Source organism: Megalops cyprinoides, chromosome 12, assembly GCF_013368585.1.
Source record: "Megalops cyprinoides isolate fMegCyp1 chromosome 12, fMegCyp1.pri, whole genome shotgun sequence".
Lineage (NCBI taxonomy): Eukaryota > Metazoa > Chordata > Actinopteri > Elopiformes > Megalopidae > Megalops > Megalops cyprinoides.
Genome location: NC_050594.1, coordinates 18,680,895 through 18,824,476, shown reverse-complemented (window position 1 = coordinate 18,824,476; position 143,582 = coordinate 18,680,895). Strand labels below are relative to the sequence as shown.

Sequence of the window (143,582 nt, the reverse complement as noted above, 5' to 3'; positions counted from 1 at the left end):
TGGCACCTTTGATTTTCTCCATTCATATGTTAAGAAAGGGGTATATTGACTGTAGAGCACAAATAAGACAATAACACAACTGATTCAAAAGATTTTTAATTTAAAGAAGCGGGTGTGTGTTTAAAAATGCCAATTTGAGTTGGCTTTTCATTTTTGTATAGTATAGATCTTAAATGACACATGGATTTTAACTCTTTTATCAATAAAAATAAGCATCCCCTGACTGAGTCAAACTATGATGTCACTCCCTGTCACAGCCATAGTATGCAACCAGACAAACAATTGTACCAGAAGGCATATCACTTGATAGAGCCGAAAGCTCTCCAAGGGGTTTATATGAATCTGAATGTTCAATGCAGCATAAAAATCTGGCTTCGTCAGATACGGCCGAACGGAAAGAAAAGCTGTATTGTTGAGTGGCCTTCCGTTTTCTTTTCTCCCTGCTGTCCTGCTTTTTTCCCCTCCCTTTGGGGTCATTTTAGGGTGTGAGGGCGGGGGAGAGCAGTCAGCGTGTCTCCCAGCAGAGGCTTCAGAAAGGCAGCGGGACAAAGCACAGCTGGCAGGTGTTATTTTTAAAAGGCTCTTTCTTTGCCCTTGCTGACTCCGCACTCCCCCTGCGAGAGAGAGAAAACATCCATTTCTGACACAAGGCTGCCGGGGTCCTGGGGTCTGGACTCTCCATTTCTCCCACCTCCCTTCTTGTGACATAAGCTAGGCAGGTAATGCCATTGGTTTTATGTGCTTGCAACAGAAGCTACCTTACACCCCCACTGCCCTCAATATAATCAGCCTCCAGGCGTACAAGCCCTGCCTTAGTTGCAAGGCCATGCTTCATCCCCATTTTCTTTCCTTCCATGGGTAAAGAAAGCAACGTTCCCTCAACATTCAAACAACAACATTCAAGTCAAGTTGCGCTCTGAGTAGATCTGGGTAAGTGGGACAAGACAAGGTGTGGATTATGGTGTTTGCTGTTTTACAGTAAAAAAAAAGTGTTTCATCAAACCTAATGCTTAAGTTACTAAAGAACACAAACAAAATATCTTGATGGTATTGAATGCATAAAGGGAATGATTTTATGTTGAAAATGAAACTTCTTGCCTTCCTGTTGCTTAGAGCATAAACTCTGCTATTAGCAATTGGGTGGCATTGCCCAATGCCTATTGTCAATAAGGAATCAATGTTAAGTTACAGGCCCCAGTGCAGCAGATTTTTATTTTCCTAGAAAAATGTGATTCTGAGAAGTTTGAAAGTCATTCACTAAGCCCATAGAGGTCAGGGCTGCCTGTGTCTCATCTTTAATGCCACAGATCATTGAAGAGTGGGGCAGTTGGATGGATTTTTCCCCTGCCTGCCCCCACCTCTGCCTGCATCCTGCCACTGTTATTTGTTAGAGCCTGCTGTCTGTAATGTGAAATTACAGCAATTAGCAATTAGGTGCAAGTGTGGGTGCCGGGAATTTATGTTTCTATCTGCACCTCTGAGATGCGATAGTGCTGGATGTCATTAAGAAATTTTATCACTGGTTGGTAATGGAATCCAAGGTGGCAGAGAAATTGTGTTGTCACTGCTTTCTGACAGACGATCCTGGGTCCCAGAGGCTCCCTCTTCTCTCCTTCTCATGGAGTCGGGGAGCACAGCTCGCCCGTCCCAGGGCTCCACACCCTGCCCTGACGGTGAGTTGGAGGGTGGGGAGGCGAGCCCCTCCTCACCGCTCACTATCAGAGGAGCAGCTGCCACATGAGCAGAAAGAGATAACAAGCATACACATAACACAAGCACACACAGGCTGGGTCAGGTGTCACTGAATCATTACTGTCTGCAAGTTTTCACAGAAGGAGAATAAATTAGGAGATAAATCAAGTGATCACGCCATCAGGAAGGAGCTAAAGGCATCTGTTTACAAGTCCTATCCAAGCAGAAATTAACAAGTGTGATATTACACACACACACACACACACACACACACACACACAGTTGAAGGACAGATATTTACACTATGTAGTTACTATGTTTGCCACACAATTTCTTATTTCGCATGCCAACAACTGATGTGCGATTGAACATTCAAAAGCTCGCAATCTGTTACAGAAATGATTAAACAAAAGCCAATTAAACTAAAAAAAAATCTACATGTATGAAGATATAGAATTAATGTTGTTTAACAGTAAGGAGATTTATATGTGAGCTCCACTGGCTGGTGAATTGACTTGAATGCTACTGCTTCTGCTTTGAGAGGCTATTTGAGCTGCCTCAACTGTCCGGCCTCTTTATTTTGACTATTAAACTCTCCCTAACCTCCCTGATCTCAAACCACATCAATAGACTGGACCTGGAACTTTCCTCCACCAGAAGAAAATTCATCTAAGAAAACAAACTGTTCCTCCAGCATGTGTTAAGAGACCAAGGGACAGAAAAATCAATAATGGCAGCTGCCCAGACAGCAAAATAAAGGAAGCATTACAGTACTGCCTAGAATGCAAGAAGTACAAATTAATAAGGAAATGTTGTTCTGTAAAAATTACCAAACATATCACAGGCCGCTCAAAACAGATTCACCTGACAGACGCGGCAAATAAACTCAAACAGCAGAGCAGCGTTTGGGGGGCATTCAAATTAGAGAAGGAGGAGGAGGAGGGAGGCTCTTCTTTTCCAGAGATCATTCGGGAAGGCAAATTCTGATTACCAAACATGTCACATAAAAGAAACAAATACCAACTTGGTTTGCTCCATGGCATATCTCTCACTATAGGTCAGCTTCTGACTGGGAAAACCTGGTGTCTCATCAAAGGGTTGCTTAAAACAGACCCAGAGGCTCTTCAGCAATTCAGTGAGGTCATTTCAGGGGTGTCTGCTCAGGACAAGATTAAGCTGCAAGAGTCTGCAATTGTTATACTGCTTGTGGTGTCTGCTTCTGAGATAATGAGCAACTTCAGCATTTGAACAATGTTTCTGTTGTCATGCATTGCATGCGAACTTTGTGCTCGTTTCACAATCAGTTATAAAGGGAGGGATGCAGTAACCTTCACAAGGATAGAGCGCACTGTGTGGGATTTTTTGCAAGACGTGGTCTCCTGTCAATCGAGCAGTCAAAAAGTCTCTGTTCCACACTCCTGCCTACCAAATTCACACAGAGAACTGCTGTCCTGAATACTGCATGTAACATTCTGCCATCACTAGATTTGACAGGGGAATACTGAACCCAACATCAATTCTCAATACATCACCCTCATTATGAACATATCGCAATATTTTTGAAAACAACAATGTACTGTATTGTAAGCAACTGTAAGGGACAGAAAAGTCCGAATGACGTTTATAGGTAAACTGGGACTTCTTCCACAACAACATATTTTAAATGTAACCAAATGCTACAAGAATGTCTTTAGACTCCTGTGTAGCACTCCCTGTATGAGTTTGGCAGAAAAAGTGACATTTCTTTCATGCACTGCTTTCAGAATGATCTGCAATAATTGTGATGGCAGTGGAATTGCTGGGAGAAAAAAGGTGAACCTGTAAATGGGACATTTCTGAACCGTTACTCTGGCAGGGAATTACAAGGCAAAGTCGTTAACAAGATTTGGAGGCACAACCACCCCATCTCATATTACCAATAGACTAAAAGTGATGACATCACTTTTCCTAAAAGGGCATTGTATACATTAATGTGGAGAGGATGTAATTACACTCTTGCTTTTTAAATAATTGCCGGAAATCTAATTAGACAGTGTCAATTGTACGGATTACACCAGCTTGCCTGGAAATCAGCTTGTTGCCACATTAGTAAATGAATTAAGCCTCGTCTCAGCCCTCATCTAGTCAGGCATGGAGACATCACCATCGCCATCATCATCATGATTAGACAGACACCCACCCACACACCAGTCTTCTGTTGTTCTCAGAGGAAAGTGCAGCTCGTCAGAGCAGGCGAAATGTGCCTTTTAAATCGTGTAACACATTGAGATAGATTGCTCTACTACTGTGGTTATTATGGGAAGGAGTCCGACGACGGCTGCATGGTTTATATTCTCACAGCCACACCTCAGTGACACAGATTCACTTGTTCATAGCTTGTCTTTTTTAAGTGGATTACTCCTCAACCATAACAACACTTATCCTTAAGCCACAGCTTGGTGTTGCTGAGCCACTGTTAAGTCCTGTCCTGCATCTCGGTACCGCAAAGCTCTCCCTGTGCGAAGGCTAAAGTCGCTGTGCTGGGAGGCAGCAGAAGAGAGGGAGGACATTCAGGCAGAGGTGCATGCACAGCAGACTGGCAGCAGACAGTCGCAGAGCAAACCTCTCTGCAGGAACATTTCGGCATCTCCAAATTCAAACCGCAGAGCAACCAGAGGGATCTTGCCCACCCGTTCCGTTCTGCCCTCACTCGAGCGGGCTGCCAGCCTGATGCAGCCTCGTTTGAAGTCACCGTTTGATCAGACGTGTTTTTTTTTTCCCTTTCCTGCTAATTAGAAGATAACGGCCTAAGGACAGGAGCATCGGGACTCCCCCACCCTGACACACTGGCCCCTGCATCATAGAGTACTGCAGAACACTGCAGCTCAAACACTCACACACAAACAGCCTATGGCTTAGGACACAAGGGCGCATTGCAGAGTGCAGTGCAGCTATTACTACTGCTGGCAGAAGTGCTGTGACTGCCCACGCTTATGAAAGAGTAGCCCTGCTATTTCATGGCATGAGGCTTCATTTACTGCACACAAGGTTAGCAGCTTTTCATTGTACTGAAGGCCCGCGGTCCACCTTCCAGTCATGTGGAAGCATGTTTGCTGCTGAACATCTTGTGAGTTCAGAGAGATATTAAGCACCAAGGGGCTTGCAGTGCTAATTGTTTAAAATGTTCAACTTCTTGGGTGGCAAGATGTTTTAACTGACATTTGCTCCTGCTCAGCTCTCATGACCCGATTCATACACAAGCAATCATAACCCTGATTGACCCACCACACTGGGAGAACCCCTGGACACTATTCTGTCCCCATAGGACAACGCCTGCCCTTTCTGGGGTTAAGACAATGTAAGGATTCCCGTTCTTTAGTATCCCCATCACCCCTGTGGAGTCTCACACAGATGGTGAAATTCCTTATGATACCCTCAACTCCAAGAGCCACTTGAAAAGCTGCTAATGGGAAGAGCATAGCAGATGCTTTGAAAATAAAACGGAGACATGCACGCGGCATTGTGGGTGCTGGGCGACATCACCGCCTGCCGTCGAAATGAAATCGATTTTCTGTGATCGATGACGAGCGACAAGTCAGACCTGCTGGGAGGGACATAATCCTCAAAGATCAAAGAAGTGTGACCCATTGTAGGTGTAAGGAATGCAAGACACGAGGCACGGCAGTGACGGAGTGCAGACACAAGAACGAACATGTAGTTATCTCCACAGGTACAAAACAGAGGCAGCTGGTGGTGGCTACCAATACTGGACAGCATGGCTGCCCTTTGCTTGGATCAAGGTTGTCCTCAAAACTACTGCCTTGACACCCACTATTCCCCTCTGAACCACTGATCTTTGACCAGCGACCGCCACCTTCAGCACAGATATGGGACTGGTCCTCCAGGGTCACGACACACTTGCTTTATTCATACTCCATTCCCACATGCATTTGTTGACATGAAGTGATTGTGCAAACAGTGCTATCAATAGATTATTTAGGTTAAGAGTAACTGAGACCTGCATGTCAACATCCATTTCTTCCCATGTTCTTTTACCTCCCTGACTGAAAATGCGTTGTTAAGGGAAGTGGAGATTTGGCCGTGCCCCTATTCCAAGTCTACCTGATACTGCACAACACACAACACAGCAACCACACTTCCTCTAATCCAGTTTATTCTTTTCAGCAAAAAGGGAAAAAAGAACAAGAGAAAAAGGGGGAACAAAAGAATAGTTACAGAATTATCGTATCCATTTTTACAACATTAACCTAAAAATGCAGCTCTATGCTAGTGTGTAAGTAAATCTGAAACACAACAGGGTTAAATAAGAGTTTCTTTAAGATATAGGATGATATTCATTTCTCGTCCATTTTTTCATAACTCAACAGAAAACAGCTCTCAAAATAAAAGCACCCACTACTGCAGCTCTCTCTACCTCCACCCACCCTTTGCTGCCCCACCCACCTTCCCTCCCTCCCACATCCCTCCTTCCTGCCTCACACGCATGAGAGAACTGGGAGAACGGATACTAGGGAGAGGGAGAGCCAATGAGAGAGAAGGGAGAGGTGCAGAGTACAGAGATCAATACAGCGGAGGGATGAGAATGAGAGAAAGATGGAGGAAGGGATTAGGGGAGAGAGAGTGGTCTGAGAGAGCAAGATGCAGTCCAGGGTGTGGTGTGTGTGTGTGAGTGTGTGTGTGGGTGGGGGAGGAAAGGGAGTGAAAGGGAGTGAGAGGGAGAGAGAGAGAGAGGGAGGAGAGAGGGAGAGAGAGAGAGAGAGAGAGAGAGAGAGAGAGAGAGAGAGAAGGAGCAGCCTTCACTGACGCAGAGCATGACAGGGTATGGGAGAATGGGAAAGCTTCCCTCCTCCACTCTCCACATACAGTTAAAGCACAGGTGTATGAGAACATAGGAAGAGCACTGTGTCTGAACTCAGGACTCCCTCCTGGGTCCATCACAAGGCCCTGGGTTCAGGCACAGCTTGCAAAACCCCAATCCACAGTGCGTCAGTGGGCCTCTGTCTAACACAAACCTGCAGAGGGACTGGCTGTGCTGGGAGTCCTGGTCTCTCTCAGGACATCAGAGCAGACACAGGGCTTTTCCAGAGGAAACACTGGCTCCATGCGTGCAATGTCAGAACTGTATCCCGCACCCCATCCTCCCCTTCACCCCGCCACCCTCACGTCCTGCAGGGGAAAACAGTCCGACTTCCTGTCCATCTGTCCCAGTCCAGCAGAGGGTCAGACAGTGTGACAGAGCAACCGCCACATAGACAGGAACCCCTGGACTGACTGCAGACAGACGAAGACTCACACAGACAGACTGAGTCCCAGAAGGACAGAGCGATTCCACACAACTGCCCGAGTCAATCCGCCAGTGTCTGAGGAAAGCAGTTCTCCGTTCGTTTTCGGCGTAACCTGAGACGGCCAGCAGAGGGTCATTAATGATGGACTCGCGTAAGTTTGGGAGGGGACCGTGGGACTGCTGCAAGACCACAAAGGTACTGCCCAGTCCCTGACCGGGGGGGGGACGCCAGCGGATTACGTGACACGTTGAGGTGGAGTGTTACAGTTCAATGGGATGGGGAGGGGGTGACAGACAGAGAGGGGACTGAAAGAGTGGGGTAAGAGGGGGGGGTGGGAGAAGGGGAGGGGTCTGGTGGGGGGGGGAGAGGCTGTCAATGCCCCAGCCCCCTCTCCCACAACCTGAGGGGAGGTCACGAGGATGGGAGAGTCCTCCTCTCAGTGACCTCGTTCTGAGAACCTGCAGAAGACAGGGAAACTTAAGGCTGAGTGTTGGAAGGGGGGCTCTGGGGCTCAGGTCTGTGTGGGGGACTGAGCTGCTTTACACTGCTGTGCTTGGTGGGAGTAGCAGTTTGCTAGGGGGGGGGTCAGAGTTGTACTGAGGTTTGCCTGGGATCTCGGGAGTGGTATGGGCTTCTATCTCCTCCACCTCTTCTCTCCATCTCTCTCCTTTCCCTCTCACGAGGGGTGCCCGGGCGTGGGAGGGGGGTGCCCGGGCGCGGGCGGCGGGCGGGCGCTCAGGAGCACTCCTCTCCGATGCGCTGGCACGACCGGCCCACCTTGCGGTCCAGCTTGACCATCTTGAGCACGGCCTCCTCGCGGCCACGCCCCAGGTGGTCGAACAGGCAATCGTGCTGCTCCGGCAGGCGGTGCAGCATGCAGAACACGTAACCTGCAGAGAGGGGGACCAAGAGAAAGAGGGGAAAAAAACAGGAGGAGGATGGAGAGAAAGACAGGGTAGAGAGACAGGGAGAGTCAGAGAGAAACAAAAGGAGTGGGGGGGAGGACAGGGAGAGAGCAGATCAACACACCGCACACCATTAGAGCTGAAACTCTCTCCTCTCTCGCACAGCGTCAAGGGAATGAGAGACAGCTGACAGCTCAGCTAGGCTGATCTCACATCAGGCCCGTGTGCACAGCAAGGCACTGACAGTGAGCTGGGCCCTGCGCTGAGAGAAGAGAGAAGCAAAATGGAGGACGCTGGCATCTCTAAAAGAGACACATGTCTGACAGACACTGCTTTACAAGGCTGCCGATTCAAACCCTTGTTAAAAAACAAACACTCATTATGCCATCTAATCTATTCATTAATACACATCATATTCCTGACATCAGTGCGCGCTGATTAAAAGCTCTGCGCGACGATCGAGCATGCTTCAATTAAACTGATAACAATTAACTGCTGGTTAAAAATAAAGACTTATTACAGCTGGCACGACTCCAGCAGCATTAAGAGGCACTAAAACTGACAGACCCTTCACCGTGAACTACAGTGACACTCCAGCACCTCCTCCGTGCAAACACACAAACACACACACACACACACACATTCACACAGGCACACACATGCTGCTCACATACAGACACGCATACGTTTCCTTCACATAAACACATACACACACACACAAAACGCACAAAAACACACTAGCTGCTCACACACACACACACACACACACACACACATTACTTGCATACAAACACACATGCATAGCGTGCGCATACACACATAAACACATTTTTCACACACAAATACACTCCCTAAACACAAATGTACGCGTGCACACACACACACCAAAATCATGGCTCCTCTCATGTGCTGCCCCATGTAATGTGTTCATTTGCATTGATATATGCATGTGCATGACCCAGCAGAGAGAGAGACACAGAGAGGCAGGTGAAAGAGAGCCAGTCCTATACTGACCACAGCGGCAGGAGCCCAGCTCTTGCTGTACGAGCTCCAGCTTGGTTTGGCAGCGGTGGCAGCGCCGGCGGCTCTTTTGCTTGGACGCCCCGCGGCACTCCTCCGCCACCGTGACATCATCAGCTCTCGCCCGCTTCTCCGGTGACGCCTCGCTCTCCGACCCCGAGGCTGTGAGGACAGAGCACGTTGGAGGAGGTCACATTTCAAACTACAGCTGTGCCTCTTGCGCCATGACACAAACACATTTTATCAAATCAACTGCATTCAAAGAGAGAGGAAATCCAGAAGTCCAAAAGGAGCTCACACCTGTGCCACCACCTGAGAGAGGTTTTGAAAGAAAAGCAGTTTTCTTTAAGGGAAAAGAATTCTGAAAATGAAGGAAAAACTGAAGCACACATTTACAGGCTCAGTATAGTCAAAACAATCTCATATGTATGTTTATTTGATATTAAAAAAACCTAGGTTTCGCCCATGGACATCAGCTTGTTTTTCCATTCAAGAAAGAAGTCTTTCATGTCAGATTTGCAATATAGCTAGAATTCCTGGGTTTTTTCAGGTTCCGCTTGATAAAAATTTGTGTAAAATCTTTCAAAGCTCGGTCAGTGTGCGGTGAAAGCTTTATCGATTCTGCCTTTCCTCCACGCTACAGTTTCCCGCACTGTTCTCCTCAGACGCCTTTTAGAACAATCTCCAGCAAATGAGCATGGGATTGGCTCACTGGCTGGACAGCTGATTCTGGTCTGAGGGTACAACCATCATTGCTTGCAGCTTTTTTCCTCTCTGAGGAGAAGCTGGGTGAAGCAATAGAGTAATTGCTTCGGCAGCATCAACAGCTTGTGAATGCGGACTCTCTTGTTCAGCAGGTACTGGTATTGATGCACATACTTGTCCACACAATGTGCTGCAGGAAAAGCCAGAAGACAGCTGTTGCATTTATATGGTTCACTTGGCGGGGGTTGGGGAGCGCCTCAGGTGAGGCCCATTTCCTAATCTCTCCAGTGCTTTTCCACTTTCACAGTCAAACACGAATTCAGATCAACTCACAGCAGTGAAATTTAATCTTAATCAAGCAATCACTGCTCGTTTTCTCATTCCAACCTTAAACAGAACTTCAGATTTAATTCTGAAAAGGAACACACACATGCAGGCATGCGCACACACACACCCACACACACGCAGTGCAGTAAATCTGTCAGCTGGACTTACCTGAGTCGCAGGGCCGTTTTGTGGGTGTGGATAGCGTGCCTTGGGCTGTGTCAGTGCTGGGAACTCCTGGAGGGATGAGGTAACTTGAGTTACTAGACTAACAGCAGTAAGTCATTTCTTCCCGATAAAGTTAACTGGGAAATTCAGCAGAGGGTTTCTTTTAATTGTATGAGGGATGCATTTTGCGTCACGGAGCCAAAATACAATCTCTGCTTGTAAATGCTGTAAAGAATTCACTGACTAAATTCTGTTAGGGGAGTTATTCCTTTTGATCCCTAATGCATTGATCCAATGATTTTCCCACATGGTGCTAAGCAGCACATCCACTTCGATGGAGCTACAGACAGTGGTGTTATGGTAAAATCCCGAAATATGCACTTCACCCTGACTCAGCACTCCACCTGGTTTTAATGTGTTGAGGCAGGCTTTCTATCCCACATTAAATAAAATGGCAGACCGGTCGCATTAAACATGAACTCACTCGCACCTCAGAAGTCAGTTAATGTCACCTCCTCTCCTCCTCTCTCGCTCTGCTCTACTGCAACTGACCCCAATTTCAAGCCTGTGATGTCTGATAAACCAGTCCTTAACAAAAATGATTCTATAATATTAAATATTAAAGGCTCATTAAATCAACACCTATAAATGTCTGTGAAATAAAGTGCACCCTAGTGCCTGAGAGACTAGACTTCAACCCTGATAGTCACGAGTGCAGCCACCTGTACCAGCCACCCATAATATAATGGAAGTATAACAGACCCTTATGCAGAGTAAATAACTTGAATAATTTTCATAAATATTCAGATGTGTAAATGGATAAATGGATACTGATATCAACTGTGAGCTGTAGGTTATCCAGAATGCAAATGTCTATTAAACAAATAAATAACGTAATGAACTGATGTTGCATCTGTAGCTATAGTCTAATCTGTAAATGGTGTAAACAGTACACGTAAATGAGATGACAAATTAATGCGGGGCCTGATATTCAATGAAAACTAAATTGATTTTGACCTCAGAATGCATTCCTGAGAGATGCAGGCCCCATCTGGACAAGAGGTGAATAAGAAGCGAATTGCTTATTTAGGGCATGTTACTGACATGCCTGTAAGTTAGTTACCCTGACAATGTATATCATTTCGATAATTGTGAACTTAAATATCAGTGGCAAGCGCTATTGAAACCAGAGGACAGCCCAGTTCTACTTCCACTGCATCTCTGGTAGTAAGTTCACCCCCCTGAGAATCAGCCCTGTCCTCTGAACGCAGAATCTTCTGAAAGGTGGTTGGTGTTCAGAGATGGTCACAGAGGCTGCTCTCACTGTGTTATTGGATACACAGCTGCGCCGCAATCATTATCTGGGCCAGGCCGAATATAGCTGTGATAGATGCAGTGTTGCAGCAAAAAATAGCAGCTGCCCACTCCAATATCAGGTACCGGACAAGGACTTGATCGTGTACCATCAAAGAGGGCTCCAGCACAGCAAAGTAGCCACAGAGTATGGAACTGGGGAAGCTTGAGAATTTAAACGCATTTCTCTCTCTCTCTCTCTCTCTCAAAAATCTGCTTGATGGTTTAACTCAAGCTCAGCTCAAACTGAGAGATTTTATCATGACTACATACAACGGATTCTGCTGATCCAGACAAGCTAAAAAATCTGGCACTACCCAATGTTAATTTTGGATAAATGGTCCAGTACGTTGACAAACAAGATAGAAAATCAGAGCTGATGGTTCCAGGCTCGGCTGCTGTCTTGAATAATACTGCCCATTCATTTTAATGATCATGCCCCCAGCCAGGACCCTCAGAAGACCTGTTCCACCTCTGTCACTTTGTTCTTACCCTGGGGGGCAGGGGGACAAGTGGCTCCCACATCTTTAGGCGATGGCTCATCAGAACTGACAGGCGCCGACGACAGGGATTGGCTACTGCTGCTGCTCATATCGCTACAGAAGACTGCTGATTGGCTGCTGCTAGTGCTTGGGGTGGGCTCTGGGGCACAGTCCTCATCTGGCTGCTTCTTCTGAATGTCTGTGAGAGAGAGAGGGGGGGGGGGGGGGAATAAAACAAGAGATTTGAGAGGATTGGGCTGCTGAGGAATGGTGATGGGGAGATGGAGGTCAGATGGAGGTGGTATGAAAGCCTTTGCCTCACAGTGCTCTACACACAATCAGCTCATTTTTACAGCTGAGAGAGATCTCCAATTCACCCACACACAGAAACAGCACAACTAAAATGGACAGCACGCGCACACACACACACACACACACAGCTGCAAAACTCTCTTGCAACAACGCACAATACTACTGTATTCAAGCCTAGAGCCGAAGGTTAACATCCCTCAGTAAAACTTCCTCCTCTGCCACAAACTCCAGTCACTTGATCTCATCTTCCTGAAGGTCTGGGCTTCAGCTTGGGCAATGCCCACCCTGTGTACACGCCAGTGGGCACACGCCAGTGGGCACAAGCCACCCAGCCAAACGCTTTTTTAAGTCTTTAGATCTTTCAGCATATGTGGCTTGGGTGGTCTACATATCAATCAGTGGTCTATTTTTATGTACAATTTCCCATCTGCATCCTGTTTTGAATTACAGGCTGCAGAGTGCAGAGCAGCACAGCATTGTATTACACAGAAATGATACTGTAAAGCTCTGCAGTGCGCCCTCACGCCCCTGCATGGCTACTCTTTCCTGTGGCCGCCACCATGAGCCACAAGCAGCCTTTTCTGCCTGGATACATATAGCTCATGCTTTTATACCAATTTGAACATTTGGGACTTAGCAAATTAAGCACTCTTAAAACACCAGCTTGGGCAAGCAACTAGATTCATGCAGGGTCTACTTAAGCCACCAGCAGAAGAGGAGTGCTGTCCTCCACAACAGCAATATGAGGAATAATGCCTTATTGGTGAATGACAGACTGCAAGACTTACCAGCAAAACATTTGGAGCAGAGGTTCATGGTTTTGCTGGACCTGGTAGGGAGACACAAAACGGGTACATTTTGGGTGCCAGTAGCAACAACATTTCTCTGCATATCCTCATTTCATTATGTGAAACTGCCAATGAGAACCAATGAGCTTTGAGCTATTCAGGACAAGCACTCTTTGCATTTGTAATCCCACTTTCCACTGCTGAGCTGGAACCAGCCTGCCATACTTAGTGGTTTCCCCCATTACATTTTTTGTCATGCTTACCCATGTCAGCTCAGCACGTCATCGTACCAGTGCTCCCCTATTGAGCTGTGGACTTATTTTTCAAGGAAAACATAAAATGCAAAGTACGGGCCATTGTCTTGATCTGAGCAGGTGACAGTATTCAGTGTGCAGTGATATGCTACAGCTTTATTTGCAGTTAAAGTATAAAAAAGAGCAAATGTGCTATAGATCCAGCTTGTGCAGGCCATGTTCCACCTTTACAGTGGTGCAAGGATGTTACAGCTTGAATAAAGCATGACACTCTTCCAATGTCACACGCGCACACACAAATGCACACTAAATGACAAAGAGGATGTGATTGAAGGGTGAAGTTTAACAAACAAAACCTCAAAGACCACAATGAGTGACATGAGAAAGGAGCACGCTGGCAATTAATTACCAATTACACAGACTGACGCTCAATGACCTTCAACAGAGAAATGTCAAATAAATGATAATTAACTCTGTGAACACTAAAGTGGTCCCTGACAGTGAACAACGCAGACAGGTAATCACTGCCACAAAAAAAAAAAAAAACAAAAACAAAAACAAAAAACCTGATGACAACTGATAGTTTGCTGGAATAAATATTGATCTTCCATACTTGGCTCAGAGAGCCCATTTCCCCATGGAACGCAGTCTGGACTCTTCAAAGATTCCCTCCTGGTCCAGCTGTTCCATACTAACCAGTCAGAATTCAAAGAATGTGCAGGCTATAAAATGGGGATACTACTATCGTAGTTGGACCATTTGCTCTACCAGTGCGGGTCTTTGCAGTTAACATTAGCGCACTAATGAGTGCCTCTGTGCCTCAGCTCTTCCCTTATCGCACCTACACACTGACCTCTTTTCTCAAACAATATTCATATCAGTAATATCCCACATGTGCTGAACTTCTATTCAACATCCAGCACTGCAAATTCCCCTTTCCAACTCAACCTGCACTCTGACCTTCCTTCAGAATTTGCTGTTAATCTCATCTTTGTTAGTGCAACAACTTCTGATGCTCTAGCCAGCCCTCCCCTAACACCCAAAGTAAAAAAGCACCGGCGGCGACAGCAGCAGCAACAACAACAATCAATCCGCCATCACAATCAATGGCAATCATAATCATTCCCAATCAGGCAGGTCGGATGGTGGGGTTAAACGGGGGGTTTCGGGAGACGGGTACGAATCATGAATATTAAAGAGAGAGCGGTGATGAGGACGCGCGGACCCCAGAGTGAGCGCACTGCCTTAATGAGCCAGTGGGACTGGGAGAGGGGCTGCTGTGCTAATGAGAGCCCTGATTGGGATGACTGACAGCCCGGGACTGACACTGTCACCACGGAGACGGGACCGTGAGTGACAGCCGAGAGGGAATAGCATGGGGGGTGCGCGTGTGTGCGTGCTTCTTTTTGTGCACGGGTGGCAGAAAGACAGCAGAATGTGAAGAGGAAAGTCACAGCCCTAGTCATTCAAATGCAATAAACTTGTGACTAGTAAGTATCAGTACAATGCATAATGTTCAGAGAAGGAGACATAGAGGAGTTGGGTTCCAAACCTTGAAATGTGCATTCAGGCAATTATACATACGTATACCTTGAGCTAATATACAAATACCATGTATTAAGGTTGCATAAATTAATAAACTTGGTGATGGTTTTAGTAGGTCATCCAGTGCTAGTCTACTTTTAAAAGATTTGGTTAAAACATATGTTAGTGAATGCAGAACTAGAAAAAAGATAATTTAACTGATAGCTGATAGCTCCCAATACTGTGGAATTCAAGACTGCCTGCCGGGATGTGTCAATCATTTTGGTTAGATGTAGTACAAACATGTACAGCAGCACAGGGTCTGAAATTAAACCCTGCCAGCCCCCAAATACAAGTAGATTGTCTTTTTGGCAGGACAACAGCAGTAGGTGCTATTGAATAAAATAAGAAATAAATAAAATCACTGCCTACAATGTTAGTCAAAGAACGCTTGTCTAGATGCCCAAATACATGACCCTTTCAGACAGGACCGCTGTCATTTTCCAGTTGTGAAATCTTACGTTGGTCTGAAGTCTCTGTGCAATCTCTGGTTGTCCAATCAGAAGCCACATATGATAGCGCAGTGCAAATTTGTCTACCGTGGGAAGATTCCAGCTGATTCAACAACTAACTTAACTACCTAGTTTTGGTCTGAGTGGTAGTTATTCCATTTACCACATCTGTCATATTGCATATTTTGATAGCTGGCTCTACAATCGATTTAAAAATGTGGAGGTCCTATCTACACTGAATGGACAGATGGCAGACAAATGAAAACCATGATCCGGAATAAGGGGATAGCCCTAACCAATTTTCAGTGGCTGTGTGAGTAAGTTTGAATCCAACATTGATCCTTTACGTACTAAGATGATGTCTGTTTAGCTAGCCAGTAGCAGGAGCAAACATTACTGCAGTTTAGCTGTCAGCTTTAGTTATAACATTATCTTACTCGCTAGCTGTTTTAGCTAATAATATGCAATGTTGTCACCATATACAGGTGTGTATACAGTTTATATTACACAGCATGATACCACTCTAGGTTATGGGCTGCCTGTCAGAAGAATGTTATGCTATTAAGACTTCTGTGTATCTTTTCCATTAGGTATTAGATATTTTCAGCACACAATGTCATAAAAAAGCAGTCAGTGCAGTGCAGCTGCACTACTGTGAAGACCCTCTGGATTTTCCACACTAGCAAGCAAATCAGGTAACACACAAACAGCCCACTTCAACTTTCATCAACCCGAGAGACACTGCAGGACAAAACCAGAGTGGCACTCTGCAGGGTAACAGTTGTAGCTGTCCACTGAATCATTCTGTGCTTGTCCTGGAGGCAATGATTTCATCATGTTTCATCCAAGCCTGACCGTAAGATTCCCAGTCATGCACATAAGATATCCACGCACACAGGGGTGTCCACACTGGCAGCGAAAGCGGCTACTGCATTTTTTTTTGATCTGTATTATGTGCATCTTCACATTATCCCATAGAGTGAAAAACCATCCCCCCCCCCTCAGAGAACCCCAGCCTACACAGCGTACAGAGGTCCACTCGAAAGGAGCGAATATTTCACTCAATCTTTGTGTGAAAAGAGAGCGAGAGAGGAGAAAAGAGGGGGAGCGTGGGAGAGAGAGGCACCTCTCGCACATCACTCCAAGCCAATCAAGGCTACCGCTCTCTGGGGATAACGAGCCTGGAATAGGATTAATCTGACATCTCCTGTTAAATGTCACCGGCAATTAAGGCTTATGAGGGCACCGAGAGTTCCAATCAAGTCACCGCGCCCACCATAGTTCAGCAGCTAGAAATGAAATCAGCAGGACTGATCGGGCCGCGGGGGCGGGGGGCTGTCGTGCCACCATACGGAGAGAGGTCGTCCCAGAAACCGCGGCGATAGCGACCACTCTTTTGTGCTCAGGTGACCACTAAGGCCAATCAGGAATTCCATGCTCCCCACAGAAGAGGCCAAAGCTGAGTCAGCACAAGAGCACATAGTGGGCTCCACCTATGGGGAACTGGGGGGTGGCCTGACAATGCACCACTGCTCACACACAATCAAGCCAGACCGCTGGCCACAGAAGGGTTAAAGCATGTCTGAACTACACACATCCACATCTGCGTTTCGGCATGTGTAGTTCTAATTGCTATAAGGATTCTGTGCAAAAGAACACTGAGAAGCCAATTCAAACCCTGCTTCTGCTATGCCTTAAAGCAGGAAAGCCTGTGTGTCCTAAATAACCCTTCAGCACTAGACAGCTTGAATTGTTTTTGTTTTTCTCTTTAAAAAAAAGAATCAAGTTAATGTATGTGCCTCTCAATCAGGAAATCATTCTGGGCAGGCATCTGCTAAGCAAATAATTAACCATGATGACAAGATTTGGGAGCTTTTAAAAAACATAAAAAAGGCTTGTTGTATTGCACTTCAGGCAAAGGGTTATCACACCATACACACAACAACAATCCAAATCAATCAAGCTCATCCGATTGACAACCTCCTCATCTAGGGAGAATAATAGATTTGAATGGAAAATAATGGCTTGGCCCATCAAACAACAGCAGGCAATTTTAGCTGCACAATTGACATTGATCCGATTTTCAGTCCTTCTGAGAAAATCTGACAAATCTGTTTGGCGACAGCAGTTCTTGCAGTTGATTCAATGTACTGTCTCTTGTAAATGGAGTAAATAGCATTTAGCTCACGCTACACACAGACCCATTATTTCATTCAAGGAATAGGCCCTATGGACTTCAATAATATCTTGACACTATGCCGGTACACTGATAAATGCACATGAATTTTACAGTTCAAGAGCTTTTTCCATTATCATTTCTGTGGCACTCTTCACTTAGTTGAGGTCATTTTGTAAGTTAGTTTAATGTTCAGACATGACCTGCATTTTTGTGGAATGCTACATTAGCCTTATACATCTGACCTAGGTATTGTATTAAAACCTGAAAACAACTTTCCTTTGCCAAGTTCAACATCTGGTATAACGTATGAAATGTAACCTACCTGATAATATTAAATTGTCTGGTAAAAACACACTTAAAAAGATATGTAGATCAAGGGGATTAATTTACATTTAGTAAGCAAGTCACAAACACATTCACATTTTGTGTGGTTTCAAATTCAAGGTCAAGCTACCTGGCAGAGCTGAGTGGGTCCAATGGAAATTGTTACAGGTGCAGTCACTGACACCCACCTCAGGTTTGCACACAGTAGCAAAAACTGCAAGTTAAACATAGCCAGATTCCCATTTGTTTAACATTTAGGCGGTAGAAGGCATAACCACATTGTCAACAATAGTGTGACATTTAGTCATGGTGGGAACCAAAGTCCAAATTCAAGTGGTTATTCTCTCCATTGAACCAGCTACAGGGAGCAAATAAGGTCAAAATAGTCAAATGAGTTAAACAAACTCTTCCTTTTTGTAACTATTGGCAAAGAGGGAACGGTTCATGGAACACTTTGCCATAATCTCCTATTAATTTCTCAGCTCTCAATGACACCATGCCAGTCTTTCCGTTGATTCTGACGCATTATGCATAAAAGTGGCTAAACCTGAGATATGATGGCAGAGTCCGAAATTAACACCCTCCTGCCCACAAATACGGGTTGCAGGGTCACTAGCCACTCAGGCCATTCAAACTATAGTAGAGATAAAGTTAAATATTCACAAGACATTGCTGGTATGCATATCTGTACATTCAAACAGACATGCACATGAAATATAGTAACAACAATTGCGTGAATGTTAGGAAATGACACAAAATGGGGAACAGCAGGAGGCAAATCACGGTCATTGGACAGATGTTTATTTAACTACAGGGTGACAGCGGAACAGTAAACACACTCAGATAAAATAAATAAAATCATATTCAGCACCCCCTCTTGAGTTTATTGAATGAAAACAATACACTTGAATGAGAAAGACAGCTCAGCAAGCAGAGACCCCCCATGTGCAAACACATCGGTTGTTGTTTCGGGTTTTCATTATGTGATTTCGTGTCGTAAAACAACTAAAATGGGGAATTTATATAAATGTTTCAAACGCAAATAGACGTGACAGAGGACTTATTGTCGGTACACATTCGCGTATTAACTCGCTAACTATCTTAGGTAATCTTATAAATGACAAGAAAAATGCTGGACTTGCACCATCAATGTAGATAAGATCTGAACTGTAAAGGCTGATGCTACACACACACACACATTTAATTGTAGTTTAACAAATAAACCACATGCATGTTAATTAACCTCATGCTGTTGTCAGTTCTTGTAATAACCACTTCACTGGTCACCTGGACCTGTACAAGTTCACCACGTTCGCTATCAGCCAATCCAACTGATTGACAAGTCAGTGGATCTACACAGCATTGGGTCAAAGATGATGCGCTTTCACCAAACAAGTCTCTCCATCGAACAACAGCAGAATGACCACCTGACCAGAACACTTATTCTGAAGATGCGAAAATATAAGAAATCATACAATGTAGCACTGATTGCAATGTTCTCAGTACTGCAAGGCATATCAATCACGAAACATCGGCCATTATGGTCTATCTACAGACACAATGTTAAAACGTCTGAAATCATCAGCAGCGTATGATAAAAACAGCAACTTGCAATTATATTTTCAGTCACAGACAATCAACCAAAATCGGGTATCGGAAATTACCCATCCACGCCGGTGCAACTACAGAATAACTACACCTGCCTTATCTACAGTAAATTCTCACTTTCTTCAGTCTAAAAAGAATATTCATCTCATAGAAATAAGAGGATGACTGAGCTAGGCAAGTGACCTGAGATGCATTAAATGAATGAACGCTCTCACGTGTTTGCTTCTGAAATCTAGTTGTGTGCCTAGAACAAATAATATTGATCTACACACAGTCCAAAGCAAGATGTCACTTCCCCTGGGTCGCTCTTGTCATGCGCAGCTCAATCGATTATTCAGTACATACAAGTTTAGCTGGTTCGCGAAGTTAGCCAGCTAGCTACCTCATGTTTGGAAAAAAAATACAGTTGTACGGACGACATTAATGTTCAGTCAACTAAAATGCAGAAAGTAGGTCAGGAGTTCATTCGAAGAAAAACTTAGCTAGCCAAACATTTACAAGTAGCGACCTAGCTATGTATACGAGTGAGCGTAATCGCATGTAGCTAACGTTGGGCAGTACATTATTACAATGTTAGAAGTAACCACAGAAATGTTGTGCTAGCGTTAAATACATTTGCAGCATTTAGGGAACTGTGTATGAGTGTGAAACATGTAAAGCATACTAGTTAACTAGATCCACCTTAGTTAGCTAGGTAGGTAGATACACATAAAAGAAATGTATGACAAAATGATATACTAGTTAGCTACCTTAGTTATAGAGCGTGAGCAGGATGAGTAGATAGCTAACGTTATACAGCTGAAGATCCTTTCACAAGGATTAATTCGCTTGCTGGGTAACAATACAGTCTAAATAGCCACACTTCTGGATACATGCAGTAGCTGCCTAACTAAGGTTACGTTTGAAACAGTGGGCGATTAGCCAGGTAGTCACCTAAATAATGACACTTCCAACACCTAGCTAGCCAACATGACAACGCTAACTAGCTAGCCATCAACATACAAACACAGCGATTTGGTTAGCTATACGTGCAAGCGAATTAGAGCCCTGTAAATGGCCGGATATCACCGTAGCATTAGCGAGCAATATGCCCTGAGTTGTTTGGAGAGCACACAGCCGTCTAGCTCGTTAGCCAGCCAAATGGATTTGAGTGTATTGCTCCATTACGCCGAACAGAGACCGAGATCCTTTTAGCTAGCAAGCAGCCCACCAGGCAACTAAAATCCCCCCACCCCCATCCTGGCCTACTCCTTAACAATAGTCTTGACTGTGCTACAACAGCACTGGGATTTAGTCGCTTTTCCATCCCTGAACCACATCTTAACGGAACCCCAACCCAGCTATCCATTCCATCTTACCCCCAGAATCCACATGGACAGCGGGGCGGTATGCTGGGCGGCTTGCTGCGTTCACTGCCTGTGTCCCCCATAGCTCCAATGAATCGGTAGCTCCAAACAGGTGAGACCGGGGATGGACTAGCGGCCTATTCGCTACGAGGAGGTTCCTTGCCAAGCTGTGGGCAGAAAAAATACCTTCCCTAGGTACTCCTCGGTTCGAATAATCAAGGAAGCTGGCCTACTTTGCCGACACGAGTGGCCACCACAGTCAAGATGACTTATACAATACAAATTCTACGTGAAAACGGCCGCGGACAGTCCGAGGGTCCGCACCGGGAGCCAAGGCCGATCAGCTGTAGTGAAGGATGTACCATTCCCCTGAAAGGGGAGGCAAGCACCCTGGTCCAACCTACAACTGTTTCAAACAGTTTAAAAACTACTTCAGAACCGATCATAACTGAATATATGTGTAACACTTACATATATACAAGAAATTTCCTTATGCAGCATAGCCATATAATATATTTTGCTTGTTTCCCCTCAATACAAAATGTTTAACGTCCCGTAAGTGATTTGGAACCATCCATTTCAAGCCTGTTTAGGGCCAAGCTCGACTACGAATCTAAGACAGTATAGGAAATTATCAGTGGCTGTCGTTTTAGCTCCGAGTTCGCATATATTTAGATAGCTCACTGCTATTTTATAAATACTAAAACGGCATGTGGTAAAGCCTTGTCAGTATATTCTGAGATCCACTTTAGTTGGATCAAGATCGCTTTACAATAAAATGATAGTGGGGGCACTGCTGCTAAAGCAAGAAGTTATAGCTAGCTGAGGTTAGCAAGCTAACGTTATATTTAACAGGAAGCACTTCTTTGGGTTATTGGCTGAGTGTATATGACAGTTCATTTTATTGTTATTTCACTTAATGTGATACCATAATTCCAAACTATCTCTGCGGGCCAGCTAATAACGCAAGACGCCGTTTTCCTTGAGTCGTAAGCACGTAAATTCTCCGAGACCTTTTCTGGCAATAACAAAACGCAGATATCAGCTGGTGAGTGGTCTTTCCTTGTAAAGGGGTGTACTTGTGGTTCTAATGTTCTATGAGGTCAGTGTTAAGTATTTTAATCAACAATAAAGGGCAGAGTCGACGTATTTATTATTGTTGTACCTCAAGTGAAAAACTGTTATTTCTGCTGTTCAAACCTGTATACTACGGCATTTAACGATCCACTATGTTCGCCCCTTGATGGTTTTGGATGGTTCGTCCCTGACCCGACACATCAGGGAAACCCCATCCCCCTCGTCTTCATTGATGTCTGCTGCAGATGTTTTTCGATTTTCGATGTTGACCGATGACCTAAGGGGATTGAACTTCATGTGTGATTTTGGGACATGCACATCTTTTGGCACATCTTATAGTACATGTAGTGCTTATCGTGGGGTGCAGAGCTTCGAAGTTGGGTGTGTCCAGCTAGTCTATAGTTTGAGAACAGGCTAGTGTTCCTGCTGAGGTGAACGCTTCACTTAAACACGGCCAAGTCTGACGATTCCAACTGTGTAAAATGGATGATGTTGCGGAGGAATTTTGAGGGAGAGAGATAAGACGGCAGCTTCATTGAATATTTTAAATATGTCCTAATAAAGCTGAAAGAGGAACAATATTGCATTTTAGATATGTTTCCTGAGTGCGCATTTCAGTATCGTATTCACGTGTCTTGTAATGAAAGCAAATATGATGATTTAATATGTAATGGCTTTGGCAGTACCATGTTGAATAAAAACAAATATTTAATTCATTTGTATGAGAGTTGTCATACAAAAGGAAGGCTGCTGTCGTATTGGGACAGCTAAGCAACGCGGAGCTGCAGGGGATGAGTAGATGGCCCATCTTCCATCAAAGCGATGTGGCTCCCCCCAATGCAAGCCTAATCCAGCCTCAGGCTTTAAGGCCTCTGGAGACTGTACTGCTCAACTTCAAAGACAGAACCCACCCTTGTACATATGCACATACACTCACTGCAATAAACACAAAAACTGTTTAACAAGATGCTGGATCAAATATGGAAGCAGTCCACATACATACTTGCAGTAATCAATATAGTGATGAGTGGATATAATCTTGTACTTGAGTGCATGCCCACCAGTACAGGTAGACAGTAAAATGCATAATCACATGTGCAAATGCACACAAAACATACAGTAAATCATACAAAGAATTCTACTCCAAGGAACACCTGCGATCTGCTCTTCAAAGTTTTGTAACTTTTCAGCATTTCCTGCTACAAAGAGAATTACAATGAAAACAGCCTCAAAGGAGATCTGATTAATTTAATAGGATGGGACTGGATGGATGCAAACTATGGCTCTCATGTAACATCCAGCAAGTGGGATACTTTGAGGAAATTTTTTGAGAGGATCAATGAAAGAGATGTGCGCCAATGAACTCACATACACTAATGTGATTTAACTCAATAAATCAAATTTATTTTTCTAACACATTTTTACAATTGAATTTTCATAAAGCTGTGGACAGAGTGCATTGGGTAGAGGGAAATGTAAACAGTGGAACAAGACATAAATAGTGGGATAAAGGCATACAAATTCTAATAAATGAAAATATTTGGAAGTTTGTGTGATTTTTAAAACAATCTGTATATCATTCACAATATCGTAAATGTTTAACACAGCAAATATTTCATTTTTAAAATGTTTGCAGTTTGCTACACAGATGTATATGAACAGCTTGGCATACAAAATTTTAGACCGAGCGAATGAGGACTGAGACGCCTGAACCAAATTCTCCCAAAAGGGTTCCGGAATCAATTTTTTATTTATGCTGTGTAAATCTTTTTCTATGCAGTACAGTGCAATATAGTGTGTTCGAAATGCTGCACACTTAAATAATGTATTTGCCTTTATGAAAGCTGATTCATGACTATTAATATAAGATCCTGGCATACATTAAAAAAAATCATTAAAATGGAATATGCTGGAAATCCATACGCACACATGTTTGTCGGTAAATGCACTGCTTATTTAATCATAATGCTGCCCCCTGACAGCCTGCACAAGGGTTATTGGTAGTGCAAACATGCCACATTTTTGTGGAGATGGATTTGTTGTAGAGAAACAGAAAGTGTTTACAGAATTATACTCTTCCCCCCAGAGAGTGTACAACTTCTCATGAGGTCACAAGGACCACCCCCTTTCCTCCTTAAAACAGGATGCCTCTTAGCCTAGCCTCAGAGGGATGCCGGCTGTGATATGCTGCTCACTGGCCATTTCACTACAATTCAGTTATCAGCCACCCCCACAGCTCTGCACCTGGTTCTGTGTATCAGCCTGTAACAGGTCAGCAAGCCTCTCCTTAGGAACTGCAAGCAGGCTGCACAGTGTTGTATGAGATACAGAGTACACAGCAGGAATTTGGGTAAAACAGACACAGAGAATAATTAAATGAGTATAACTCAGAATACACTGCTGAGCTGCTCTGTGACATTCCCCGTGCCCCAGCATCCTCTGCACATGCGCTGCTGAAATCAGCCGTGTGCCACCGCTGCTGTGCCCTTGTTGAGCTGTATGTGTGCAACTGTGCATGTGCCTGACAGAGTTAAACTCCCAGCATCCCACAGCGCTTGGAGACTGTGAGCTCTACTGCAGGCAACAAACAGGGAGGGCTCTTCCTCCATCGCTCAATCTGCTGATCAAAGTACTGCTAAACTGCATGAAACTACAGAGGGGAAGAGAGGATACTGAGAGAGAGCTCACAATTAGCAAGAATTACTTTTCCCAGATCGCACTTCAAAAAAAAAAAAAAAAAAAAAAAAAAAGTTCCTCTCCTGTGAAAGGATGTGGCCTGCGCTGACAACCTGGGTTTAACTCCAGGTGATGGCTCCATAGATCCCAGAGCTGATGCTTAATTACACTTTGTATGGTGCTGTAAACTGGGCGGGGGGGGGGGGAGCAGAAGATCAAAGAGAATACTGAGAAAAACCTCCTCCTGGCAAAAGGGAGAGAGAAGGAGAGAGGAAGAGAGGATGGGTGAGAAGGAGGGAGGGAGAGAGAAGAGGAGAAAGTGCTTTGACTGTACTGTATTTTGTGGGCATGTGGTATTTACATACTTAAGCATATTTTATGTGCCCTTTATGAGTACAAATGTAGATTTAGATGGACAGAAAGATTAATAGATCAATATTGTTTTAAAATAGAACTTATGGAGAAGTTGGATCATTTCACATGGATTATTTTGTACTCGATCCCATTTCTTTTTCATGCCCTTTAAACAGTTTCTGAGATGTTTTTCTTTTTTTAATTAACATCATTAACTTAGGTCATAACACTTTGTTCCAGTCTTTGTTGAAAAAAAAATCCTTTTGAAAAATTGTCATTTCTGCTTAATATATTATGGAATTATGGATTTGGAACAAACATTGCACTATTTGCATTTGTCAAAGCACCCTATAGCAACCACTGCCATCCACCTACCCCTATACTGAACACAGTAGCTTTACAGTTCTCAACACCAGATTAAACATTGGCATTTGACTAGTTCATTTTACAGGTGGATCAATAACTGGGCATTCCTCAATGTGTTAACCATAGGACACTGTCAGGAAATGGAAGTTTACTAATACTTTAACATTATCGTCATACCTTTATACTATGTATCATCTCTGGTGGAGGATTTCAAATGCATAGAGGTCAGGATAGCTATTATGATGTCTGAGTCATGTGATAGCTTTGTGAGGGAAGCAACCCTCCACTTTAAAATCTGGGAGAAAGTGATCAGTTGAAGTAGCTGAACAGGACGGAACATTAACCTTCAGATTCAATCACACTTCAGCAACATATAAAGAGAGAGGAAAGGCCTTAGGTTCCACACAGCGATTGTGGCTCAAGGCACATCCAGGCGAACCTAGGGATTCAGCAGAGTTTTAAAGCAGCTTTGAACAGAAAATGTATTTAAAGGCTTTTATTCAAACAAAACAGGGAGATGGGATCAGATAGGAATGGTGTAGGGTGAATCAGCTGGCAAGGCATGAGGTTAAACATTATACAATCAACATCCAGATAAAATCAACACACAATAAACACAGTGTCTGCAGTCATCATCCAATGAATGTATGGGAGATATCAGCAGGGTGTCATTTTTTCACCTGAGAATACCATCACCAGCCTGAGGCCTGATATGTACTAGTAGCCTGATTTAGGAAAAAGAAACTTATCTTCCAAATGGAATGAACTTTGCCCTCGGAAGATTTAGTGGTGAAAAAAGGAGGGGAAGAAAGTCAATTGCACTGTGTGTAAGGAAGAAAAATACTGATGGGTTGTATAACTAATCCATCTGAGGTCAGCTGTGGTAAATACTGTATATGTTCAGCTTTGGACCATTCCACTTGGAACATTACAAATCATTTTGAAGTGTATTTACTCTCAAACATCACAATTAAAGAAAGGTAACTGAAGTCATTTCAGAGAAAATTACAAAAGTATTAAAGCCAATATATCTCCAGAAAATCTGAGTGTACCCAATGCGTGCACCCCATGTCTCTGCCTCTGTTAAGCCAGGTACGCCCTCTTGTGGTAGAAAATTTTATATCTTTAGAGACAGTCTTTCTTGATTGTTAAATTCCAGTTTTTGAATCTGTTGGTGTATTTTACAATAATAGTAATAATAATAATAATAATAATAAAATACAACCAGATATTCAGAAATTTCAGATATTTTGGAGACCTAAACACATTTTCATTTGTTATGAATGTGTTACATTTTTACATAAAAAAATCTGTTTTTGCATTATTAAAATCTAATTCTTCCCACAAAAATATTTCACGTTATTGTATGTGATATAGACAGTAGTCATAGAAAATAAAATAGAGTTATGAATTTTTTTTTATACTAGCAAGATTGTTTTTTTTCCAATTATCATTTTTAAACAAATTTATTTTAGTTTTACTGATTTAATTATAATGCATTTCTCTCTTTTGTTTAAATAAATGATGAGTTGGCATTTAATATTTAAAAATGTTTTTGTTTGGATTTAAGTATATGGTGTTGAAAGATATCTCAATACAATTGACAGCACAGCTGTAATTTTGCATGTCTAAACCAGCTTTTGTCCCTGCTGTTAGGGGTTTGGATTTTTATATTTCTCAAAACAAAGCCAACAGGTTCAAAGATTGAATGTAAGCAATTACAAAAAAAGTATTCTGAGCCCTTTTTTGTTCCACCTGTTTCCTCCAAGTTGTTTTGCATTCTCTATACTCTTTGCCCCCTGGCAGTGTCTCTACCCTTGTGAACAAAGGATCATAGGAGTACAGAGACAAGGGCAAATGGTACAGAGAGGCAAATAAGCTACAGGTTGGATGGGGATACGAGGAGGCCAGATAAGGATTAGGACATGTTAAGCAAAATGAGAATAAAGTAAAAAGTAAGTGCCCGCGTTTCTAAATGGATGAAATTATAGACCTTAGAACTGGCAAGTGGTAAGCAACGTTTCTTTAATTATCTATCATATTTCCCTGCCCATTTTATACATTTCCTGCAATAACCAGCCTTGTTACCAGGGGAACTGAGAGAAGGAGAGTTTTATGGAGAAGCTCAAAGAGAGAACATTAAATAAAATGTATGTAGGTTAAAACATTTATGAAAAGACTAAAATCTCATGAAAATGGATACAATTTTATTCATGGATAGATCGATGTCATCTTTCAGTGACACCCAGGACAGCAGGACCACCAACCTACCAAGGTGAAAATTTTATATGAAGAATGCAACTGTATACAATGGTGAAATATTACCTTTGAGACAATAGCCTGACAATTGACTCATTTTGGCCAGAGAGAACAAATCCAATAAGTTGTATTTTTATTTATATACAAATTGCCCTCATGTACCACACATCTAGCCTTCCTTTTATTGTGTGGCACTGGAAATATTGTGCATTGCCAATTGTGCCTTTATCTTCCTTAAACTAAGGAACAACACCTCAAAAACAATTCAGATTGAATGATTCAATGATTCGCCAATGTGGCCAACTGTATTCTTATTGAGATTTTTTTTTTTCATAGTTTTGTGTATTGTTCTTTATTAGTACTCCACTCACTGTTAGTGATTTATCAGCTAAAACCTATTTGTCATGCCCACGAAAGCAATACTGAAGTGAATAAGCCAGTGCAAGACCAACAGGCATACAAAGAGAGAGGGAGAAAGAAGAAGGTCAGGAGGACATACTTAAGGATCAGAATGTCGCCGTTTGAGCAAACATTCCACAACCCTACCTGCCTTTTTGTGCTTTCTGCACGGGCCTGGCCTTGTCGTCTGAGCCTGGAAATGCCTGGCCCGCTGTGAGCATTCCACAAGCACAAAAATGCAGGAGCAAAAAAAAAAAAAAAAACGGAGGTGGAAAAGAGCAGCTGGAGTGGCAGGTTGGAGAGCCCATGTTGAAGGCAGAAGCTGCAGCCTCGCTGGAAAGCCCCTGGCTCTCTGGAATTACATTTAATCAGATCTGCCTGAAGGACGTGCTCGTGAACATCCTTTCGTCTCCCCCCGCTGCAACCCACCATTGGCTCTTTCCTTCCTTGTAGGCAATTAGTCCCCAAGGCTGATGAGGCGGTGCCACATCGGACTACTTCAGCCCGCTCTTGACCCACCCACTCTCCACTCCCACATCCACTGTCACCATAACCTCTGAGCCCACTCCCACACACTTTTAGTACATGCACACTGCCGGTGCAAGTGAACCTCTACAACTTACCCCTTTATGCAAAATGATGAGCTCCAAAGCATAGCCTCACACTGCACAATCTCAGAATTCATGTACATAAAGTATTCCATATGAAAATACTTCAGCATTGGACACATACGTTATCAATTTTTTTAATGTTACACAGGTTATGTAATTCATATGTAGCTTGAATGTAAAGTTACACCTGAATTGCATAACCTTCATCCATTGTATGTGGTATAACCTGGCAAAAAACTTCTGAAAAGCTGATCAGTCCTTAAACTATTTCAGTATCTTTTGCATGCACAAGTACAAACACATGCATTGTGTAACTCATAAAAGCAGTACAAGATATACATACATATGCCTGAATGGATAAATTGTGCTTACTCAAGTGTGTCCACATTAACAGTTTGCTATTATATGGTGAACATATGCATGCCTTTAATTGTAGGCATCCATGCAACACTGAAACATTGTATAACATTGAAAAGAAATTAAATGTTGCATCAGATAAACACAACTTGAAACTTCCAACTTGTGTTCTCTGTTGTCATTCAAATAAGTGTGGTAATACCACAGTATGTTGGTATATTGAACAGAGCTGTAAATAAAAGGCAGCTTGCTATAAATGAAAAAAAATGCCCAACAATATCTTACACAGCTGAGCAGGGACTCGAAAGGGGAGACTAGTGTGCTCTTGCTTTGCACAGACTTTTCTGCCACTAGACAATGTGCATGTGTCAGGTGTGATGTGTTTGTAGACGTAACAGCATTTTCATGCCACGTTCGGTTCTGACAAATCATATATTTTGCACGACTTTGTGTGTACACACCTTAGATCAAATCTATGCCTATGCACCTTAGATAAATAAGCCCTTTGGTCCACTTAAAAAGGGATTGTTCACTACCTCAGCACCTTGACATCCAGTGCTACTTCTGGCATAGGCATATTCACTCAAAGCAAGTACTGTATATTCAAATACAGTAAGATCTGTCAAGCTAATCAAGAGAAAAGCCTGTCTATCACTTCATTTAGCTTCCATCTCATCCCATCCCATTCGGTCTTTTCCCACTGACTCCCTGGGCCTGTTTAAATCTCTCACTCCCCCACCTCCAGCCCCCCAGAGGTCACCTGATGGTAGTGACAGAGACAATAATTGAAGCGCTGGGACGCTGGCTGTTTTGTATTTTCTGCCTTTAATGAAAGTGGCATTACGATGTCACTCAAAGCCCCGAGCCTGATCGACACACCAGCTCATTATTTCCCCTTCGAGACAGGAGTTTAATGCAATCCTCTCGTTTGTTGGTTCCCCCTTATAAATTGAAATCTGCACAACCTCCACTGCTTTCATGGAGATTAAAGGAGGCAGAGAAGTTCTGCAGAAACCCAACGATTTCAAAGCAATCTGGAGGATGCAAAGGCTACTCTTCAAACATAAGGACTCTTTCACAACTCGGCGAGCAGTATGAAATATTTAAATTATCATCACTTGACCAGTGGGGCTAGACAGCTCACATTTTACACAATGAAAATGTATACCGCATAAACTAAATTAAAAAATGGGTTTAGGTTGCTCTAGGTTTGTTGCCAAAAGTAGCCATGGCACTCATGCATATCAGATTGATCAAAGCATACACAAACAGATTTTTTTTAGCAATTTGTCCTTGGTTTTTATTTAAGATTACAAGCTTGTCAGACAGCAGAGGCAGCCAGCCAGGTCGATACAGAGACTTACGAAGGGTGGGGGTTGTCCACAGATCTGGTGACATGTAGAGGTCCAGTATGGAAGTACTTGTGTCCAGGCCCTGCACCTGGTGACAATGCAACCCTGCTTCTTCCCCTGTGCGGAGCAGTAACGCTGGGGCTCCACATCACCTCTCCACTGTCCCCACTACACAGATGTAATCAGTGACATCCAAATGGCCTTCCTTGATTCACTAAGCTGAACTGATGTAGCTGAATTCAGTTATGATAAACAGTGAACAAAATGGTGGCTGACTGCCTCAGTTCTCTGTTTGGCTTCATAATCGGTCATAGAAGAAGGCATCTCTTATGTGGGACAGTAATAATGACATCCAGTCACAACAATATTAATAATAAGCATATCAGTATTATAATGGTCATTGTTAAAATGATAGTTATACGAATAATAGACACTGAACTGCATTAAGTGCTAGAAGAATATCCACGTCTTGATTTAAGAAAAAAAAAAAGATGGATAAATGATGGAGAGATAACTGTCGACTTTTAATGTGCACTTTCAGCCATCTTCACCATTCTGTATTTTCCCTGTGAAATGCTTTGGCACAGATAGCTAAGTCTTACACTGCCAAGTGAAGGAGGTTTATTACCTCAGGATATGAAAGGACTTCATCATTTCAAATTCGAGGCCAATTTATGGGGAAGACAGACAGGACAGGGACAGAGAGGGAGGGAGGGAGGCAGGAAAGGCATAAAGGAGAATTAAGACAGAGGGGAATGAGGTCGCAGGAAGAGAGATGGTCAGGACAGTAAAAAAAAAAAAAAAAGAAGAGAGAGAAGAAGGATGAGACAGTAAGAGACAGACACACAGAAACTAGAGAGGAGAGTGAGTGTACCATTTACAGACAAAACAAAACCAACAAAACCAATCAGCTAAACACAACACAAACACGGCAAACTGTGGACTGCCCAAATTCCTTCATAGAGCACAAAAGACACATGCTTAACCTGAACAAAAAGAAATGTCTGCCACAGGCACTGCAGACTGGCTGACCTATTGTGGGCGTGGTTGCTTAGGAAATGTACAGTAGATTAAGTGAAAAGGTGGGTGGGTGGGGGGGGGGGGGTCAGATGATCCACTCAATTCTTTCCCCTAAACACAGCAGAGAGCCCCATAAGGCTTCATGATCCAGTGTAAATTTGGTACATTGTTCGTCAAATTTTTCATATAAAGTGCAGCAAACATCCTCAAGCCGCATTAAAGCCACAGCAGAGAACAATGTTTTTTTTTTTTTTCCCCAAATGCCAATCTTTGCCTATACCTCTTAAATACATTTGTGCCAATCAGAAGCAAAGTGCATTCTTGGGTTAAAGATTTTGAAAAAATATTCCAAGGGTTCTTCTTTTTAAGACTGCATAATGCAGAAGGATCAATAAATTAATTACAGTAGTGCTCAGATCAAAGTCAGGATGACAACTTAGTGGGCAGGGGGCCAGACAAACCCACTGCCCAGTGCTTTGATCTATTCTAGGCAAGAGAAGCTGGGTGTGACAGTTACAGCCAGAGAGGAACATTATTTTCAGTGAGGGCGAATGGACTAAAACATGTCCTAAAATCGCCTTTTTAGTCAAATCAAACACATGGTTTGGAGAGGGGCTCAGTGATGTGCCTTAGATCAGAGTTTCTCGAAAAATCACCTCTGCATAATGGAACTGGTTGACACAGTTACCTTCATTGCCATCATTCTCCTGTTACATTATGAATGAATCGCGTAGCAGCATGGGTTTAGAGCACCCTGGGAACTGAAGCCTGTGCAAAGGGAGTCATGGGATTTTTATTCCACCCCCGGAGCCTGAGACTGGGATCCATCCAGGGGAGTGACCCTCAATGGTGGGAGTGTGAGGGAGAGGAGGAGGAAGGCTGGTGGGACGAAGGCTGGGGGGGGAGCAGGCTCTGGGAGCGGGAGGGACGAGGGGGGCGGGGCTGCTGGGGTGCAGGGTTTGCCTCAGGGGGGCCCTGCCCAGGACTGCCCTCCTTAACTTCCACGTCCAGCTGGGCTGGACACTCAAAATGGACACAGTGGAAGACCTAGAAAGAGAGAGGGAAGGAAAGACTGAATCAGAACTCATGCTCCTCATGGCACACGTTCCAAGCACAGGCCCCCAGCTTCCTGCCCTCCATTCCCACCTCATTAGCAGTGTTGTGAGTCCCCACGATGCGGATGAAGGAGGCGGGCTGCTTGTCGAACGTCAGGGTCTGCCAGGACCTGCATTGCAGACGGAGGGACAGGCAGTGAGAGGGGGGACTGCGAGGGCCACAACCGCTGAAACGGACACGGACACAAATACTCACCTACACGCCATTTTTGACCTGTCAATCACCTTCGTCCACTGCTGCTGATTGGTGGAGAGCTCGATGTAGTAACTGTAACTGCGGTCATCACAGTCCCACAAGAGCAGCCTACCCAGACAGACAGACAGACACACATACGTACATAAGGACACACCCACACATACATGCAGAGTGTAATTACAAACATACCTATGTGCTCCTACTTGTTAATGTCATGTCAATGACTGATGACCATCACAGATACTGACCAGGCCCATAAACTTTATTTCCCCCTTATAACTGTAACGCACTTTAAGTGATTGCTCAGAAAGTTAGATTTAATGAATATCACTCATCTAGAGATGAGCAAAGCATACTCTGATATCACTCAACTTCAATATCTACTCAAAGATGTTCACATGTAATCCTGGGACATCCTTCGGGCCATTGTCCTTCCACATGCACACACCATGGGCACGGTCCTACCTGAGGGAGCCCACCATGTAGGGCTGGGCCAGCTGGATCACTATGGCTCCAGAGCCGAGCTGATGACAGGTGTAGCCCGAGTCCCAGTCGTAGTTGCGGGTGTCCCCATTGAGCAGGGCGTTCCGGCTCCGGCTGACCCCCTCTATCACGCTGGCGCAGGCCGAGATGGTGGCCATGTTCTCGTTGGGCACTACGGGAGACATAACGACATACAAATCAATCTTCAACCGATATACACAGCAGTGACATTTCAAGTCCTTGATCGCTGCAGAATCTGAACAGAGTGATCACATTGTGCTTGCCGTTTCTGTCTGTACGAGAACTACGCAGGCAGAACCCCCCTGCTCCGATCCAGGATCAGTGAAACCAACCCCCATTTGAAGCATGGAACCATGGAACCATATCTAGTTCTTACCAACAAGGCCCTTCTCCAGCGTGAAGGGGCGGTGAGTGAACATGCATTCGAAGGCAACCAAGTGGAAGACCTTGTTGACAGTGTTGTGCGTACCCACGATGCGCACATATCTGAAAAACACCAAGCATCAAAGGCACAGTCATCGTGGTGGCTACCATACCTGAAAGCAGTGCATGACACAACTGCTGTACTCCAAGGTGCACTGAGGCTGTTATGGTGAGTCATGGTGGCCCAGTGCTCTATTAAGACACTGTATGTTGGTGCTTCCTTCATTTTGGATTGATATACAGGAGCATGTGAACATGGGAAAAGAATTAAACCCCTTACCTGCAGACTCGTGCTGGGAAATAGAGGTTCTGCCAGGAGCGACACAGATACTTGGAATGATCCACGACACGCACCCAGTCCAGCTCATCCATGGACACCTCAATGTAGTAAGAGTATGACCTGGAGAGAAGGAGAGAAAGAGACATAGCACTGAGTAACTAAGTGGTGCACACCCAGACTTCAGAAAATGCTGCAGTAATTTGACCGACCTTGTGTTATGGTTTCAGTACACCGCATATTCCTTTTTACATAATAAAGCAAGAGAGAGATGAACTCTAATGCTTGCTAAAGTGTTTGAAAAAAGGCAAAAACAGCCATAGAAAAAATCAGGCAAAAACATCACGCACAACAGTGTAAGTATTGCTCAAGTGCAAGCAAAGTTCATGCTACAGATGAAGCAGGTCCCAGCCTCCCTGTCCCGTACCGACTGTCCCTGTCCCACAGCAGGATACGGATGTGATTGATGATGGAGGGCTGGCCCAGTTTGACCTGGATCCCGGCGCGGCCGTCGTCCTCGATGGGGTGCCGGGAGAAGCCGTGGTCCAGGTCATAGTTCTGCGTGTCTCCGTCCAGCAGGGCAGACTTCAGCTCCCCCTTCACCACCTGGGCGCCGTGCTTCATTGTGGCGATATTCTCCTCCGGTACTGACAGTTAGGGTGGGCACAGGTGAGAAAAGGGACCACCTCTCTCATGCACACCACACAATAACATCTACACAGTTTTCGAGTGAGTGGCTGAATCTGCAAATACAACAGAAGTGTTCAAACCTGGTGTTCATCCAGACAATGAGTACTAACTATAGTACTGACTTATTTACACCTGGCAGAACAACCTATGCAATAACAATTACTATATACTTAAGAATAATATTCTATAAGCGACAGACCTCTATAGGGCGGCTCACAGGTTTCACAAATTCCAATAGGTGTGTGTGGAGTCAAGTGTTTTTTGTGAATGCTGTCTGTATGGGTTGTAGAAACAGACACGCAGTGTGCAGACTCACTGAGCATGCCGCGGTAGTTGAGGTCCATGTCGCGGCTCTCTGAGCGGGTCTTGATGGCGTCCAGCAGGTCGTCAGGGCTGAGCAGACCTGAGGGGCGCACGATGTTCAGCATCTCTGTCAGGCTCATGAGGGGCAGGCGAACCGCTGACATCACTTCCTGCGCTGCGCTCTCTCCGTTGTGTCGGCACCAGCGGCACAAGGCCTGGAAGATGTCCTTCTCGCTCGCGGCGAAGGAGTCCCTTCGCACCACTGTCAGCAGGGCAGTCTGCAAAGAGAGACGGCAGGGAGAGGGAGAAAAAGTGAGGGACACATGACACGTGCAGAAAGAGAGAAGAGGCCGTGCCCGTGATGTCATTCAATAAGATGCACATCGGCCCTCCCTTACCTTGGACAGCGTCAGGAAGCCATCTGACGCCAGCACTTCGGGGGCATGGCGGTCCATGTAAGCGCAACAGGCAGCACTCAGTGTGTTCAGGCAATAGAGGCTGGCCACATCAAACACCAGGCACACGTTGTGGGTGTGCAGCACAGTACGCAAGAACTCAGAGGTGGAGTCCTCTAGTGGCTGGAGGCCATAGCGGTGCGCCAGCCCCAGGAAGTCCAGCAGCACCTCTTCGCGGGCGGAGCTGAGGCTGGCCCTACCCGTGTACAGATACTGAAGCAGCATGGAGAAAGCCTCTGACCGCGTCTCCTCCAGACGGACTTCAGCTTGGGGCTGAGACTCCTTCATCCCACCATACAGCAAAGCTCTGGTGGAAAGAAGCAAGGACATCTTGTCAGTCTTTGGGGCACAATCTTGTCCAGAGAAAGCCAAGAGCAGTTACATTTACATTTATTCATTTGGCAGACGCTTTTATCCAAAGTGACTTACAAGTGAGGCAGAGAACAACACAAGCAAAAGCCATTTGTCACACAAACAAGTGTCTGCTCCCTTACCTGCATCTTGTTGTAATGTGGCTGTCACACAGCTGTGTCCAATTAATATGTAATTGGCACACGCTCAGTTCCAAATGATTTTACATTATGATGGATAATGACAAGGATAGTCACAGTGTGTGGAGCCTTTCCGCCAAAAATAAGACATAACAGAGAGCTAGCTGGTCTGCTGGATCTGAACTGGAGTTGGATGAACACTTGTATGAAACTTCTGAGAGATGACAAATCTGTGTGTAATTACAAATCTAGCACAAATACCCATGTATGCTTTGGAAATAACCCAATTTCCTTCTGATGAACAAACCAACCAGTACAATCCCAAACATTTGGCTGTGTAAAAATCTGAACTTAATTTTAGCCTTGACCTGATGTTGGATGACGGTTTCCACAGCGAAAGTGTCCATAGCAGCAGTCCTCTTACCTGAAATAGTGGCAGCGTGCTGCCAAAATGACCCTGTGCGCAGGGAAGCGCTTCCCCTCCACGATGAAGGTGACGTCGCTGTATTCTTCGCCCGGCACCAGCGCGCCCAGCTGCTCCGACAGAAGGTGCACATGATCAATCTCCGACACAGAGGCCAGCGGTCGCAAAGGGTGGCTGTTACTCATGGCCACAATCGAGGGGCACTGTCACATCTGACGGGAGAGGAGGAGGGGAAACAGGTGCATGTAGAGCTGTCACTGTCATTGATTTATACAGATCAATTACATAACAAGTCACACAGAACCTCATTCAAATGACACAAAAGCCATGCAATATACCGCGACTGTGTCACGGTATTATTAAAGTTTTATAAAATATGAAAATATTTCCACTTCCACTAAGGCTGAAGGAGTTAGGGCAAAATGACAGTATGAGGTCATAAAAAGGGGAAGCTACTCTGAGGCTTCATAACCTCATCATAGCTTGATAAAGAAGACTCATTTAAAGCAAAGAGATTCAGAACTGGGGTCAATTCTGAAGTAAACTTAAAATTCCCACTTCCCATTCTCACATAGGTTCTTGAATTAGAATTTGATGGAAACTGAGCAATTATAAGAAAGGGAATTTCTAAATTCTGTTCAGTTCAACCCTATATTTTGCTTTGATTAATTGCATCAAGTTTATGGAAAATCATCAGTCAACACTGACTCTGCTTAAGTAGCCAACCGTGTCATGCAAAGGCTGCATTTTTTAAGCATGACAGCAGAATCACCAGAAACAAAATGTGCCACTTAAATGACCCTTTTAATAGTGAATATCTTACAGTTATCTTTCATTTCCTGATTAACTGCCCACTGCCCCTCAACCCATAAAAAGTCAACAACCTTTGAGTGCAAGCGCAGTAAAAGGGGTTTTAGTGCCATTAGTAAAAATATGTTCTTTAGAGTGCTTTGCTGATTACATTGTGTAAGGACTTAAAGAGTTGGCTGTTCTAATTCTGCTTCTGAGTCTTCTGCATTAAATCTACACATGCAAGATTTCTCGATGTTCCTATAGAGTTGACACCATAAATACATGGCTACAGGTACAACTTCCATGAAAGAATTTAATCTTTGTTGAGTTTGATAAGCTGGTACAGTTGGAAACCATTTTTGTATATGAAAGTATATAATAGACTGTATACCAGTCTGTGCTTTAATCAGAGCCACTTCTAACTTCCAAAAACACACCAAAGTGAGTACTATCATAACTGAAGACAATTCTGTTTTGAGAAATTAATTAAAAGGGGTCAATGCATGAAAATCCATTCAGCATTGATTGGTACAAACAGAGCTGAACTATTTACCGCCTGAATCAACAGTATCAATGCTTATTGTCTACGATGTCATGAAGCAGGCTAGCCCTAGCCCTATAAAGACAGTAATTGTGAAGATTTGCAGAATAGTTTAACTCTGTCACTACTCCACCAGAGTCCCAAAGTTCCTCAGATTAAACTGATTCCATTTTTTAAACCGCAGCTTGCAAATGCCAGCAAGTTCAACAAATTGAAACTGAAAATGGGGTGGTTCCTCATGGCGAGTTACAGCAGACATTCTGGCTAAGGTATGAACACTATCTCTGTTAACCTTTCATGAACTGAAATTAAAATGGTATGGGATGAAATACCAAAACTCTTGGATGAAGCTACTGATAAGCACCAAGTAGATGCAGTTCTCACTGCCAGTCAGTTCCTGCATGCATTTAGCATCTAGACTGTGCTACTACTAACATTACGGAAACCTACAACAGTAAATCGGTATTAACAAAGACATCTTACCCTGAGACACAATAAGTTAACTGACACAAAGAACTTCCATTTTGCTGTCACCCTGGAGGGGCTTCAGCTACAATGGCCTTGAGCATTCCAATTATCCATTCCAATCTCATTACAAATATTAGGCCCTAACATCTGTGCCATTGAACCTCAAACACACTTTATACATACACAACCTTATACAGACAATAAATGTCCAAGCTTTTTACCATTTTCACTTTCTGTATTATTGTCTTCTCCATCTTGATTTTACTGCTGCATTAAATAATAAAAAATATTTTGGCACTCCAATTTATGAGCCTCACCACTGTCAGATAACTGAAGCTACCTTGGTTGTTTATGAAGCTAACTAAGCCAAGTACACTCCAGGTGTGATATGACGCTCCTTTATAAACTGCTTGTAGCTCCTCCACCTTTTAAACTGACCTGTACTAACACTGTTGCAATAGTTTACTCTACTCACACTCTACATTTGAAAACACTCACATGAAGGTGTCATGTGCAATACTGAGGAAGAATAATAGGCCTACATTTTTTCTCTACACGTCACACACCACTGTCGAGAAAAATGACCAATCCCCCCCAACCCCCAGAACAGACATCTTTGAGGTTATTGCTTTATACTTACTGCAAAATAACCTTTACAAGTACACTATCACATGCAATACCACTACATACAGTATGTAAGTGATATTTCTATACTGGGTTTTATTATTAGTATGGTTTTGTACCATTTCAAACAATACACTATCGTGAACATGACCATCGCTTTGCCTTCTACGTCACACTTTTTGTGATATATCACAACAAGAATCCCTTTATGTCCTCTTATCACCTTCTTTCTCTTGTTCATATCATCAGGCTACTTGTATTGGCGGAACTTTGAACATAACATGCTCTTGCAACAACTTCTATTATTGTTATTAGAATTTTCGACTCTTTCCAGCATTTTATGTTTGCGTGTTACACAAAGATTAAATGACCGTATTATCCTCAGACTGTAAGATGGAAAAACACAGAACCTAGTTATACGACAGAATTCAAGATACATTAAGCGAGTTCGCTTTGGAATAATGCACACCCACTTTGTGTGACATAATGGCGCCCAAAACTGTTTACTGTAGCCTTATTTAGCTAAGTGTAGCTTAAGTTGTGTGTGTGTGTGTGTGTGTGTGTGTGTGTGAGTGAATGCAGCTAATATTCCAGAACACTATGCAGAAAGCTATTAATTATCTGTAATGACTAACCATGACTTCATTAGCTAACTAGGTAGTCTGGTACATTACTGCGCTGTCAGCTAAAAGTAGCAACATCTTTGCGCTTGCAAATTAACGTTAGTTACAAAGATCACAATGACACCAGATGGCTACTCACTATCGAAGTAGCTAGCTACAACACGAGCATCCAAAATGCTTCGTCCGTCTCCCCCACAACTGCAGACGGAAGTATCTAGAAGCCGGTAGCTACATTGCTAGCTAGCTAGACCGAATACGCTAACGGGGGAAAAAATCTACATGCAGCTAGAACAAATAGCTGTGTCGTGGCTTAACCGTGAAATGGTTACCTACTTAAACATGACAGCAAGTATTAATCCAAACGGTTATTGTATGTGTCGTTCGCTAATGACTGTAACAGCTAGATGTTTGTTTGCTAGCTAGCTAGCTAAGCTTAACTACCGAGATACCTAGTGCTGCATGTCCCTCCCACTTGTAATGTTAGGTAGCTTAGGTCTCTGCGAGCTAGCTAATTGTCTACTATAACACGTTGTCAAATCAACCAGGTAACGTTAGCCCTCTATTTTATGCTGGAATCATGACTGCAAGCTAACGAGCGAGATTCCCTTGCTGCGACATACCAGTACTGAACTTGCTGTTGGTCTCCTTCTGCTGTATTGTCAGTAACAAAAGCCACTGGATATCCTTTTAATGAACGATAGCAGACAGATATATGTTCAATTCTTTGAATCTTCGTCGTGTAAGACCTCTATTAAGATTGATCAATAAGAGACGTTCCCCAAAACGAATACTAGCCACCAGGGCGCAACCCGGATGTTGTTTAGCGTGTATCTGACGGATACACCGAAGATCGGTGAACGGATGTAACTAGCTACCTAACATTCAGATTTTTGCGCCTCTTGTGGCGAGAAAATAATAGATTCCTAAAGGATTCGTTTGTAGCTGTTGTATGCATTACCGCGACCTGTAAAAACACTCAGCAACTGAAAATCTTCACGAAACAATCGTTTTGATAATTTTTTTTTCCTGTAATGTCATACGATTCCCGTGTATTTAAGAAAACTAGTTATCAAATGCGGCAGCGAGAACTGTGCCCTTTACAATCTCCAACGTCTTGTCAAAGGAAGGACTTAAGTTAAAATCTGACCACAGTAGGCTTATTTTACTTATTCAAGTGAACACAGTATCAAACTGACTTTACTGTGCTACTCTAAACATGCAAGAAATCTTATGGGCTTGCACCTGCATACCTACAGGAGGTTCCAACATTTCATAAGTCTTCTATATTTTGTAAGTCCTCTAATGCATCAAGGTATCTCTTTTCCCACACATATACAACCACATGACTTGAGGGATTTTAAGATTATTACTGAGGGTTACCACCAAATCTTTGCAATAAAGTGCAAGACATACAACCACCTTTACGTTACATAATAAACAGAAATGTGGAACAAACAAATTCTGTAAAACATGACAAGAACACTGGCCAGGGCAGGTCATGGCTGACCATGGCCATTTATTCACCCATGGGAATGTGTGTTAAATTTGTGCGGACAGGTTTGTTTGTACACATTTGACACTTCCACACTGTACAGATGTTATTGACTGAATCAAACAAAATCACCCTCCTCAAGGTCTTGGGCTAGCAGCAGTCATGATATGAAAAAGTAGCCCAGATAGGAAATAGTTATGTCGGAGTATAAGTGTAGTTAATGTTAATAATGTAGTTGAAATTAGCATCCGCTTCTGCTACTAATCAGAGCATTGGTGAAGATCTTGCTTTCTGGTTTTAATACCAGATAATATACTGATGCTTTGCTCTTACCTTGAACTGATCCAACATTTGTGCAGCTGTCAAAAGTCAAACAAGTGTGCTTCCTTGCTTAAATGCAGACAACTAAAAAGAAACATCTTGAGAAATGTCTTGTTCCACACAGAAAAGAGATCAGGAACAAACATGTTGCTGTAGTATCAGCGGCGTTTGCCTTTACTTAACACTGTTATGCTGACATGGGATCAGTGAAGATTCAAACAGCAGGGAGCAGCCCTACCAGCCGCAGCTCTGACAGTAAACCGAAGGCAAATCCTGAGTAGGTAATACAACTAAACATAAGCAACAAAACAGATACAACTAAAGAGCTTATGACCTTGATTGTCCATTTTCAACCCCTTGTTAGTGTTCAGGGATTAGAGCACCCCTTGCTTCCGTCACCAGTGTCACCTCTACGATTCCCTATTAGGAACAACAGTCCTTCCTATTGCCTCCACACCCTGTCTTTTCCTAACTTAAATCTCTTCTCCCCACAGCATACAAATCATCTCTCTCTGCCTCTCTAAGTGGTGATGGGGACCATGTTGTTGGGGCTCAGAATTTCAATCCAGTATCCATCAGGGTCTTGTATGAATGCCAGTCCCTTCATTTTACCTGTAACACGGAGAGTTTGGTCAGACGTGTGAGACATGCCCCAATAAGGAGAGCTATAGGCTGCAAGCACATGTATAAACCCTTCAAACTGCTCCATGGCAGGACACATGCTCCAAATAAACATGAAAATCAGGGGTTTTTTCTAATTACATAACATGATTTATTTGATTAAACAAGTAAAGGATACCAAAAAATTACTGGACTCTTACGTTACGTTTAAATATCAAATGGAGATAAACACAGTTAATGGGGGGGATAAAAAAACTGTTACCATCATCTGGCTTTTTGACAAAAGTGACTCCTTGCTCCTCAAACAGTTTGCAGGCAGCGTAAACATCAGGCACTGCAATACCAATGTGTCCTGCGATACACAAATTGGATGAAGAGAGAGCCTGTGTAAACAGCAGCAGAATATGAAGAAAGAAATCTACAACGGCAACACCTGAATTTAAACTGATACCATTCAGATAGTCCAAAATAATGTACATACTGATATACTGTACATGAAAATAGTGATGTCAACAATAGTTGTTAAGCCTGTCACAGTAATTTTAGAAATAAGCCTTACCGTGAAAGACAATAAAATAACACTCAAGATGCAGGAGTATGGGTAAATTGCTGCTGCAGAATAAAAATATAGTCCAGCCTAGAGTGATAACTAGAATGGTGTTGACAACATATCATCACTCACCGAAGCCACGGGGATCAGAGTTACCGTTGTGGTAGGACTGGCTGTCATCAGATTCAGAGCCCCAGTTACTGCAGAGGAGATTGAGAGGTAAACAGTGAAGCACATGGACACATAACATCACAGCCACTCACAGCTCTCTTCTGCATCTCTCCACTGGAGAATGCTATTTTAAGTATGAGTAATACTGCTATTTGCAAATGTAACCTGCTCTAATCCAGAGATAAACAAAGGTGTAACAATGAATTCTGGGCTTTATCTAAAATTAAGATAGACAGGGCAGGGTAGGCAGGGTAAAAAACCATGAAAGGATTTCAGAATAGTCCTTATTTATTAAGTAATAAGCTTTTCCATATAATTCCTCTGATAGTAAAGGTACAGAACATGTTAAATTTTACATTTATGGTAACATTACTCCTTATATTAATCAAAACAGAATGAACTTACAGCATGAGCTGTATGTTGGCTCAGACTTATACAGTGTGGTTAACTGCAGGACTACAGAGTGCACTCACTGTGTGAGCTCTATGGTGGCTCGCCGAGAGAAGGTCCAGGCTGTCCTCTCCTTCACATCTCCCGGGATCTCCTTCTTGTCCTCATAACCCAGGAAGTACAGGGAGAAGCGCATGGAGGGGAAATCAAACTTCTGCAACAACCTGGAAGATGGGACAGCCGCACAGAAAAGTTACTTTGACAGCAACAGCATGGGCAAACTAATAGCACTGAAATTTGGCACAGCTCACAATAGTTGGAACGTTTGCGGAGGTCAAATTATTAAAACAGCCAGCATTCCTTGTTGTTTTTGCATATATTGCTGCATTGCAACAATCTTACATGATTACATCAGTCTATGAAAAACCTTATAAGGCTTGTCATAGTCAGAAGCTGAAAATAAAACATGCAATTATCACTATTGTTTTATTTTCAGCACATTTCCATTTTAAATCGACTACCACTGCCTGCCAATGTGACAGTGATGTTTGGCTAGAATCCCCTGCATCTGCTCCACCCTGTGGGTTTTAAGGGAGCAAAGCATTAGTCTCAAAACAAAATTCCTGTGGGTGGCAAAGCAGTTCTCATGCCTTGAACAAAACAGTGCAAAATTTGGTTCAGCGTGAATGGAGTGCTGAATAACCTGAGGGAAGTTAGCACAGCTAACACGGACTGAAAGAAAGCACATAATGAAAGAAAAAGAATTTGGAGACTTGGCCTCAAGTCTGGAGATATCGAGGGAGCGATACATTAGGCGACCAAGGACAACTAAGCCCTGTGGGTCAACATGAGTGAACCTTTAGCATGCTGACTTCTTGTATCAAACTTACTAGCTAAATGTATGTCACCATGTGTCACCTCGCTCTTGCTGTGTGTAGGCAGAGGGCGTGTGCCTGATGGAGAAGGAGGTGATACTCACGTCATGCCCAGTATACGGGTGTAGAAGTCCAGGGATTTCACAGGGTCCTTGACCCTCAGCATGGTCTGCTGCATCATAAAATCCTTCAACACATACACAGGAGAGCACAATTTACACAACAGAAATTAATACAGATGCCAATATAGATGCACTACTGATCCATGGTAGCAGTCTCTGGCATGCTCAACTGTACTGAAAAATGTAAGGAGAACTGCAGAATTTCCACTATACCCGGATCATAAAATAGCAAACAGAGGAAATACTAGGTCCACAGTTGGATTTTAGGCAACACTTGCACACCGCATGAGATATTAAAAAAAGAAAGAAAAAAGTACTTGTTATATTTTAAATGAATGAAGTATATAGAGACAGTGATAAGTCTTGTAAATGATTCAACCTTCAAGCAAACATTTTGAATTAATTAAATCATTCAATTAAAAAACATAAAAAAGAAACTTTGCCAGACATTACAGGCAGCAATATAATGAATAAATTCAAACTCACATTGCTTTATAATCACTGCTGCTCCTGGTAATGTGAAACCAACTTCTGCATAACACAGATATATACTATAACTTCATACATCTTTTACGGTCTTGATTAAGCCTGGCCAAGCACTACATTTCAGTTGGCCAATCATCTTAAAAACAGATGATTAAGGATTGGATTCCGGACTGGACAAATATTCTGCCATCACACCTCTAATCAGTGCAAGATGCATAAAAAGTGCACACTGTAAATATTTAGAAATAATGCGATATAAATACTAACATTACATAAATGTCAAATAAATTCGCATGCGATGCCACTGCATAAATATTTGAATTCTACACCTCCTCCAAAATTGGGCATTTTTTTCTGAAGCATGAGCCAATTCCCGACAAGTCACAACTCGCGAAAGCACTTCTCACAATGACCTGTGCCCTCTCTACTGACTTGAATTAAAGGCTAACATGCTAATGAGACAAAACAATTACGGAAAGCATAAACTAAACATCTCCCTTCAGTACATAAGCCTAAAGTGTCTACATGCGAATACCACCGGTTCATGTCTGAAAACGTTACTCAGCTCAGAGTGGGTGAACTCAACCGCCGAAATGTCAAGAATCGGTCTGCAGTATCGTTAACTGCAGAGGCTGCCAAACGTCTAACTTGCCTTGACATTTTCTAGTTTCTGGCTTAGCACAGCAAGCGATCTAGCCAGGTATATTTAAGTAAATCAGCAAATCTACATAAATCTTCGCTACCTAGCCCACATCCCGGAAGTGTAAACGAGTCTCTAGTGCAGCTAGTTAGGTAAACATTAAACCTAAAAGAGTTTGGCTCGATAGCTAGCCTACATCGGATTGTGGAGGGGGCGAATATCTGTAAATTTCTAGCAATCTATCTAGCGATATCATCATTTACTGCACACTGCTAGCTAACACTGCACACGCAAGGCCTAACTTTATCGTTCTGGCTGGCTAGTATGACGGAATACAGTCATTGTACAATTTAGCTGATTGTCTAACCAAAGAACCCACATTGCACGGATCTAACCTTAGTTATAGGACTTCCTTCTTTGCAAGCCGCAATTGCAGCCTCGTCTGAGAGCCCCTTGTCGGTCATTTTGCAATGCAGCGTCCGGTTGTCGCCACAACTGGTCTATCCGGCAAACTTCAGCGGGCGCGGCCTTGACAGACTGCGCAAGACGGGGCAGGAAATCAGACGACGAAGCACACGGGGGCGTACTCGAAGCTCACACACTTTACACTAGCAGCCTGTCTGATGTCACACGCTGGTCTGCGTGCGGGGAGATGCACTTGCCAGAAGTTCAAGGGTGGCACTGCAACTCCAGTTTGTAAATCGTTTACATAATTGTACGAGACAGCACGCTTCTTGTTAGAAATGTTCCTTTTGTGTACCCTGTTAAACAATATGTAAGGTGTTTTTTAATCGAAATGGTGATGTATGGTGATTGCAAGCAAAAGACATTATGAAAAGGGGGTGTTTTCTCATTGACAAATTTGGCAACTAATCACTTTGTGGTTGTGCTTCATAACTACAACACCTTTGCAATGTGCAAGAAGCTGTGCTCACCTGGCAAGCCTTAGGGGCCATTTATGATAATTTATAGGTTGCTGATATGTGGAACCTGTCCTGCATCATAGCTAGATTTATGCGGCATTATCACTGTCAGATATGACAGTATGCTCTGACCAACAACACTTCAGTGAATGTTTTGCATGCTCAGGTAACATCTCAGCATATGAGATAGTTGACTGGCTGAGAAGGGCACAGCAACCACAGCTGTTATCATACCCCTTGTGTGACGCTTACTAAATGTATGGTCACAATTTTGTGATATACTGAATTAATTTTGAATTTTGAATATTGTTGTGTTTGATTTTTAGTCTATCAATACTTTCAAATGAATGCTGCTCTAGTTTTCACCTCGGGGGGAGCTGTCTAAGAGGGAGTTTGCACTAGGTAGCGTAGGAAGCTGCCGTCTTGCTTCAGATGCTGACGAGCAGAACCGAAGAACACCACAAACACTCTCCCTCCTTGTTATTTCTTTCTTTTCCCCTGTTCCTAACAGGCTATCCACAATTATTACCTGTTCATGGGATCCCAACCCTCGGGACTTGCTTGACTGAACCTTCATAAAAGTGTCAAGTAACATCAATTTCAGATGCATTTACTGTATAATTCTGATGTCCTGAACTGAGTAAAAAAATACTGCAGTGCTAGAGAAAGCTAGTTGTCTGTGACTGAATCTCTATTTGTGAATTAACACTGTTCACTAGTTTTGTAGAGTCCAAGCCCATGACCTTGGGAGAGTGTGTTTTAAAACAAGCTCCATGTTTTTTTCAAAACTTTTTAGTTTTGATCATAAATTCGCTACAAGCAGAATTGCTTTAAGCACTCAAGATGAGTGGTGAAAGAGATTTTCCTCAACCTGCTGTGCTGCTGTACTGGTGCTTAGCTCGCATGCTGTCTTCCTTATGGAATAAATAGGTATGCATATTATTATTAACTCGTAACACTGTCATTTATGAAGTGCAAACATTAAATGTACTCATGTAATCATCTCTAGATCACTAAGAGCTGACAGGCAGGCCTACGTAAAAATCCAGCTTTTAAGATACAGGATATGTTGTTATTACTTATTATTATTTATCCAAAGCGACTTACAACTGAGGTACAACACAAGTGAAAAACCATACAGAGTCAACAATATTAGAAGCACTGCATGATCAGGTTTCAATGGTTGGCCAGGCAAGGTACAAACTAGCAGGTAAAGCTAAGGAGTGCGTAAAACCATTAGATTACTTTTTTTATACTTTAATAGGAGACAGCTTGAGACATGAGAAGTTCCTTTAGGGGGCAGTGTTTCAGGTTCTCAGGTGGGAGCAGAAGTCTTCAGATGTTTCTTAAAGACAGAGAGGGACTCAGCAGAACGGAAGAAGTGTGGATTGTTATGCCATCCATTCTCATATACTGCATAGTAATATTCTCAGAGCAATGAAGAAAATTTGGATCACTATCATTTACAATTAGGAGTAAATGAGATGTACCATCACAGAGTAATTCATGCTATCTTTAGTAAAAAGGAAGGTTTTAGGCTGAGAAGCAAATCACTTCTGAATTAACAGAGCTTGGCCCAACTGAAAGCAGCCAGGTGTTTTGATGCTCTTTGTTGTCATGTTAGAAGGTATCTCAATTGTTGTACTTTACCAATACAACAAATTATGTATGTAAAGCAGAAAATATATTCCAAAACATTGTTTGCATTGTTTCTCTGCATTGAAAATTGAGATTATTTCTCTTGAGGTCACTGTATGTTACCCTTATATTCTGTGCCACATACGTGAGAAAACAAATAAGCAACACCATAGCAGTACAGACTAAGGAAGTAAAGAGTTGCATCTTCCCTTCCCCTTGTTCCTAAAATTCTAGGTTATATTTTTGGTTGGTGCCACAAGATGGCAATACTGCACAGTCCTGTCCCAGGGTGTATGGAAAGGGAGCTGGGACTTTATCAGCGGGCACGTTCAGTGGCAAGTGTCCAAAAAAAAAAATTAATAAAACGTCCTCCAGCTACTCCCCATCCATTATATCCTATATATGAAACATGAAACTGTAACAAATCTGCTGCTCTATATATCAATGGATTGCTGTGATTTTAGAGTACTAGTATAGTACTAGTATAGTAAAGTATAGTATATACGTTATAAATATATCATTACAATTAAATGATTGAGAAAGAGATTTTCTGAACTATGTGACTTTGGACGGTCATTTTATTATAAATTAAAAACTAGGGCTGCGAAGTATTCAGCTTCAAAAAAAAAAAAAAAAAAAAAAATCAACTGACTGAACAAGAACTTTGAGTTATTTCTCTTACACCCCTCCCCTCCCCTGACACACACGCTTCCCACCTTCCCCCTTCCATTTAAAGATGCATGCTGTCACCATTTTGATGATGTATATGAATAAATATATTTTACTGGCGTAAGTCAGCCATGACCACACCTTCAGGATGTAAACTATATTAAGTTTACATCCATTAAGATTCATACTTATTGTCACAATAACACCTGCTAATGTTCTTGACTGAAACATTGATGGGTAATGCTGAGTGGAGATGTTCTACATCTTACTGTGACAGCCATTTGTTGCATTTCCCCCAAAAAGTTTCTGTCTGCTACTTTTGGTCTTTGCTGTAACATACCACTGTCATAGAGAAAAGGTTGGTTGTGGCCAGTAAAGATATTGTATACAGCACACACATTGCAGAAAAAACAAGCAAGCATAACACAAAGTGCATGTAAGCAACAAATCATCACTCATATTCTTGCTAAAAAGGGTAAAAACAAAAGAATTCTTAGACTGTGCCTTGTGACCAGTCAGAAACGAGCAAAATTTAATTAAACGTTAAATAAATGTAATGATTTCAGTCTTGTTACATATTTTTTCTCTCTCTCATGCGATACATTTCTTTAGTCCTTATCCAGGGTGTCCTGACACTAACTCAATTGATTTTTCCATCTTTAATCTAACTAAATGCCGGTAGTGTACAGAGAATGTTTTCTAACGTTTTTCACATTCGCGATAGAGGAACATTGAACACGTGCAAGCATACTGAGACATGATATATATATATATATATATATATATATATATATATATATATATATATATATATATTAAGTAAAATTGTTACACATTGGCTGTTATTGGACACTGAGGCTGACTTACAATTAAACTACATTACTGTACTTTTTATTTCTGCACAAGGTATTATTGTTATGAGGTGTCATTTTTAACGCCGATGGGCAACAAAAAGTTTTGTCAAAGTAGTCTGGTTGCCGAGTAACCTAACGAATAGATCTCTTTTCAGCGACGGGGTGTATCCATTGCATTGCTGTAAATGGGCAAACATTCCATTCTCATGTTTATGTTGCTATTTTATATTTTGCACTTATCTACGCGGTACATTAATCAGACAACAACAACAACGCTGATAATATAGCTACCAGCGCTACATCTGTAGCTCGCTCGCTGCAGCGTGGAGTAATGGACCGTGCTACTGCAAACAATGCAACTTGTGACGCAACAGCAAGAGTGATACGTCCGGATTGGTTACCATGTAAACCTTTTTTTTGACGTATAGGAAGGGCAACCGGCTCTGCGCCTGCAGATACCCAACAGACTGTACTGAAGGGAGAGCACTGAGAATGCATGCGAGACGCTAGCTACAGGTGTGCTACAGTTTGTTGAAGGACAGTATACACGTCGGACAACTGTTACATTGTGCATAGGCTACATGGGATGTGTACGAGCTTTAATCTGTGAAGTCGCAGCCGTCAACGGGACACTGAAAAGAAACACGCCTGCACTGGATATCCGTGAAAGTGGCCGTATGTACTTAATCCAAAGAATGCGCAGAACATATTAAACGATTGAATTTACTTGGTTTGTTTCATGATGTCTGCAAATGGCACCGGGAAGTTGGTCAGGCACAAGTATCTCCCTTACGTCTACTATCAAGCGATACGAGATCTCCAACCTGTGTGGAAACTCGAGGACATGAGGACTATGGAAACATTCTACTGGGACAAACAGCACAGGCGGAGAACTTTTACTCCCTCGGAAGCCCTCCTGTACGCCATCATACACGACCACCAAGCCTATGCACAATACCTGCTGAGTCACTACGCAGAGAAGGCGCTGGCCATGCCAGGCAAGTACTTTTGCCACGTTCCGGCTTCGGTTCCCCACTTGATGATGGCAGTGCGGTACAACAGGAGGGAAATCCTGGGACTCGTGCTGCAGGTGGCGCGCCGGGTACCCAGCCTCCGAGCCTGCTTAAACCAAGGCGGATGTTTCAACTCGGAGGACAACAAGACCCCTTTACATCTGGCGTGTGAGCTCGTGCATTTAGACGCAATTATTCTGTTACTGTGCAATGGCGCTTCGCCACAGGTTGAAGACCAAAACGGAATGACGCCCCTGGACGTCATACTAGATAAGCTTCAGGATTCTGAGGTCAACGTTGGAGGTAAGAAGCAATGTTTGAATAACTTGCTAATGTTCCTACCCGAGGTACGATTCAAAATGAAAAGGACACTAGAAGAAGACCGTGTTCGCTGGACAAACGTTCTTGGAGAAGAGACACTCAACTACCTCGTTGGATGTACTCCAGCCCCATTGTTCCTAATAGCTATGCAAAAAATTCTACAGCTCCTGCCCTCTGATAAGCTTTTGGAGAGCCTTCACCAGCTCCCCATTCCGTCGTCTTTGAAGTCACTTCCTGTACCCGGCAATCAGCTGGAGCCTTTACGACCCAAAGACTAGAACACCAAGTGCTGACAATATACACATCTTATGAAGTGGTAACTAATATTTTTAATGCGACTGGTTTAGCATGGTGTTGGATTGTTTGTCATAGTTAAAACATGTCATAGTCTAAACTTAGTTATGAACTGAGAAACCAGTGCCGAGTGCCGATTATGTATAACTAAAGTGTTGCATTCGGTTTTAAGCTCATCAGCCCTAAGGAGAGAGAAAAATGGTTTGGTTATATATTATGCGTTTATAATTTCACGGACCGATCAAAATGGGCTTTATTTTCTATATGAAGTCCTAAATGCAAGTTATGATTTTATGCAAAATCCATTCATGTTAACACTAAAATGGTCTCAAACTAAAACAGATTTGTGAAACAAGTTATTTATGGCTTAGAATAGTCTTTATAGTTTTATAATTTTGAGTTATATTTTACCAGTTTGTTTGACATTTAACACGTTGGTTTATGTGTAAAAACGAAGAAAACTGCCCCTTTATGAGTTTGTCATGTATTGTTTTTACCATATGTCATTTCTGAAGGCACACACAATAAGATGTGTTGGTTATCTTTAGAAAAAAATGCACTGCATATTTCATGGGGTTGTGTTAATGCTGTGTCATGTTTTTCCATAAATGTCATTGAATGTAAAGCAACATATCTGAAAACCTTACACATACTTTTTTTTAAAAAAGTATCTGCTGTAACAGCAAAACTGGTGCTTGGACAGGGACATTTTTGAATGAATGGACCTTTGACAATGCATGAATACTGTGCTGAGCTTAACAAGGGACACCTGGTAGAAATGTGCCATTTTCCAGGTTGTCTTTGTCTCAACATGTCAGTGAAAGTGCCTTTTGTTTGTGTTCATTTGTGGCATTGCAGTTGTTTGACCTGAGTTAGTCATTCCCGTTTGGTTGTCTTGGCAATGTGCTGCCATAGACAGTGTCAGAAAAACAAATAATAACCATCCACAAGGCATAATACACAAGCAGAGCATGCTGCACTGTGCAGACACTTGGTGAAAATAAAGGAAGGACTTTATGCAAATGCTGAGTTACTGTATATTATTTGGGGAAAGTGTTACTGCATAATAAGAAAAAATGAAAAAGGACTTGTCCTCCACTCATACATATGAAACTAAACACAAAGTATTGAGAATCAATTCATTACATTTATTAAGTTTACAACAAAAAATAAAACAGTTAATTGTTGCTCACTCCAATGGTAGTCTATTTGGTGTCAGTTTGGTGTTACTGTTATGACACTGCGCATAAAACAAGGAGGCAAAGGGCTTTGCAACTACTGAATTACAGGGATCAAAACCAACCCCCAATTCCCCAGGCTTCACATTGTCTCCTCTTCTGATTGGGATAAATGAGTCTCTCTCTGCTTTCATTTCCTCTCCATCTTTCTAACTGTACAGTCCTGAGTATGGAGGGGTGGGGGACAGGTTTAAGGGACAAAAGGGTGTATCACAGGAAGTTAGGACTACACTGAGTTTTCATACTGGAGGAAATGGGTTGTTACAGTTACAATGAGTGCATCAGTCTCTCTAAGGGTAAGTCTCTGTCAGGTGTGGCAAGGAGGGTGCAGCACCAAAGAACCCTGAGAGAGGGGTGGAGTCAGGTTTGTTCCTCCATCTCTCTGCGGGCCCTTTTAGTAGCTACGCCCAAACAGCGTGTAGAACTGTGCTGGCTCCTTCCCGCTCACACACATCTGCCCTGGTGCCAGGGTCTTCAGTGGCTGGAAGGGGATGCACAGGCTCTTCGCTCCCATAGAGGGGGCACCGGGCTCCAGGTCCTGATCCCTGATGGGAAAGAAGAAAGAAAATGGGTGAATTACAACAATGGTGCACCTGCTCATGTGTAAGAGCTCACAGTCACATATCTCCCACCAAAATATTATTGCTTCAGAGAGACCAATTCCAAGAAATACTGGTAGTTTCTTGTTCCAATATTAACAGCAACATTTTTACACAAACATGAAAGAGTAATTTATGTCTATGGTAACTCTTTTAGCATGTGTTAATGTTTAATGTTAGGAATCAAGGCAGTAATAGTGACTTACTTGGCTGTGGTCTTCTTAATCCAATCCTCACATTCAATACCTCCACAGAAGGGGATTTGAACAATCTGTAGCAAATCAAAGGAGTACAACATAGCAACAAGCTTAGAACATATGTACAATGTCAATCACTGTATTCTACCTGGCTGGTAGCCAGTCCCAGACTGTCATCAACAAACTTCACAATCCTTGCATTCCCCTGACTCACCTTGCCCTGGTCCAGTTCCTTCTGGAACTGCTCCATGCTGTCAGCCGCCACCATATGTGCCTTCAGATCATCTGAAGCCCTGCGACATGCACACATGACTTACTTCACTTCACAACAGCAGCTGGCACAAAGCACCCACATTATCACCACATTTCCAATTACTCAGAAATCTTGGCAATGGTCTCCAACATGTCACAGCTGAGAGGAGTACCATGTGTGCGTGTGCGTGCTTGTTTATGAGGATGTTACCTCTGGAACAAGTTGGTCTGGATGTCCTCCAGTAGCTGTGAGAGTCGGCTCTCAGTGTCAGCCTCAGGCAGGGTGATCTTCTCGCCCGTGTCCCTCCGCACTGCCACACACTGTCCCTGCTTCAGATCCTTGGGTCCCACCTCCAGTCGCACCGGCACTCCCTGAGATGACAAGAAGAGTTCCGAAACAGGACGCATGGAGAAAGGGAGACAAAAGCTACAAGAACTCGGAAAACCAACCCACAGAAGTGGAACAAAGAGATGCCACAACAGTCATTTCACATTCCCAGCACTCCCTCATGGAATGACGGTAGTTAGCAGTGTCGGGTCAGAAGGAAGCTAGGCCTTGTTGGACTGCTTTTACCTTTAGTTCCCAGTGGTTGAATTTCCAGCCAGGGGAGTAGTTGTCCCTCAGGTCAGCCTTGACCCTCAGTCCGCTTTTCTGGAGTCGGGAGAGGTACTTGGAGCACTGAGCCAGTAGAGCGTCCTTCTCTGCCTCAGGAAGAGAGGCTGTGATCCCACAGGGTATAATGATGACCTGAGGGAAGAGAATAGAGAAGCGACTCAATGGGGGAGGTGGGAGGGAAGCACAAATTTCACACCCAATTTTCCCACCCAATCACTGCACTTAACCTTTCAGCCCAAATCTCTCCACTGTCCTCTTCCATCTTTCCCTAGTCCTCCACACCAAATAAATCCTCACACTGTCACCATCTGCCATCCTCTCACAGACTCAAACCCACTCTCAAAATCTCTTCACTGCCTCCCTGTCCTTACCTGAAGACATGCCACCCTGGGTGGCAGCACCAGGCCCTGGTCGTCTCCATGCACCATGGTCAGAACACCAATGGTGCGGGTGGTGATGCCCCATGAGTTCTGGAAGGCCAGCTGCTTCTCGCCAGGTTTCTTGGGGTCCTCGAACATGATTTCGAACATGCGCGAGAAGTTCTGCCCCAGGTGGTGGGAAGTGGCACCCTGAGGGAGATGGTGAGATAAGGTACTGCTAAAAGGACATGAAAACTGGTTGATCTGAGAAATCTTGAATGCACTGCCCAACACACACATTCCACACTGACCTGAGTCATATGAAATACCTGTTTTTCAGCTTACTGGGTTTGGACAGAAGTACAAAATGAGTGCCTAGCGACTATAAAAACATTTCAAACAGTAAACAGGAGGTTACTAAAGCTTGCAATATGCCAACATGCCCAATCTGCCCCTTGAATTCCTTTGTTTGGGAGTGTCTCACTCTACAATGAATCAGTATACAAGGGTCAGAGATATATCCAGTTCAAGCCAGCAAAGTACTTGGCAAGAGACATTAAAACAGGCCAAACAGGCCATGTACCATGTTTGGTACCATGTCAACACCATAACATAAACTAATGTTTTTACAGATCAATGTTAGATTCTATATTCACATTACTGTAATGCAGAAATTACAGTATTATCAGTCTCTACGATAACCATTAGGCATTATTTGTGTCCTACAACAATTACTGCTTTATGCATGACTGGTGCTGACTTTCAGCTCCATGTACTATGAATCATACCGTGAAATCACTCTGAATGAGCGCCAGCCCAAAAAACAAAAAACACAATAATGCAGAAGTTCACTGTGCTCTTGTCCTCTGTGACCAATAGTTGTACCTCTTTCAGGCATTGGCCTCTGATCACAAACAAAGCCATTCATTTTGAAGAGATAATCCTATTGGCAGTTAAGCCCCAGGGGAATCTACATATGATGATCGCTATAGAATCTGACAGCTCAACCAAGAAGAGCAGGTATGGCAGGTATTGTTAATTTTTTCTAAACTGTTATATGGTCCATTACGTCCATAACATGGACAACAGTTACCCATTCCACAGTACATACCACATTGGTGATTGGTGCATGTTTCAAGAGAAGACTATTGTATTATTAATATTGACTGTATTGTATTATTAACATTGGTTTGGTTAGCATTTCATATTGGGCATTGAGTAGAGAGATTCGGTTTTTAATTTAATTATTAATCTCTACTCAGATCCCCCCACATTTAATTACTTGCTTTATGTTTGCATTGCTTCCTTTGACAGACTGAAAGTGCAGAATGAGCCTTTGGAAGATGAAGTTCATCCTTGGATCCTTTGAGCTTCCGTTGGGAAATATCCTATTGTTTCACTTGTGAACAGCTCTCACAGGTGTGGGCCTACCTGGATGGCTCTCCCGCTGGCAGAGATGTAGGCTTCCACAGTGGTGGTGTAGTCTCCTCCTGCAAACTTCTCCTTCTCAGTCTTCCTGCCCTTCACCACAGGGATGGCCATCAGCTCCTCGTAGACACGAGCATACAGGTCCAGGATCTGCAGCACCTACAAGGAGTGAGAGACACAGTGGACAGTCAGCCCTCCTGAGGACCCCATTCATCATCTGAACCTGCAGGGGAGGAAGGGACTGAGCAGAGGAAGGCCTGCATGGCATTCCGTTGACTGAGACAATAGTTATTGTTCCGCTTAAGGTACTTGGATTGTTAGTAACTGCTTTGTGGAAGGAAATAAAAAACCTGTTTGTCCTATAGCCTGAGAATGCGAACAAAGCATACAGTACCAGTCAAAAGTTTGGACACACCTGATTGACGCACATTCAAAGACATTTTGATCTAAAGACTTATGCTTAAACGCTTGAAATGTTTGATTTGTTTAACACTTTTTTGCTCACTGCACTGCAATCCCATTTGTATCATTTCATAGTGTGGAAAAAATGTGGAAAACAGTAAAATAAAGAAAACCCCTTCTATGAGTAAGCGTGTCCAAACCTTTGACTAATACTGGATTTCAGATAAATCTCTCACCTCCTCTGCGGCCTCCTCTTTAGTGGCAAAGGCAGTGTGTCCCTCCTGCCACAGGAACTCTCGGGTTCGCAGGAAGGGCTGTGGGTGCTTAAACTCCCATCTCTGTCAAGGAGACACCAGGAATGAATGGAGGGTGTGAGAGTATTATTTCATATAAAAACAGTTTCAAATTCAGTAAATGGATGGGGTAACCTGAGCTGCAACTTATGAGCTGATACTGACCACAACGTTGCACCACTGGTTGAGTTTGATGGGCAGGTCTCTGTGTGACTGCACCCACTTGGCATAGGCTGGGTACATAACTGTGGTGAAAAGGAAAAGGATGTGGTGAGAGAGAGAGAAATATGCAGAGTCATGCTCCAACATTTTCAAGCATTTGTTGGCTTTTGTCCGGAGATATTTTAAATGATTCATTATATTGCTTGGCATAAGTTTGTGCTTTTCAAAGTCGGCTTTTGTGCCTTGAGATCCAAAATTTGACTATTTGTAATGCTTGAGGCATTACAGCAATGTAGTTGTCACAGAAGCATGACGGGCAGGACCCTCTTCCATAGTTGTCAAAACTCCTAAAAGACAAAAACCTGCTTCACTGCCCCCTTCTGTACAAGTGTTGCCTTTCTGTTTTTGCTGGGGTGTTACCTTGGTGCAGTGTCCATCTGTAAGAGAACAGCCACACAATCCATTCCTAACACTATGACCACACAGCTTTGGCCTGGTGAGGATGTGTGCTCAGAATGAGAGTGAGTGAGTTGTGGCACGGACCTGTCTCACTGGTCGGTCTGACAGCAATAGGCTCAGCCAGCTCTGTCTTCCCGGACCGGGTGACCCAGGCCACCTGTGAACACAGACACACACACAGACTCTGCTGTCACTCCTGACACTCGGTAACAGGAGGAACCATTTCACCAATGATCCATTTACTGTAACCACACGCACACACTGTTAGCCGAGCGGGAAGAATTGCTTTGCAACAACATCTCCATGGTATTTCACAGCCCTGCTTTATTTACCCAACCCCTGCTTCTTTCACTCTCTCCCACAAAAGAATCTGAGCTGCGTTAGATTTGATTGTCAATGCTTTTATATTTGCCCAGTTGTGTTTTTCTCTGACGCTGCCTGGACAAGTAACCCACAAAAGGAGCAGAGGGACATGAACCATAGGCTTCACTGAGTGTACACTCCACCCTACACCCCTTCCATCCCAGTCACCTCAGGAGCGAAGTCTGCGATGTGACTTTTCTCCTTCTCCAGGGCGGCCTGGGACACGAACATGGGGAAGTAGCAGTTCTCCACTCCCAGCTTCTTGATCTCAGCATCAAAGAAATCCTTAATGGCTTCCCAAATGGCGAAGGCCCAGGGCCGCAGCACGTAGCAGCCGCTCACATCGTAGTACTCAATCATCTCGGCCTTGGTGATCACCTGACCATGGGAAGGAGGGAAGAGTCTCTACTGTTAGTTGGTGGATGTGGGAGGCTTTCCACTCTCAACACCAAAACTAATGAAGGCTAAATGATCACAACTTATTTACAACTTACATAGGCCTGTGTTTACATTCTGTGAATGTAGAATTACTAATGCAATTGACTTTTACAAATAGAATTACCAAAAGAAGTTGATTTTAAGTTACTAAGTACTGTTTAATTGTCATTGTTGGCACGTTGTACAGAAGTAGTTAATCAAAAAAATAATGACAAAATTATGATAATTGTGACCACCATGATAAAAATGGAAAGGTAGTGGCTCTACAGGTACTACTTGATGTGACAGCATCAAGCATGATGTGACTACTTGATGTGACAGCTTCCTCTGTTTTCCAACTTGATCACCAAGTACTTCATACCTGAGAGTACCAGTCAGCCAGATTCTCCTCTTTCTTAGCTTCCAGACCCAATCTGCAGTCAAAAAAGACATTTCAATACGGTTAAAACATTTTTCCTGGTACAATGAGCACTTAGACACAATCAGCTGGTGTTTGTGCCAATCATAACATGTCCCCAGCCAGGGGGGGAAAACTTCAAGCCGATCGGTCACACCCATATCAAATGTGCTCCGGTAATCAGTATGTGTGGAGATTCCAGCAATTAATGCCAGGGTGAAACCGCTGCAACGAGCTCCTTATTTTTGACTTTCGTTTCTGACCTGCAGGAACACATCACGTGTGTTCGCCTCCCTCCAGCCCTCTGCGGTTCTCACCGTGTCTGTTTCTTCGGGCCTTGGCCTTCGCCTGCTCCACCGGCGCCGCAGGAGCTTGGCTCCTGTCCCTGAGCCGGCTTGTCTCCTCCACGCTGCTTGCGCCCGCCTCCTCCGCCCTGTTTCTCAGACTTGTTCTCCCTGTCCTTTCGGCTCTTGTCCTCGGCCCCAGTTGCCCCTGCTGCCGTCACTGGGCGGTACTCTTCTCCGGTCAGGGATTTGTACTGGGCCTTGAGCTCCAGCAGAGTCTTCACTGCGCCGTCCACCTGCTCCTACAGAGGCACATATTCATACCAAGTCCATACCTGAATCTATTTCACTGTGTGCATCCATCCATTGTAACTGCCAAGAAAAAGAAACTAGAGTTTCCTTCACTCACTCACTCACACCAAACTCTCCCTCACACCAAACTCTCCCTCACCTTGGGGGCTTTTTCTGATTTTAGTTTCCTCACCAGCTCCCCCTGCTGTGCAACCTGAGAAAACAGCACCTGTGTCTGAGGGGAGGAGCTGGACTGGGTGGGGGCGGGGCTAGCCTGCACAGGAGCTGAGCTAGCCTGCACAGGAGCTGAGCTTGCTGGGGGGGCCATGCCTGGCTTGTAGTCCTGCCCGGTTTCTTGCTTGAAGTCTGCTTTGAGGGCCAACAGCTGCTTCACTGCAGCATCTATCTGGTCCTGAAGGAAATAGTGAGGATGAAATAAGAGTTTGAAGTCTGATGATAAATTCATGAGATGAGTATGCTCTAAGAGTGAATAAAAGCAATCAAAAACCTGTGCTCATTCTATCTCTGCTTTGGTGCTGCCTCTGCTTAAAGGTTCTAGTGGGGTAAGCTGCAGCAGGCTTCACGAACCACAGTTTTATTTTTCTGTGGAGAAAATTAGATATTGACTGACAGCACACAAGAGCCCCACCGATAATGTGGTTCAAGAAGCCTCACTTTTAGCCTGTAAAAGTGCTGAGTTGGGCAAGGGCATTAATGGCCTATAATATTGCCAGATAAGCTGTCTGACCTCAGCTTTAAGAATTAAGAGCTACTTTACTGCAGCACCTATTCACTCCTGTAATGAGAGAAGGGATGGGGTTAATGTCAAGTGCTTAAGTCTATTCCAGATGATATAAGAAAAAGCTTGAATATCGTAATGCCCTATAATCAGTTCTGCAATTGATTTTACACATCAATATTAATTTGTAGAGGTCCATTACAGATTCTTCAGTTTCCTAACAAATGCACCAAAGACACTGATGAATTTAACTGGCTTAACAACTCCTTTTTATGTTACAAGTCTCAAGGCCACGTTTTGGGGAAATCACAGAATTACACTGCCATGCTTGTGAGGCAACTCTTTCAATCATACAACAATGATGCTGGCATTTGACAGGGCATATATATTCATGGGTGCACCTTTATTTTCAGCCTAAAAGCTACCCCTCTTAAAGATGGAGGCAATGTCCGAGATAACCTATTCTGTGCTGGAAGTCTCACCTTGGGAGCCTTCTCTGCTTTGAGCTTCCTCACCACCTCTCCCTGCTGGACCACGCGCTCATAAATGCCAGAGGGGGCCTTGGCAGGGGCTGGGCTGGTGGGTGCAGCGGTGGGGGTGGATGGAGCCATCCCTGGTTTGTAGTCTTGCCCGGTGAGCTGCTTGAATTCCGCCTTAAGAGCCAGAAGCTTCTTTACTGCAGCATCTATCTGGTCCTGGAGGAAGAGAAAGAAAAGGATTATATTGCAGTTAGTTATAAACTGAGCTTTACAACACAATTTCAATCTAAAATACAAGACCTCTAGGCAGTAATGAAAAATTTTAATTAGTCTGCTTATTGGGTTGAAAATCTGCACTTCGACACAGTTGATAAACACCAACAAACAAAGTTTCACCAACATGTAACCGTGTACCTTCGGGGCCTTTTCTGCTTTCAGCTTCCTCACCACCTCTCCCTGCTGGGCCACCCGCTCATACGGGCAGGAGGTGGAGTTCGGGGCAGGGCTTGAGGGCACAGGGGTGGCATCCTTAGCTGCAGGGGCTGATGCGGGCGGGGTCATGCCTGGTTTGTACTCTTGTCCCGTGAGCTGTTTAAACGCTGCCTTCAGGGCCAAGAGCTGCTTCACTGCCTGGTCTACCTGGTCCTTGGGTGCTTTACTGGCCTTCAGCTGCCGGACAGTCTCTCCCTGGGCCACCACGGCCGCGAACACAGATGCTGCGTCTCCGGTGCTGCTGGGGGCGGGGCTGGGCTTTGATTTTGCTGGGGAGGCGGGCTCTGCTTTTACCTGAGGGAGGGGAGGGGTAAGGTAAGAGAGCAGGAGGAGACTGATTTTCTTGACACAAGCCAGTCAGTCAGTTAGTCAGTGTCCACACTCACAGGTTTGCTGGCAGCCTGGCTCTTGCTCTTGTCCTTGGAGCCAGCAGTGGGCATGTCTTTAGTGTGTCCGTCAGGGACGTACAGCAGCACACAGGGGCTTTCCTTGCAGCTGTGGGGGCTGAGTGGAGACAGCACGGGAGTGTGTAAAGCCAACCTGACCAATTAAATGGTTTTTAGCTGAACAGAGCAGAGACTATATTGGCATCTCCCAATAGGAATAAGGCATGATCAGGTGAATGTACCTGACTGGCTCATAGGGTTGGTCACAGATATAGAAGCCCCGCCTCTGCAGCTGAATGATGTCACCCTTCTTCAAGTCTTTCAGACAAGGATCCCCTAACATCTTCTCCTCCACCTGAGAAAGAAAAAAAAAGGGAGTGTTAAGAGAATAAGAGAAATCAGGGACTGAACACTGAAGACAGCATTTGAGGACATGCATGGTGTTGGATCATGTGGTCAGAGCCAAAGGCACCAGTTTAACTAGAAGTTTAACAACATGAACAGGCATTTGCTGCCCTGTGTCATGGAAGCAAAGCAAAAAAAGTTTGCCTATCCCTCCCTTTCTCCACTACCCCTTCAGACCTTGCTGTTCCTGTTGATGTAGTCCTTGAAGTCATCGTCCTTGCCCAGCACTGGTTTGGAGATGAGGTGCTGGTAGCTGATGCAGACTGTGGGGAGGACAGGGGCACTGGGGGTGTCTGCCAGCCACGTGATCTTGGTCGTCTTCTTGTAGTCCGTGTTCTCCAGGTTCAGACGTCCCTCCAGTGATGTGATCACCCCACTGCTGTCTCTGTCATGCAGAAATGAAAAAACTGCTTTACAAAACAGTTTATGAACTATTCTTTCCAATGTCAATTCACATTGTCCATCTATGTAAGTCATTTGGTCTCAGCAAACTGACCAGTACCTGTGGATTTTGGTGATGATGATGTTGCCCCAGTTGATAAAGGTGACGACCTCTCCCTCTGTAAAGGTCTCGGCGTCCGCCCCATCGATCAGCACCCTGGGTCCGTACCACACTTTCTTCATCCCCACATCAGCATTCTATAGAATACCGGTTCATGCAGTTACATGTCTTGGGTTTTGCTCCACATCGTCTCTGTGATATACTCTCAATCCTTTGTTCTTAACACATACATATAGTACAAGAAATAAAACTGCAAGTCATCCTCAGTATTTAAAACTCCTGGACTTAGCCTTCCAAGCAAGAGGCAGTATATTTGTACTGCTGTCTTCTACCCAGAAAATATTCTACATTTTTCATATTCAAAACCAAGTACTCACAGTCCAAAGCTAAGCCAATCTTATGAAAGGCTGTACACTGTAGGGACATGCTTTCAAGAGTTTGTGCAAAATACCCCTTAAAAGAGCAGAACTACAAAGTACAACACATTGCACCAGACGGTATACCTTGGGGTGTCTGGCTACCTCCTTCATCTCTTCTTTTGCCTCTGGTATGGAAATGGGAACGACATGGGATGCCAGGAGGGCTGTGAACCTGGGGGCCACAGGGTCAATCACCTAGAAGAAGGGAGCAAGGGAAGGGGGGGTGGGGGGTGGTGGACAAAAATAGTGGCAAAGGGGAGAAAATGGGGGAAAGGGGGGGGGGGGGGGGGGGAGAGAAAAGACATGAGTCAGACACACAATTCCTAAAACAAGAATTAACTCTATCTGCAATCTGATGACCACAACAGAATGCAGACACACACACACAGAGCTGTTTTGAGCAGGGCTACAGTTTGCCTATTTTGCAGATATATACTCTGAATGTAAGGATAAAGCTTTCTGGATGTGAAGTCCAGTGAGTGTGAGGTGATGGATGAGAATCCCAGCGAGAGGAAGGTACTGGATGTGAACTCCAGGGAGAGGGAGACATGCTGAATTTAACCCAAAGGGACAGTGAGGTGCTGGGTGTGACCCGCAGAGAGACAGAGAAAGTGAGGTGTTGGATGTGAGCTCCAGGGAGAGATAGGCAGTGAAACAGAGAAACTGACCCTGCTCATAAACAATGCCAGTAAGCCCACCAAGCACAAGAGCAGGTAGGAGGGGGAAAGCAAGGGTGTGATGGGAGAGACAAAGTGCGCTAAAATGGACGCTTAAGAGGAGGAAGCCCACGGGAAAAGACTGTCCATGCAGTGTTCTGAACATAGCAACCCTATCTGATGTGTTCCAACAAAAGGCCTCTTTATGTCCCTCTGGTAAAGCTGTCAGTGAGTTCACTCACTGAGTTCAGTCACTCAGTCAATACAATGTAGTTAGTTGAGTGAAAGTGAAATAATTTCCAGCTATTTAAAGTTAACTGTCCCATCAGCCTTAATCAAAAAAATTACCTCATGGACGAAAGTCCATTGCTCTAATTTTCATCATCATAACCATCACCTTTAAACAAGCTGCCAATAAGGGAAGTGGCTGTACTGAATGAGATAACAGCGCCAGCACAACTAACACCAACTCACTGCAGGTGTTAGCATTAGCATGTGAGCAAGGCTCAGGAGAGTTTGTGAGAAGAGTTAGAGATCTCTGAATGTCCCTGACAAATGATCCCTGCATAATTTCTTGGGGAGGAGAGAGTGGGGGAGGAGGAGACACACAGACAGACAGGAGGAGGAGCAGGAGGAGGAAGAGGAGTACCTTTTTACAGCTAATTGGCAGCTTGAAAACAGAAGAGTGAGATGCAGTTTAATGTTAGACACAGGAGATAGAGACTGAGAGGTCAAGACAGTTCAGACGGGACATACAGCACATTCCTAATCACAGCCCTGTAGTCTCTGCCCTCACCTGCCTCTCACAACCCATCCTACACTGCAGCGGCGCCTTCTGATGATGTCATGCGCTGCCTAAAGCCATGCAAAGAATGCTTCTGCAGGGCTACAACTGACCTAAGTGATGCGAGGGTGATGAAGGGAAACAAAGGACAAGCGCAAGGAGGAACAAATGCAGGAAAGAAAAAAAGTCTCTGGAATGAGCCACCTGAAAGTAGCTATAAATTGCTTGCTCTTACAAGGCAGATATGAATCCACAGGTAATAAACGTTAGTACATGGAGAAGGCAGATTAGCAAGAATTGACCACATGAGGAGGCAGACGAAAGCATAATTCCTGTCTTTAGCAGCTGCTGTAATGGGTGTACATGAACCCTGGAATGGACGACAGGAGAAATGGAAAGACAAAGATGAGGGAGGGAGAGGGGTTGGCAGGAAATTATGCAAAGAGGGAGAAGCCATGCAGCCAGGACCAAGACCTCTGGTCATGGTGGAACTCAGGTTTCGTGAGCGTGGTCAGGGAAGCTCTGACTAATGAACTGAGATTAATGCAGCCCACTCAAACAGTGACCGCACGGTGGCCACGATCACACTGTTCAAACCACCACATCCATATGAAAGCTCCAACCAGAGCACTTATGTACCCTACTTAATCTGCATTCACTTTCTAACTGCATTCCACTTCCTCTTTCTATTCATGGTTGTTTTCACTGCTGTTAACTTCTGACCCTACTTGTCCTCATTCTGGTTTATATACTTACCCTGCTGTGTGACACTGGCATGCAAAACACACTACAGCTAAGATGATATTTACTTACCACTAAATTTGGTTATAAACACACATGAGTGTGTGTGTGTGTGTGTCTCAGCATCATTCTGCACCACAGTAAACATATCTGACAAAATGTTCTGTTTATGAATGTATGACAAAACAATAATTTGTTAAGTATTAAGGTATTAAAACAATTCTATGTGTACATTACATGAATGGTTATGGTTTAAATGTGATGTCAAATTGCAGTCTTTAGTACTAGGATAAAAACCACAGAGGTACCCTAACCACATTATGTTCATTGTTTTTGGGTGTTAAAGGCAATTTAATCTCTGTCATATACTGATGTTGTTCACATGTGCTTGTACATGGCCCACATATTTTGCTTGCTTATGTGGTTGCACACAGCAACATTCCTATTTTATTGTTTAGCTCAAAAGCTGAAGTGACAGAAAATGCCTGTAGGCCAGTGTAAGCTGGTTTGTGCTCCAACCTCTGCTCTTTAATTTCAGCCCAACTATTTACTCAGGAATATTTTGATAGATGGTTATATATGCCTATACTTAAATAGGCATTAGTTGCAGTGTATGTAATAAAAAAATAATGTAAAGGAAAGACCTTATTGGACCAATAATGCCTGGGTAATCTTCTGAAACTAAAGTCAGCATAAATATCGACTGTGTCAGGGTCTGCTAGCTGATGTATAAATCCATGAAAATGGGGGAGGGAAATCTAAAATTAACATATCTTTGCAAATCAGTCACAGCCCAACTGGGCAAAGTGACCATACTTATTGACCCCCTACAACTCATTACAGAAACTAAATCCAGTTGAAATTCACTTGTAAATCGCTTTGGATAAAAGCATCTGCCGAATGAATAAATGTAAATGTAAAATTGCCAGTGGTTACTTTTTCCTGAATCCATTCATTCAGCAGGAGAGTCTGAGCTGACCCCAGTACAGTAGTGGTGTGGGGATGTGCTGTAGTGATTCAAATAGGCTTAGGAGCCTGATGGACATGGGGACATCAGGGAAGAGGGTAGAGGACATTATGAGGACCAGTCCCAGAGTCCCACTCATCCGTACCTTCTTGTTGAATGCCCAGATCTTGTCCCACTCCATGTTGACCACAGACCTGGATCCACCCTGAACAGAGACAGAAGTAATGACAGACACATGTAAGAGACGAGCTTGAACCCGGCAAATGTGTACAGTGCTGGTAGGGTATGTGGTCTGGTAACCAGCTCAACTGTTCTGCGCCATTTACAACAGCCAGTTTCACACATAACTAACTGGTTGACCAGCAAAAACATTACCACTTTACCGTAACCATTGAAACCTACCCAACTGGAGCTTGAACAGTATTTTCGGATCTCTAGAAAAAGTGCCACTTTAACTCATGAATATCAGCGCACGCTTACAAACCAAGCACACATCTGGCTGAATGTTTGGGCCAAACATACCTTTTCCCTGAGTTTCAGTTTCTCAAAGGAAGTAAAGGAAATCCTTGATACTCTAAGCCATTCACCCTTGATCACTGTAAGCAATGGCCTAACAGCCTAACTGTAATTAACCACATTAGTAGTGGGACCACATTTCACATACTGACCTGTGCAGCAATGAACTGTTTGAGTCCCTCCACAGTCATGCCTCTACGCAGAACGCCACGGACTGTGGGGAAACGTGGGTCATCCCTAAACAGAGCAGAGATTGAGCAGACATGCTCAATTAGACAACTTAACAGATGGCCTTCCTCAACAAGAAGCATATACCTATAGTTTCTCATCAATGTGTACGGCTGAATCAGTGTTTTCCCATCTATAAAATGCCCACTTGCATTAATTTTAACCCCTATACATATCACATGACTTCAGTATCCATTTTCAAAGCAAAATTTAAAATGAAACACCCGAGGCCTTTGCAAAAGGGGACAGCTGCAATGTGGGACACTGACTTGCAACCATTAATTCCACAAGACTCTCAGCACCCCTTACCATCACTGCAATAATAAGAATGACTTCTCTCCACTAGACAGAAAATTATTGCAATAAAACTGTGTGTCACCTCATTCTGTCAGAAAGCAAGTTAAATTCCACTTATTTCACTTATTTATTAACATTCACTGTCACTTTTCCCACTGTATGGCATCAGACATTAGCAGATTTTTTTTCACTGTATGGCAGCAGTCTGTATGCCAGCACTGCCCCTCCCCCACACCCCCCATCAGTCCCATTTCCCAGATCAATGTCTTGTTCCTGACTGCCAGAGATGACATCAGAGGAGCTGCTGCGGATGTGCTGGAATCAGAGAGGCTGAGCGTGAGCCTTACCAGCCATCCACCAGGCCCTGGTCCACAAACCAGGTGAGCTTCCTCTTGGAGAGCACGGTGTTGTTGAGGTTGAGGCGGGCGTACTCCCAGATGTAGGGCTTGCGCAGCCTCAGGGCGTTGATCACCCAGTAGAACTGCTCGTCGCGGTCGTGGTACTCGGTGGTGCGTAGCGCGTGGGTCACTCCCTCCAGGCTGTCCACGATGGGGCAGGCGAAATCATAGGTGGGGTACACCCTGCGGGAGAAGGGGGACAGAGTAACAGGCATATAATCAGGACTTAAAAACCCGGAGGCTCATCAGGAACTGAATTCACTCTAATTCAGTTAACTGGCTAATGACAAATTCAACAGTGCAGTACAGGATCCTATAATCCTATGGTACGGGATGGCTTCATAGCATAAAACATGTTGATGTGAAGGGAGGGAGATGTTCTGACCTTAACACAGCCTGCTGCCTTAAAAGTACATATGCTATCAAGTCTCCTTCTAGGTAGGTGGGGGCAGGGAGCAAGATTGATAGTGCTGCAATGGGCTGACTTGTGGGTTCCCACAGTGCGAGTGTATGGGGCGGGGCTCTGACAGTTGGTGCAGAATGCTGCAGTTTTAAGTGCTGAGCTGCCGGCTCCTGCTTTGTGTGGAATGGGAGATGATCTGGCAGTGGTGCGCTGGGCCGCCGTTCTGAGCACTGACTTGTACGTGGATCCTGTGCGCGGGTGGGGCGTGTTCTTGCAGCGGTACAGCGTGGGGTCACGCAGGCAGCCGTTGTTGGAGTTCATGTCTATCTTGGCCCTCATGCAGCAGCTCTGGCCGTACTCGGTCCCCGCCTTCATCTCCTCCCACATCTTCATGTTCTTCTCCACCGCTGCAGGGAGTGAGAGAGAACAGAAGAGCTAAATTGCTGTGGCGACCGGTTGTACGGCGCTCTCGGTGAATGGCATGCGTGTGCATGTGCGTGCATGCTCATATACGGAGCTTGCTGCGTGTTTGGGTGTTCACACTCACAGTTGTTGCGGTGACGGGACTCCGCCCTCTGCTCTCTCTCCTGCTTCATGAGGTCAGGCGGCGTGTCATCGACGTAGGCCTTGCCCTCCTGCAGCAGCTGCTCGGCCATGCGCAGGATGATGGGGAAGTGGTCGCTAGTGTAGGTGAACTGGTCCGGCTTTATCTGCAGCATGGCCACGTCCTCCAGGATTACCTGACACACACACATACACACAAAGTGGAGCGCTTAAGTCTTCTTTAATTAGCTTTCATCAAGACAAGCACATACTTCACCTGTATTTCATCTAGTAGTCACCAAGATGTATAAATAAGATGTTAATGATCAGAAATATGTTCTGACATAAGAAGACATTGTTCTTGATATGGCTATCAGGTAAGGCCAGTATTTATTGCAATGTAAAAATCTGTTTTTTCTGGTTCTGAAGAGGGGAGTGGAAGGACATTGAGACAAGAAGGGCTCCACATTTCACACCTTCTCGAAGTCCTCCTTCTCCTTCTCGGGGTTGGTGTCATCAAAGCGCATGATCAGCTTGCCCTTGAAGTTGACCTGGTAATGTTGATTGAGGAGAGCAGCTTTGGCGTGGCCGATGTGCAGATAACTGAAAAAAGGTAAAGAGAGAGATGATCGAGCCATGATTACAGCGCACAAGACACCCCCAAATAAGCATAATAGAACAATTTTCTAACAGAAGAGGGCTGTGCTAATAAAAAGCCAAGGATGACTAAATTGAGGATCAATTACTCAGATCAACACACCTTTAAGTGAAACTGCAAGGTTATTAAATAAAATCTGAATATTACAGGTCAAATGTATGTCCTATATATTCACAGCAAAACAACTTAATCATGTCACCCTGTCTGAGTGAGGGGCTGAATGCCTTACCCACTGGCCTCTGGTGGAAACCGAACTACAACCTTCCCCATCTCAGCACCAGGAAGCTCCACAAACTTGCCCACATCCTGCTTCTTCTCTTTCTCCCCACTCTGAGTGACAGGAACATGAGCAGAGCAAAAATTATTATGCATTATATGACACAATGTACAAAAACTGGGACCGCCTGGGCTAATTACACTTAAATATAAGAGTGGGTGGGGCGTGTTGAGTTTGGGGGCCACTGCTATTCTTACCGTGCCATTGCTTGAGGCAACCACACTCTTGGCCCATTTGTTGCCCACAGCTGTGAAGGGAGTCTGGGACTCCAGGAAAGAGAACCAGCGGCGGATGTGAGGGAATGGCCCAGGCTTGGCTTGGACTGCCTGCCACCCTGCACTTCCTGTGAGAGGGTGTGAAAGAAAGTGCACACAGAAGGGCTACAGCTCGATGTTGACATGAGGTTTCAGAGTAAAAATGCAAAACAGTGATAGAAAAAAAAAAGAGAATAACTGAATATGAGACACTGACCTTTGAGGGCAGCCCATACACAGAGGTCAGCTAAGGTCAGGCTGTGGCCCACCAGGAAGGTGCGCAGAGACAGGGCCTTGTCCAGGTCCTCAAAGGCTGCAGTCAGACTAGACTGGCCGGAGATCCGCCGTGCACTGAACTCCAGCCAGTGATCCACCTTGGAGGAAAAAAAAAAAAAAAGAATTAAGAGTGGAAAAAAAGAGCACGAGAGCAAGAAGACAAGGAACAATGGAAAGAGGAAAAGGAACAGAAAGAGAGATGAGAGAATACAGAAAGACAGACAGTGGACAATGGAGGGATAGATGAGGAGAGAAATAAGGCCAGGAGGTTAATGCAATTATGTAGAGTTCAACCCCCCCTATTTGATTTCTGTGGCCAAAGTTAGCTAAGAGGTAGGCTATCCACACCACTTGTTAAAAGTAGCTTGTTGACATCCTTTAGCAGCATCAGAATGATGATAGCTGTTATTTTGAATGGACTCTACATTGCCACTCAGCTCTTGCATGTGACCTGCTCCTCCCTCCTGCAGGGCGGTGCTCTCACCTCAGTCTGTTCCATCAGGTTGGAGCCATACAGGCCGAGACTAGGAGCTACACGCACCAGGTAGCGGGTGATGGAGTTCACGTCATTGAAATGAACGGAGCTGAGGAAGACAAATACAAACAGGTTGAGGAAGGGTGTACAACAGCATTGCCTTAAACTCTAAAAGAGCGCTTAATGTCCACTCTGGCCACAGTCTATTTCAGTCCTCACTAGGATTAGTGGAAGGAGTTTAATATTCAAAAGTTTTAAAATATCTCTGTTTTGCCCTAATTGAGATCAAACACAATGAAAAATGTAAGCTTGTGTATCACTGCTGAGTCATTATTACTTCTGTTGAAGACTTCATAAAAGATGCAAAGAACCCCTTTGCTTTGTAAAGCATAAGCATTCCATGCCACTATTTTGAACTACCAGAGGGAATATTTCAGAGGATTCATTTGGTAATATGTTCACAATGCACTGTGGTGACAGTAACTACTTAAACATTTTATGTGTTAATGACATACAGGCCAGGTGGAGTGCAGGCTTCCTCTGTGGATACTCACTCAGAGATGCGCAGCATGGTGTCTTTGCCCTCCTCCACTGACACATTTACACTGTTCTTCACAAGCTCTGTCACCAACAGCGGCCCTACAGGCAGACAAAGGTACTGGAGTGAATGCTGCACCACTGAAAATATCTTAAATATATCTTTAAAAAATCAATTATTTCAACAACTATGACTTGGACAGATTTGGACTTTCTTTTGTTCTAGTAATATTGAGGGGCCCAAGGAGTCCAAAGAATCTAAAATTGAGATGGTTCTTTTTTCCAGTCAAGAAAAGTACATTTACTAAATTTTGTGGTCTCATTTTTTGTTAATATCTATTTCTTTATTATAACCAAGTTTGTCCACTAGATGGTGGTACCTGGAGCTGGTCACTTGAAAGACAGAATAAACTTATTAAATGTAATTCTTCTAGAAGGAAAAAAAATTCACCATCACAATTTTGGACCAAAACAATCTGACAGGTCTTCAGAATTTAATTTGAGGAATACAGCTCCACCCCACTTGCAGACAGGGAAATTACATTATATGCTTTCAATTAAATGTTAATATTATGAATCCAAATCAGAGTCATAGTTTTGAAAACTGAGTTTTACAAGAAACATCAAAAAACAAAAATCTGGTCAAAATTAGTTTACTGTTATCTATGCAACCACTGAACATTTTCACAGAATAAATGATTGAGGGACAATTCTTTTTAATCACCCTATACAATCTGATACAATTGCAGCAAATTCTGAGAGAGCTGGTGTTGAAACCTCCGCTCCTAAGATCATTTGACATGGAAGCAGTCCCCTGAAATTAGACTTTGCATACTTGTCTCGTAACTAGACACGTGTGCGGCTGGCTAGAAGAAACAGGCCCAACAAGTCTGGTAAATTAGGCTGCACTGAAAGAAGCTGCTAAACACTCTACAGACATTCATGCCCGTCTCCATACTGTGCTATTTCTGCTTCCCAACCCACAACAGGTGCAACACTCAATTTGGATTAGTTATTAGGCAAAACACATTAAAATTAAGCCTATCCACCACCAGGCCCCAGCTTCTTTGATTAAAAAAAATCCTGTTGTGGAAGACATACTTTTTGAATGGTTCATGAAACACAACCCACAAACTATTACCAAAATTAAAACAGAATAAAAAACTAGTATACATACAGTGGAAACTGGCAGAGTATATTTAGACAAAATACTAGATTGGAAGAGCAGACTGGAACTTGCTAACATTATTATGATGATTTTGTCGTATGGATTATAATTCTGAGTTTACCATCCAGAAACTGCACTTAACAAATGCACTGTAGAATACATGAGTCAATCAGAACACAAAAAACACGCATTCCTAAAGAACACCCAACTTTTTGAAGCTGAAATGCAAGTTCAATTCAAGGATTTTTTTGCATTTCACAATCCAATGAACAAAATCAAGCATGGACATCAAGGGATATGAGAAACTAATTCTGGCATGGGGAACCAGCACAATGGCCACACCCATAGCATGAAAATGACAACAAATTTTGTCAATCTGAATTAGTGAACCCTGAGAATGAGTGCAAATTCAACAGAAACATTAAATGAGGAATGGAAAAGCTAAAGGAGGAAAAAGCATGAATGTAGTGAGAATCAGAAATATCTGAGGGGAAATGTGTCAAAATGGAAACGTACCTTCAAAAATAAACGTAAAAACAAAAAAGAAGATGTTTGACATTCTTTTTTCTCCAACGACATTAATTTCCCCGTAATCCATATTCCTACATTAGCCTACAATGTGTTGTCCTCTCACCACAAGTTTTTAACGGTAATGCATCATTGTCACTGACAAAAAAAATCAGCTGACATGTTATCAAAGGCAGTGAGTTTTTTTTTCCCTAAAAATACCTGCCCTCTGTACAGCGGTGTCAGTATGGGGCAATCAAAAGAAGAGGAAAGAGCAATACATTTTCCGACATTTTCCGAGAGCACGACTCAACACCAACATCATCACCTCACGTTTGATCACAAAGTAGCCAAGTGAGCCACCCAGGCCATTGGCAACATGAACTATGTAGAGAGAGACAAGGTATTTCGTCAAGCTACAGCAGCAATCAGCCATCTCAGAAAATGAAATTGAAATGGAAGTAAGCATATCTTGATAAACCAACAAGAGACAAGACTATTTAAGCGTTCATTCTAGCAGATTATCCATTTTAGATAGCTAGCTAGGTTGGCATCTTGAAACAGCATTTCCATTTGCAACTTGCTTGCATCAGCCAGTTAATCCGGTCTGCAACACAGGGTGGCGCAGTTTAAATGGTTCGAGGAAAACAACACACTCAAGATCACTAAATGTAAGGTTTAGTTTGGTAACTATATTACAAACTACGTAATTTACAACCAAATTTAGCGAGCGGCTACGGTATGTAGCCAGAAGGCTTGCTATAGTGCCAACACGACCAACAGCTAGTTTTCTAAATGGTGAGATGAGATGGGGTGACATGCAGCGAGGTGGTTAGCTAACCAGTTCAAAGTAAAATGCATGCTCCTTTCATTGCCTGGTCATCATTGTGGAACTAACTATTGTAACGACTCTACCGTTCAATAATATTTTTTCAGTCTTCCATGATACTACACAAATCGACAAACCGATTGAAAGATGACTACCCTCTCGTCGACACTCAAGCCTTGACAATCCCCACTAGCAAGCTAGCTAGTTGGCCACCCATGCAGTTGCATGCGCGTACCCACACTCAGCAGACAGTTAACTAGCAAACCAATATCGCCGGTTAAATGTGCACACTTACCCAAAGGAGGGTTGCCGGCATTAATGGTAAGGGTCAAAGCCATGCTTGCTGTTCCTTGGGGCTCGCACACAATTTCAAGACCTTCCTTCAGGCTTTCCTCCTAACAGTCCAGCCACACGACAAGCCACGCAGCCAAGTCACCGAGCCGCTTCCGCGCTCCGCCTCTAAATTACACCCCCCTTAAAACAGTGGGAGGAACATAAAGGTTCCAGACACGCAGACACTGTGAAACTTTATTTAAAATGAACACAACACTGATTGTGTGTTTAACTGTACTGTTCTGACAAATCAAGCTAAGTGATGTGTCGGAAGCAAATTCATACGTATAACAAAGATTATGTAGTATCTTATGCCTCTTTGTGTTATCTCATCCACTCAGTGAGTTGGGTGACAGTCTTTCATTAGACGCCTGTGGGATCATCAAAACGAAATATACTGAACAAGCATTCGGAGGAGAAAGAATCACCGTCAGTGTTTCGTTGATGTTTTGGCTGTCAAGAGTTGTCATTATTTATGGTCAGATATGCTCTGACCATAAATCTGGAGCAATGGGAGCAACTACGTATGCAATGGCTTCTCTTCAAAAATGGCTCTGTCCTGAAACGTGGCAATACATTCCGTGTGACAGCCTTAAAATTGTTCAGCCTGGTTGTGTCAGAGCATAGTTAATGTGGGTCTAATTCCATTTAACACTCTTGAAATTTCAGTATCATATCTGGTGTGAGCACTGCTTTCAGCAAGTTCAGGAAACATCGAATACTGAGTTCATAGCCTTGGATAACAGCATATGCAAAAACCAAATGTACTATAAATATATCAATGTCTTTATAAATTAAGATGGCTAGTATACCATCCGCTAAGTCATGGGTCTGTGGGGCATAGCATACATACAGAGCACCGAGTCAAGCCCTTTTCAAATAACCACAAATGACCTTAATGGTAACGTATAAACCTTTAAGTCTGTCATCTTTGAAATAAAACTGTTACTATTTTTCAAATATTCTATATTTCCTGTGGCATATATGTATCAGTCAACATTGTAATTTTGCTCGCACGACCTGTCACACACTAGAGGCAGTATTCCAAAAGAATTCTACCCAATGTTTCCCCCAAAGCCCTTTCAGTGGGTGCAAACAGCAAGTTTCTCACAGGTGCAAATTATACGACCAAATGTCTGTACATGTCACATGATTGGTATCTTCATGTACCTATGAGTAAAAAGATAAAATATATTTGATAACTAGGGGCAGTTTGGTTGTTTGCCATTGTTTGGTAACGCCCACGGTGTCCTAATAGTGTCATCTGGCAATTACCGTGCGCGGCTCTGATTGGATAACGCGCTTTAATTCGCGCGCTGTCTCATGCCAGGCTTCCACTCACCTGAGTAAGCTGATGCCTCTTTTGTGGGTGGGTACACGCAAGCGTTTGTCTTTTGTCGGTTATGTCGTCAGCTCACTATTAAGATTATTTTTTTTATTATTTTTTTATGTAGAATTAGATTAGAACATTATTCCAGCCTTTACCCCACGAACAGTTTACCAATTTTACATCAGAAAGCGACTGACTAGCTCGTTGATTCTTTAAGACTTAAAGAACTAACGTACCAGCTCAACAAATTCAGTAGCATTGGTGCGGGCTGGTGAACTTTTTGTTAAAAACAAGCACGGGTAAGGCTTTTATGTAATTACAGTCCTTCTAACATGTAACTCTGGTTAGTTACAATAGCTAGTTACAATCGCCAGAGTTTATCTGTAGACAAGTATTGCTTGATAATAATGTGAACAGAAGTGTTTAGTAAGGTGCAAGTGGCTGGCTAGCTAAATAGTTTGACCGAAACGAACGACAAATTAACGGACATAGTTCACTAATTAGGTAGCCAGCTAACTGATTGAGAAGTTTCCATGACTATCCATCTGACATTGGATTGTAGGTTAAGGTGAATGTTAAGGTACTGTGGAATTTACTTGACGTTAGTTTGCTAGCTAGCAAACTCTGGATGACTTAGCTGAAGTAGGCTTGCTGGATGTGGCTTCAGCTCAGATTGGTCTGATTGTATGTGCCTTAGAGAATTAGCCTAGCTAGTTATAGGATCTGATACCGTGTCGTTGTGTTAAATGAATGTATGACACTGTGTGTGTTTATGTTTGTGTGTAAGGACAAAACAGCATGATGAAGTACACACAAAGCTGGTGCCAGACGCCCCCCTCTGTCACAGTGCGGATCAAGCCCACCACCGCCCGCACGTTGCAGCTCAAGAGAAACCTTTGGCTAAAGAGGCCCAATTCGCAAGACGCCCAGGGCCCAGCAGGAAAGGCCTCCAATGGCAGGGGCCAGCGGGAGCCCACCCGAGTCAAACTGTCCTGGGGACCCACACTTGTCATTCACCGTCAGGAGATGGCAGCGTTTTTCAAGCTGTTCGGTAAATTGAAATGAGCTATTTATTTATTTAAAGTTAATTCCTCGTACCGGTAACACAACCCGTGATAACCAACAAATATATGAAAATATAACAAAGTGGAATAACATTCTCCGGTGATGACATCACATTACCTTATTACATTATGGTCATTAAAAGACCAGCCAATAAAAACATATTTGAAAGTAGTCATTTTGTGTGAAGTGGCACAATCACATTCACTTTTGGCACATTTTTTTTTAAAGTTTGCACATTTAATTGTTGAGATTGTAGTGGGATGGGTACATTGGTACAATTTTTTTTTTAAATTTTTTTTTATGATATTTAATATTATAGAAAAACAAACTATGATGTTGCATGGCCAAAATAAAGGACAAGGTCAAATGTTTGGTTTTGAAATGCAAAAAGAGGTCAAACTACCAACTGGCACATTATAACTTAGGTGGTGGTGATAATTGTTCCGAAACTGTCTCTGAAAAGTTTAATCATTTGTGCTGCTTGCAGATGATGATCTGATACAGGATTTCCTTTGGATGGACTGTTGTTGTAAAATCACAGACAAGGTAAGTCCAATAACGTGAAGGTAATTTTTCAGGACAGGGGTGACCTAGTCATCTCGTACTCCCATAACAGTTAGGAACCGATTACAAGCCACATTAGACTTGAGTTTTTTGAGAACTGTTAATTGTGCACTGAATATAAATCTTAAGTGTGTAGTTTAATGGCTGCCTCAGAACAGAAATGACATTTCTGGGATGAAGCCAATCCAGAACATTTGACACATGTACTGTGAATTTTTGTTTCGATTTACCTTCACATAACAACTGACACATTTTCTGAAGATAATGCTTAACCATTTGTTTTTCCTTGTTTCTTTCCATTTTGTTATCACCCCAACTCTGATCACAGTATTTGCTGGCCATGACGTTTGTCTACTTCAAGAGAGCTCGCTTTAGCATCAGTGAGCACACCAGAATGAACTTCTTCATCGCTTTGTAAGTCATCAGCTGACACAGAACTTGGATTGCCTTTCATTTCAGAGTGTTAACACCCTTTCATACTCACACTAAACTCCCAGACAGTTTTTTGGGGGTGTTTTCTAAAACTTTGGAATATACTGTGCCAGGGCTCCTATTGCTTCCATTAAGGGCCATGATTTGATACACTTTTTGCTAAGAGCTGGAAAAATGTCCTCAGATATCTGGCAAACACCATGGAGGAGGATGAGGAGGAGAGCAAGTATGAAATCTTCCCCTGGGCACTTGGTAAGAACTGGAGGAAGCACTTCCCAGGGTTCCTCAAGAAGAGGGACAAGCTGTGGGCACGCATCGAGTATCGAGCTGCTGTCAGCCGGCGCTGCTGTGAGGAGGTATCCGACAGCTCAGTTTTCCCTTGTCTCACTCCCGTTCTCCATAGCACCACTGCTCCATTGAACCTCACTCTTGCTGTCTCCCTACAGCTCCACTGCTCCATTTTACCCTTGCCCCCCCCCCCCCCCCCCGCTCTCCCTACAGTTAAATTGCAGATTCTTAATTTATGGACCGGATAGTTGGATCAGCACGCTCCATATTGAAAATTCTCTCTGTGCCATTGAGGAAACTACAAGATTTGCTGACTTTATGACCATTCTTAAAGGGGCATTCAAAGTCACCACAGGAACAAAAATGGCTCTGAAACCTGCTGTTACCAACTGAAACCTCCTACATAGAGGACCAAAGGAACACATGAGTTGAAAATCTGGTCATAGTAGAATGTTGCTATTGGACTATTCTACACAGGAACTCGACTACTCCTCTCTCCCTACAGCTGTACTGTCCCACTATACTCGGTTCTAGCTCCACTACTTGTCTTCCTCTCCTTCTCTCTCCTTACAATACTGCGCTCTCTCCCTAACACAGTAGCACTCCACTATACCACTCTCTCCTTAGAAAAATAGTAGTCTACTGTATCCCTCTCTTACTTCCAGAACACCACTGGCTGTCGTTATCACTGTCTTTGACTGTCCCCACTGCATCACAGCCCTGTTTATTACTCTTTAATTCATTGAAATGGTTAGTAGGACATTGGGCTTTTTGATCCAGGCTTGACCACTGTCTTTCGTTACCCATGAGTGAAGTCTGCAGTTGTGAAAATGTAATATGCAAACTGTATTGTAGTTCCCTAGATAAGAGTAACTAAAGTAACTGAACAGGGTGCAGAGTACCTTAGCCTTCAGTCTGATGCACACTGATGTCTATTTCTGTTACCTGTTTACAGGTACAGATTTTCTGTATGGGGTACATAATGTTTAATTGTCAGCATTATGATTGCTCAGTATTTGGGCTTGTGCACCTGCAGGTGATGGCCATCGTACCCTCTCACTTCCTGTGGCAGCGGGAAAGGGCAGAGCACCACAGCGGGGCACAGAGGCAGTACGGGGACAGGGACGAGGTGCAGATGCCCCGTGGCCCCTCTGCCTCGCCCGCTCGCTGCGCCCTCTGCACAACCACCTGCTCCCGCCTGGACCTGGCGCTCTCCGCCTCCTCCTCCACCAGCTCCTCCCCTCTGGCCCTAAGTAGCTCTCTATCACAGGAGACCACGCCCCACAGGGGCCCTGCTCTTCCACAGGCCTGCAGGAGGCCTGAGACCCAGCGCCCCTGCTGCTGCATGGACACCGCCCCTTGGAAGTGCTGCTGCTCTCCAGGTGAGACCAGGCTGTGTGCAGTTCCTCTGGGTCCTTCATCCCCTACCCTCCATCCCTAAAATCAAAACTGGTCAGAGGCTCTCATAATGGTTCAGTACTAGCACTTCCTTATGAACCTCAAACTTTGCTAAAGCTTAGTTGTATTAACAGTACCACTGGCCTCAACTCAAATAGTAAACCAGAACATAATCATTATTCACATAGATGCTGCACTCTGTTTCTCTCATTACTAATATTCTGTATGTGTCCAGGTAATGAGGACATCTGTGGAGCAGGACAGGACACCTCCATGGACTGGATTAATGAGGAATAGGTTCTGGCCCAAATAGTCTCCCTCTTATATTGTGCATGGCATCATTCTCAAATCGCCCAACCCTGGCTTGTGCAACTTAAAAGCGCTGACTCGTACACTCTTATGAGTGAAAATGTGAAAAGAAAAAGTGATAAAATATTGGGACATTTAATCTTTCCTTCATAGCTTGGTATTTATAATCCTAAGTATGGACAGTGCTTTGGTTTGGGCTCAAGGCATTCAGCCAGTGCACTGCTCGTGTACAGAACTTCAGTGAAAGGGATGTGTTCCACAACAGTAAAATACATCTGTTGTGTTTGGGGAAAACCTGCTTTGAGTCACAAAAGTTTCAGAGTTGTATATCACAATATTTGTTAACTGAAGTGCAAATACAGTTTTGGCCTGAAATGTACTTAGTGCTTGCTTTGTTTGCATCAAGCGATTTTTATTCATGTACTGTCATAGCCCTGAGCCATCACCTGGAGAATAATCTCTTGAGCTGCAAATTTGAGTAGTACTGTGGGATGAATTCATGAAATAAGTGGTTGTATCTTAAATGCCAGTGGTGGGCTGGTGGAGTTAAGGGCAGTTTGTCTTTCACAGTACAATACAGTGAATATTTACATGTGTGCAAGAATTTAATAAATGAATGTATCTCTTATCCTATGATTGTTCATTGAGTCAAGTCAATTTTCTGCTAAGATGAGATGGAGATAGCTTAAATATGTCCTTTTCATATAGGATAAAGTGGCAGAACCAGTGCTTGACAAATTGGTTGTATGCAGCAATCTCAAAATGATAAAGGTCTGAGTTGCATGCTTTTGTAGGATTTACCACCACCCTCTTAAATTGCACATAAGTAAAGTATCACATTATTGGTTCCAGTACTGAAAAGCTAACTGCTAAACACGATTAAGCTTGAGTTTCAATGCAAATTTATAACAGATGGCACCAAAATATCATATATGCAACACTGAATCAACTATCATATGGACTACCTGCTTTTCATTTTTTGGTCATACAAAAATAAGGAAACTAATTGACAAGATGCTTGGGTAAATATCCATTTATTGAAAGTAGAAAATATCACAATAGGCTGGTTCCCTTCCCAGATGCCCCCAGCAGAAGCACAGCTGTGAGAGGTGTGAGCACTTGTCACAGCTGTGAGACCTTGCGCAGTTTCACCAGGAAGGCTGAAATAGAAGCAAGTCAACATTTAGCACCTCTCAAGTAATAACACTAGTGTTTTCCTAAGCATTTTTTCTGAATTCAGAGATAAGGAATCCATTTTCCATTCAGATGTGTGGCATGGTCCATTATTGTCATTTAGCAGATGCTCTTATCCAGTAGGCTATGATTTCATGCATTTTTACAGATGCAGTTGAGTGTTAAGTACCTTGATCAAGGGTACAACAGCAGTGCCCTAGCAGGGAATTGAACCAGCAATCTTTTGGTTATGAGCGCTGCTCTTTACCACTATGCCACACAGCTGTTCCTATCGTTAAAGTCCCATATGTTGAAGTGAACATACAATAAACTTAATGAGTCATCATTATAGAGTGACAAGTATGTGCACATAATATTATGAATGGCTTTGAGACACAGGGCACTGGTAATCAAAGAAAGTAATTTCTATTGAATTCCACACGATTCCTTTCCTTTCAAAACAGACATATTAATATTAAGTTCCTGTAAATTTGGCCCTCACCTGTGTGGCTCATCTGTTCAGGGTGAGGTCGAGCGATGTAGGGGACGGTCCCAAACTGCATGTTTTCCTGGCATCCCGACTCCGCTAGGAAGAAAAGATTGTTGTGACATTATAGTGACTTTAATTTGTGTCCAGTGGGTCAAACCATATTCTTCCTTAGTAGGTCACTCAGAGTAAGGTGAACTATTGCAGGAAACTGCCAGATCCAGTTTTTAAGATATAAAAATTATTTAGATTAGGCCATCAGAAAAGAGAGATTTTCACCCACCCATTTATTTTACAAAGGTTCCAGTAAACAGTGGTCAGGAGGTATATCTGACAGCATGGGTGAATTTTTGTCACCAGCCCCTGAAGACACAGGCTACTGCACATGCAGCTTTGTTAACCTGTGTATTAAGACCTGCTCAAGCTATTTCACAGAGGGCAAAACATGTTAGTTTAGGGTTAGGAATCGTAAACGTGTATTTTGACTAGATCTAAAGTCACAGATTACTGAAAATATGCTTGCAAAACCATAACTTGAAGGCCTTGGCAAAGGCTCCAGCCAGACTCTTCTCAATTAAAAATTATTGGAAGTACCAACTTTAGCCCCTGCTAGTAAATTAATCTCATACCTTTCTCTTGATCATGTGCGTTTGCCTCGTCTGTCTTTTCGCTTCCTCTGGAGGGTGCGACTCGGAGGGCGTACTTCCCATCTTTCATGACAGCTGGAGCCAGTAGCCAATCCCTGTGCTGCACCTCTATGACGCGCTCACAGAACAGAGGCAGCTCTGTGTGTCGAATGCCCTCGAGCAGATCTATCACCTGTGTCACACTGGCCCCACAGAGAAAAAACAGCAGTTATTAAAACAAAACAAAATCTCTATCCATGGATGCATATCATGCATTGTGTTTGGTGTTAACGGTAGCCAGTCTTTTACTGTGGCATGTGGGTCACTCACTTAGCCAGGTAGACGGCGCATACAGCTCCATTATGCAGGTGCGGATACACTGTCGGCAGGACCAGCTGGGGATTCACCATGTCTAGAGCGACCTGAAAGGCACACGCATCCACCACACATGAGAGATGCCTCACGCAGACGGAGATGCACTAAACACAGGGCTGGTTAAAAGGGCTTATCCTCACCGCGTTGAAGCCCCGGCCCGCAAGGAGAGAGGCGGCGGCTCGGAGGTCAGTGTTGTGAAACTGGACGTTGTCGGGCCACTCCTCCCCGCGCCGCACACTCCAGGATGAACGCCAGCGCTGGTAGCTGGTAACTGCCCTCCGGTAGTGATCCTCCCTCACTTCCACACTCAGCACACTGCCCCGTGCACCCACTGCAGTAACACACAGCCATACTCTGAAAATACTACAGTAACACATTGCTACACTCACTGTACCCACTATACCCCAAACAGGTATGATTTTTTTTTTTTTTGTCTTAGTCAACTGATATTTTTGCTCTTCTTCAATTAAATCTCTTTTGTAATCAGTTATATGGATATTCTTAATCTTCTTATTAAAAATGTTCAACTAATATTTTATATAAACACTAAAATGATGAACATATTATCACTGCACTCCACAAACAGAGGAGCGGACTCTGGAAATGGAAATCCACAATAAAAGGAGATGAGGGCATGTGTACAGAGGCCAGGGATACACAGACAAACCTGCTCGGGAGAGGAAGAGGGACATGGCCCCCGACCCTGAGCCTGACTCCAACACACAGTCCCCCTCTGTGACATCCATCATCATCAGCATTGCACTAACATCCTGCAGAAAGAGATGCAGAGGGCAGCTAGTGCTAAACCACCAAAATTCCTATACATGAAGTAACTGGATATACACTATTTCTACAGAAGGGAGACAGTGAAACACATTGAGATGGAAGGCTGAGATTATGGAGCAGCAATGTTATGCTGTCAGGAAAGACCAAGCCTAAGATAAAGGGATAGGGAGCTGGATATGACTGAAAAGAGATGAGCGAGATGTGGCGGCTGGGTGTACCTTGGGGTAGGCGATGGCGGGCCCCCTTTTCATTAACAGGACATATTCTTCGAGACTGGGTCTTCTCAATAGAATGGGGAATCCTACTGAGGTGCGATGGATGTTCCCCGCATAATGCCCCACAATGGCACTGTGGTGTATTTTGCCCCAGGTACTGTTCAGGAAGCCCCTTTCCTGGAGTAGAAACATTTTCTGGAACGCCACCTGGCCTTTCTTGCGCAACTCAGCCAGGGCAAACTCCCCAAGGCAGAAGGGGCGCTCTCCTGGCAGGGCAGGGGAGGGGTCTCCTTCAGCCTGGTCCTGCTTCTCCTCCTCTTTGTTAACGCTGGACTCCTCTACCATCAGCCCAGCAGCAGAACTCTCTTCCTCCTTTACACCCTCCTGTCTCTGGCTTAATCTGTCCTCTTGTAGCTGCACATCCACACTGCTCCCCAGCCCCTGAATACCTGTGACTTCTGCTGAAGCACCTGGAGTCTGTGGGTCCACCTGCATATCTCCCAGCATCCTCTGCCCCTCTACTTCTTGTTTACTCTTTCGCAGTTCCCACACTTCCTGGCTCAGCGTATCTTGGGGCAGCAGACGACTGATTCTCTCAAGGGGAGACAAGGGCCGCCGTCTGGCACCCAGTCTTCCAGGCGGGGGTCCACTAGGAGACTGCTGGGGGCTGGGATGTGAAGATTCTGGTCTATCTTTGCTGCTTTCATCCTCACTGTGGTCCTCACTCCCTAGCCTAATGCTCCTCATGCCCCATGTCTGGAGGAAGACTCCTTCCCTAGGAAGAAGTCCTCTGTAGCCCTGTTTCCCCCCACAGGTGGCACAGATCCTTACCAGCCTCCAGCAGTACCTTTCCATTGGCGTGCCTCCCCACATCATCACAGCAATGCAGATACGTTTCAGAGCAGATACTATTTTACAAATACTTTTAACAAAATTAACGGTATTTATCCAGTTGGTTACAGGTTTTGTAAATAACGCTATTTCATTTTTTTTACACACTGGAAGCACACGATGTGGTGATCCCAAGGAAAATGTAGTCCCTCTGATTTAACGTGTTTCTAGCTACATTCAAAATAACACGTGGGTCTCTCGAGAAGTAGGTGCAGACAAAATCTCTAGCCTTAGGTTACATCAAGCTAATGCTTTTGCTCCCTGGCTGATTTCATAATTGCAACACTACCAAGCACACGTCCCATGTGTCTTGCTAATGGAATGAAAACGACAGCACAAGGCTGCCTTTGTACGTAATAGGTAGCTGATATTGCAACCATCAGAAATAGCCTACCAGACATGAAACGCGTTTGTCAGCTCCCTTGTAAGGTATCAACACTTCTGTAAGGCTTGTAAACAACTTCTGCTCCTTTCACTTCATTGCATGCTACAGGGCCACTAATAAACGACGGACGGTCATCGATTTTTGCCGGTAGGATAAACGCAATATGTGACGAGGTGTTTAGTTTTTAGTATACACGTCTTTCAAAGTTAACACAGTATCACGGCTTACAGTGTGCCGCCATGCTTAAAAGACACATGGGTCTGTAAATTATGTAGTTACGTCAGAATATGTGCGACATACACACAGAAAACAATGCATACTTCTATCAGCAGAGGGAGCAGTTTCACAGTGATACAACTGTCTTCATTATAAACTCGAACCTGGTCGGTGGTTTGGTAAATGGAAGCGACAAATTATTCAGAATTTCTGATAGCTATGATCATCCAACTTTTTATTAACTGTATTTTGCATATAACTTATCAATTACAGGTACTCATATGGGTGTTATGTGCGGGAAGTGAATAGATAGGGATGAAATATTTCCTACTCTTTAAAGATATTAAAGAGTTACGTGTTTTTGATTATCTTTATTTTTCTCTGTTGTTTCTAATATAAACGCTCAAACTACAGAATCCACCGTGACCAAAAAAAAACAAAAAACAAATATTCAACATTTAAACGGAAAATGTGAAATAATCTAGAATACATTACTCATTCAAAAGTACAGTCTGAAAATACATCATGACATTATTGATAATTGTGCTCTGAAGTTTTCTATTCTGAGCGCTCATGCGTTTATTTCTTCCATGTTTCTTCAATTACATCCATTTCGAATATTTCTCTTTCTCGATTTTAATCCAAGAATACCTGCATATCCAAATAATGTATAACTCTTCCCATATTACCTTTGATCTTGCCTCATTTGTGTATAAACACGCCCCTGTCCCTAACAAGAACGGCAACATTTTCCACCTCAAATGAATACATTAGTATTTCTGCCACGCCTTCTCAGTGAGACAGTATCCAATGAAAACACCCGAACGTGGACGCGTAACTGCGCCTGCTCCATGACTGATAACACGTGTTTCCTGGCACAGGGGTCTTTCTGAACACGCAGATGCAGAGCTACAGAAATGGCGGCTGACGGAGGTACCTCTTCGCTGGTATTACCCTGCGCTTTCTCCCCGAAATCACGCCAGTACCTGGCCGTGTGTGCGCAGGACGGCAGGCTGCGTATCTGGGACACAGATAGCAAAGCGTTGCACCAGGAATACGTACCTTCAGCCCATCTGAGTGCCACATGTACCTGTATAGCTTGGGGACCATGCCGGACGGCCAAGGTATGTGAGGGAGGCTTATTTTCTAGTAGTTGAATAGGGAGGGCCTAGTCAACCCGTGTAGCTAAAACCATGCTAACACTCTTAGCTAGCTTTCTAAATACAACGTTGTCGTGGTATAAGGGCCCTGACGAACGTTAATTCAGTAATTCTTGCCAATATTCGAGAGTAAAGAGCATTTTCATCCCTTGTGTGCTGCGTAGCGTGCTATGTTGCTAGCTAACTAGCATAAGTTAACACCGCTGCTGTCTGCACTAGGAGACGCACATGTTGCGTGCTGCACATGGTCGTGGCCAAGTGACTGTCGCGGATATATTTCTGTACGATATATAATCCAGAAACTAACTAATGCTTTTATTATGTATCGTGACATCGGAAAGGAAACGTGCGCTGTGTAGGTTGAAGACGTTGCTCGCACAGTTTGAAAATTGTAGATAGAAGCAATATGTAAGTGCGATGTGGTTTGCGCTAGAAACATTTGAACCGCATGTACGACTAGCTAACTGTCCCCTCTTTACTTTTAAGACTTTCAACACGAATGTGTAATTTTATCCATCTGAGTTTGGGTAGATTATTTTGCCAGAGTATCTTGATTACTTGCCAGAGTAATTGCTAGTGGTATTTTGTTAGCACAGGTCAATAAGTTATCCATGAGTGCGATACAGTTGTATAAAGTAACACAAATCAGTAAGCCTCTCTTTGGTATTCATGAGTAAAAGTGGTTGGTGTATTGTAGCTACGATGATGGCAAATTAATGGCTGTTATACGACAGTCTTCCTTTATGACTTTAAGAGCTGACGTTGTTTATTGAACCGCGTCAACAGGTGGGTGCAAATAAAAATCACGCCCGAAGTGACCTGCATTTCCACACAGTATGTGAATAGAGATGGCATACCTATCACTTACAACGAATACAGACCACACTCATCCTCACTCTGCTCCAGAGTTTGCATATGCCGGCACATATGCTATCTTGCCGGTTACCAGGGCCACAAATTGTCAGCAGTTGCTCTTAAGTGCGCAGAAAAAAGCTCAAGGAGAGACGATAGAAAATCGAGCTGGAAATGTTGAAGGGAAGAACACCCGGAGGCGCTGCAGTGAACTAGTTAACAACCGTTCAACATGATCAGCCTAATGAAACCGAGTTGACGAGCATTGGGGAGCATCTTGAAAATGGCAGACATACAGAGCACATCCAGGGTGTCCCAGCTGTACCGCAACGTCTTCAGTAAACATTGATAAGGCCCGGTATGTCAGTTTTAGCAATTTTTGTAATCGATGGTATATAACCATACTTAAATATTGGGGGGAGCTTCGTCAAACAAGATGTGACTGCAGGGGTAAAATGGGAGAGCCTGCCCGCCAGTAGGAAAATCTAATTCAGATATGATCTGAAAGGGAGTGCTATTTGCCAGTTCTCTCACCATCCTGAAATTTGATCTGTAGACAGAAAGTACAGAGATTTAGACATTAGCATAATTAAAAAAAAAAAACCTTTGGACCACATTTCAAAGATCAGCCAATCTCATTTCAGACCCAACCATGTCAGGTCATAGAAGACACAGCCTAAATGAGAGTGCATGTATTTACCTAAAAAGTTCATTTATGTGTAAGATTCACCCGCACTGTTGTTCTTGCGTTACAGGAGGGACCTCAGAGGAAGAAGAGGAAATCTGAGGCAGGGCAGGCGGTGGAGCGGGCAGACCTGCTGGCTCTCGGCACGGCGGCCGGCACTGTCATCATCTACAGTACAGTGAAAGGGGCGCTGCATAGCACCCTGGTAAGAGTTTGGGGTGGGGTGGGATTGGGGGGACACTACAAAAATGGAAGTGATTTTGCAACTAAATTTGCAGCAGTGCTACGTTCGCTTTCTGTATTCTCTCATCTGTGAGGTGTCATCATGTAGTGTAGTAGTAAGGAGCAGGGCTTGTAACTGAAAGATTGCTGGTTCAGTTCCCCACTGGGGTGTTGCTGTTGTACCCTTGGGCAAGGTTTTTAACCACACTCACCTCAGTAAATATTGAGCTGTATAAATGGGCAACATGTCAAAATTGTAACCTATGTAAATTGCTCTGCATCTGCTAAATGACAATAATTTAATGTAATACGAGTAAAGCCTCCAGTGTAGAACAAATGTTTAATATACTTCTGATGTTGCAGCTGAAGAGTTCATCTGGATATACCTCCAAAAGGCAGTGTCTTGGGAAGCTTCTTTCTGTCAGTAGTTGTGGCTTAAATTGTACATACTCCCTTGTATAGTATATTGAAAGGTCCCATTTTACCCAAAGCGGTCCATATTCACATACCTAAAAGGTAACTGCATTGGCACTATTGTGTACTTGCATTTTAAACCAGTGTAATTATGCAAGTCTTGAGCAGGTGTAGCAGTTGTAAGAAATGTGTAACTATTTGTATGTACAGCTGCTAGGGCCACTTCATCTACAGTGACAGCAATTCAAAGTTGCAGCCAAAGTGGATTATACTTCACCAATAAAACAAGGCCACTAGCACGATTCATTGTTTCTTGTTTCACTGCCAAAAAAATCAGTTGAGTACAAGGTGAGAGACTTGTTGCTCACCTTTTCCCATGTTGGTAGTCTGTTGTATGCCCAGGCTAGATATTCAGAAAGTACATCACCGAACAGGTTCATACAGTTTTTCACCTGTGTCTGCCACCCGTTGCCTTTCAGGACGGGGGTCACAGTGGGGGAGTGAACAGTGTGAGGTGGCATCCAGTGGAGGCGCTTTTGTACAGTGGCTCTGAAGATACGCACATTGCTGAGTGGGACCTGCAGACTGGGAAGACTCGCTGGTGAGAGCTGCCAGGGTGTCTGTGCCCTGTGTGAACTGACTGACTCGGATCAGTCTGCCGCTCCATGCTGTCCCTGGTGCATGTTGAGTGCTGCCTCATTGTTTGTGCTTTCTGAGGTGATGCGACCTGTCACATGCCTCCTTGTCTTTTCTGTGTAATGCTGTTTGTACGCCTTTTGGCCAGAGCACTCCAGTTCAGCCTGATCTCTTCTCATCCTGAAAGATTGGCCTTGTACTTTGTGGACAGGATACAACCTTTGAATGCAGCGTTTTGGAAATGCTTTCTTTAAGGCTTTTCAGTGCGCTCGTTGAACATATTTATGGGTAACATCTTTATAACCACTATAACTTCGAGTCACCTTCAGACGGAACAGCCATTTACCATCCGGACCAATGACATGCAGTGTTTTCAAGAGTGCACATTATTAGTTAGCCTGGTGCCTAACAATCAGCATCAGCACAAACTTACATTATGTAAAATCATTCCCAGTTGTGGCTGTCAAATGAATGTAGCAAAGAAGCTTCATATTGTGTCCAACTATCCTTTCATTGCTTGTGTGCTCTTCCTTGTCACTCATGTTTTACTTCATTCTTAGTAGCATTCAGAATTGGAGAATTTCAGCTGTGTGTGCCTAACAGGATAAATTTTAGTGCGTGCAGTTTCCCTTGCTGAGATATGAGAGGCACGTTTGTCCTTAAATGTAGTTATATGTTGTGATTGACATTAGTTTGGTAACCTTTTGTTTTGATAAAGTATATCTTTTATAGAAAATGCAATCGTAAGTTTTAGTGCACACATTTTATTTTTTAAAAAGTCATTGGTATAGGGGGCGTTCAAATCATACTAACATTATAAAGAAAACTGCAGCGCTCAACTGTACCAATAATGCTACCATCCATAACCCTACCATCACCTCCATCTGTGCTGTTGGGTTAGTGTGAGTCTGTCTTTTAGTAAGTGACAAAGATAGTGTCTCATTGTTAGTGAGAAGGTAAGATCGGATTAGCGTGTCTCAAGCTGTCCAGCTAATGATGTGATGAGCAGTGTCTCCGTTGAACCCTGGTGTGTAAGATACCTGTGTGTCTGTGTGTAGTAAGTGGAAGGCGGACCGTGGGCCGGTGACCAGCCTCTGTGTGAGTCCAGATGGCCGGTTGCTCCTCTCTGCTGGGCAAACCATAAAAATGTGGGACCTTGAGACCAAGGAGGTGTACCGAGTAAGTGAGCATGTGTGATGTGAGGATCATTCATGGCATCTGCTGTACCTCAGTCAGTGGTGCTGTAAACATACTGAGCCCTCTGTAATGCAGTGTCGAAGATTGGGGAAGTTTACTTTTTTAGGCCTTTCTGAAAGTTTCAGAAATGATGTAACTCATTCTCTCCTTCCCTGTGTTACTCAGAGGTTCACAGGTCACTCCACGGCAGTGACAACTCTGTGCTTTGCCACGACGCGTCCCCCTGACAGCGATGGCCTCTATTTCCTGTCAGGGGCAGCCCACGACAGGCTCCTCAGTGTTTGGTGAGTATGTCTGCTAAACGAAGGAAATGTAAATATGAAATGTGTTCATGTACAAATCCAAATATGTGCCCCAGGGAGGGTTACTTCCGAGTCCTCAATGGCCCAAGGTCCAATTTCCCACAGTGGCACTGTATTTCATGAATGGCACTCACAGTTGAGTATCTGTACAGCTAAACCTATTGAATGGACTGTGTGTCAGTCTGGATTCCAGCATCTGCTGAATGAATGAATGTAAATGTCTCTTTTGTAGGCAAGTACGGTCTGATGGGAAAGACAAGAATGCGGTGGTCTCTTTCACTCTGACAGATGCGCCACAGCACATTGATCTCATCTCGTCTGACAGCAAGGAGGAGGTGAGGAACTATGTGGAGCTGTGCAATGTCTTTGGAATGCCTTTCTCTTTCATCCTGTCAATGTCACTGCGATGTCTGTGTGCTGTTAGGTGTGCATATATGTCCTTATTCTGCATCCCTTTGTGAAATGTGCGTCTCTCTCTTTTGGTGTCCCTGTTTGTGTCATCCTTGAATGTCTGCCTTTGTGATTTGTGTATGTTTCTCTATATCAGCGCAAAGGAATGTACCCCTCATGTTGTTTTGTGCCTCTTCAGGCGGTGAGGCTGGCGGTTGTTTGCAAGGATGGACAGCTGCATCTCTTTGAGCACTTTCTGAACGGGTGAGTTACTGAATCTTTGGCACTAGGAATTTGACATGTTGCAAAGTGAAGCCATAACCCCGTTTGCAGACCTCCATTTTGTTTTGTCTCTTTCCTAAACCTTATTCCTCTTCCTTTCAGGCCCTGCAAGAAGCCCCTGTCTCCTTCCTGCTCGGTGCTGGTTTCAGGGGTGGGGGGTCAGGGGGGCAACGGGGACACCCCGGTCCCTGTACCCCTGCTGGCAGCAGCCCTTGGAACAGACAAGCAGGGGCTGCTGCTGGCCTACGGCAACCACCTGCAGCCTGTCATTGAGAAAGCGGTGAGTAGAGCCAGCGTGAATGCACTTCTATTGGGGGAGGAAACTTGTATTGATTGACTTATGGAAAACAATCCGTTTGCATTTCTTATAGTGAATTATTACATAAATTGTCACAAAGCGCAGGACATTGTGTAGTTTCCTGAGGGATTGAAAAAAATGGAACCCCCAAGGCCAAATTGGGGGGGACTGAAAAATATATTCCATGACCATGGGAAAGCATAGTTGAGAGACTAAGTGCTAGGTTGTTGTTACCAGTTTTAATCTTTCACATGTACATTTTGTGTTTTAATTTCTTTATTAGCATGGTGAACATATCATCATCACTTCTGTTTGATATGTAATGCCGATGATACATTCTGCCTTACAAATCAATGGTTGTGTGCGTTCTCTGCCTTTCAGGCGGTGAACACAGCAGAGAGACATGTCTGCTTGGTTCGCGACATCCAAGCCACTCTCACCCTGTCCATGGACACAGCAGTCTCCAAGGTAATACTGAGGAGCTGGAATGGAAGAACCAATCAGTCACAGGCAGGGAAGATCAAACCCATGTTCATCTCTGGCTCAGTGTTGCCTCTGCTGGAGAATTCACCAGCTTTGTCTTTAGTGAATGTTATGAACATGCATGCAGTGGTGGTGTGATACTGAAATGGAATGAACTTTCTCCCAGGTGAAAACCCCAGTTGTCAATGCGAATGTCAAAGTGCTCGCTCCTGGACTTCCTGGTCACCAAGCACCAGTCAAAGCAGGTCGTGTGGAATCACAGAAAAGAAAAACGGGCTCCAACACTGAGGTATATATGTTGTGGTGCCCGTTGTGGAGACTGTTCAGAATGCGGCTCTCTTTACATGCTTGTGCGCTTGTTTGAATCCGGTGTGAATTAGCTACTCCTTATGTGTTCGGCCTAACTGTCCCTTTCTTCTCTCACAAGATGTCCATTGAGGAGCGACTGGGAGAAATCGATCTCTCTCCTGTTTCTGGTGGAAAGGGGGGTCAGAAGGGGGCTCCCTCCTTACAGACAGACAGCTATGCAGTTTTGCTGGTGCAAGGGCTGGAAAGCAAGGACAGCCAGATCCTTAACGTGAGTCAGTGGCACGCCAGTCAGACACACTTTTCTGCTCACTCTGAATGGGATTCAATTAATGAACAATTGCACTCCTGTCCATTCAGTAACAGATTGCTCCTGGAAACGGGCTCTGTTCTTTTCTAATGATCCGTCTTTGTAGTACGGGAAGGACACTAGCCTCAAGCGTAATTACGCTTGCATTTACCTTTTTTGGCAACACTGTGACACCAGTTCAAGGAACGGCAATGCTTGCAAAGTGGTTTCTTCAGGCTGGTTTCAGTGTCTGTGCCGGTCTTATTCCTAAGCGGTAATGACAACTACCAACCCAAGTATAGTGCACATATTATAATTCTTGATAGTCATAAGTGAGTGCACTACAAGGAACAAAGTGATCGCTTCTTGCTGTAGTTCTACAGGAAATGTGAGATGTAAAACATTACGGGGTGTAGTAGTTTTTTATTGATCGTTGGCAGAGCAGTTCAGATGGTATGGCGGGTGCAATAATGACATTGTTTGCTGGTTTTTATTCATTAGGTATGGCATTAAATAGATAGACAGAGATGTGAATAGTTGAATGGTATTTGTAAGAGAGCCTCAGATAAGTGTTGAAATGCAATTCTAGGCATATTTTTTTACATTTTTTAAACTTAAATTTTAGAGTGGACAGCCAGAATCATGTGGGGCATGTGCAGGACATGATATAACAAAAGTTTTTTTTTTTTTTTAAACCATCATTGCTATATAATGACTTTAAGCACTGCAGAATTTGGGAACATTTTACAGTAAGTATTTGTAGGAAAAAAACATGGTTACCTTTTCTTGTACTACAGAAAGTTTTCCAAACTCGGAAGGAAATGTTGATTAAAAAGACAGTGGCCCGGTTACCCATCCCTGCAGTCTTACCATTGGTGGAGGAGGTAAGCAAGGCTTTGTAGGAATTTCAATGCTGAATGTTGATTCATCATACCTCATTGAGGATACTCAAATTTGCCTCATTTCCCTGTTCTCTTTCACAGCTCACCAAAAGAATTCAAGGCCATCCATACTCGTAAGCTACCTTCCTTTGTGCATGTTCTGATCTCAGCCCAGTGTGTACTGTGATCTGATCTCCTCTCTCCTCTCCGTCTCAGGGCGGCGCTGATGGTCCGCTGGCTTAAGGCCGTCCTGTTGCAGCACACTTCCTACTTATCAACGGTGAGTGTCAGAGCCCCATGGTGGTCGTGTGTGTGTGTGTGCGCACATGCATCTGTGCGACTTGCAGGTTCAGCGCAATGTGCCACGGCTGTCATCACCGCCGTATGACTGTGTGAAGCAGTGTCAGCCCGATGACACTGCTGAGGTGTTCTCCGAGTGCGGGCGTTCTCTTGTGTGTGACTGTTTCCTATTGCTGGCAGGTGTTTCACAGCTGGAGACGCTCGTAGCATCTGAACGTGGGTGTGCTGCCTCTGGTATATTGATCTGTGTTTAGTCATGCATGTGTCACTCTGTTTCCTCTTGCAGTTGCCAGACTTGGTTTCCCAGCTGGGAGTGCTGTACCACATGATCGAGGGCAGAGTCAAGATGTTACAAAAGCTAACCAGACTCCACGGCAAGCTGTACCTGCTAATGACACAGGTGCGATTAGACTTGCTGAACCAGAGTGAAGAGTTACTTCGAAATGTGATTTGAAGTAAACTTAAGCACCGGTTGCTTAATATACCAGTGGCAGATGTTCTTAATATAGACTAAGGAAAAGATAAAAATCACTTTGAATGTAGTAATGTTAAAATATGAACTACATAATAAATATATATTCTCCTCAAGTGGCTCAAATCACAGAATTCCAAGTGAGAAAATGTCAGTAATTGAGTATGTGTGTTCTACAGCTCATTCTGCTACAACATGTATATTCCAATGTCTCCACCAGGTGGCAGCAGGTGAAAGTGTCCATACTGTCACAGATGTGGACCACACTGCTAAGCTTGTCTATGAGGAGGGTAAGGACAATTCCTGCACACACTTAAAACCAAAGCCCTACACCGAGTATGACAGAGACAGAAGAGGTTACACAGACATTACCATTTTGGTTTTGTACTATAAGTAATACTTATGTTTAGAGGATGCCTAATTATGAATTCTGCCATTTAAATGGAAGTATGTTTCGTGACCTGTTTTCCTGGGCCATACTCTCAATGCAGATTGTTCCCATCTTGCCATATTTCAATAGAAAATCATAAATTACATTTTGTGGCTTTATTTTTCTTTTAATATACTATATGAAAAAACACTACTACAGGTCCAAGGTGATGCGTAGATCACTGCGGTACTGACTGACCATGCTGCTCTTCTTTGGCCCTAGTCTCTGTGGTAAACATGTTTGTCTACTACTGTTCAAATGGCAAATCCTTACAAATTTTCCAAATGTATGCACCTGAGCAGATGCCTCGATGCAAACGTGTCAGACTTTGGAAATGCAAATTCATTATGCAAATTCAAACTTCCTGATTCACTGCACATAATTGAGGCTGATGTTACCAGGCAACCAAACCAGCAGTGCTTGCTTGAAAGGCCCTTTATCCCCGTGCCTTTAGAATGAACACAACTGCACAGTGCAAGAGCCATAGTATTTACTATAAAACGTTTTATTGGGCTATATGAAATAATACATCACATTACAATACATACCAGCACACTCCAGCAATATGGCAGTGGGAGGTCACAGCAGGCTGCTGTTTAGCTTAATGAACATCAGGTTCTCAAAGTCTATGTCAGACAGCCTGGTGCTGTCGGGGTGCAGGGCGGGGACGGGCGAGGCGGGGATGCAGAGATAGTGCAGAGCGAGTGGGGATAGCCGGGGGAAGCGCTGCTGGTTGCCCCTCCAGAACATCAGGGGGTCCTGGTGGTAGGGGATGCAGGGCTCTTGGAGGTATGTCTCTACCTCTTCAGCATGTGGGCTGGGGGTGTAGTCCTGGGGCTCGTCCTCAAAGAATGGGAACAAGCACTTCTTTTTGGGTGGGGGGACAGGTTCAGGGGCAGGGACCTCCTCTTGGGAATTTGTGGTAGAGGTGCTGGTCAGGGTGAGGAGGTCTTCCTGCAGGTGGGAGGCCTGGTCCCCCTCGCACCAGCGCAGCTTCAGCCGCGGGTCCAGTGAGGTGGCCCGCAGGTAGGACGACTTGCTCTCGTAGCGTGACAGCCACTTCTCGGTGGCGGCGGTGAGGGACGTCACCAGGTGCTGGTTGTGCTCCGAGGGGGAGCTCAGGTGCTTCCGGATGCCACGGATGGAAGGGATGACCAGGCTGGCCGGGACCACCCGTTCCCCCTGAATCCTGTCCGTGATCTCCTCAAAAGGCCTCAGGATGTTGATGAAGTCCTCCAGCATGGCTCTGTCCGCGGCAGTGAGGCCGGGGTCGGCTGCTCCCAGATGGCCCAGCTTCTCCTCCTGGTCGGCCAGGATGGCCTTTGCTAGCTTGAGCTGCCTGTTCCAGCAGGGGCCGCCGGAGCTCTGCCCTTTGGGCTGCTCCTCCAGGCGGTCGGTGGCTGACGCGGGCGTAGAGTCCCAGGTGTGAGTGACCATGGCGGAGACTTTGGCTAGGACGCTGATGGTGGTCTGCGTGGTGGCCAGCAGCCCGTCCCTCACGACCAGCTGGAGGGCGTGTGCGAAGGAGGGCTCGTGCTGGGACACATACTGGTGGCTGCTTGAGCTGGACGTGCTCTCGCCCCCCTTGGACGCACCCGAAGCTTTGGGCTTGACCTCCCTCATGCCTGTTTCCCGCGTGGACTCAGCGTGTGATAGGAACCCGGGGAGGCCCGTGTCAGAGCCCAGTGTGTTGTCACTGACGATAATGGCAATCTTGCTGGGCATGTTGTAGATGGCCAGGATGCTTTCGCAGTAGCTCAGTATCTGCTCCCCCGTTTGCCGGCCCCGCACGCGTTTGCACGAGAACAGCACTGACTTGACAGCATAGTCGATGATTAGGTGGCCCGTCACGGCCATGTAGGTGCTGCCTTGCTCCCCTGACCAGATGTCCACGGTCAGGCAGATGCTCTGGGCCGCCTTGACCAGAGCCTCCAGCTGGCCGTGGAGGAGGTTGTACTGCTGGAACACCAGTGAGTTGACAAAGTGCGCGCGGCTGGGGACGTTGTAGGATGGCTGGGTCTCCTGCATGAAGGCCAGAAAGAGGGGGCTCTCCACGATGGACACAGGCAGCTGCTCCCCAGCGATTAGGTTGACTAGAGCACGATCTGCCTGCACCTGATTAGGGTCAGTGCTGTGCCATTTCTTGGGTTGGGGGATACTGAAGGTGGGCATGGGGGACCACTGGTTGGTCAGGCTGGAGATTGGGTCCAAGGGGATGGAGGCATGCTTCCTCTATGGTGGAGAACAAAAAAAATGAAGGCAGATTTACAAACATAACTTATTTTAATTGCTGCAGGAGAATTGTTGGCCATACATGAAAATTCATTATCAAAACTACTTAAAATCACCACCTTCATTGATTATGGCAAGCAAGTATAAACAGGAGATTGCTAGTTTTCTTTATCCCTTGGAACATATTGTGTGGCGGGTACCTAAAAATACCAACAATTACTAATTGTGCCTACAAAGAGATTTTGAGAAGGCTCGACATTTTGTAGATTTATTCTCAGTGTTCGGATTCACCAGCCACGAGGGACTGCTAGCAGTCCATAAAAAATAAACTTTGAAAACCTCAGTGTACCAGCAGGAAATTGCTAACCTCAAAGCAGCTTCCTGTGATGCTGCTATAAAAGAGTGAGCTATAACACACCAATGTCAAAAGATGCCCGCGCAAAGAAAAAACATTAGATTGAAGTGGAAGGGTTTATCAGTAGCAAAAGCATAGATTTATGTCAGCCATTTGCAGATACCTGTCACAACAAGCCATGGAAGCACAATTAATAGAAGTAAATGGCCAGCCAGTCTGATAGAAAGTCAGTATGCCTCTGGACCCAGTTATGACCTGGAGTTATGGTCAGTGCTTTGTAGCCTTATTTTGCAGATCATTATCCAGTGAGTACCACTGTATGGCTTCGAAATCATCACCAAGTCCATCTTTAAAAAATATCAAATGTATTAATTATCTTAGTCATTTTGCATCAGGACCTCAAGTTCCTTGACAGAGGTCACAAACCTCCATACTATGATGTAAAAATAACCTTGGGGTATGCACACTCTGGCATTTAGCAGTGATTACATTCTACACACACACACACACAGCTTCATGCCGTATTCGTTGTGCCATCTGATGCAGTCTGACATTGAGAAATGAACTCAGCCTTACCTTCATGTGATTGAGAAGATTTGAAGTAGCTTTCCTGTTGAAGCTCATCTCCAGCGGGCAGTATTTGCAGCGAGCCTTGCAGACCTCTTCGCCATTGTCGGGAATGTAGAAGTGGTCGAAGACCACTGAGGCCCTCCGTTTTGACATGGTCCCTGTGGCCAGCGATGCCTTCCTATTTCCTCACGCTCCGCAAACCTCTGGCATGTATCCTTGCTGCACCGTATCTGCTCCGTCCTCTCTCTCTATGCGCTCCACTGTGATTGTCTCGATGAGAAATGATTTTTTCAAAAACCCTCTCAAGACTCAAGCCAAAAGCCGTTGAGATGTGCACAAGTACATTCTCTCAAATGCAAATGGTTTGCGGAGGGATTCAAATGCAAATGTGTATCTTTCCCCCGAGGCATTCAGATGCAAATTAGAGTGCACCTGAATGTGGGCCTTGTGGAGGAGGATAATCTCTCACACACTCTGCCTCTATTCTGCAGTTTGAGAGCTGGATCCTGTTGATCCAAAAAATGCACAGCTTGGTTTGGAAATGATGGTGCGTCCTCTTTATTCCTGCTGCAGAGTCCTCGGATGAAGAGGAGGGTTCGGGCGATGAGGGGCTTCCTGAGGAGGACTCTGATGTAAGTCACAATGCAGGGGCTGTTCAGCACAAAAGGAAAACCCTGTTAATAAATAGTTCCCGAATGCATGATATGTTCATTATTTTTTCCATTTGAATATAGATGTTGTGCATTGAAACAAAGGTACATGGGCTGCAGCCTCTTTGGTGTATCTTCCTGGTGCCTTTCTGCACCTGTTGGTGCAGTAAAACAAAGGGGCTTTCTTTGGAGGAGCCAACTGATTATGGAGCTGCTTAGACACTACTAAAAATCAGCATGTATTAAAATTCCTATGTCAGTAACATGCGGATGTATTGGGTTGTGCAAGATGTGACAGAGCATGAAAAGTGTACCTCAAGTCCACTAACTAAAAAATATTGGCAATATGGAAACATCCTAGCAATAGAAAATGTAAGACATTCCAGTAAATGGCAATTCTACATTTTCAGAACTGGGAGGAGGAGGAAGGTATGGAGGATGAGCCATCAAACAGAGAACATAAAGCAGAGGAAGAAGAGAAGGATGAAGAGATGAACGATGAATCAAAAGTTAATGGGGATTCAGACTTGGATCCTGAGAATGAGAGCGAAGAAGAATGAGAAACAACAAAATAATTAAAAGGACCCAAAAGAAAGGAAAAGATTTATATATGATTTCGTTTTATTTCCAAGTTTTGATTTTATTTTAATAGAACAAACAGTTTTATACAAAATTTAAAGAAAGCAGCATCCTGTCTGGGCAGTGCTACCTTACAGGAGCTGTAACCCACAACTGCCACCAGGGCGGCTACACTGAACTCCAAACTAGGCTGAGAACTGACACTGGGCAACAGTGTCTGAACTGTGAGGGTGGGAGGTGGAGGAATATGGACTGTTTCCCCTCCCGCGCCCCACTGCCTCCCCTCTTCGACCAGTCTCAGCTGTGGTGGTATTGTGTGCCCCTCTTCTATAATCTATATGTGAAATGGCGAGACTCGTCCCTCTCGCCGGACCTGGTGGTAAATTAGGTTCACGCAGTGTAAATCTGTCTGTACAGTGCAGTGTTTGTATGGACCCGGGCTCCCTACATACCGTGGGATTAAACCAATTCTGTAACCTGTCTCCCTGTGAAATATCTTTTAGTCTCTGCTCCCCCCTCATCCTATTTTCTATGCCTTCAAACCCCTTCCAGGTGCCATGGGTAATGTGGAGCATAGGAACATAACCTTTTCCTTCCTTATATCTACAAGGGCAATTTAGATGAAGAATTTCAATGTGAATTTTGCTCTGCTAGGTGAATAAATAATCATTAAAATGGTTTCATGTGTTGTACACACGAATGTGGGGGTTCAAAAGAAGTATTCATGAACTGCATTTAGCTCGTGTTAAGTCTTCAATTTTGCATTTCAAAATCAAGGCAGTAGCATCAAATGTAGGTGGGGTAAAACTGAAATTCCTTGTTCCATATGCAAAGCATGAGTGTATTTGCTTTTAAAAAAAATCATCCAAAAGTGTTCCGTTATGTTTGTAAAGCTTTTAATGCATAAAGTTATCCTCCTGAGACCAACAGTGGTGACAGATTTCATGAAGTTTTCAGCATACCCTCACTCCTAGCAAAGTATTATTTTATGGACATGGCCTAACAAATGAACATTCGTTTTTCTAATACTTTGGCAATTCATGGTTAACCATTCATCTTAAAGGAACTCCACAATCAGACATCAATTTGTATGAGGTGCACTTCACATACAACGCAAGAACAGGTATATTAAAATTACATTATGGAAAAAATACTATTTGTGGTGGTCTGATTTTTAACTGTCAAAAGCCATCTGTACAAAGTTGCAATCTTATATTTGAACTCTGCTATGCATATGAAATGTAATTTGGAACGGAATGCGGACAGTAGCTATGAAATGTATACATTTATGAATTGTCTATCTGTATACCTTGACTAGGTATACATTTAACTTAAGAAAAATTACTGTCACCAAGTTCTCTTAAAGCCTTAAAGAATTTAATAAGTATCATAAACTTACATGGTAAACGGACAGCTAAATACGGCATTTTCCCAACTTGTATCGGATGTCACCCGCTTATTGGCTTAAATGTGTCCTCAAGCTCCCGCGTTGGCGATGTGAAGGCGGAGCATTTGATTGACAAAACTTGTAACGCCTTTATTCATCCATCGCGCGAAATAGCCTACATGCAGTTCTTTATTCAAAACACGTCGTTAGTAATTCAATGCAAGAAAAGGAAGTGCTTTAGTCGTTAATTTGAACATGCCATCTAAAGAATATCAATGAAAAAACATGGTTACAGGTGGGCAGTTTGACAGGTAGCTATTTGTTTAACGAAATGGCTTAAACAGAAAGTACAGTATATCGCAGTTGGAGATTTGTGAATTAAAGCTGCATTTGCAAAAAAAAAATGAGTATGCAAAAATAAGGGGAAAATGGGCGTAAAACGAAGACAGCTAACTGGCTATTTCATTCGCTTAAGTGTTTGGTACTCTTTGGCGATCCATAAGCGTTTCACCCTATTAACTTTTTCTTTAATGTTTCACGAGTTTGACAACTTCACTTCAAAGTCAACATGGTGCCACGTGTCATCTGCCTAGGTAAGGCGTACGTAGTAAAGCTACGTCCTATTCAGTAATAATCAATCCATACCAAAGAGCACTAATATAAAAACCGCTGGTCAGACACAGGTAACTGACCAAAAAGGCTATCTAGGTAACCAGCCATTCGGGCTGCAAGGCAGTGCACGCAGCTAAATGTGACTAACGACCACCGCAATCCTTATGACACGTTCGAATTCCAAATGACACCAGGTACAGTAATGTTGAAATCGTGCGTGATTTTTTAAATCGTCGCTGAACCACAGGTGAGAATCGCCCGGCCAGGGAAGAACAGCTAACTAAACTTGCAAAATGGAGTGTCATAATGCTAACATAAATTATGCATGTCCTCGCCCGCACATGCTATGCTAGATTTGTCTCAGATGACCTGGTTAGTAGCACTAAGGCTTGCCAATAAAACTATCAAACCATTCGCCAGCATGGTTGGATAACTGGATAACAACTATGGGGGGGCGGGAATGCAAGGATGATTGGTAGAATGCAGTTTAACAAAGGCGTAGCTTGTCAGATAAATTAGCTGCTATTCTGTGAAGCAAGCTATCGGATATAGTAAACGTATAAACAACAACCTAATATCAACGTAATGAAGAAAGCAGACAAGAAGCATGTAAGTAAGCAAAAAAAAAAAAAAAAAACCTAGATAACCACATGAGATGGATTGCTGGATGGCAAGGTACCTCGGCCAGAACTTCACTAACTGAATGAATGTTGCTAGCAGCACACAAGTAATCATTTCCTGGCTAGCAACTTACAGCGGGCTAATTATCTGTTACCTACGTTATGTTTTGCATGTTACAGCTAGCTAGCTATACGATTACAAACAGTAACCGACTGAACAATCGTTTCTCTTTTCAGAACCACGATAGCGGACCATTTCAAAGTGTATAGCGACTCTGCCAAGCATCTAGCAAGCAAACCATAACCATACTGTTAGGTATAACGAAATTGTAGGTCGTTACCTCGCTAGTCATCAGGGAAACAGAGTAGGTTGTGAACATGAGCTGCTGTCACATGAAAATGGGATCCTACTGTAAACACAAAGCCAGCGGAAAAAGGGACAACGGCCCCTATTTTTTTTTTTTTTTTTTTACTTCCGTCATATTCCACCGTACAGAGAATCATGGGATTGGAGGCAGTTCAGTGAAGACAGAATGACACCCCGAGAATGCTACTGTTGTTATGATGACAGGTGACATTGATAACGAGACTTTCATTTTTGTATTTCAATTTCAATATTTCAATTTATTATTGTCCAGTGACCTCCATTTGTTAAAATCGCCATTCAGTATACGCGTTATGTAAATATAGCACTCGGTAGATGATACCTACAAACAACTTGAAATTGTTACATTTTTGTTTTATGTAGCAAACATCACAATGTATGAAAATATTATCACAAATTCTTATATTTATAAATCACAAACGTTTACTTGGACGAGAATGACTTGAACTTAGCATTTAAAAGAAACACCCGGAACATCTTGTCGTGGGCGCTCCAGTAGACTTGAGCTTGGTGTTGTCAGCTAGATAGTTATATTCGTAAATGTCAAGTTGAACTTGCCCAGCCCCCAAAAAACTGCAATATGAGTAGCAAATATCCTCGTTAACGCCGGGCACACGGCTGGTAAGCAGCCAAAAGCCAGCTGTTTTGGCAGATGTACTTAAAAGGCATCTACTGTGCTGCTGAAGAGTCCATGCACGTACGCCTTGAAAAACGTGTGAGTTCAAGAAACCAGCTGCTGATGAATTCGTGCAAAAATTAATCTTAAGAGCAGGTTTTCAGTTACCTACTGGTGGTGCTAAAATAATTACTGCTTGCAATACTGAAGAGTCACAATTCTTGCAAAGCAAAACACTTATAAGGAAAGTGTGTATAAACAGCCCTCAGACGCTGGGGAGGACTATGGGAGAGGTCTGTGCTCACATACCATTAACTGCAGGAAGCTACACAAGGGTGCTGCAATTCATAGTCTTGAATTTACAGAATCCACATATTGTCCTCTATCCTATAAATATTGGGTCTATTAACATGTGGCACATAGGATATGAAAAAAATTAGGTTTACACCCATATGCATCATACAATATATGAAATACTTATATAATATGTGAATGCAAACAGGCAGAGTCTGAGACATATGCATGCACACAGAGTGAATACAATCATGATTCCATTGGCTTGTGGTTTGTATGGCCACTGGGAAAAAAATCAGGAAAAAAAAAAAACAGGAAATGGTGGAAATGCTACTATTTACTCAGATATCAGAGCTTATTAATAGCGGAGTACAACTTCCTATGGAAACTATAATATGGACAGTTAGGTCCCTCTGGTGGAAATGTGGGAAAAATAGTTTTGTTTGGTGATGACTGGAAGAAATAAAAATTGGGTCAGCACAGTACTTTCACGAAGTTTAACAATTCAGTACTTCATGTGCTCAAAGTCTCATGCACATTCTGTTGTCAAGCAGTGTCCAACAGTATTGCCAGTCATTTTTGTATTCCAAGGCACATACACCATAGTCTTTGTGTATCTTGCCATGACAGCTTTGTAAATTACTCTGGTAAAGAATGTTTTCTAAGTAAAGTAAGTCAAAGTGAACTAATGAATCTGGTTCCTAGGTCTTGGTCTTGGTTACTCTTATCTGTAACTGGCTACTTGATTTTCTGACAGGCAGGCCTCAGACTGTGAGAATAGACAAAACGCCATCATCTACGTTCGTTCTAAGGACCGGTGTGCGTCAAGGCTGCTGTCTCAGTCCCCTATCGTACAGCCTGGTTACACATGACTGTGTTGCCAAATATGACAACAACAGCATCATAAAATTTGCAGATGACACCACAGTGATTGGCCTAATAAGTGACAGTGATGAGAGGGCCTATAGGAGGGAAGTGGAAGAGCTAACCATATGGTGCCATGATAACAACCTCTCTCTAAATGTCAGTAAGACAAAAGAAATCATTTTTAGATTTCTTGGCATACACATCTCAGACACCCTCACATGGTATCTTAACACCAATTGCATCCTCAAGAAAGCATAGCAGAGACTGTACTTTCTGAGGCGTCTCAAGAGTTTTGGCATAAGTACCAAAGCTCTTGTGAACTTTTATTGCTGTACCACAGAGAGTGTGCTGACAGGCTGTATCACGGTGTGGTTCAGCAACCTGACTGCTCAGGACTGCAGACTGCTACAAAGGACTGTAGAGACAGCAGCAAAAATCATTGGCACAGAACTACCACAACTTCATAACATCTACACCACTCGATGCAAAAGGAAAGCCCAAAACATTAATCATTAAACATCAAAAACTATGATGTGATTAGCTCATGGCAACATATTAACAACTTTTCATTAATGAGCTCGACAGTGATGTGTATGACACCATATATGCACAAAAAATGTTGAGGCATTGTGATCCATAGGGGGATCCAGTGTTTGATATTCTACCCAATCCAATTTATCCAATCTCTCTCTCATACATATGTATATATCTTTTCCATACTATTTATGATTTTGGAACAGACTCACATTCACTAGTAATCAAAAATCCCATGTGGCAGCAATACCATGTAGTCAGTTGACTGAAATTAGATTTTGATATTTCCCATGGTTCTCCACAGCTTCGCATTGTCTCTGTCTACTACTCCCTGGTGTCATGCAGGAGGACAGTATAAAAATGATGCCCATAATTTTCTTCCCCTCATTATATTTAAAAAACACTCAGCACACATATTACCCACACCTATCATCAAAGCTGCTGACAGGTTATACACGTAACAGCTAAACTCCATTTTTTAGATGACTTACCAGCAACCCTTACCATTAATGTTATACAGGTTGAAGAGCATATCACTTAGAACTGCCATACAATTAAATGTACCTCAGTTGTAGAGCCAGGGATGCCATTTTACCTTATTTATGCCTTTTATCTCACTACTGTTAAAGTTTTATCCAATCCTCTCATTTGTTATTACAGGTATATGATGTGATTATGGAAACAACAACTGCTTTCATAGCACTTTTTTACTCTATGATGTCAGATAATACAGAGTACAGAGTTTTAATTAGGCTTTTTCAGGGAAGCATATAAGGACTCTTTTACATCAACCCAATGACAGAGCCAAAGGAATACCAACATTTCTATTAGTTAATCTGTCTTTTAGTACCTTTCAGAATGGGTGTTTTGTATCTGCATGGTCTCAACAGGTATTCCCAATGAGTCTACATGGGAACACAGACACAGTTTCTACACTGGTCGAACATTCTGAACAGTCCTATATTAAAATTAATTAATGGTTGCTTTTTTACATTTTTGAATAGTAAAGAGATATATACTGTTAATTAATTGATCAGATTGTGGTGCATCTGGTTTACTTTATTTCTTTGTAGTAAGTTTTTTTTGGGGTTTCACAAATGGATTTCAGACAGGTCACCAGCTCATTTTTCTTATGTATCCAAATGTGTTCTTCATTCAACAATACAAAGCTGACTGAAACTAAGGACTTTCTGAAGAGAATGCCTGCATGAAGAGGAGTTGTGTGTTCTGCCTCTCTCTGAAGGCTTGTCTGCTTTAACAAAATGTATTGTGAGGAAATGAATTTATTCTTTGGTGAAATCCTTTTTAACTACATGTGGCATACAGTTCTGATTTTTTTTATTGAAATATTTTTGGCTTTTCCATTGCTTAGGACAAAATATACATGTTCCAATGAGACCTGCGCTTGTGAATTTGTGTCCACTGCAATTCATTTGGATGATTTACTAAGAATGTCTTGAGCAGGATCTGTGTGTCAAAGGAGAGGGTTTTTAGCAGTGGCAAATGGGTCCTCCATGCAGTCTCTCCCTGGAAAAGTGTGCAGACGATGGCTCATTGCCCCCTGATTAAATGCCTTTCCAAGTCTTCCTGTTCTGTCTGCGGGGTTTATGATCGGGACCAGGGAGTTATTAATGACAGAGGATGTGCCTCTCTTTTAATTACAAACAAACTCAGCGATGCTCAATGCGGGAAAACTAATAGCTTTAATCTTGGAAGATTAATTTTCCTGCTTGCTGTTACCTGGGAGCTGTTGCATGCTGTGGTTCTTCCTTAAAGCGGTGACATTATTAATGACACAGGCCTGACAGGAGTAAGTACAAACTGACTCACCAGACTCGTTTAATGTTAGTTATTATTGCTACCATTAATCATTAATTTTATGAACATGCACTCCGTAGTCAAATATGCCATCTGATAGAACCACTGTATATCCACGAATCAAATAAATTAAAATGAATTTAGATAAATACCACATTCTTCCCTGTAATGTTCTTGCAAAGAATATGCTTTTTCCTGTGAGGTGATCAGAGGCTGAACATAATTCCACTGAAAGCAGCCAATTACGTGAACAAAGAGGTAGAGCGCGCAGAGCTTCCATTATCCATTTCCCTTTTTCCTATCCATTTTCTTGGCAGGCACCTTTGCCCAGGAATTACGTTTTAATGACGTTACCTGCTTGAAACGATATATTTCTTGAAGTACTCCATAGAGGGCGGTAGAGAGAGGCACATGTTCAAGTGTGAATTGGCATGTGTTTCTAAAATCAGCGCTAGGTGTCAGGGTTGTCTAATTTAGTAGTATCCCTGATTTGGTTTTGGGGTGTTACATCCTATAACTATGGGGTGATTGTTTTATTTAATATTACCTACGTATTTATTTAACATGCTCACTCCAGGCTATAATATAATTATAAGTAATATAAAATCTGATCCTATCAGGTACATCAATACATTATCTGATATGACAGTTAGATAAGAACATAATAATGAGATAGGCTTGCACCTATGAAGTAAAATAATTATTATATAGTATATATAATATACGATTATATACCGCGTCTGCTGCACACTCTTGAGAGTTTTGCATCTCTAAGAAATACAACGTGTTCTTTTAACACAATAACGCAGTTTGTTCTAATTAAGTGACGCTGAATTTACTAATTAAATTTAGCCTAATACCAGTGGATCCTATAATGCTTTTAAGTTTAAAATATTTTCAAGTAAGTAGTCTGACTATTGGCACATGTGAAGTACGGATCCCACTGAAAATACGTCTTGATTGCATATACGAAACATTGAATCATAGTAATTTATTGCATGAGTTAAACAGAAAAGTTCCGAGAGGGAAAATTATCAGCTGAAACCTAATATAGTCACATGTTCCAGCAGCATGTCGTCTCAGCACTGCGTTTTACACAGCACGATCTTTTTATATATATATATATATATATATATATATATATAACATGACTGTGTTTTTTTAACTTTGTACCATGACACGAAATCAGTAACGAACTATTTGCTCCAGTTGAAAATTGAGGTAAATCAATTTTCCATTTTCTTAAGACTTCACCGCTATCTCGTACCAGGCTAATGACAATGCGATCCACGGGACAGGAGTCATTCATCAAAGCCGTTTTAACAGAACTGTGAAGCCCCTCTCTCCGCTCATTAGTTCGAGTAAAATTACTTCTGAGTAACTGCTATCTCGTGCGGACCGCGAAAGAGTGACACAATCAAATTGCGGGCGTCGCTTAAAAATAATTACATATTTCTGTGCCCAGACTGCGGCGAGGCAATGTCCATCCGTGCGTAACACTGGCGCTCATCTACCAAACACTAAAGTGCCTGAATTTGCTGTCTAATGTAATGTTCTTTCAGAATGGATCAGTAGATGAGTTGTCAGTGTTGGACGACCGAAATAAAGCCCAAACTATGTATTTTGTAGACCTTTACATGCAAATGAAAAGGTCCAGACGCATTTGGTGTGTGTATCTCCCTAGCCTTTCTATAAAATATTTCCATACAAGGAGTTCCTTATCCAGTTTTGATTACGTAACCTGCAATTTGCATCACATTAATTCATAAACCTTGGAGATTCATTGACAATACACCACACCTGGGAACTGAAACCTGTGACATTCTGCATACAATTTAATTTAAATCCTAATAAGCAGTACGATTTTACACGAATGCCAAATTACCCTGCCAGAATCACCACAGTAGACACCTTAAACAGGATTCTTTTCAAATATCTATAGTAATATGCCCTTGTGTTGAAGTGTTTTTTTTTTATCTCCATTTGGAGTGCTTTAAAGCAAAGGTTCAAGTAACTTATGATGCTCCCTACAATCACTTCATATGGATTGGAACAGCACTTAAGATGTCGTTGATTGTAGATCCAGGTCTCAAAGGGGATTCCCTGGAGGGAATGAAGCAAGGACAGGGAGAAGGGATATGGTCCTGGTGTTTGTCAGGTGCTTCTATGGGCAAAAAAGTGCACTGTTTATCACTGAACTGATTTGCTATAACTGTGTCCAGGTCTGGAATGTTAATGTTCAAAGTTGTACTGGTTGACAGTTCCATTTGTAATGCCCATGAAAGAGATCCACACTTCTGTGAGTGAGCTTCAAACCTCTGTTTTCATCACACAGTTCACTCTGATCACCAGCACGTTATCAGCTGAGCTAGATGCAGTTTGCCTTTAGTTCCAATGGGAACAATGCTAGCTAGATCTCAGGGAGTAACATAGCCACTGACACTGCACTGCTACCTGCTTCCCTACCAGCTTTACTCAGGACTCACAGCTGACTACTTTCAGTTCTGCTACACAGTCATGATACATTCCAACAGGTTTACCCCTGAGTCACCACCCCTGCACAAAAATAATATATCTGATTGAGATGGGAGAGGTCCCACCCATGCTGCATTGTGCAAATGGGCCATTTGGATGTATGTGTGTGGATATGTGAGAGTATGGGCTACAATACAGTACAGATGGAGATCAGTCCTTAATGGTAGCTTCTTTACTGTGCAGTTGTAAAGAGATAATAATAATAATACATCACCCAATACAGTAAAACATATTTTGAGTAAAATAGAATTTGCCCTTGCATGTGGGAGTGGATTTGCCACTTTCCTGATATAGAACAACATGCATGTGATGTACTGACCACCCTATTTATCTAATATGATCCTTTACTTGTAGTGTAAGTGTAGAATGTTTTCATTAGTATTCGTTTTCCTTAACAGTTTCAGTCAACTGTACCAATACTTGTAAGGCAACCCCTTTAAATGAATTGCATCTATGTATTGCAATTTCTATGCATCCAAAGTGTCAAAATTGTATGGTGAAATGATTTTTTTCCTTAGAGACATAGATTGTTTGTTTTAACAGGGTAGGAGTGGGGGGTTGATCACAAGGAAGCCTAAAATTGAGCACTTCTGTAAAAGGTTACCTCCTTCACAGTATTGCAAAATTCATCATGTAAACCAGATACTTCTGAGACCTTTTGGAGAGACCAGTTTCTTTATTGGTGGGTGGGCTTGAAGACACAAGTGCAAATTGAATTTGACAGGTGTAATCCAGAGCAGTGTATACTGACTTGACATAGTTCAGCCACCAGGAGCCGTAAATAAGGCTGGTGGTGTGTCTAGTGCTGCCTGTCAGTTTCAGAGAGAAGCAGCAGTAGGGTTTCAGTGGTTTGCCTCCTTCCTGGTCTTGGATTTATGGTCATGTTAAGCACAGCTTCACTGAAACATTAGTAAAATGATTTTGTAGGAAACCTGATTAGATGAACATTCAGTTATTTGATATATTTATTTTTACATTACTTTACCTGGAAGTTTAGATTCAAAAATATCTTTTAGGAGAAACCTAAACAAGTAGATAGCCTACATACATTGTAGACAGTAAACCACAATGATTAAGATGACCAACATTAAAAATGACCCAGTTGCTAATAAATATGAGGATTGAAATGACCAGCAATTAAGAATAATGCAAATACACACACAAAAATAAGATATAATAATAATAATTATTAAGATATTATATAGCATGCATTTAAAATCCACTAATGATAAAAGCTAATTTAATTTCGCTTCTGCAATATGCACTATTACCATGCAGCAAAACTACCATGCAACCAAACCTGGGAGCCAGTCTGCAGTCTGGAATATTCTGTTATGTAGCGACACTTCAGAGAGAGCCTGACTGATTTGGCATTTTTGATGAAAATTTGCCAGTTGCTCTTTCTTTATGCATCCAATGTTGTCCAACGGTTTTTCTTGATATTCTGTACAACAATGGTTAAGAGGTGTAAATTTAAACTGAAATTTAATGGTTTTCAAGTGAGAATGGAGGTTTTTTTGAAGTGGCAACAGAGCTCTCTCAGGTTGTTTTTGACAGTTCTAAAAGAGCAGGTATCAGATAAGTGACAGAAGAATGAAATAAAGCATACAAGAAACGCTTGATCATAGATCACTTTACTCAAATGTGTCTCTGAACGCTGTTTAGACTTAAAGCTACGCTCACCTTAAATTTAACATAGATGTCCCCTTAAATTTACAAAAAACACAGAGGTCTGCTGAACGTTAACACAGATCATAGCTCAAATTCAAAATAAAGCTCTGCTTATACTTAGTACAGATCTCCGCTCAACCTTGAGAAAAGAAAGCAAGGTATTGATGGATGGCAGCAATAAAGCACGCCTTGCACCTCGGCATTATGACTAATACCAGGACACAGCAATATGACTGTAGCGTTTTGTGCAGATAATTTGATTGATACCTCAGAACAGTTTTTTATCCCCATCATCAAGTACACAAAACCACCTCCATTCCACACTCATCATGGGAGGAAGAATGCTGACAAAAGAGCAAAATAAGAGCGGGTAACAGCTCTTTTCTCTGAGTTGTAATGAATTGTAATGTGCTTATCCCAAATGCCTCTGACAGGATTAGCTGCTCCTGATTAAAGTCTTCCCCTAAGGAGTTGCAGGGTGATTCCACCTACCGGTGTTACTGCTAGGTTCGGGGTGAATACTGGAACACGTTACAATGACTCATTGATTCAGAGGTCTTATTTATGTTTAGCCAAGCCTATGTTTACCTTCTGGGGAATTGTTACAGTTGATCTGCTTAGAGTAGCCTTGCGTTAACTCTAGCGGTAAAATGAAATGACATATCTTGTGCCGCCAGTATGTTCGGACATTAAAACCAATTTGAACTACATGGTTTTTTTTTTTTTTTGGTGAACATAAACCGAGAATGCGCTCTTTCAGAAATGGCTCCTCTTTGTTTATTTTGCCATGTTGGATAGTTTCAAAGTGGTGCTTTGATGTTGCGCAGAGGGGAAAGCTGGTTCCGTACGTGTGCTCCGTATCATCCTGCTTCAGGGCTCGTGTTATTTCCAGATTGACTTTCTTAGGAAACCACTCTCATGCAGCGCCCGCACAGGAAATCTCAGGAAATGATAGAGGATCAATGCAGGCCTGCGTTCAATAGGCAGGGTGCCAGAAAAAAATGGTCCTGTGTAGGAGCTGATGGGAGTCATCCAGAGTTTAACATTTCTGCATAAGGTCTGGGCTTCATCTTCCAGCATCCCCTTAGAGAAATATTTTTCAGTTCGCGATGCTTAACTTCTATGCCCATTCCTCACATTGTACTCTGTATTTTAAGACCTAGTCTGGTCAGAGAGGAATTCACCAAATAGAATTGAATGTATTGGGATACCATATGAAAGTGGAGAAGGCAATCAAATCCAAATAGGACATGACTTGTAATGTGAGAAAAACATCATATCATATATCATTGGAAGGTTTGTGAAACAGTGAGTAATTTTTCAGTTGGACTCTACATAGAAACAATCCTTAGCACAGTAACCATTTACCAGGTAACAGCTCCAGTGCCAGACTGTCCTCTCTCCTCTACACTGCAGTGACTGTGTCTAAGGCATGTTATGATGTCACAACCTGCTGACTTTGACCTCCTGAAACTGGGCAGATGGTGTCTTTTAATCTAGGGTGGAGATGTGTTGTAGTAACCAGACATCTGTTTCCTCCAGCTGAAGTTGCCTTTATATGCTCAGTGCTATGTATAACTTTGAAGCAAGGTTGCTGCATTAGACTGGAAATCCAGTCAAGGGAATATGGAGACAGTCAGTGCCAGCCTCAGGGATGTGTCCAACTAGGAAAGAAAATGATAATAATAATAATAACGCTGTCATGTAGACTGCTGAGGAGTGTGGGCTGGGTTCCTTGCTTTGCTGTATGTATTACGCTTTGAAACTATAATTCTGACAGACCTGTCTGGATTGTAGCTGAGACATTCTCCCCTGAGCTGCATTGGTGAGTAAAACTCTGCCTTTGAAGCACAAATCCCAGTGTGGTGTGTGGTAATTGAAGATCTGAGTTTAGGACCTAACACAGCGACATCTGAAAGTCTTTTATAACATCAGGACACTGATGAATCTCCTTGGATTGAGCTCAAGCACATTTTGGACCACTGTCAAAATTGCCAAAGGATGGCCTCCACACAAGTGTATCAAATTTGGAGCATCCACCTATCCCCACCTGTTTTCCAACGTTCCATTCCTGTTTAGAAGTATTTCAAGTCAATTACCAGGTGCCCAGTTGGTGAAATGTATGCATGAACGCGGCCATGGGGGGTTTGGCTGAATCATAATCTAGCACACATTCAGGGCTCCACGCAGGAAGGGGGATTCACACCCCTGACTCTACACATCCGTTGTTCCAGAACTACTCCCTTGTTAGGCAGGTTGCTTTTTTGCCTCTAAGAAATAGTCACTTAGTGCTCGTTGTTTCTCTAAATTAGCTGATAAGTTTTTGGTGTGTGAATCATTTCCTGTTAATAAAACCCCCTCCATTTCCCCCACCCTTCTAATCAGAGCTCAAGCACCTCTGTGCTTGGTTGCCTTCTCCCGTTATTGGCCTCTGGGCATCTGGCTCTGAGTGATTAATGCCTGTTCGCTTTAATAAACAGAACGTTTCATCAACTCTTCCTCTGCCTCCTCTCCCCTGCCCCTTCGTTCAAATTATGTAACTCTTCTCTTGTGCTCCACTATGGGTATTTGCCACAGCATTTATGCAAAGACACGACTCATCATTGCTATCACATAGCTTTATTGTTCTTTGCTTGCTTCCCAGCCTCTTTTGTGCAATTTTAGGGGGTCCCAGTGCAGCTCACATCTGCACTACTACAGGTATAATTTATCTGATTCAATACAAACAAGTGTTGATGGCTGTCAGTCAGTCAAAAAAGGTAAAAAATAATCGGTGGATTCATCAGATGTGATTTATTAAGTCATTGCGTTTGTACTACTTATTTCACTCAGTTCGATGTGGCATCAGAAGCACAAGAACACAAATAGGCAGGTGATACAGGGAGTAAGCATGCACAGGTAGAGGGAGCTTATACAGTTTTTGCCAGACAGGCTGTGTGGGGAAAGGGAAAAACATCAATGGGAAAGCACATCAAAAATGCTACCTAGGGGGGGTCCCACGTAACTTTCGGACACCCTGTGATTCGTCAGATGCCTGCCAGTTCATCAGATGATATCAGTTGTCCTCTAATGAGTTCCCTTTCCACGACAGTGCAGAGCTTGTTGTGGTGAGACAAGCCTAATTTATAGTTGACGATTGCAAGAACAGGGTTGTATAAAAAGGAAAAGCAAAAAGAAAAGTGAATGGCAGTAAGAAACATTTCCCTAGTTTTACTGAGTTTGATTGGAAGTGGATATAATCAGCTGAATGTATGTGTTTTTTTTTTTTTTTTTTTTTTTTAACTTTCTTAGACCTCTGAAATATACATAACGGTCAGTCTCAATAATATCCTGCTACAGTGTTTCAAGTACCAAGGAATAACTGAGCATAAAGAATGAGGAAGCTAATAAATGTGATGTACAAGTTAATTTTCAATTAGCTTGAGATTAAAATTCAAAAATGAGCTAGTAAAAAAGGATTGGAGGGTGGAGGATAAAAAACTAACAAAATAAGGAACTCCACATTGTTCTTGTAATATATTTAAAAGCCTGTTTAGAAATCATTCACGATGAAGCCATTGAGAAGAGGATGTGGCCCACTGCATGCCGACAAAAACTAATTGGACTGGCAGAGTCATACGATGCAATTTGGTTTTATTAGCTTAAAATAATATTGTGTAATTACACATTTCCGTAGATTGCAAATCAATGTTTCAGTGACGCAAGTGCAATAAGAACGATGCTCATTTAAGTCACTGCTGTATTTACTGGAGTTATTCCTCTCATTATCATCTGAAAGATTTCTCTGCTTATTGTGAAAATTTCCCTGCCATTGCCAGCTGTGTATGTTCATGCCAGTACTGCTGTTCCTGGTTACGTGGGATGCAATCTGATGTATTTTACACAGAGGACATTAAACATTGATCATAGGCTTATCAGCAGGCCCTAGTCTTGGTTTCCCTTCTACTTACTGGGACACACAATGCAACATAGATGAAGACTACTACCATGGCAAAGATAAAGGAGATATTGAAGGAGTAATATCTGAAAATCACACACACACACACACACACACACACACACACACACACACACACACACACACACACACAAACGTACACACTGATTACTTCTGGGTACAGATAGAGGGAGCTGAGGGCTCCAATGTCCTCTGTGACTCATTGTGTTACATGTAGCAGATGTCAAACAGTAGCAAGCCAAGGTGTCAAGAAAGCTGTGCATTAGATGATGGGGTTCTGAGGTGTAAATCCCTGCTGATTAATCCGGCTGGCTCGCATGGGCATTGTCCTCACATTAGCCAGCCAGGATTTATATCTGATTCTCGCTGCCTCTAATTTTCTCCACTTTCCCCTCATTTCAGAGTCATCACACTATCATTAACTGCAAACCCTCTATCACCCAGTCAACAGTAACTAAGTGAAACATACCTGACTGATTACAGCCTGCTCAGAAACAAAATGTTCTGTCAGAGCCTTGCCTTTCTCAAAAAGGTAGAATAGTTATGTGAACGGGCAATGAGATGTTATCTGCAAGCAGAACAAGGTGATTTTTTAAAATAATGACGGGAAGGACGTTTCAGACTTTTGTTGATGGTTTTCCCAACACAGCGGTGAAACTAGACAATAATAAGTGGTGCCACTGTTTATGTTAACCTGTGGAAAAAAACTGGTAGGCCAAACGCTGTTTGAGCTGTCATGATCAAACCTTAGCATGACAGACTTAGTATTAGATTAGACAAAGAAAGATAAAAGCATAGTGAAATCTGAGGAAAACCTGTTACCAATACAACTGTGTATTCACTGGGGCCCACTGTACAAACGAGCAACTTGTATTCTGTTCTCACTATTCAACATTGTCCTGACAATGTATCCTTTGACATAATCAGATATCTGAATTGCTGCATTTCAATGTAGATAATTGGACAGTTTGTGCTGGTGCTTTTTTTGTCTGCAGTTTAAAGCAAAAATTACTTGATACTTTTGCTTGAGAGTAATGTAATTACAGGCAGCATCTGTGGAGATTGTGTTTTTTATTATTTATTTGTGACTTCTGTAATCATTTCCAGCTTCTTTTTTTTTTCTTTAAGGTGGAATGCCTTAGACCATTAACACAAATACCTGTACAGTCTGATTAATCCCCACAGTGTAGACCCACTCCCGCTGAATGTCTGGAGTTGCCACTCAGCTGACTTTGTGTGTGACTTTGTAAAAACTGAATGATAGAGACGGAGATGTGTACACTGAGAGGGACACACAAATGTGTGGATATCTGACGTGCTCAGTGACCCAGGGAGAAGCTGAGCATTGCCGTGCACCTTTTCTCCCATCATCCCTTGCTCCTCAAATCTGTATTGATTTCCTGACAGGTCAGGCGTCTTTGTCCATCCACTGCATACCACAGCCTAACATGGCTGACGGGTTTTCTAAAGCATTAAGTGCAGGTTTCTCATTCTAGCAGGGAACAGCTTGAATAAACGAGACATTGCAAAGGACCTTGAAACCACCTTTGGTGCCATTCTGTCAATTCACCAGTAAAACAATTGCTCTGTCTATACACGTATCTATGATGTCTGACACAGTTGGCACTGGTAGGGTCAGTGTTTTGACATTTGTTATGATATAATGCAATGAGTTCACAAGATGTTTTTAGACAGTTTCCTGAAAAGGTGTGTTGGGTTTTGTCTCTTATACACTGGTATTGTGCATTGAAATTCTTCTCTAAACTGGGTCACAGCATCTTGCTATATGTTTCTTTCTTTCCTTGTATAGAAAACAAGGAAAAAATATACAGTCAACAGGCTGCCTTTGAAGTGCTCTGACATGTAATTACTGTTTTAATTCAGTACCTTCCAGTAGTCCAGAGTGAGAAGGCCTTAAAATGTCTGTCTGTGCATAATTGTGTGAATACCCAAGCATCAAATGGGTGTGTACTATCACTGCAAGTCAATAGAAATACAGAGTATATATGGCTTTCAATACAGAGCAACACAGGGGATCACACACACTGGTATTTTGCATTAGAGTGACAATGACAACTACAGCCAGAAAAGAAAAGAGACTAATGTAAACAAGCAGCAAAGTAATATTAATCATGACAGGCTCTTCTCAAAGTAATATTCCAGGTTTCTCATGCACTCATAAATAAAAGCATTGGTCGGTTATATGCAGTGGGTATTGGGCACACAGAGCAATCCAGTCAGGCTTTTGGTCTTTTGACGATCTGCTGTACAAATCACAAATGACAAAGTATTAATCAAAATGAGTGAAACTGAGAATGGCAGACAAGTTCAGTCACAGAATGCAAGGCATCCAGATCATGGATGGCTGCATATCACTGAAATAGGTAATCATATAGCCTATTGATAGAATAAGAGGTAGAGGAGAGAATGTCTTCTAAAGTTCCTCCCATACCTGAAATTTTCAACTATAGTATTTGTGTACTTAATTATTTTAAGAATTGAAATCCAAAGTAACTATGCCATTTTGCTGGAAACATTTTTGGGAGATATTTGTTAGGATTTGTATGCTTTGTGAGCTTTAGATGATTAGTGCTTTAGTATTGTTAAATATTAATTATGACTATTATAATAATCATGTGAATGCACATGATATTTTGGTACTTTTTTACAAGGAACTTCTTTCTGTAATATGTCTCCTAAACCAAAGTTCATGACGTTTCATTTCATAATATCTGCAATCTTGCTACTGAAACAGAACTGTGGGGCTCAGAAGATTTTGTGGTGGGTTCATGGGTTGGCCTGCAAGGGTACTGATTTGATACCTACTTTGGTGGTAGACAGAAATCACACTGAGCTGTGTTATCGTGTTGCAGGGGAAAAACTGTGTGGTGGCAGAGGGGGGCATAATAGAAGTCACCACTGTCCCCAAAGGAATGTGACTATAGTTTTAAAACCCTATGAAAATCATCCATTGGTGTGTGCAGCTTGTACGGTTGGCACGCGCTACAGAATTTCAGTGAAATGTCTCTGCTCTCAGCTGGATTGGATGAGGAAAATGGGAGCAAATACACAGTCTGTACCCATTTAAATGATCACTCTGAAAGACTGAGGCAGTTGAAGTTCCTCAGAGGGGCAGAAAGCCCAGGAGAAAGAAAATGTGTTTTTGAGGGAAATTGTAAGGAACTCAGTACCCAGAGCTGCTCTTGACTAACCTAAATTGTACATGCTATGTTAGAGTACATGATAGCCAAGGTTCGTTTTGGATGATTTTCTTGTCAGTGTGAACATCATCAAAAAAACCCTGCTAGTCTATATAATATATCTAATAAAACAACGCATGACTAAATGGTAGGTCAACTGTTATTTGCCACTGTGTACTGCATTATCTGTTTTCATGGACCTATCATACAATGACTGAGGAAAAACTTTTTCTATTTAATAGACAAATACACAAAACAGTCAATTTCAAGTTAAATTCAGAACACAGCAATGTGCAAACATACATGAGATGGATTGAGTGGAGGATACTATTATTGAGAACAAGGCAACCTTTAAAACACTAGATCCAACAGGGAGGGCAAATTAGGATTCAGGGAGGAAGTGGAAGAGTGAAAGAAAACACAGATGATGTAGAGAGGACAAAGTATGAAAGAGATGGACTGGATCAAGGGGATAGATGCTATTGTAATGCTTCAGCAGACAGAGATGATGCTGTGATCGTGGGTTCATGCTGAGTTCTTTTGTGTGTCTTTGCCTTATGCTGTAATCTCCACAAAAAGCAAGGAGAGGGAGTGAGGATGTGATTTCTCCATCTGAAATATTCCTAAGGGAACCCCCCCCCCCCCCCCAACACACACACACACACACAAACACACACACACACAATTATGTCGTCTACACCGAACCCATAACAAAATAAGCTTTTTGTTTCCATTATTGATCCTGACACTGATTTCCCAATGGATCAGGAAGGATGGACACACACTTTTTCTCTGACACCCTCAGTAAGGTCATGAATGAAGGTGAAATAGGCAGCTGGGATTCAAATAAAGCCTTATGTTCTTGCACCACGTTATGACAATGCAATGTGGACCATGACATAATAACACATTTCAGCCAAAGATGGGTCTATTTATAGATACTGCCATATAGCATACCATCAATGAATGGACTATCTGCAAGCCTTTAAGGTGCTGTCACATGGCAGTTACCATAAAGCTATATGAATTGTGGAAATGGCCTTCTGCTACTTCCACTACAGCTGCTACTACTGCGATTACTACGTAATGCTACTGCTAATACTGCTGTAACAATACTACTTTTTACAATCATTGTCAGACTAACAGCAGACTTCAAGGCACAGTGTTCATCTGGCTTTCCCTTATTGCCTCCCACCAATTCTTCCTTTACATGTAAAATCTACCCCACAGTTAGAATGACTGGGCCATGGGGGTTAATGAAATAAGGTGACAATGAGTCTAATTATCCAGCACCTCTTTATGCCTTTTTTCTCCTGCTCCTCCCACCCACACTTTTCCCCTCCCTTTTTTGACACCAAAGTCAGTTGGACAGGATGGAACCTGGAGGTCCAGAATTAGACCGAGTTATCTGCCTGCACAATACGAATAATACCCATGGCAGTACACATGGTATGGCACCCATCAGGAGCCTGTGAGAAAGCACGCCAAGTTATCTCAGAACAAAGGACCAGAACAGCTTAATGCCTGCTGCCCAGGACGTTATGGTGTGTACAAAAACAGGAGCCACAGAGTTGCCACGTACGAAATGTAGTCTATCACTACCACTGAGTACACCATGAGAGTTCCTTTTATATTTATTGTTATTTTATTCCCAGGGTTGGGGGGAACCATAAACCATGACAGAATTATGTATTCATAGCTATAAATTATTTTGGATATATGTCCTTATGGTTAAGTGTGTAAAGAGTATTCATTAGGTGTAGTAAAATACTTTTGGGTTTGCCCCATCCAGAAGTGCTTTATAGCTGTCTTATAAAGTTACTGAACCCGCGGCAGAATGAAACTAAAAAAAAAAAAAGCTTTGTTCATCATCAGAAGTTTCATTCTGCTTGGGGTAGGGGTGGGTAGGTTGGCCAGGATCACACTGCTCTCGGCTCTTGCACTGCTACTTGTTAGGCTCCTGCGAATTGCTCTGGTGACATCACTGCAATTGCAGTTATCGTTTACCACCTTCACACTATGAGACAAGGCTAATATGTACAATTGGCAATCATTAAGGTTAGGTGCAAAGGGGAAATTGCAAGAAAACTGTTACTGAATCAGCGAAACATAACAGAATACATTTCTGTCTGCATAACTAGTCAAGTAATCAGTTATAATACATTTTCACTGAACTCCTCCCAGCCCTGATGACCAAAAGGCATCATTTATTTGCTTTGAGGACTCAATCAGCCCTTGCCCTTTCCATTGCTTGCAGCTTATTCAACTACATTTTCAGCGATGGATATGAAGTGAATTGTAAAAGACAACTGAGGTGCAGATGCTATGATCTTTACTCTGCTGCATGGGTAAAGGTGCCTTGTGCATTTGGCTGTAATAAACAGAATGTTGGTGCAAATTTCATTCAGCTGTTCTAAAGAAGATGCGTTCCTTAAACTCTGTGGCTCTGTAATTTCATTACCCAAATAAAACCCACTTTCCAAAGCCAATTGCAAATCATACACTCTTTTGCCCTGCAATTATATTTACAGATGCATTTGTAATTACCAATGTTCTAGCACAAGAGATTCCTCCTTGAAATGATGGCAATTTAAGACCGTCTTAAGAATTACACTTCAGCTCAAAAGAAAATGCATCTTTTTTCTTCTTTGTATTACTTGGAATAAATGAGCCAGCTTGTGTCTCAGAACACTGTGTGCTCCCCCTCCAATTTCTAATCACAGAAGATTGAAACATAATTATTTGTTACCAGAGAAATACAGCCATTGATATTATCCCATAACTGTTCCAAACAAAGAAAAGATATTTTTGTCCCCTTGAATGAATCCAGGATGTCACTGGTTTCTCCATCTTGCAGTTTGAATTGTATGGCTTCTGTCTTCTCTTGCCTCAGTTACCTGATATACCACCCAGCCTGCTTTTCTGTACCTGCAGCCTTGGTCCCAGCTTGTAATCCAGTTCAGCCGGAACACCCTGAGTTGCAAAGGCCATTTATTTAGTGTGAGTTTATTTCAGGTATTTTCCTGACGGGTCTGTTCAATGTCCGATACATTTGCTAGGTGAGATTCTGATATGTTTTGCTGGTGACACAGTTGGTGTGCTTGGAAGAGGATTTCATTGACTTGAGGAATGTTTGCTCTGTTGTGCCTATCATATGTGAAAATAAACCAGGGAATAACCATAAACTTTTTAAAATAACTCAATCAAATACTACAAACCATTTCAAACTTGCAGCTGCCTACTGTTCTGTTGCCTTTGTGCTGGACCTTTTAATTTTCAGATGGCTACAAGTGGACTTGCACAAGCCAGCATTGGTCCAGACAAAGCACTAACTTCATCTTTTCTTTCCAGATCAACCCTAGGCATTCTAACTGCTTGCCTTAAACTATATAAATATATTATTCATTGTTTGTTTTATTTAACAGCTGCATTCTGTCATTTGCTAAGAAGTCGACAGAATGGATTAAATATGAAAATTCTGTGGCAGATGCTGGGTGGTTCTTCTTGAATTTTAATGGAAAATGACTGGAACTGATTCATTTTGCGTGTATAATGTCAGAGAATAAATGGCAAGTGTAAATGTGTTCGAAGTCATTTTAATAACATAAATTCCAATGACCTCATTCCATTTTGATATCCCACCGGGTGGTCTTTTCTACTCTGCCTTTTCATGGCTGAATATGTCAGAGAAATAAAGACAGGCAGCTCCTTGACCCTGACAGCCTGCCCCGTGGTGAGCTAGTTGGGGTACCTGGAAAAGCAGATGAGACGCTGCATATTTATCTGCTCCCTTCATGAAATTTCATTTCACAGTGAAGAATCTAAACTTCACAGGAAGTGCTATGAAAGAATGGAGTGCTATGTGAAATCGCTGGGCACATTATATTGTAATGCAACAAGAACTTGTCCTCTGGTCCTACCATGCTGCATACTGTCCAGGACTTTTTATATGGGAGGCATAAACTCTATTGAAGGCCAAAATGCCATCTTCAGATTAATAGTTAGGGTGTAGCTAAGAGACAGGAAGAGGGCTAAAGATACATCATTCCAAACAGCAAATAAGCCAAAGCAAAAGCATTGTCAAACACTACACTGATAGATATGCCCTCTTTTCTCATATTAAAATGACACAGATCTGTATATTTCAGGGAGAAAGATAACACCTTTATATAACCTTGGAGGGAAAATGCGACTAGATATGCTGCCCTTCATAAAAGTACATAATTGCAGTTTAGACATTTTTTAGTGGTAAAGTTTTACTAATTTAATTTCCTCCTTAGAATTATTACTACATTCAATATAATATTGGTAAGGTTCAGCCAATGCAGTCACACTGTCATACTATTTTTTTTTTTGGCAGCTTTTAGCTTGGAAAAAGCATTGGCAGCCCTGACCCCAGTGCAAGTAGAGGAACTGGTGGCTCCACCCACAACCAATGCAGGAAGAAAGGTCTGCTGAGTTATTCATAGCATTACCCCCCTCATAGCATTCCTGTGTTGAGATAGGTGATGTGTCTACTTGCTGTGATTGTGATGATTATATTGTCAACTACCACCTCATAATCTGTTATGAAATACCATGGCTTTTCTACACATGGATTGCTCTACACATGAAGTGACCTATTGCAGAAAATGGGTTCATTTTTCAGTCAGAATCATTCTCAAAATAAGATGCCCATATATAGCTATCCAGTATAAGAGGTATGATGACATACTATTTTTAAGAGGTTCTTGCTAAAGATGAGTGCAAATCAGAAAATGTAGTCACATGAATGAAAAGTCTATTTATAATGAACTGTCTCTGACTGAAAGCTGTGTAACCGTTCCAGAATCTGAAATGATTTCACTGGTATTATGGACATTAGGAACTGTCTACATTACCTTTACTTTTTATAATACATGACTTGTTACACCTCATAATTATACAACTCAAGAGTCCAGGCCATCTAGTGATAAACCTTGACTCCCATAGCCTTCATATTCAAACAACAACAACAACAAAAGAACTATTAATAAATAAGTAAATTATTGGCTCTATTTTACCACAACAACACTGAGTGATGGCAGCGGACTTTGCATGCAAAGATTTTATTTCCCTCAGCTGCGGGGACCCTGTCTGGAATATTGATAAAAACCCAGTGTGTTCTGCCATGAGAGAAGATTCAGGGTTTGACAGAGGAGCTAGCTGAGCCCTTGAATTGCTAATAACTAATCCCTCTGAAATATGTCAGTGAACCTTGTGACATAATCTTTGAGCCCTGGGGGATGCACAGTCAAAACGATAAATAATCACATGCACATCCTGAGAGTTGTGATAGGTGCCAGACTAAAACATAAACTGCGAACAAGAAATAAAAACACTCCCTCGTCACATATTTTGTCTTTTTGAAATTTACACTTCCCTTGGGAGCAGTCTTCAGTTTTCCATCTCTTCTTTATTTATATGCACAGAAACACATTCTTTAGAAATGGTATATATTTTAGTGTGAAAAAAAAAAACAGGAATACGATTTCTCAAAACATAAAGCAAAATTTGATGAATGGAAGCTTGGAAGGTTGGATAATTAATTAGCCAGACAAATGGACTTTTATGTAAAGGTTGCAAGAAAAATAGCCTGCTTCTAATTAAAGCAATTAAAGCTGTCTACCTTGCAAGTGAGACTTGCTAATTGCTGATGGGACAAAATAAAGGAACACATACAATTCCTTTTCACGTTTTATACACTGAGGGTTAGGGTAGTTATTTGCAATTATAGCAAGTAATTAATCCACTTCCCTTTTTATCACATGGGTAATGTTGGGGTACAGTTAGCAGACTCACATTTACACTTAAAGGCAAGTGAATACATTTGCATCTTCTATGCATCGTCTGCAATACAAATAGTGCAATACAAAGTGCATTAGTTTTATTTGAGTGATCTGAATTGGAGATCACCCCTACTGAGTCTCTTGTTTTTTGGAGGCTGATGGTGATGACCTGCAGGTCAGTTTATTGATCAAATACCAAATTGCAAGGACATGGCGAAACAGTTATCAAAACGTATCAAAAACACTTAGTGAAATTAAATGAAAGTTGATGATGAAACATCCTCCTTGAAATATTTCTGCACAGATGTTTTTTTAGAACACTTTGATATTCAATGAATTTAAAGAAGGTCATTTGGTAAGGCCGCAAATATAGATGTGGCGACTTCATGCTCCGGTCTGTGTAGGAATAGATAAATATAGTCTTTTAAGAAATTACAATGATAGAAATAAAAGTGCGAAATACAAAACCAAAGTAACTACCAGAAGCGAAAAAATCAATTGTGAAGCACATTATAAGTGAGTCCTGCAGAGAGAGGGGAAGGAGACCAAGGGGACTAAGAGCAATAAAACCAGATGACTCACATTAGGAGAGAAAGATTAGGTGCCAGAATAGAAGGAAATGGGATTATGAAATTGTCCCAGAGGCAAATGAATATCTTTGAAAAGTATTGCTTGTTTAGAGATGAATCAACCTCAGCAAGCAAAACAAATTATTCTGTGGAGGGCCAATGTTCATCAAGACTGTGCGTGACAATGACAGGGCGGGGAGAATGGAACACTCCATTTTTTTTAGGAAATCATTAAAGCCCAGTAAAAGTGAGCAAGTGCTTCGTCGCACGGCTGGAGAACAGAGACTAATCCTGCAGTTTAAATCCGCTGCCCGCCCCTCCTATTTCATTTCTGTAGTCTCTTTGAAATGCACAACCAGAGAGATCCTCCCTGACTCTTTCTGCTTGATGTCTGACCGCCCGCTTCCTGCATTCTAACGAGACGCTCCGGCTTAAACCATACTGCCTCCCGAGGAGAAATCTTCAAAGCAGCAGGAAGTAGTTTGGGGGAAGACAATTAGCATCGGACCAAGCAGAGTACTGCATTGGCAGTACTAACAAAAGCACCATAACATTTCCCATGGGCATCATTCAATGTCTTGTATTCGCTTGAATGTCTGTTTAATTTATCTTTTTTTGTTGCAATCACAACAGAACATTCGGATCTAGTTCATTAAAAACAAATGTAGCAGAGACCTTTATTTTTTTATCTTGAAGACATCAGAGGTTACATAAAATTCCATGCTGCTCATGATTTTCCCTGTAGACCAAACAGTGCCATACAGCTCAACCAACTGCCCTCAAGGTGGTCAGCTCCAGGCGAATGGGGAAAAGGTTTTTAAAAATAGAGATCAGAGTCTCATCTCACCAGGCCAGGAGCAAATGATTCTACTGATCACAGCATTATTCCGGCAATTATTACAAATGTTTAAATCGCTAACACCTAATATTACCTTTCCATTGTTGCATCTGGTTCTTCTTGTTTTAGTAGGTCAAAAGGCATCCATAGTTATGGTGACTTTCATGGCTTGCAGGTCAGACTTTATTCATAAATTTTAAGGTGCCACTTTCCTTGAATATCATAAGCTGCCAAGAGCCATTATGTTATTTAAGCTTTATGTAACTTTTTTTTTTTTTATAACAACTGTATGCTTTCATAAATAATCAATTTAGGAAGCTAGATAATTACTGAAATAATTCAGGTTAAAGTCAAGAGTACCACAGCAGTTCCCTATCTGAGAACTTTGACCACAACCTTTGGACCATAGGCTCAGTTCCTTATCCACAGCACCATAAAACTACTACAATATAAACTTTCAACATACCAAATAGAATGTTTATAAATCTGCAAATGGTTGGTGTGATGGTGGTTGCATTTCTACTCTTGTGTAAGACCAGTATATCTGATTGATGCATTTCCAGAATGGACATCCCACAGTGCTGCAGGGACACCCAGATAAAATACAGAGCGGTCAGCATTGGATCTAGGATGTAAGATTCATTGCAACACATGTCATTTTCCATTAGCTTCCATCAATGATGGTGAGAGCTCAATGGAAGAAAAGTGTTCCCATTGGCATTAGGCAGGAATGAGTAACACAAGCCATATAATTGTGCATGATCCTTGGAGAAAACCAGGCATCCTCAAGCCAGCAATGAGTTGTGTTCATTGTGCTGCTGCCTGGATAGTGCTAATTGATCATGGTGGATACATTCACCACCTGTATTCACACATACAAGGAAAAGAGAGTCAAGGATCATTATGAGATGCACTGTTTACAGCTGAGCCGAATCTGGTGACACAGGTAATTTAGGCCAAACAAAACACAGGAACAAAGATGATAGCTTAGTCACCACTCTCTGAGTCCACAGAAAATTTTCTCACTGCTCGCTTCCATTTCAGAAATGAATGCAAATGCAACTGTGTTTGTTGTGTGCTTTCTGTGGGTGTGGTGTTGGGAGTCTGTGTGTGCCCAACATTCAATGCTTAAACTGCTCTATAGGCTGTATTACCTGACAGATGACTTTTTGAATCTCACATCTGCAGGTTATGGAAACAAATCTGTCAAAAGTGTCTTTACAGGTACAATGAATTTCCATGCATCATGATGGAATTGAGAAACACACATACGCAAAATTGTGGCATGCAACAATATCTCTCTCTTGCAAAACAAACAAAAAAACGAGACAATCTTTATGCCTGCATTGAACAAATAAGAATGCTCATAACAATTACTTGTGACCATATGCTTATGACATAGTTTATTTGAGTTTGGACTTTGATCGGGTTTTATTGTGAGTTTGGCACACCTTCCTACAAATACACTGTGAATGTGTATTGTTTCATCCTCAGAAATTACTGACAGTTGTTGGGTTTAGAAGGGCAAGCGTAAGAATGCACATAGGGATATTACAATCTGCAGAAAAAAATCATGGAATACCAATCTTACCATTTCAAACAAAATTTGAACAATCTTCTTGAATGTAAAGTACAGGCACTAACATATAATACCAGTCTCACATAGTGGGCTTTGACACACACCTGTGAAAGTGCTCACAAGATAGGCAATATTGACGCTTTGAGACAAAAAATGATGTCACGCACTCGAAAGTAATGTGACATAAATTCCTTGTGAAGGCCTAATCCATAGGAGTCGTTGAGATGCTTGTAGATATATGTGGCCAGCACGGTGCTCTGTCTCAGGTCTTTGTCAGGGTCTATCAGGAATCCTTTTAAGATAGAGGTAGGGCTCATTAGCCACGGGTTAGTCGATTGGTTAATGTGGGGCAGAGGACCCTGCCCTACCATCCCCTCCGTGGGTTCAGCAAACTTTTTGTTCTATCATTAAGAGCCTTTTCCAGAGATGAACCTCGATTGGCTGCAGTGACGGATGTTAGTTCTGTAGCTTGTAGATGGGGGATCTACTTGATGAATAATTCAATGAGGCCTCACTGTAATGATTCCAGCTCAAAGCTCCTGCCTCTGCGCCCTCGTAAGGCTCACTGCTCTGGAAATGTACAAAATAAGGAGCAACAATAACTTTTCAGGGAGGATGCATTTGGCTGACCTTAATTTTCTTGTTGCTGGAAACATACTCATCACAGAAGTTCATAAATATGCCTGTTGTAGGATCCTGAATATTTCATGAAATCAGCCACAGCGATATGATATCGGCTTATTCCTCCAGTGAGCATTTGTTTATCAAGAGCGACTTAGAAATCATCAAACCCCTTGAGGAGCAGGGTTTACACACAAGCAGAGAAGGAGCCCATCAGATGCATAGAAACCTGTGAGGAAAGAGCAGCCCCGTTCTGAATTCACAGTTCCCAAGCCTAAAACCCACAAAAAATGGGTTGGTGCAGTTCAAAGACATTCATGAGAATGGGTGTCCTGTTGGTTTGCTTCCTCTTTGAGGTCGAGGCGTTGGGTGCAGGAATTCATTTCACGAGGAGATGGATTTCTTTTGGAACGAGTCAGATTGTCAATTTTTAAACATTTCGATAAAGCAAGAGATGTAGGAATGAGGGAAGCAATGAATTCCTTATAGGATATCAGCTGGCAGGAGAAAGTAAGGCAGTCAGATTTTTTTCTGTCAGATATTTTTCACCGTAAGGTACAGTGGGGAGTGGTCTTGGATGAAAGGTGAGTAACAAGGCCAGACACAGAGAGGTGTGGACTGTCCCATGGCAATATCCACCTCTTTGTCCAGCTGCACTAGAGCAATGCTAGACCACCCATTGCTATTGCATCCACTTTTTGTGATATCAGGCAAAATAATTGGGTAAGCAACTGATGATGGATTGTAATGGTACATTTGGCAATTTGGGCGAATTTTATATTCATTAAGGAATTAATATAAATTCTGTGCTCTGAGCTCAATGGACCAGGATGACAAAGAAAAGGCTCCTCTCTTTGGTTTACCAAGTACTGTCTACATGATTAAGTATGAGAGAGCTGAGTCCAGCTGATGTGTGCTGGCAATACAGTAGCTAGAGGAATTACTGCATAACTGAAATCGACACAACATACATCTTGTTGAGCATCCGTCATACCCTCACAGTGGAGACCAAGTGAGTGAGGTTAAGTCTGCTTACCCATTAAAGATCCCTTCAAAATCTCACCACTGTCCACTAATAGTGTAATGTCACATAGTGTAGTCCGAATAGTGTAGTGCTACCAAATTCTAGACAAATGTTTGCCATAATTTCACTCGAACCTGACAACTGTCCACTTAAAAAAAAAATAAATAAATAAATTACCAAATCCTACAGGCAGTCCTGGTGTAGCACAATATGGTTGCCAATATTCAGTGTTTAAAACACTTGCTGTACAAAATGCTGCAATTACCTGTTTTGTGACACAGAATCATTATTTACAGTAAGAGAGTCTGAGGACTAAAAGAGGAAGAAAAAGAGCAAAAGTCACAAAGTAAAAGTATCCTGCAAAGCTTTTTTCCCTTATTAAGGGGTCTTTGTTTCGGTTTGTTGTGTTCTCTGTCTTATTTTAGCTTGTTGTTTTAATTCAGTGTACTCGTGAGGGGAGCAGAAAAGACTGTTTATTTTATCCTCAGTGGGTGCATGCTGTCTCAGTAGCCCTGTCAATAAATGCTGGTCTGAAGACTGTGATTCACCTCTGGCTGCTGTTCTAGTTGCCCTGTCATTCACAAACTATCATGCAGAGTGTGTAACAATATTTATGCTATAGTTTATATTTGTAGGTATATTTAAAAAAGAAGAAACATTATAAAGTATCAATAGCTTATGAATACATAACTTAGCTTTTATTTATGATGAAATTTTAAAATATGTGATTTATAAGCAATGTTTAGGCAAATAACTAGGCCTGGTGCTATGGAGGTGTTTAGGGGAGCATTGCACCCCCAGATGGACCTTAGTGCACCCCCAACTGTCTCCTTATATCCCAATGTCTACATAGTATTTATGACTTTTTGTGCACCCCTGTGGATTGCGATTGCACCCCTCTGTATTTTCCCCTGGTGCCGAGCCTGCATGTAACCCTCATTTCTATGGGAAAATGGCACTGAAATCAAGATGATGTGATTTCCATGTGGGATTTTTTTTTCATAAAAGCAGGGACTGCCTCTCCCATCCAGGAAAGTGCCACCAAACACTGTGTACTCGCTGCTACAATATCAAATCACAGAGTGGCAGAGCTTGTCCTTGCCATAGAGACTGCATTAATGTCCACCACATAGCAGCCCAGCAATCTGAAGCCAGTTGCACTGAAGTATACAACAGTTGGGTTTATTACACAGAGAGCAGGGAAACTCAAAGGCACTGTGAATTCAGAACACTGGCTTCAGTTACAAAGAGATGCAGTTGGCTGAGGTGAGCTATATTGAAGTCTGGATCATGAAGGTGTGCTATATAGAAGTTCACAGCACTTTACACAGCACTCCCTAAAGAACACACCATGAGCAGAGTGCAAAGCTCCAAACCTGCAGAGCTGAAAGCGACGAGAACACTTTTTTCACACTGGTGGCTTTTGATTCATGAGAAAAGAGAAAATGACATGAATTGGGAATAAAAATGCCCTGTCTGCCACACTACCAATGTGCAATGCACTCAATGAATGGGAGGACTGTGATGACCCCCGTCTTCAATCATCCAAGCAAAAATGAGCGACCTGCGTTTTCGTGTGTGAAAGAGAGGAGGGTGCTGGGAGAAAAGTTTTGTTCCTTGCTGATCAAACATCCATCTTTCCCAGAGGAATGACACAAAGAGTGGAAACTGGGAGCCCTGGGAGTAAAGGAATGAATCCTAACATGGCAGTGGGACGAGGCACTGATTTATAGGCTACTCACTGAGTCACACGGGAAAAAAGCCTTTGTAAAAACGTATCTGACCATAATGCATCACCCCCTTGTGTGTGCAGTTTTGATTGAGTAGTGATTACATGATCCTTAACATGATCAGGAAGTTAGCGCAGATTTGTAAAGCATGGAGGGCAATTTCATTGGATACATTTAATGTATAACTCTGAATGCTGAGTGGTTCAAACAAAGAAAGGGGTGTGTAATTTGATTCAGTGAGGAACAGATGCACAATCTACAGCAATATGTATAGCTGTTCTCAAAACCTTATTAGTTTACACAGACACTGGATATAAGAAAAGGAAGATGCTACTTACACCAGCTGTAAACAGGAACACCATGCTATTTGCATGTGGTTTAAGTAGTTGAACTGTGTGGATATCATTTGCATCATGTGTGCAGTTAAATAGCTAAATAAGGTCAACTTCACGTAGCATCATAAATGCCACATCATGTAGCTCTTGGCTCTTAGCTCTTGCAGCCTGGCAAACATTGAACCTAATTTAAATGGTTATTTTAATCTGTTTAGTACCCTGGTGAAATTAATCAATGTAATGCAGCTTGGTAATGTTTTGGGGTCATTGATTTAAATTACTTTTTATATGCAAAAAAGTTTGTAATGCAAACAGTGTGAATCTTTGTGTTAAATTGATTTCATCGCTGAGCTTTGCACATGATGTTCAAAATACAAAGATCAAATAAGAGCCTAGCATTAAGTGCAACTAAATGAATTAAGAATAGATTGTCTATGTATGTGTCAGATAAATTATTCCATAATAAGAGTGTGCTCAAAGATCACTTCAGCTGAGTTCTGGCTATGTTTCTGATTGTTTTAAGTTTAGATATATTTTCTTTTTGTCTTTACTTACTTCATCTGCCCTTTTTAAACATTCTGTTTCATCTTTTTGACTTTTTATGAAATTACTCATTATTTAGTAATAATGTGCAAGCTGATTTAGTAGTTTATTTCACCTTTGGCAAGTGCTTGGTGTTAATGACACTTTCCCATCACACATTACGAATCCAATGTTTGATATCTGCATGTTTTTTGTTTCAGAAATTCAGTTTCAGTGAAAGATTTATACGGCATCTCTAGTTTATGCCTGAATACACCTGTTCACAAATTCGCAAATAGAATAAAATATCTTAAAGTCAATATTTTATACACCGAGATAAAAGACCACCTAAGGAAGATTATAGCAAGTGTAAAAACTGCCACCCTAGTCCAAATGCTTTGATTTTCAGCTATATTTTCTCTTCAGGTCCACCTATATTTCCTCCAAGAAGTGTGGGTTTGCATGTGCGTATTAGTTTGTGTGTGTTCATGTAAGCATGTGTGTTTTGTGCATTTGATTAACAGAGAAGCTGAGCCTTACACATGCACAGGGATAGGGTATGCATTAAAATCATACCCAAATCTCCAGAGACTGCATTTCCTGGAGCCTACCAGGTTATGAACTATAAGGCTGGAACTGCCTTGGGGGAAGCTGAATTTATAAAATCTGGGGAAGATGTGATTTGTGCAATATGGGTTCACAAGGTAAAGGAAATTTGATACAAACTGAACCATTTTGTTGTATTTGGAACCCGCTCCGAAAATATCATAAAAAGATCCCGAATCAGCAAACAGTTTAGTTTGTGTCACCTTGTTATAAAAATGAAAAGGAAGGAGCTTTGATTTGAGCTCAAATAAACCAATTTTTTGGAGGTTCTAGACCACTAGAAAAGGTGAGTGAGGTAGCAGATACCTGTGCACTCATCCTGTTGACTGAGTGGATAGATATATTATATCACAGACTCAGCAAGGTTTATTGTTAACAAAAGACAGCACACATAAAAAACTTATTTGTAAAGTTCAGTTTACTTCCATTGAGTGCCATTCACCCAAAGATCCACACATGAACCATATCAGATGCAGTACAGGAGAAAAGTTACAGACTGTTCAAATTTGTACTCAACTCTCCATTGTCCCAGAAATTATTTGTATAGTGCATTAGTGCTCTTATAATGCATTAAAATCTTACTAAAATTCATTGTGTTGGATTAGCAGACACAGGCCTTTTTAATAGGTTGGCTCTCCTGCCGTAAGGTGAGCTCTAAAAAGGATTTATACATTCTTCTGCGTGCATTTACTATGTGACATTGTGTTTACCAGCTGCATCCCAGAGTCCGTTTTTCTGATATGGACAGTGTTTGTTCACAGCAGCAAAAGCTCGTCACTTGTGAGGTTGTCACCTCAGTAGGCTCTGAACGGCAAACCCCCTCCTTCAAATACAAACAGACACGTACTCATGTGCATTTCATATATTTTTTCCACATCGCGATGACCCAGGGTAAAATAGCGCGACACTCCAATAACGTGAAAGCGTGAGGGGATTTGCCAATTTCCTTGAGAGGAAATCACAGATACACAACTGAGAGTCAGTATGTGTGCTTCTGCCCTGCGCGCCATCTAGTGGACAACGGTGAAATCTGGCGAAAACTACAGGCTTATGTGCTGCTGTAATGGGAGGGGAAAAAATCCACTAACGCAAATGGACAGGTACGCATAAACGAATTGTTCTGTACTTTACTTAAAATGTGCATGGACCCTGTAATTTAAATTTCAAACTAGACTGTTCAAACATGGATAATAAGTGAAAACTAAGGTATTTATGTGTAGAATACAAACTAAAAACGTTAAATTCAAAACAACGATTTGTCGAGTTAGACTTCATCAATGTCAGGATTATATTAAAGTGACCAGTTAGGCTATACAACAAAATACTGTTTAGGCAATTTATTGACTAAAGCTTCCAGTATTTATAAAGGGCAATGTGTTTTACGACGGATTTATGGAAAATCTGAATGAATAAGACTGAATTGAAATATGAATCTCAACGGTCATCTCTAACTCCCACCTCTTACTGTTCTGAGGCTGAATTGTAGGAAAATTTATTTTCTTGTACCGTTATCCCATGTGGTACTAGGGTATCTGGTGATATTATTTCTTAAAATATTAGTTATCCTCGAAGAGTAAAACAATACTTCAAAGGCACCCAGTAGACATGTTTAAATAAAAGCGCCAGTTGTCCCCTTTGACAACTCTCATCTTCGAAATTCCATGCCTTTACCTTTCACGTCTGTCAGTGTGACCAAACGAATTATGAAGCTCCTGTCATGGAATGCAGATACATTCGAGAAAGTATCAACTACATAATGTGTGTGTGTGTGTGTGTGTACGTGTACGTGTGTGTGCGCGTGAACTCTATGATTCATTGAAATTCATTACGAGCGAATTCCAGAGCGCCGCTGCCACACACTATTTGCAAGCTAAATTAGAATGTGATTCGACCACCTTAACGAGCTCTGACACGGCATTGAGGGTATCGCTCCCTAGTGTGTCCGCGGGAGGAACAGTCCTCTGCAGGCTAACTGATTCATAGAGAAATTGTTTCTATTACACATATGTCTCAAATTCCAGCTAACAGCCTGACGCTGACGTCAAAGGGCTGAGGAAGTGACTTTACGATCGGATATATAGTATTTGGGACGTGGAAGCGGGGAATGATGTACAAAGGCGCGCGCATTTTTTACAATGACGCTTTGAAAACAACGGGCACTCGAAATATTAAATCCTAAGAAAAGAAAATCCTTCTCCACAGGCAACGCACGTAAGATCCACTCATAAATGAGATGAACGTCGTCCGCGGCAGATTTTGGATGAATATGAAGTTACACTAGACGTCTAGCAACTCATAAGTTAATTCATCGACAGTTAAGGTGAGTCAACGGTTGTAGCGGATGTAATTGAATTAAACTTATACATATGCACTCATGACAGTGGCTTTTTGCGATCATTTTGGTCGAGGGTTTACCAACATCACTGGCATATACTCACTGAAGAAATATGAGGGAAATGCAAGATACGGCTTCTATTCGCTGACAAAACGATTACTTGTATTTCCACCACAGTGCCACGAGACAGACACAAGGATCCTTTGACGAGCAGTAGCGAAGACTAGGGAGGAATATCAAACAGTCTGTTTCAATAAGCGAATCGTTGGGTGCATTCACACAACAAAAGGAAAAAAAAACTTGTATTAAAGAAAGATGCCACGCACCCGTGGCAGGGAAGAGGGAATTGCAGCAGCCAGTGCTTTTGCAAAACAAAATTGAAACGAGCACATTCATACAGCAGGGCGCACCGGGAAGTGCGGTGCAGCCCGCATGATCATTGATTTAGACTTGGGTTTTGTTTTGTGTCCGCGGAAGAGAGGCAAACGGAGAGAATAACAACACCGACAATAAAAAATCCGAATCCAACTATGACGATCAGGACATTTTACTTATTAATTTTATCTGCGGCATTTCTCGCTGAACTGCGGTGTGTCTCACAGAAGACCACGACGGGGGCAACTCTCCCTACCGCTGGTCTCATCAACAGCAGTGGGGATGCTAGCAGCAAAAAGGACGCCAACCAAACCTACAGCTCAAGGCTCAAGAGGAAAAACCTGTCGGTGGATTTCGCTATCCCTTCTCTCTTACGGAACTACCTGTCTGCATTCATAAAGCGCCCATTGAACGGGGATTGCCAGAATTTTAATGGGTGCTACACAGTGCGGTCCAACTTAAGAATGCAGTGCATACCTTTGCAAAAAATCGTATCTAGTTTGCTCGAGACGAAGTTGTCACCATCCGAAAGCTTAGAGAAGGAGAATTTGTCAGCCGCTGGACAGCTTCCATACAGACACAAACGACCGCTGTCCAATGTGCTGAATTTGGGGTTGACCAAAGCCAGCAGAAAATCGAACCAAGTTGTCATAGAAATAGGGGAAGATATGGTCCGGACGGGATGCGGTGGGCTGACAGTCGAGGAGGATGCCCCGCTGTTTTTTCTGGAGATGGACCTCACTCGTATTTTGGAATGGTGGCTTGGAGCTGAAGGGGGTAGACTGAGGGTCCGGCTCATGCCCGAGAGACGAGCGCAGGTTCCCGGAAGAGAAGAGAAGTACTCGGCTGCGATAAGAGCGGCAGATCCCCGCCTCTTCCTTCAGATCGCCTCCCGTGGTAAGAAACACCTTTCACTCTTCTCATTGCTTACACTGCGTCAGTTGCAATGACTACAACCAAAAGTCAGAGGATTCGGGGGGTAGGGGGGGGGGGGGGGCTGTACCAGGCGAAGTTGTGTATTGCTGTCTATGTACATTTCGCACGTTCTCTTTGTGTTGTGTGCAGCGCGTTTATGAATGTTGCCGTTTTGTTGGAGTATCTCAGTGGAACTGCTTTTATGTATTCTGTGCTGACCCTACTTGTCTGTGCTAAGCGAACCAACATTAAGTTTTTGGGTAAAAATGTTTTAACAGAGTGGTGGCACTGTGGCTTAAGTTTCAGGCTGCCAGAACTGCCATCCTGTTTACGCACTTCAAGCACGTTCTCGATTAATACATAGGAAATAACGAAATACATGACACATAACAGAACATATTCAAAATAATTTGAATACATTACATACAACATATTGTGTTATACAAAATGTCTGTAGTGTTTTAGTCCTATTAATTGTGATAGAATGATTTATTACTAAAACAATCGATGCTTAAAAAAATGCTAAGTAGCATCTACAACATGTCAATTTAGTTCCAGTAGAATCACAACTGGCGAACAAAATGTCGTACTTAAACAGAGGCAACAAGGAGGGCGACAACTTTGAGCTCCTGCAGATTTGGCAAGCATCTTAATGCTTTGGCTCTGGCAATATTGATTTCCCCCAGCGACGACTGGCTTCGTAAACACACAACAAAGTTGTCCTCGCGCTGACGACATGCCCGTACAGGTGAGTGATGAGAATAACGTTATCGTGGACATACACGCTGAACTTTCTGAATGTCAGTGAACACTCACGATGAATACAGTTGCGGCCTCTTCGTGGTTTCAGGGTGACTACATTTTCGGATTTTGCTGAATCTTTTTCAAAATATCTGGTGAGTTTAAATATCATTTCGAATATGTCCTGTACCACCGCTGGTGGTATACTGCTGCCACTGTTACTGAAGCAGCATAACTGAGGGCATGTTGCTTAGATTTGCAGTTTAGTCTGAGAACTGCCTAGTTGGCTTTCACAAACTTTATCTTCATCATTTCACAAGCCATGTACTGACTCCTCCATGCACTTTTCACATATCCCCCCATTCCCTCTTCAGAGGATGACTGCTATTGACTTTAGGCTGTATGGCATTCTTTCATCAAAATGGTTTACACAAAAAATGTCAGCTCCCCATGGAATCTGACAGTTGGTGAACATACCTGAGAATGCCAAGATGGAAGCTATATGTTGAAGCTCCTTATAGACTGTGGATTTAGTTTTCCAGACAGAGCAGCTTCTGAATATTAAGCATGGGTCATTACAGAGTTACTGAGTCACAGTCTGAAGTGGATCTTATGAAACACACACAATGTCTTATCAGCTGTAAATAATGGTATTAACTTTTGTCATAAGAAAACAAAAACATAGTGACCATCTTATAAAAACTACCTTAAGCATATGAAGTATATCATGGTAGGACTTTAGACCCTAGTGACAACACCATGTGTCACATGTCTTATGAAAACTAGATATGATATGCCGGTTATAATAATTATGCATGATTTTGAGAATGGTTGTGATGCATTACCTACTGCTTATCAAGGCAATATGAATAAAGCGTAATACCTACTTTAAGTCAGGTGTTACCAAAAGAAAAAAAAAACAAAAATATTTACCTTTCAAAAACAGAGACTCTTTAAGTATGTGTGTTTGCTGAATGATGAAATGTTATAATTCAAAACTTAAAACCAGAGCATGAATGTGTCAATATGTAAATTTGCACCACTTGAAATTATTTTCATAAATCCTACCCATCATCTTCATGATTTAATCTGTACAGAAAGCGTTCCTTAAACAAAATCAATGCTTTCTAAAGACTAATGCAGTGTTGTGGAGCCCAGCATGTGACATAACCACTCCTGTCAGTCAACATAAGAGCAGTGCTGTGATTCACGTTTGCTCATATAGGCACTTAAGCCTTTCTAATTGCTTTACAGTGGCTGGCATACAGTCATGTAGCTCACACTATGGTCACATGATCTGTAAGAATTCCGAATGGTTTACTTGTTTGCTATTCCTGCACCGTCTGTGCTGCTGCTGTTGATAGAACCAATGGATTTTCGTTAACATGTCTTTGTTAACTAAAATTCAGAGACACAGTGTACATAATAATGAGTTGGCCCAAGCTTTCATTACAGAGAAAAGGCAGAAAAGATATGAAAAGGTAGCCTAAAAGGTAGCATGTTGCACAGGGTATCTGGAAGTTTCTTAGAATCAATGAGCGCTTGACATTTAAAGCTTGTATCAATCAGGTGCTAATGGTAAAATCAATGCACAGGGAAATTAGTTAAGGGTTCATTGTATATGTATCCTTATAATCAACGGGGTTGTGAGGTTACCGATTACAAGTGATAATGTTACTCTAACCTGATTATTAATGCTAAGACCTCGGTGACCAGTTATAGATATGAATACTAGCACTTTTAAATTTTATTTGCAATAGTAGTTAGTTGCTTGTTTTGAAACAAGGGCACTGTATAGAACAACTCAGTGGTAGCACAGAGTTCTGGTTAGTGTTAGCAGAAGAGAATGAAAGAAACATTAAGCCACTGGACAAAGTTTACCAATATTTTGCAACATACTGTATTATTTCATTTAGGAGAGCTAGTTGTATAAGTCTGGTGCAGACAGTCAGAGCAAAAGCATTTGGAAAAGCTGTTGATATGGATAAGCAGAGAAGACAGAATTAATTTCAGTTCAGACAAATTGATTCCTCACTTAACAGATGTGATCTAGAATATTGACATGTCTATGACAATCATGACCCTTTGTGTAAAGGGGAAATCCTGTCTGGCATGCTGATGGTACACCTAGTACATTGTAAAATGTATTAATTCCATTTATTTGAAATAAACATTCTTGGGAAACCCAACTGGAGCTGTCTATAAATAGAAATATATAGTCCCATTGATCCACTTTTTGTAGAAAATGTTTTAGTGTTTTCATTAGTTTGTTGATTATTGCTGTTGATGGGTAGCACCAATACATCAGGGGCTTTTTTAATCCGACACAATATACCTTTTATGCTAATATGCAACAAAGCTGTCAGAGGTGTTTGACAACTGTTTCAGTTTGCTGCTAGAGGCAATACAGTGGAATGATTACTTTCCAGTGTGCAAATTAATTTCAAATCAACACAAGAAAAATATATTTCAAAGACGTTTTGAGCTTTTATCCACAATTTCTTTAATAAGAAATGATGTATTAAACAATTAATTGCTTTGGCAATTTTTAGTGCCAGTGTCTCAGAAACATCTTTTTAATGTTAACATGAACATTGAGGATGTAAAGCAACTTTGAAAATGTTCTAGCACTTTGTGGTGTATACTAAATATTCAGTGTTCAGCACATTTCAGTAAACTGATGTATGAAACTTTGTGTGTCATACTCGGCTTTGATTACCGTAAGAGCTTCTGATTAATTGCTCTGCATAAGGTACAACTTGGTTGAAAAACATCTGTAGAAAATACACAGCTTGCACTGAGAAGTGAGCTCTTGGGCAGGTGCCCTGGAGAGTAAATTACCAGCAAATCTTAGAGTTGTTTTCAGACTCCTTGCACAAGAGTGCACTCATGTTAGTCTGTGTTGTAATAGCGCTTTACAGGATTCAACATTTTTTCCATACACACTTGCTTTATGGAGTAAACAATTCTGAAACCTCTGAAAAGCCACAGGTCGGCTACCCTTAACATATGGTGTCTGTTACTCCATAGGTTAAAACACTGACCCAAAGTGTCTCAAAATTATAGGGCAAGATATTCACCACATGTCCTGTAGAACAGGTCTGGTTTTCCAACCTTGGTAAGCCATTCTTTCTATGGTTCATGATGGGCATCCATGTCCCATACAGAATGTTACATAAAGACTAGTTAGTGGTACTCAGTTAAAGGCGTGATTAATTTCACGGTTGTTCCGCTAAGTATCCATGTTTTGACATAATGTTAATTATGATAAATTAAAATAAAGGAAATTGCTTTATTTTTGTAATGATTTTCTCATGATATGTCATTCTTTAAGCAACTAAACTGGGTTGCATTGCTGGAGTTAGACCCAGTTATGGTTGAGAGTATGAAGTGTTTGTTTGTTCCACTTTCTGATTTGACATTACAAACATTTCATAAAGTTTCAATAGGCATTGACAAATTAAGTTACATACACTTGAGACATAAGATAAATTGACAGGGAAACATAAATTTTCCATGTCAAAACGATGAGAGAATTGTTTTTACTCCTTCGTGTGATATAAACAATTCCCAAAACTAAATTCTGACATACTGCGAATGAAATTACACAGATGTAAGAATCTGATGGTGGAATATGGTCATTTGTGAATTATAATGGTGACTGCACTGAATCAGAATGAAGTGTTGGAATTTATAAGGGCCAGTGAATTGTGGAAGATTAAGGAGAGCACAAGTGTATTGTGGTAAATGTTGATAAAGCTTTTTATAGCACTGGAAGACTTAACCCACTTAAGGGGGTATGAATTACATTTGAAGACATACTATGCCACGGAGGGAATTTCGTCCTTGGAAATGGTTAATACGCTACTCCTCGGGGGGGGGTGGCGGCAGGAACAGAAGGTGCATCCTGATAATCATGCTAAACAAAACAGAGAAAAAAGGAGTTAATCAATCTGACACTGAGCTTTGTTATTCCGTTTGTTTTAAAGCGAAATGCACATAAGTGCATGCAAGATTGACAATAAATCTCGCTAGCTATAGACACAAATTAATGGTACAAGCCAGCAAGCTCCTTTCTGAAGGTTGTGTTGGCCCACTACTGGTGTGTAACAATTTGGCAGACTGACCATAGCTTGCCAGCATGGAACTGCAGTAGACTAGTAGTTAGCAGAATAACACAGAGGGAAGATGGAGTAATTGGCTTGCTGCCAAGCAACTGGACAGAAAATCTCTGGTGGTTTCTGGCATCCAACATTTCAGCATGCTGATGATAGACTTGGCCTACTATGGCCTGCTGACGTTGGCCGACTGAGGCTAACGAGTCAGTTAAATAATATTAGCAATATGACAGTAGTACCCTGTCAGTACTGGAGGCTGGTAGGTGATCAGAGCACTATCAAGGTAAGAAGATGTTTGTCAGACATCCACGTGGTGTAAATAGCCATAGTAGACATACTCTGTTGTTGTAACAAAGCCAAAAATAGTGTTTTTTTCCAAGAGAAATGATTCTGTATCATGCTTCTGTGACTGCAGTAAAATCTGCTTCATCTTTCTTGAGTATGATCAGCCATGATAAACCACCTCCCTCCATAATTTTTAATCTAAAAAGCAAAAACATTTATCTAGCAGTATTTTTACATGGCAGTCTGCAGGATAGAGTATAACCTTATTTATGAAGAAAAGCCTATTTTTATTGTGGTTTAAGCATTTTGATTCATTCTCCGTATGATCATTGGCTTTATTAACTTTCTAGAAATAATTTGAATCATAGAAAAGGGTGCTGGCATGTAGGCAACAAAAATGACCTTTTCTAATGTTAATGTCTACAAATAAGAACAGATAACATCTGGAATTTTTAAGACAGCAAAAATAAACATTTAAATGCGGGATTGCTCTCTGAACATCCTGCAACTACTTCCATTTAATTTAATTGCACGATCCTTTTCTCATTCTCTTGCAACATGTAGAGCTGGCTCTGTGGTTTTTAAGGGCATCTCAGCGTTGAGTGTAGTCAGGATCACTTCACTTTTTCTGTTGACTTGCACAAAAGATAGTTTATTTGTCTGTTTCAGACCATGTCAGTGGCAGAATGGATAGGCACTGTTAGTGAAGAAAAGAACATCCTGGCCCTTATATTGAACCTTATTGTGAAGTAATTTCACAGAGCATAACTACTCTGGTTAGCTATGTAGATGGCCAACATTTAGGGGACGTAATCATAGCTAGTCATAAAAAACAGTGTGGAAATTGATTATTTTACTCTGGTTTTAGCTGATTCTTGCCCCAAACTGAGTCCCAGGCAGGTTTGTTCTGGGTAGCAATCTTATGAAATAAAATAAATGTTTATAGTATTAATGACTATTAAAGAGTTGTTAATTCTCTGTATTTGCATAATATATAATGTCTTGGAATAAGACAGATATTACATAGACATTCTAGATAAGTCTGTATAGTTGACCACAATTTCATAACCAATGTGCATGAAGGAGCTTAATAAAATATTTATCTTAAAGTAACTCATCTATATACTGTATATATGTTGTATATATCACACATACACACACACTCTCTCTCTCCCTCTCTCTCTATATATACTGTATAGACAAAATGAAGTCTTAACTGGGTGCACCTGGAAAACAATCTTCCACAGCTGGGACATGCTCAGTTTGCCTGAGAAAATAAGAGAGACTTTGCTGAGTATTTCAACAGCAAAGACCTTGTGCTGTTAAGTTACTAACTTATCAGCTGTTGCGATAACCCCCAACAGCAATCTCCCCCATGGTTAACAACAAGCCAGTACATTACAGAACACTCTTAACACCCAGTCAATCCTTTTAATAACAAGATAGCAGCTATTTATGTCAACATTCCATAATAAGTGTTATGTTCAGCACACTGAAATAGAATAAGTCATCATTCTGCTACTCCTTGTACCTGTTCCTACATATAGCAGCACCCTCTGCTCCCTGACTAATGGCACATAAAGTCATTATAAAGAACACAAATGGCTTATGGAAGTGGTGTTGTTTGGCCTGCGTGATGATACTTGTCCTCTTAAATGCCTAGATTTAGTTATTTACATATTTTCTAGTAATAATTATTTGTACTGTTATTAATGTTATTGTATAATTATTATTTATTATTATATACATTATTAAGTCCATGGGCTGAGTGCTTATTTAAAAGGGTTGCAATCTTTAAGAATGTTATTATAACCAATGTAACTGAGTCTATTCTTATTCCTTGCACCTGCTATACATTTTTATGTATAGGTGTTGCCTATGTCTCACTGATGTAGCAGCTGTGAGCATTACACCAGGGCTTTGGTTCACTTGTTGGTCAGACATGGCCGGAAATTTGGCGTACATCCTGTTGCTGAAAGTGAGCACTTGAGTTTTATACTTAAGTTTGTATACTAATAAATAACTACATGGTTGTAGTAAATGTTGTAAACATTAGACTGCGGGCTCTGTGCTGCTGTTTGGGCGTAGGCACTGTGCTTTGTTTTCAGTGTTTGAACCGTATGAAAAAGTTCATGAAAAATCAGCATGTCAACATGTTCGTGTGTTGCTATTTTAAAAGCTGAACTGAAAAATGGCAACATTTACTCTCCTTGTTCCTTCCATGTGTTTATGTGTGTGTGTGTGTGTGTGTGTGTGTGTGTGTGTGTGTGCGTGCACACCTATGAGTACTGAAAACAAAACAGGGCTGGCACAGGTACGTGAGTCGCAAATGAGAAATGTACTGCTGTTGTTGACAATAGCTCAAGAGTAAGCACATCATTAAAACATGCCTCAAGGTTGTGCATGTATATAATGGCATAATGCTGTGAATGAATAAAGGTGTCACATAGGACTCAGTGCACACTGCTTGACTAATGGGCATCAGAATTGTACACAACAGCACCCATCCTCCCTAACACTTGTCAGCTGGTGAGAATTCAAGATCCCTTCCAATGTAGCAACAATTAAAAATTATGTCATGACACCAGCTTTGTCGGGGATGCGCTTTACACAGTGAAGCTTTGGACGGTCTATCTCATTCATCAGCATACAATGCACCTATCTTCAGGACATATTCATTTCCTTCTCTCCTTTCAGTAAAAGGGCCAAGTATTCAGCAGCTGCATCCCAGACGTTTCCTTATCATTTTTAATGGGGCTGTCAAAGAAAAGACCGAATCATATAAAAAGGACAGAACATACTTAAGAGGATGTGCTCTACATTGACAGGAGTAGAGCAGGACAATGCAGAAGATTCTGGCTTACGCTAATCCCCTTGCAGTTCTGGGCAAAGATACAGTGTGTTCAATTCCCCATCACAACACTCAGCTAGACGAGTATCTCACTGAAAGAGTCATTGTGTGGCCTCGATATTAATATAAAGTATTAGCTTTAGCAGTGGAGAGTAGGCGCTGATGTGTGTGGTGGTGTGGACTGGCTGACAGGGGTAAGGCCCTATGTAGGTAAGGAGAAGAAGGATGGTGAGCATTCAGAAGCACAGACTTTTGCACTGAATCCCACAGTTTACAGAAGTTGAAATAAAAGTGCTGAATGACTGAAGTCTCCCAAAGTCAGATGCAGTGTTTGCAGATTGCAAAACAGGCAAACATCATGTCATCATTTTTTTGGCAGTCATTTATTCATCATGATGGTGTATTGGAGTGGTTTGGGCTGGAGAGCTGATTTTTGAAATGTCTCTTCACATTCTGAGCCTCAGATATTGTAGTCTGGCCTCAGGGTTTAACAGTCCTTTTCACTTAACATTAAGAGGAGACTTGTTTCTCTGCAGCATATTTTCACATTGTGTTTGTCTGCTGGCTGGTATAGGTAACTTTGAATCAGAATCGGGGAGTTCTCTCATGGAAACACTGTTCTGGGGTCATGGCCTTGACTAGTAACCTTTGATCTCTTTATAAGTCAAACTAATTCCATCAGAGTCTGGTAACTGTTGTTGTATCAGATGAATTCAAAACACAAACATACCTGCAAATCAATCTGTCTAGTCTTACATGAAATGATCAATTATTCATGGATTCTAACTAGTTTGTGAGTTTACCGGACACTGCCTAGCCTTTGGCCTTCCTCCTGGTAAGGAGCTGAGGATAGGGTAGCCATCCCACTGGGATGCAAACGTGAGTGAAGTGAGCTATACTGGAAGTGCAGAGTCAACATCAAGAATTCAGCGGCTTTGTTTTTTGCCCACTGCCAGCTGGATGACTTAGTGACAACCTTCAATAGCACAAGACTTGTGGAGCTGGCCCAGCCCTCTTTAAACGTTTTTTTGACCTTGCTTGTCCTTTTGTCAAAGAAAAAAAAGTGAAAAAAAAACCACTATGGGGAAAACTGGCAGTCTGACAGAGGATTTATTCAGCTTGTGGACAATGTTGTCGTCAATAGCGCAGCAGCATTTTGCTTATCGTTAATAAAAATTTGCTGACCCAAAAATGCTGGGGAGATAAGTCTTCCACTTGCTGTGATAGCTGCCGCTGTGATCAAATTGAACTGGAATGGGCAGGCACAGCTCCACGCAGCCGCCAACTGAATGAGTGATGGTCAGAGAGTTTGTAGGAAAGTTTCTGCTCCACAATGATTTACTGGGGCGTACACTTATGCGTAACAGCCTGAACACCTCGCAAGTAGTTTATGGATAATTTTCAGTTGCAGGTTTGTGTAGTAACAGAACTGAAACATGAGGGAGTTATCACATTTACCCTGTGGACAAGTTATAGGCTAATGTTTACGTTTGCCTGTTTTTCCTGTCAATTTTTGCTGCTCAAACTTGGAAGCTATACGCCACTCAGAATATTTACACAGAATGGTGGAGAAAACAAATGCATGAAATGCAAATACAACATGATGGAGCCTGCTGACATATGTGAAATGAGGCACAATGTGGTATTTTCATAGGCTTGTGAATGTCTGTCAGGGAAAAATAAGACAGAGAAACGACTTCCACTTAAATCATGCAGTTAAAATGAGACATATCAATTATAAGCCGGATGTAACTAACTAGACATTTTGGATAATATATATGTGCCATATGATCATGTGTACAACTACTGTACCTTAAAAAATTTTCAGTCAAAAGATGGCCAGTTTCCTTTGATGTCAATGTTTCATGGGTATGACCTGAATATGTTTGGTAACATTTTCTTGTGAAGTGAAGACTACCTTCTTTGGTAGTCATTGGTATTAAGTTGCAAAGCCTTTAGTTTATATCATCTTAAAGCGATGCACACAGCTACAAGGCAGAACATAGGGTGGGTCACAGGCATATTGTGACATGTATCGACTGAGAGCATAACACTATACGTACATCAGTATTAGTAAAACAATGCTTGGAGTGATGCCTAGTTGCATTGGGAGGATGGAATCTGTGCCTGAGACTGGGTTGCTGTCAGTGTCAGAGCCTTTCCTTAATTCTGTGGCATGAAGAAGCACAGAGCAGCCCACAAGGTCACCCCCCATCACAGAGCCAAGGTGGAGGAAGGACAGGCAAGGGTAATGACCATGGGGACCAAAGGATGGGTAGAGAATCTGAACTCTTGGATCCACAGATTTCCATTTCACTGGGATGCAGCTTTGCCCTGTGGAAGCCATTGAAGTGGAAAAAAAGAAAAATGTATCCACTAATGACCCTGCATAGAGTGGCAGGCAGTGCATTTCAGTGAGTTACTGAGTTCCTGAAAAATAAATGGTGTCCAGAAATAGTTGACCAGCTAAAGGAACACAAATCTAAGGACTGCGAATGCAGGAAAACTCAGTGTAAAGACAGGAATGTGAGTTTAAGCTTCGGATGGGGGTACCTGGTCATTCATCTCTCCTCTTACCACTTTAGCATCGAACACGGCTCAATCAAGCCTGTGATGAATGCCATCGTTTTCTGGAGAGGCAATGAAAAAAAATCTACAAATGAATGGAGAAGGGAAATTAATGGTCAGTGTGAGGCGGAAGGGT

At 42.5% G+C, this 143,582-nt stretch overlaps 9 protein-coding genes across 10 annotated transcripts; 3 read left to right on the top strand and 6 right to left on the bottom strand.

The window, feature by feature from the left end:
• Positions 1–7,312: 7,312 nt before the first annotated feature.
• zfand3 (zinc finger, AN1-type domain 3) lies at positions 7,313–21,130 on the bottom strand. Its single transcript, XM_036542427.1, has 6 exons — positions 20,794–21,130; positions 13,035–13,075; positions 11,945–12,133; positions 10,103–10,168; positions 8,897–9,064; positions 7,313–7,867 (listed from the first exon to the last, which is right to left on the bottom strand). The coding sequence occupies exons 1-6, from the start codon at positions 20,862–20,864 to the stop codon at positions 7,713–7,715; spliced, it is 690 nt and encodes a 229-aa protein (XP_036398320.1). The 5' UTR covers positions 20,865–21,130; the 3' UTR covers positions 7,313–7,712.
• Positions 21,131–31,332: 10,202 nt separating this feature from the next.
• On the bottom strand, positions 31,333–40,000 carry btbd9 (BTB (POZ) domain containing 9). The gene is made up of 11 exons (XM_036542410.1): positions 39,799–40,000; positions 36,131–36,342; positions 35,159–35,522; positions 34,774–35,038; positions 34,195–34,414; positions 33,771–33,890; positions 33,444–33,553; positions 33,029–33,218; positions 32,564–32,671; positions 32,399–32,477; positions 31,333–32,299 (listed from the first exon to the last, which is right to left on the bottom strand). The coding sequence occupies exons 2-11, from the start codon at positions 36,313–36,315 to the stop codon at positions 32,096–32,098; spliced, it is 1,845 nt and encodes a 614-aa protein (XP_036398303.1). The 5' UTR covers positions 36,316–36,342; positions 39,799–40,000; the 3' UTR covers positions 31,333–32,095.
• A 698-nt stretch (positions 40,001–40,698) lies between these two features.
• Positions 40,699–45,421, bottom strand: glo1 (glyoxalase 1). The gene is made up of 6 exons (XM_036542680.1): positions 45,242–45,421; positions 43,703–43,785; positions 42,807–42,947; positions 42,295–42,362; positions 41,875–41,964; positions 40,699–41,603 (listed from the first exon to the last, which is right to left on the bottom strand). Exons 1-6 carry the CDS (start codon positions 45,308–45,310, stop codon positions 41,512–41,514), a joined length of 543 nt encoding a protein of 180 aa, XP_036398573.1. The 5' UTR covers positions 45,311–45,421; the 3' UTR covers positions 40,699–41,511.
• Positions 45,422–49,398: 3,977 nt separating this feature from the next.
• Positions 49,399–50,786, top strand: LOC118787487 (ankyrin repeat domain-containing protein 9-like). The gene has a single exon (XM_036543068.1). The coding sequence runs from the start codon at positions 49,670–49,672 to the stop codon at positions 50,540–50,542; it is 873 nt and encodes a 290-aa protein (XP_036398961.1). The 5' UTR covers positions 49,399–49,669; the 3' UTR covers positions 50,543–50,786.
• Positions 50,787–51,748: 962 nt separating this feature from the next.
• Positions 51,749–72,718, bottom strand: eprs1 (glutamyl-prolyl-tRNA synthetase 1). 2 transcript variants are annotated; one of them, XM_036542395.1, is made up of 34 exons: positions 72,568–72,718; positions 69,786–69,870; positions 69,241–69,340; positions 68,698–68,854; positions 68,424–68,569; positions 68,179–68,279; positions 67,768–67,894; positions 67,296–67,488; positions 66,984–67,155; positions 66,295–66,528; positions 65,575–65,659; positions 65,052–65,111; positions 63,064–63,084; positions 61,843–61,953; positions 61,340–61,476; positions 61,015–61,222; positions 60,675–60,787; positions 60,433–60,550; positions 59,969–60,340; positions 59,558–59,770; positions 58,497–58,748; positions 58,079–58,347; positions 57,726–57,777; positions 57,095–57,304; positions 56,648–56,720; positions 56,108–56,187; positions 55,886–55,987; positions 55,251–55,406; positions 53,832–54,029; positions 53,419–53,592; positions 53,056–53,216; positions 52,807–52,885; positions 52,602–52,666; positions 51,749–52,341 (listed from the first exon to the last, which is right to left on the bottom strand). In XM_036542395.1, the coding sequence occupies exons 1-34, from the start codon at positions 72,608–72,610 to the stop codon at positions 52,191–52,193; spliced, it is 4,818 nt and encodes a 1,605-aa protein (XP_036398288.1). In that variant the 5' UTR covers positions 72,611–72,718; the 3' UTR covers positions 51,749–52,190. The 2 variants fall into 2 exon arrangements, with proteins under 2 accessions (XP_036398288.1, XP_036398289.1); XM_036542396.1 differs by lacking the exon at positions 63,064–63,084.
• Positions 72,719–74,733: 2,015 nt separating this feature from the next.
• On the top strand, positions 74,734–77,979 carry spdya (speedy/RINGO cell cycle regulator family member A). The gene is made up of 6 exons (XM_036542271.1): positions 74,734–74,986; positions 75,488–75,546; positions 75,893–75,978; positions 76,181–76,352; positions 77,321–77,666; positions 77,918–77,979. The coding sequence occupies exons 1-6, from the start codon at positions 74,734–74,736 to the stop codon at positions 77,977–77,979; spliced, it is 978 nt and encodes a 325-aa protein (XP_036398164.1).
• Positions 77,980–79,058: 1,079 nt separating this feature from the next.
• On the bottom strand, positions 79,059–82,892 carry trmt61b (tRNA methyltransferase 61B). The gene is made up of 7 exons (XM_036542911.1): positions 81,657–82,892; positions 81,320–81,422; positions 80,793–80,983; positions 80,608–80,699; positions 80,281–80,480; positions 79,667–79,750; positions 79,059–79,151 (listed from the first exon to the last, which is right to left on the bottom strand). The coding sequence occupies exons 1-7, from the start codon at positions 82,527–82,529 to the stop codon at positions 79,114–79,116; spliced, it is 1,581 nt and encodes a 526-aa protein (XP_036398804.1). The 5' UTR covers positions 82,530–82,892; the 3' UTR covers positions 79,059–79,113.
• Positions 82,893–84,047: 1,155 nt separating this feature from the next.
• Positions 84,048–98,281, top strand: wdr43 (WD repeat domain 43). The gene is made up of 18 exons (XM_036542587.1): positions 84,048–84,269; positions 85,913–86,047; positions 86,958–87,079; positions 88,173–88,293; positions 88,477–88,595; positions 88,846–88,948; positions 89,203–89,267; positions 89,388–89,565; positions 89,965–90,051; positions 90,233–90,355; positions 90,494–90,643; positions 91,459–91,545; positions 91,645–91,676; positions 91,759–91,822; positions 92,129–92,242; positions 92,535–92,604; positions 96,475–96,533; positions 96,962–98,281. Exons 1-18 carry the CDS (start codon positions 84,063–84,065, stop codon positions 97,109–97,111), a joined length of 1,986 nt encoding a protein of 661 aa, XP_036398480.1. The 5' UTR covers positions 84,048–84,062; the 3' UTR covers positions 97,112–98,281.
• LOC118787139 (zinc finger BED domain-containing protein 4-like) lies at positions 93,210–96,463 on the bottom strand. Its single transcript, XM_036542588.1, has 2 exons — positions 95,908–96,463; positions 93,210–94,976 (listed from the first exon to the last, which is right to left on the bottom strand). The coding sequence occupies exons 1-2, from the start codon at positions 96,052–96,054 to the stop codon at positions 93,324–93,326; spliced, it is 1,800 nt and encodes a 599-aa protein (XP_036398481.1). The 5' UTR covers positions 96,055–96,463; the 3' UTR covers positions 93,210–93,323.
• Positions 98,282–143,582: the final 45,301 nt, after the last annotated feature.

Coding starts and splice junctions, on each gene's coding strand:
- zfand3 (XM_036542427.1), bottom strand. CDS start 20,864: ATGGGGGACACAGGCAGTGAACGCAGCAAGCCGCCCAGCATACCGCCC. Junction 13,076..20,793: donor TGTCCATGTGGATTCTGGGG/GTAAGATGGAAT, acceptor TCTCCCTACCAG/GTCCAGCAAAACCATGAACC. Junction 9,065..10,102: donor AAAACGGCCCTGCGACTCAG/GTAAGTCCAGCT, acceptor CTGTCCTCACAG/CCTCGGGGTCGGAGAGCGAG.
- btbd9 (XM_036542410.1), bottom strand. CDS start 36,315: ATGAGTAACAGCCACCCTTTGCGACCGCTGGCCTCTGTGTCGGAGATT. Junction 35,523..36,130: donor GCACGCTGCCACTATTTCAG/GTAAGAGGACTG, acceptor TCTTTCCACCAG/AGCTTTGCTGTATGGTGGGA. Junction 33,554..33,770: donor TTCCCAGCACGAGTCTGCAG/GTAAGGGGTTTA, acceptor GGTGTTTTTCAG/ATATGTGCGCATCGTGGGTA.
- glo1 (XM_036542680.1), bottom strand. CDS start 45,310: ATGACCGACAAGGGGCTCTCAGACGAGGCTGCAATTGCGGCTTGCAAA. Junction 43,786..45,241: donor AAGGAAGTCCTATAACTAAG/GTTAGATCCGTG, acceptor TATGTGTTGAAG/GATTTTATGATGCAGCAGAC. Junction 42,948..43,702: donor ACCCGTATACTGGGCATGAC/GTGAGTATCACC, acceptor CCCATCTTCCAG/GTTGTTGCAGAAGTTTGATT.
- LOC118787487 (XM_036543068.1), top strand. CDS start 49,670: ATGATGTCTGCAAATGGCACCGGGAAGTTGGTCAGGCACAAGTATCTC.
- eprs1 (XM_036542395.1), bottom strand. CDS start 72,610: ATGGCTTTGACCCTTACCATTAATGCCGGCAACCCTCCTTTGG. Junction 65,660..66,294: donor CAGGGCCTGGTGGATGGCTG/GTAAGGCTCACG, acceptor TGCTCTGTTTAG/GGATGACCCACGTTTCCCCA. Junction 60,341..60,432: donor GCCAGGCTGCCAGCAAACCT/GTGAGTGTGGAC, acceptor CCCCTCCCTCAG/GTAAAAGCAGAGCCCGCCTC.
- spdya (XM_036542271.1), top strand. CDS start 74,734: ATGATGAAGTACACACAAAGCTGGTGCCAGACGCCCCCCTCTGTCACA. Junction 75,547..75,892: donor GTTGTAAAATCACAGACAAG/GTAAGTCCAATA, acceptor CTCTGATCACAG/TATTTGCTGGCCATGACGTT. Junction 75,979..76,180: donor ATGAACTTCTTCATCGCTTT/GTAAGTCATCAG, acceptor AAATGTCCTCAG/ATATCTGGCAAACACCATGG.
- trmt61b (XM_036542911.1), bottom strand. CDS start 82,529: ATGATGTGGGGAGGCACGCCAATGGAAAGGTACTGCTGGAGGCTGGTA. Junction 81,423..81,656: donor CCGCCATCGCCTACCCCAAG/GTACACCCAGCC, acceptor CTCTTTCTGCAG/GATGTTAGTGCAATGCTGAT. Junction 79,152..79,666: donor TGAACAGATGAGCCACACAG/GTGAGGGCCAAA, acceptor CTTCTATTTCAG/CCTTCCTGGTGAAACTGCGC.
- wdr43 (XM_036542587.1), top strand. CDS start 84,063: ATGGCGGCTGACGGAGGTACCTCTTCGCTGGTATTACCCTGCGCTTTC. Junction 88,949..89,202: donor CGTCTGACAGCAAGGAGGAG/GTGAGGAACTAT, acceptor GTGCCTCTTCAG/GCGGTGAGGCTGGCGGTTGT. Junction 90,356..90,493: donor AAACGGGCTCCAACACTGAG/GTATATATGTTG, acceptor TTCTCTCACAAG/ATGTCCATTGAGGAGCGACT.
- LOC118787139 (XM_036542588.1), bottom strand. CDS start 96,054: ATGTCAAAACGGAGGGCCTCAGTGGTCTTCGACCACTTCTACATTCCC. Junction 94,977..95,907: donor ATCTTCTCAATCACATGAAG/GTAAGGCTGAGT, acceptor TCTCCACCATAG/AGGAAGCATGCCTCCATCCC.